We start from the raw sequence: 105,141 nt of genomic DNA, 5'->3' as shown, positions 1-105,141 counted from the left end.
CACTCAAACAAAGGTGGGGTCTTTTTCTAGAACATGTGAGTGGAGCAAATGGAATGCAGCTTCAAGAGTTCTTGTTTACTTTCTGGGAGCATAATCCATAGCTGTGCAGGGTACTATACCACCCCTTTGCTGCCCTTTGACCTAAGGTCCTAAGTGCCCCTTAGGATCTAGTATAGAGCTGATACAAAATAAGGTAACAGACCGGTAGGAATACCGCTTGAGAAGGTGACTGAAATTATTTAATGTCCAAAAAAACAGGATGAGTAAATAAATATGGAAGTGAACCAAAGAGGAATGAGAAAAGATTTCTCCCTGCCTAGAAAACCTTACAATCAGAAGTCCCATAAACTTAATGTTTTCATCTGAGCTCGGATCTACAAGAGGAATTGTGTTCTCAAAAATACTTACTTAAACTAAACATGTGTGTACAACTTGACCCAGACACTCAGCCCTTTCATTCTTACTATTATCCAAGAGAATTTAAAATATACGATCAAATATACGATTACACAAAGATTTGAATACTAACGCAGCAGCCTTTTGGTTTTTTTGTTTTTTGTTTTTTGTTCTTTTGTTTTTTTTTTTTTTTTTTTTTTCCCAGCCAAAGTCTGGAAGGAATTGACTGTCAACAGGTGAATGAAAAGCAAATTGTGCTATATCAGTACAATGGAGTACTACTTGGTACTAAAAAAACATTGACCTACTCAAATGGTTCAGTATAGATTGCCATGTCCTCCTGTACCAGGAGGGAATGAAGAAAAGGCAAAACCCAGAGACACATGGACAGGAAGATGCTGAGATTGTATGGTTCGGGCTCCAGAGTGGAGAATCCACTGCATCCTGGAAGCTAAGTGTTATGTGCAGTTGAACGGGAAGTGGGGCTATTGCCTATAGCTGAAGGAGAAGGGTTTAGGGAGTCGCAGTAGGAGAGCAGTCTCTATAGGAAGACCATATTCGGGCAGCAAACATGAGGGAGGAGATAGAAAGCTGTGGTGACATCTTCAACACACACTATCAACACTGTAAATGGTCCACAGGAAGGTTTTGCTTTCCCTTTGAGTCTGACCTGGGGAAGGCTTTGCCACCTCCACAGGACTGAGGCATTTGGGTCCTTGACATGGCCAACCCCATGTTAAAAAATACACATTCACTCGGGACTTCACTTGCTCCCTACAATAGATAAACCTCAAAACCATAATGCTGAACTGAAGAAACCAGAAAGAAAATATATAGGATAGGGCTTTATTTCTGTGATGTCAAGCCTATAATAACAAAAAAAAAAAAAAAAAAAAAAAAAAAAAAAGTCAGTAATTGGCTGGGCCAGAGATGGAGAATGGACTGCAACAAGACAATGAAAATCTTTTGGGGGGTCATGGAAACATTCCTTTCCTTTTTTTTTTTTTTTTTTTTTTTTTTTTTTTTGGTCTGTGGCTTTAGAGGCTGTCCTGGAACTAACTTTTGTAGACCAGGCTGGGCTGGTCTCAAACTCACAGAGATCGGCCTGCCTCTGCCTCCTGAGTGGTGGGACTAAAGGCAGGTGCCACCACCACCCAGCAAAACATTCTTTTTATTGATAATAATGATGGGTTTCTTTTTCTTTTTAATTATTTAATTATTTTATTTTATGTTCATTGGTATTTTGCCTGCATGTGTATCTGTGTAAAGTGTCAAAACTCCTGGAATTGGAGTTACAGACAGTTGTAAGTTGCCATGTGGGTACTGGGAATTGAACTCAGGACTTCTGGAAGAGCAACCAATGTTCTTAACTACTGAGCCATCTCTCCAGCACCAATAATGATGGTTTTCATGGATATATGCAAATACTAACACTAAAGGGGCTACTTTAAATACATAAAATTTCAGTTTCTATAAATTATTGCCCAATAGTGTTGGAAAGAAAATCATTGACTTATATCACTTACATGTAGTAAAAATATTGACTAAAGTAAGTCCATGAAAAGATACAGAACCCAAATATGACATCACTTGATTTGGAGGGAAGACAAAAGAAACTCATTTCCTCTAAAGTAAGGTAAAATACCACTTTTTAAACATTTGTAGAAGAAAGTATTCCCAAGATGCAAATTGTTGATGCTAAAAACCCAAGTATTCCCCAGAAGGTTCTCAAAAATCTAAAATGCACATGATTATAAATAAAATTGTAAGTGGGCCTGGTGATGTAGGACTATAATCCTAGCTACATGAGGAAGACCAGCCTGGGCAACGTAAGGAGATTTCACAAGAACATGAGCTGCAAGAAAGAAAGGGAAAGAGGGAGGGAGAAAATGACTGTCTAGTTAACTGACTATATTCACCACCAATGAAACATAAAATTTTCAAACTCAGGGAGAAAGTTGGGCATGATGGCACATGCCATTAATCCCAGCGCTGGGGAAGCAGAGGTGGGTGGATCTTTGTGAGTTTAAGGCTAGACTGATCTACATAGCCTGATCTAGGATAGTCACAACTACATAGAGAGACCTTGTCTCAAATAAATAAATAAAGAAAGAAAGACCTCATTGAGATAAAATAAAAAAAAAAAAAAATAAGCAAAAAAGTTCCAGGTCAAAGTTCTCAGCTCAGATCATATTTGATAAAAATTGCTATACTGAGAATTTAAAGATCAATCACTTAAAAGTAACTGAAGTCATACCTGTAATCCCAGTACTTGGGAGGTAAGGCAAGATCAAGTGTTCTAGGCCAATCTCTGCTACATAGCAAGTTCAAGGCCTGCATAGGCTGCATGATACCCCATCTCAAGTAAACACATAAAATGGGGACAGGGGAGGAGGGAAGTGACTAAAGGAATAGTCTCAGTAGCAAGAATTCACAGAAAAGACATGCTGTACTTGAGTAAGAACAAGTGTACTGTGTTTATAGTAACTATAAGCTGGAGAGATAGTTCAGTGGTTAAGAGCATTTATTGCCCTTGCAGAGAGGACCCGGATCTGATTCCCAACACCCACATGATAGTTCACAATCAATCATCTGTAACTCCAGTTCCAGGGGATCTGATGCCTTCTTCTGCCCTCCTCAGGCACCAAGCATACACGTTGGTGCATAGACATACATGCAGGTAAAACACTCACCTACAAGTAAAATGAGTAAATCTAATTTAAAATGTTTTAAAATAAAGATCAGTAGTCAATATATGTCAAATTTAACCAGGGTTCCCTAGAGGAACAGAACCAATAGAATGAATATATATTACAAAGGGGATTGACTTGCACAGCACCTGCTGGGTAGTTTGGGTAGTCAGCAAAGGTTGTCTATACGCTGGAGAGGTTGTAAGCTCTGTAGTGGCTGTTCTTGAGGCTGAAAGCCTCAGCTATGGCAATCTGTGGCTGGATTCCTGGAGAGGTGCTGTTCTTTAGTTCACATTGGAAAGGTGAAGGAGCTGAGCTCTGATGTCAATAGAGAACAGTAGCACTGTGGCAGCAACAGCAAGTGGCAAAGTCAGGCATGAGAGAAGCAACTTTTTGCTAGGGCCTCCTTATATCTGCATGCCACTCACTGAGGGGGCGTGTCTTAGGGGAGGCTTTCCCATCTAGGTTAATCCTTCCAGGAAATACAGACCTTTACAGTTGATTCCAGCCAGATCCAATCACAATGACAACCAAGATTAACTACCACACCATATGCTCCAGTTTTTCTAGATAATTCCCAATTTTGAATATTTGCTATCACATGAATTGGGTTGAATCATGTTTCCCAGTTGTTGCTTTAAAAAGAAATATTATCAACTAAAACCAAAGCGGGAATACTTTCCATATCTTCTATTGCTTCTATTGTTAAATAATAACAATAGCTAAGTTACTGGACTCCTATTTAATATGAGTCACCATTTTCAGCACTTCAAAGTGTTGGGGTTTTTTATAAATAGAATATCCGTAACATCCCTAAAAATTAATTTATAGGTGCAATTTTTTATGTAATTTTGGGAGGCTGGAGAGATGAGTCAGTGGGCAGAATATTTGTTGTAGAAGCCTTGAGGACTGGAGTTCAGATGCTCAACAGGGTGTGACAGTCACCAGTAATCCCAGCGTGGGGGAGGTGGGGATGGAAGCTCTGAAGGAATCTGGCTAGCCAGACTAGTTGAATTGGAAAGCTCTGTGTTCACGTGAGAGAATGTGCCTCTCTATATAAGGTGGACAGCAATCAAGAAAGACACCCAATGTCAGCGTTGAGCTACCACACACACAACACATTTTTTCATAACACAACTGAATAAAAACTAAAGGCAACTAAATAACTAAATTGCCTTTCATATAAATACCATCTTTTCTGATTCCACATTTTGCAAAGATTCCTATGGATTATGAGTTTATTTTACTAGGCTCTTTGGTAAGGGAAGGACTACCACAAAGAGAAAACTCTGGTGTTCACTATATCACTGCTAATGTTCAGCCATTTTCTTTTTTTGTACTAACACAGACTCACAAGCACAAAATTCTAGGATTCCAACTCAAAACTCAGTTCCAAAGTTGAGCTATTACCACAATACTAGTCCTTGAAAAGACATGTCTTTACTCTGTAGACACCCTGGACTCCTGTGTTTTAACTAGTATTTCCTCCCCAAAGCGCAAGGTTTCAAAAATAAATACAACCAGTGGCCGCCACAGGAACCAGTTTCACTTTGCATTTCAGAAAAACTCGATTCATTAAAAACAGCTTAGCAGGCTGGAGAGATGGCTCAGTGGTCAACAGCACTGACTGCTCTTTCAGAGGTCCTGAGTTCAGTTCCCAGCAACCACATGGTAGGTCACAATTATCTGTACATGGATTTGATACCCTCTTCTGGCATGCAGGTATATATATAAATAAAATTTATCTTAAGAGTTTAGCATATAATTATTACACAAAACAGTGTATTTTATTGCAACCTTTCCATTCGTGTGCATAATCTGCTTCGATCATATTTCAACCATCCCTATTACCCCCTCTTGTCTTCTTGTCACATTTCTCTTCCCAAATACTTCTCTATTTTCAAGTTAGTGTTGCTTTTAATCTATATGAGAGAAAATGTGATATTTATCTTTTCTGAGTCTGGTTTATTTGGTTTAGTATAATGATCTCCAGCTCCACCCATCTTCCTGCAGATGTCATTATTTCATTCATCTTTGTAACTGAATAATACTTCACTGTGTATATAAACCATACCCATTCATCTTTTGATAAGCACTCAGTCGAACCATGATGCATTTTGAATGAAACCAGGAAGTATATTACAAACATATTGAGTTTATGTAGCTAATTTTTCAGAATAAAGTAGAGAAGAAATATGTACAAATGAAAAGGGCAATATTCCGTTTAACATTCAGTTCAACTCTAGATTTGTGTTAATTTCCTTTTTAAGAACATCATTTAGAGAAGAAAAGAATAATCTAAGAAATAAGGCAGAGATTAAAAACAAATCTGTCCCTTCTACTGGATTCTTTCCTTCTCCTGTAGCCATGACATGGGTAAAGAAAAAAAATTATCTGAACCTTTGGGGATTTGAAACTGTAACTAAAATGAAAAACTAAATGGACAGTCTAGCTTTTGAAATAGTCACATACATGAGTAAGTGGAAATCAAACCAAACAATTATCCTAAAATGAAGTGAGCATTATAAGCAGAGATGGGGAAAACAAAACCACATATGTTAACTGTAACGTGGTAAATTACCAAAGAAAACCAGATGTGGAGTATGGCACACACACCTTTTCACCTTTTACATATGAAATTATACATACATGAAAATGACAGTATTTCAAAATTCTGGACAGTCAGCAACATGTGAACACATGTGCATGATTTAACCTACTCTCTCACATTGTCTTCCTGTAACTAATATATATATATATATTTATATATATAAAATTTCAGATTCCTTTCTGACTTATCTATGCTCAACACCTCTGGGCTTGTTTCTAGGAGTCCATTTTCAGGCTCTATCCAGGTTATTGCAATGCATGCTCAAATCCCAGAGCTTTTTGTGCTTTACAGCTTGAAGGGCTACCTGGTAGATAAAAGAAACTAATTATTCCAATCATTACTATTATATTTCATATACTCTAGGGTCATTTCTGAGGCCTTTATAATGCCAATAATATTAATTTGTTAGCTATACAGAAAGCTTCTGCATGTGTCTGTGTCCTTTATACATTCAGTTACTCTGTGTGTCTGTGTGTGTGTGTGTGTGTGTGTGTGTGTGTGTGTGTGTGTGTAACTGTTACAGAGGCGGAAAGACAATTGGCTTTACTGAGTGACTTATAAACTAAGTAAATTTGGGTCTGGGTTGTAATTGGGTGCTTTCAATGTTTCTACTAAGTGAAAACAGGTGCATTGGGGCCGTTTGGCTATAAAGAATCATTTCTTTTCCTTCATAAGGATTCATAATGATAGTTTGCAGTTATATCGTTCATCACTTGAGACTTTACCCAACACACATGTTCTCCCTTGTAACTTTAACACATGTATGACAATAGCCAATACATAGCCACCATACTGAAGAAGGGAATGGATTAATCAGATTTGAGTTTTGAAAAGGTTGTACTTTACTGTGTAGAACAATCCAGTTGTCACCTGCATTACACAAGCACTTATTTAAATCAACAACAACAGAGGACTAGTGATATAGCTTGGTATCAGAGCTTACCAAGTATTCATGAGGTCTCATCTTCTATTGCCAGCATCACAAATAAAAAAGGCACAAATCACAGAATCACTTTGTGTACCAAATACAGGAACTTTTGAAACTACTTACATTAGACAATGAAATCCTAAAAAAAATAGGAATGCCAGCAATGTGTTTTGATGGGACTTGCATAACTAGCTGGCAGTTCCTATCCCCTCTAGTCAGCAAGTCACAAAGGTCTCAATGGGATTGTAGTGCCATCTATTGGTCATTTTCATAGAACTTTATCACTAATAGGGACACTTCTATATATATGGCTAGTGGAACAACAAAGCTTAGCAAATACTAGGGACATGAGATATACCCACACCAAACTTTCTGCTTCTGAAGCTTTGCCTTCCCAACACGTCATCTCCCCAAATGATAAGAGATAAGAATGCACAAGGCCATAGGTTCTGTCCTCAGCAGGACAAAAAAGAAAAGACACAAATTAGTAAGTTTGTATACTAAGACAGTGTCCATTTAAGTAGAGAAAGTAACTTCTAGAACTATTTACATAGTTTATCTTATTTAAGGTTTATATTTTGCAATTTATATTATATGTATTAGAATATACACGATAAATAAAAACTGTGCATAAAGACATATATCTCCCGGACATAGTAGCACACAACTGTTAATTCCCACATTCAGAGAACAGGCAGGAGTTGCAGACCAGCCACTGGCAGTACATACCAAGACCCTGTCTCAAACAAACAAAAATATAAGACATAAATTTAAATTTCTCAACAATACTAGCCTAAAAGAAGCATGGAGACCCCAGCATGAAGAATGGGTTGGAGAAGAAACAAACGTACAAGGGAAAACAAGCTAGACAAGGTCTCATATGCTCAGACTAGCCTTAAACTCCTGCTCCTCCTGACTCCACCTCCCAAAGCCTGGGATTACACACTTGCAGTAACACACCCCAGAATGCCTCTGAAGAAATGTAGTCAAGACAGGATGACTGACTGAGAGCAGAAGGTGGTAATGAGATCAGACAGGAAATAAATTGGTTTGACATTTGGGAAGTAGAATTTTAGAAATACAAGCCAAAGTAATTACAGATAAACTGATTTTATGCCTGGGACTTTATGTAAGATTATCCAGCTAGGGGAAGGGGGCATAGGAGGGGTGATTATAAATGTAACAAAAACTGATGAAGGCTGGGGGTGCAGTTCAGGAGTAGAACCCTTGCACAAGGACCCTGGTCAGACACCCAATTGGGGGCAGTGGGGACACTGTTGGTTAGGTGGTAGACATAAGGACATTCGTAATTTTCTCTACTTTTGCTTACATTTAAAACTTCTCATGAAAAACAAAACAAAACAAAACAAGACTAAAGTGCCAGAGAGCATTCAAGGTAGAAAAACCTGGAAAGGAGATAGGCAGATGAAATATAAACCCTGTAGAGAAAGTAGGGAATACGTAGTGATTTCTAGAATGGTCAACTGATGAAAAGTTACCTGAAGTCTTCGGAAGGAGTAAGGTACCCAACAACAACAACAATAATAAAGCATCTTGCTCAGCCCATGATGCTGTGGGGTTGGGAAGAGGAAGAAAGGAGAGAAACCCAAGGGAGGATCCTAAGGATGCCAAAAGTTAAGGGAAACTGCAAAGGACATACTGCTAAAACACAGGGAATAACCAAGGCAAGCGTTCCAGGGAGGCAGTGATCTAGATTGTCAAACCATAGAAGAAGAAAGGAAAAGAGTGACCAATGGCCTTTCTTAGCCAAATGAGAGCCACTAGAGAAGAGGAGGACTCAGGAGAAAGACTTTATTAAGAGGGTCATTAACTCCACAGGCAGTAGCTGCCCACCACACTGAAAGATTTTAGTTTGTAGAGCAAGGATGTAGGAAAAGGGCAGGAAAATAATTCTAGCAAGCGGAATATAGAAAATCATAAAGCATGGACATTGACATGGGAGAACAGAAATTATGAAAACGAGAAAGTTACTATGGTGAGGGGGCTAGTGGTCATGCTAGGCTAATTCTGTTCAATAGGGCTAGCAACTGAATCATCAATCTCCTGTGAAATAACTGAAGTCTCTCCCAGGTCGAGGCCCGCATCAAGGAAATGGACCCCAACCGTAGAACAGATGGTTCCAGATGAACGGTTCTGGCTGGGTCATGCCCGACCAACAGAGAGTTTGGGGTCTCTCCCTGTCATTCTGTTGTTTTTCCTTTGAAGAAGAATAGGTCACACCTGGGTAATCTCTCAAACATGATATTACTCTTTGTACTTTGTAATTATGCTTTGTAATCAATCACCTGGTGCCCTATGCATGTATGCCGCTTTGCACTCTTTAAAAAGGGCCTGGACCCTCTGAGGGGTGTGCAGCTTTCCCGAGATTGCTGTCACCCGAGTGCACTCATTCAATAAACACCTCTTGCTTGTTGCATCTCCTGGTTTTGGTGTCTGTGTCGCGGGGCTCTCCCATCAGCCCATCAGGACCCCAGAATTAGGGTCCAACACACAAAGCCAAGGCAGGTGTCTGTTCTTAAAATTTCTAAGGGAGGGTGTGATCCTTGCATACTGAGGAAGTAGTTTAGTTAATATATGACCTGTGCTGCAAGGCATGCATGACAGGAGTCAAGGAGACACTGGGTAGGGGAATGGGGCTGGTTAATGTGTGACATTACTCAAGCTGCCTTGGACCCCGGGCAGCAGTGGGATGGTGAGACTTTGCTTTTCTGAGTGCTGTGAGGAGAGAAGGATACAGGTCTGTGAGGCTACTGACAGCAGCTAAGTGTAGCTGCCAGTTCCTCCTAGCAGCTGGGAGGGGAGAGAAAGTTTACAGGTGAGTGTGGGGCTGCTCCCAAGAGCATCTACAAGGTCTGTCCAGGTGTCTGTCTAGCATGAACGAAGGCATGAGTCTTAGTTACCGCCCTGTTGCTGTGAAGAGACACCATAACGAAGGCAACCTAGAGAATAATCAGTCTATCGAGCAATCTATTGCTTATAGTTTCGGAGGGTTAGTATCCATGACCACCATGGCAGAGACCATTGGCAATAGGCAGGCAGGCATGGTACTGGAGCAGTAGTGAGTGCTTACTTCTTGAGCCACAAGTACACAGCAGGGGTTGGGGGGGGTAGCTAACTCAGTGTGGCATGGGCTTTTGAAACCTCCTCCTTCAACAATCTTTCCTAAACAGTTCCACCAACTGGGAGCTGAGCATTCAAATATAGGAGCCTATGGGAGACGTTCTTGCTCAAACCTCCACACCACCGTAGGTTCAAATAAACTCAATGTAGTGCTACAAGCCTGTTTTCCCAGCACCCAGAAGGTAGAAGCAGAAGGATCGGCAGTTCAAGGTCATCCTGTAAGACCCTCAGAATGAGGAGTCTTCCAGGTTCGGTCGATACCCCAAGAACTCAATGTCCAGTCCAGTTGCTGCAAAACGCAAGAGGCTTTAATGAACAGGAAACGTTTGCGCAAACGGGCTCCTCCAGCACGCAGGCTAGGGAGAAGCCCCCTCCCTTGGGCCCAGGTGTTTTTAAAGGCAAACCCACAAGCTTAGGGAGGGGGTGGGACCCTCTGTCCATTGAGTACATGACCCTTGGAGGCCGGATGGTCTCGCTATTAGGGTCAGCAGACCTTAGGACTTCAGGTGTGTTAATTAATCTTGTCTGGGCAAACCAGAGTTACAGCTATCTCTTGACCCTATTTACCACCTGTTGACTCACAGGAAAGGAGGGGCAGTGTGAATTCTTCTTATCTCAGGGCCTTGTGAGAGGAAGCTAGCAAATTCCAAGGAACAGATATTGGTTTTTAGGTTAGTCCATCATTAACATTACTTTTTAGGTCTTTCAATCCTTAGCTACAAAATGAGTTCAAGGCCAGCCTGGGCTGTGGAAGACCCAATCTCAATAAGCAACAATAACAATAGCAACAACAGAAAAAGAAACTATTGGTGATTCTGGTGAGAATTAAGGCAGAAAGGGGAGGGACAATCAGCTTCATGTAAAATTCTTCCATGAAGTTTGGCAGAGAAATACAGGAGTACTTGGAGGGAAGATATTTGAACACTCACCTTGAGATCAGTTGCTCATTCATTGATGTATATTGCTAAAGCTGTTGATATATAAGTGACTGCCAGCTTTCTTTCCTTCCAACTCACACCTTCTGCCAAATTCAAATGGACCTTTGACTAGTTTTGCTGTTGTTTGAAATGGAGCCTCACTACGTAGCCTAAGCCAGCTCAAACTGGGAACCCTCCTGTCTCCTCCTCTAAAGTGCTGGGATTATGGGCATATACCACCATAGCCACCTTATTGTCACTCTGTGTAAAAACTATTAGTGCCTTTCCACGACTTGCTCAAGTAGTCCTTATGATACTGAGACATAATGTCATTTACAGATGTGTTGGGCCACATTCAAAGATAGCCTGCCAATGGTGGCCTGCCAGCGGTGGGCTACAGGTTAGAGATGCCTTTTCTAAATGGTCCCTAAATGCCAGCTAAGATGTATCATTCAAACCTTCCAAATCCTTCAGTTTATACTGTTGCATTTGGCTAGAATATTGCTCTTCTCCAGTCTTTGCTTCTTCCGATCCTACTGGGCCTTCAGGTTCCATCTTAGCTATAGTAACACTTCCTTAAGCCCCTTCCTGAGCCAACTCCTCTGCCCCCCCCCCCCGCAGTGCTTCCTACTCCCATCTAATGCATGCTGACTCTCTCACTTTGTCTCTCTTTCTATCACATTTTGCTCTGAATTTAATTTGAGGTTATTGTATTCCTATATATTACTTGAAACTGGCTTTATCTTCATCTTTCTGTCACAAAAAATGCCTACCATGCACAGTATCTTACACACACACACACACACACACACACACACACACACTAGTCCGGCATGGTGAAGAGACATGAGAGGTGTAGAATAAGTGGAAGGCCCCTGAGCACCCCTCCCCCACCCTTTCCCCCTGGAGGGGCAGGGCAGGGCTGCCAGTGAAACACCACTATTCCTTCTTCTGTCACCAAGCACTCTCTGCTCCTGCGGGCGGGTACAGCCCGCTCTGGGGACAGTGCCAGGTGGGGAGTTTGACTGGGGTGGTACACCTGTCAAAGGGGAAGGCAGGTGTCCTAAGGGAGGACAGAAACCTCCTGTGGAGCAGAAGGGCAAAAGCTCCCTTGATCTTGAAGTTCAGTACCAATACAGACCCGTGAAAGCAGGGCCTCTCCAGCCTTCTGACCTTTTGGGTTTTAAGCAAGAGGTGTCAGAAAAGTTACCACAGGGATAACTGGCTTGTGGTGGCCAAGCGTTCATAGCGACATAGCTTTTGTTCCATCGATGTTGGCTCTTCCTATTATTGTGAAGCAGAATTCGTCAAGCGTTGGATTGTTCACCCACTAATAGGGAGTGTGAGCTTTTTTTGGTGGACAGTCTTTTTCATATATGACTTAGTTAGGTTTCTATTGTTATGACAGAACAGCATGATAAAAGCGACTCGGGGAGGAAAGGGTTTATTTTAGCTTCTAGTTCCACATCACACCCCATCACTGAAAGAAGTCATGCATGAACTCAAGGCAGGAACCTACAGGCTGATACAGAGGCCATGGAGGAGTGTTGCTTACTAGCTTGCTCTTCATGGTTTTTTTAAAAAAAAAAATAGAATCCAGGGCCACCAGGCCCAGGCAGCATCACCCACGTGAGCTGGAGCCTCCCACATCCATCATCAAACCATGAAAGTACCATAGACTTCCCCACAGGCCAATCTGGTTGGGACATTTTCTCAATTGAGGTTCCTTCCTCCCAGCAGACTCCAGCTTGTGTCAGGTTGACATAAAAGTAGCCAGCACAATGGCTTATAGTTTAAGCTTTTAGAAGAATAATCATGCCATCCATAGTGACACACACATGTAACTCCAGTATTTCAAGGTTGGGGAATGGGATTCTTCATCAGGGCCAGCCAGGGAGCCATAGTGAGATTTGACTTAGAAACAAACAAAGGGAGGGAGAAGAGAAATGAAAAAGAAAGTAGCGATGGAAATAAATGACATTCCATTGTCTGGCTCTGTCACCTCTTAACCATTACTGTACTCTTGGGAGGTGAGAAAAAATGGAAACAAAAAGCAATCAAGTACTTTCCTGAGGCCATATACCTTCTAGCAAGTGTAATGATACTCCCCCCCCCCCAGGGTTTATGACTCCTACTCCTGTTTCTTCTAACTTTCAATAATGCATTAAAAATCTTTACTAAACGTGAACTATGTCCAGGTACTGTTTCAGTTCATGGGGTGCCAGCAAAAGGCAAAATAAAGACCTTGCTTTCAAAACCTTCTACTCTAAGACACAGCCAATATCGTTAGGTTCTTCTAAGTGCTATGAAGAAAAGGAAAACAAGGTGAAGAGGGGGGAAAGAGTGAGTTTATGTGGCCGGCCTGTATAAGACTCCTGCCATTTCACCGAGGGGCAGAGGGAAGAGCGGTCAAGGTACAGCAAATTCAAACCCTGCAGTCTGGAGCATACCTGGCTGCCACTCCACCACTTTTTAATTGTAAATTTGGAGGCTGTATCAGTGACTATCTTTATGTGCCAGACAAGAAATGTAAGCAGTAATGCGTGGCCTTCCCCAGTTAACTACGTAATCCTGACGTAGTGAAATGTATAGCTTTAACAGTCGCAGAGTCAGGACCCTCTCCAGCCCAGATCCTGGGCTTCTGCTTCCCTGAGCATCCAAGTTTGCGCAAAAGTACCCGCGGAAGGTCCCGCATTCCGGGGGGAGGGAAATAGGGGCGGGCAGTCCGCTGCCGGCCCCGCCCCTGCCGCCGGCTCCGCCCCTGCCGCCCCTGGGATTTCCCCCAGGTCCTAATGAGAACGGAAACAAGCGCCTGCAGGTCGAAGCCGGCAGCGGCTTCCGGGAGCAGTTTTGGACCGCGCGGGCTCCCGTCGGCGCTCGGCTTTCTCCGGAGGCGGCGGTGGAGAAGCACAGCCCCGGCGGCGGCTGTTTTGAGAGCCGCACGCTGTCAGCATGGGCGACCACGGGCTGGAGCTGGCGTCCATGATCCCCGCCCTGCGGGAGCTGGGCAGGTAGGGCCGCGCGTGGTCGCCAGCCTCGCGACGCCGGGTCTCCTCAGCCGGCGGCGCGGCCTGCGGGCGCTTTCTCCCCTCAGTGGCCGTTGGCGGGAGCGCGGTGGCGACGAGCGTGCCGGGTGCCCGCGCGAGTTTCTGCTGGGCGTGAAGGGTCTCCTCTGGTCTTTTTAGCACAGCGGCTGGCTTCTGGAAAACCTTCCCTCGGTCCCGTTGCTCTGATCGCTGCCGGGGGAGCCCACTGGCTCTGGTTTTGTCTCAGAATCACGGCCCCGCTTCCCTGCGAGGGCAGTCAGTGGCCAGAAGGGCTTCGGGCAGCCTAAAGATGTGGCACCCCTCCCCCACCCCGCCCCCTCACCGCGGCGACCGACCCGTTATTTTAGTCCGAAACCCGAGGGGCTGGCCCCACGTCCACAGAGTAACGTGCACAGCGTCCCCCAAACCGAGGGTGTTCCATATGTAAACCCCTCTTTCCTGCTTGCCAAGCCGGAGCTTCGCACGCCTTTAAAACCCCAGGACGCGGGGAGCAGAGGCAGGCGAACCCGAGGCCAGCCAGGTCAGAAAGGCAAAGGGACAGAAACAAAACAAAACAAAACAAAAAACAAACTCAAAACAAATGCCTGGTTTCTGTCTGCCCCTAGAGGCTAAAGGAAGCCAGGTTCCAATCTGAAGAGCTAGTGCTTGCCACGCCCCTCATCGCTTCCCTCAACAGGAGACCATTGCTGCAGAGTTATCCATTGAAATCGCTTTTCAATCTCTTAGAAACTTGGCACGTAAAGTCAGTCCTAACCTTAAGTCTGTGGAATATCGGCTTCCCTTTTTGCACCGTAACTGGGTTCATTTCTTCCTGCTGCCCATACTAAAAATCTAAATTGGATGATAAATGAGAAGACCGATTTTGTTTGTCCTAACTATATCATCACTGTGATATTTTTCACTTTGCATAATTGTGGCAGATATACTTTATGGGAGCATCTAGTAATTTCTGTCTTTCTAGAAGTGTGAGTAAAGGTGCTGATTTTGGGGAAACTGATAATACAAATTTTGTTGTTTCACTAAGATGACCTCAACACATGCACCCTAGCACGAGCACTTGTACTTATATGGACACGTACATACATATATCATAAACACATACAAACTAAAAAAATAATTAAAATTTTAAGTTAATAGCTGTTACTATACTAAAAACATATAATTTGGCAACGTAAAAAAAAAAAAAAAAAAAAAAAAAAAAACTCATACCGGGTGCTGGTGGCACACACCTATCCCAGCACTTGGGAGGCTGAGGCAGGTGGATCTGAGTTCGACCAGCCTGGTCTACAGAGCTAGTTCCAGGACAGGCTCCAAAGCAATACAGAAAAACCCTGTCTCGAAAAAACAAACAAAACAAAACAACAACAACAAAAAACCCTCATAATTTGATGAAAAAGTGGGTAAGGAAATTGAACACATTTATCTCCAACGAGGTTATAAAAATGGCTAACAAGCAAATGAAAAGACAGGTGTTCAAAATGATACAAATCAACAAAGTTGATGTGATAGGTTGGGAGGCCAAGGCAAGGGACTCACTGAATTTGAGGACAGCTTGGACTACCAAGGAGTTAAAAGTTATGCGTTGAGACATTGTCTCAACTACCCCTCAAAAACAAAACCAAAACAAGGAGTTACCATTTCTAGACCATTATAATAACTGTTGTATATGTAAAGATAACCTTTTTTGTAGAAATGTTTGGTAAACTTATGGGGAAAGTAAAATGATACAACTTAACCACTGTGGAAAATGGAATGAGTATGCTTTAAAGGAGGGGAATAAATACATAGTTAACCTATAACCCAGCAATTCTTTTTAGTATATACACAAAAGAATTTAAAGCAGAGATTTGAACAGATAATTTTTATTCTATTACTTATAGCAGCATTATTCACACAATACTAACTGGTGGAAGCAAATGTTCACCAACAGATATGCCTCCCAAATGTGGCATAAATATAGAGAATATTATTCAGTGTGAAAAGGAAAGAAATCCTAACATGCTACAGCATATATTTTTATACTGAACCAGTGGTTCTCAACCTGTGGGTCTTGGCCCCTTTGGCAACCCTACCTCCACGATTATGTTTCATAACAGTAGCAAAATTACAGTTATGAAGTAGCAATGAAAATAATTTAATGTTTGAGAGTACCACACCATAAGGAACTATATCAAAGGGTTGCAGCATTAGGAAGGTTGAGGACTGAATGAAGTAAGTCACAAACGGTAAATATGATATGCAACTAATGTAAGATACCTAGAGTAGTCATGCTCATGGAGATAAAATTGTGGAGTGAATATTGCTAGGAAGTAGAAGAGGAGGAACTGGTAATATATTGCTGATAAGGTGTAGAGTATGGAAAGGTCAATAGTTCGAGACCTATTGGGTAGTAGGAATGTGATGAACTTAATGCTATGTAAGTATATACTTCAAAATCATAAAATGGTAAACTGTATAATTTATATTTTATCAAAATAAACCCAAAGGATTTTTCTAAAATTGATCTGATTCTATTCATTGCTTCCTTTGTGAAATTCCAACCTTGGCATTTAGAATCAATTTCAGATTTCTCTCTGGCCTTTCTGTGTTTCCTTATGGCCCTTCAAATTTTAGCTTAGGTGTTTCTCTGGTGTTGTTATAAATATCCCAGGCTTCCCCTATTAGGAGCTATGTGACCTTAAGGTGATTTACCTTCCAGAACTGTCAGCTTCCTCAGATCCAAATTAGGTTTAGTATCCTATCTTGTTACTTATGAATTGGAATAGCATTGACAATAATGTTTAGTCTTACTTCATACATATTGACTGACTATATCTCCGTGCATTTTTTGTTTGTTTGTTTGTTTTGTTTTCAAGACAGGGTTTTTCTGTGTAGCTTTGGAGCCTGTCCTGGAATTAGTTCTGTAGACCAGGCTAGCCTCAAACTCACAGAGATCCACCTGCCTCTGTCTCTGGAGTGCTGGGATTAAAGGCATGTGCCACCATAGCCCGGCTCCAATATATATCTTATTTTGGAGTAACCTTAATTCAACTACTAAATAGTCACATGTGGTTAATGGTTACCATTTTGAGTACACATTTCTAAAATCTGCAAGTCAGATTCCTGCACTTTAAGATCCCTCCTCCCTCAAATTAGTAATGTCTTTAGATTTTCATTTTTAAGCAGTAGAATACTGTCTGTGTTAATATTTAAACTAATCACATTTGGCAAGTTCAACTTTAGAGAGTTTTCTTACAAATGAAAAGGTGAGTCCTTTTAAAGATTAAAAGCTTTTTGTTGGTTTAGCTTGTGAGAAAGACTCTTAAGTAGCATAAGCTGGCCTAGAATAGCCTCCTGCCTCAGTTTCCAAATTATAGGTATGTGCCACCATGCCTCTCATAAAAACTTTTTTTTTGCATTAATTTATCAGGACGGAGAGTTACACACAGCACAGGGCATGTGGAGGTCAGAAGATAATTCTGAGGGTTTGTGATTTCCTTATACCATGTTGGTCCTAGGGATGGAACTCAGATCTGGCCTGGCAGCATGTGCCTTTACATGCTAAGCCATCTTGCTAGCTCCCCCTCTGCCTCTTTTAACAAGCTTTTCTTTGTATTTTTAGTGCTACTCCAGAGGAATATAATACCGTTGTACAGAAACCAAGACAAATTCTCTGCCAGTTCATTGACCGAATACTTACAGATGTAAATGTTGGTAAGAAGGAACTATTTCTTACATGAACTTCAGGAATTAGATGGTTTTCCATGTAACATTATACTACCATTTTTTTTCCCTCTAGGTAGTTTTAATTACAGAGTTAATATTTGTTAGCGATACTAATTTCAAGCAAATTGTCCCTCAGTGTTGCTTGTTACTTAAAACATAATTTATACCTTAAAACCAAGTTTGTGTTTCTGTTAATAACTATGATTTTCTACTGGCTTCTTAAAGTTCTTTGATGTGCTAGCTGTAAAACATTTGATCAAATCCAAACATACTAACTTTTTTTTGGACAACTTGTGCCAATGGTAGATATACAGCAAATGTCACCCAAAAGACAAAAATAAAAACCCTGCCATAGCAAAAGTATGGTAGAGTTGGTAGAGTGGAATTTGGTACCAACCCTTTTTATGATTTATTGTAACCATTTAAATGTTCTTCTTTTCAATCCACAAATTTATAGGTTGCAAAAACAAAACACACACACACACACAAACCAACAAAAGGCAACCAACACTTACAAGATGTGGTTTCATGTGGTGTGCTCTCTGTTTTGACCACTTGCCTTTTTCTTCTGCCAACTCCTTATCTAGGGATTTCTTCACAATATTTTTCCAGAACTGTTTCCTCTTATCCTGAGTTACCATGTTGCACTACTATTTTTAAATGTTTTTGATTCCTTTGCCAGATTATCATTTTTATCTTCAGATTTTATCATGGTGCCTGGCATCTTGTAGACTTGTAGTACATTTGTTTGCAGAATGGGGTGTATGATAAATTATTGTATGTGGTTATTATAAAATTTGGTGGCCAGCTGGAGAGATGACTCAGACATTGAGCTGATTGCATAAGAATAAGGGCCAGCCTTTAAATCCCTAGCACAATTTTAAGAAAAAAAGCTGCAGTGATACACACCTGTAATCTCACAGCATATCTATAGAGCTTCTAGCCAGTCTAGCTAAATTGCTGAAGGTTCAGAGAGAGAACTTGTCTCAAGTGATTGACCTCTGACCTCCATATACACATTTACACACACACACCCATGAACATATACATACACTTACACTACACACATACAAAAAGAATATTAGATAAGATTATAGTATTTCTTCATATCTAATATCAGCATGAGTATCTGCTCTTTAAATTTTGGTTACCAAAGTTTTTATTATCAAAGTCTAGTTTCCTAACAAAAACTAGTTTAGTTTGTTGTGACTTGTTAAAAAGAATCTTTTATTTCTTAGTTGCTCTAGAACTTGTAAAGAAAACTGATGCTCAACCGACCTCTGTGATGTTACTTGATTTCATCCAGCACATCATGAAGTCTTCTCCACTTATGTTTGTAAATGTGAATGGAAGCCAAGGACAAAATGAAGCCAAAGACAGTTGCATTGGTAAGTACTATTATTTTATGTAAATCATCAGTTAGTTTTATGAATGCTCATCTTTTTCTTCTTTTCTGAATATCACACATACTTGACTATATACTCCCAAAAGTCGTATTTGGTGTATATTGGGGGGAAATGTGGTAGTGGTTTTGTTTTTTTGTTTGTGAATTAGGATGACAGTGTAACTGGCTGGCCTAGAATTCACTTTCACTTTGTAGACCAGGCTGGCTTGGAACTCAGATCTGCCTGACACGTACCACCACTCTCCAGCTTTAGCTACTTTTTTTTTTTTTAAGTTTTACTGGAACATCCTCTCTAGTTACTACAAAGCCTATTTAGGCATTCTATTTAAAAATACTTACTTAATGCTGGTTGTGCACACCTTTAATCCCAGATTTCAGGAGGCAGAGGCAGGTGGATCTCTTGAATTCAAGGCCAGCCTTGCCAATAGAGCAAGTTCTAGGATAGTCAGTGCTACACAGAGAAACCCCATCAAAAGCCAAACCAAAACAGCAACAAAAACTTACTATATTACCTTTTAAGAAAAAATTTCTTTCTATATGTTGAAGCTGTTTTCTAAACTTTTACTTTATTGCTACTATCCCATTGATTTTTTTTTTTATTTTTGTATTTCTTTCATAAAGGGATGCAAAGTAAACTTTTTCCTATATAATGAAATAATTTAGAATTTTGGTAGTATTACAAATATCTGCTTTGTTGATATATTCTCCCAAAGGTATTGTCTGACTCCTCCTGGCCACCTAGGTCTGCCTTGGTTGCTGCTGCTTTATATTTTCTTATTACTGATGTTCTGTATTTCTTCTGTCATAAGTTCTTAAATTATACTGCAATCATGTTGTCAGTCTTAGCTATGTTTTCTAAAGTATGGACTATAATTCACAAGTGGGTTATGAAATAACTTGAGAACTAGTAACATTTAAAACAAGATGAACTGGGCATGGTGGCATATGCCTTTAATCCCAGCACTTGGGAGGCAGAGGTAGGCAGATCTCTTGAGTTCAAGGCCAGCCTGGTCTGCACAATGAGTTCCAGAACATCCAGGGCTATGTAAAGAGATTCTGTCTCAAACAAAAAACATACATACATACATACATACATACATACATACATACATACATACATATATATGTAGATAGACTGTCTCAAATAAATAAATGATACGTGCATAAGCATAGGGGATTGAATCTAGCACCTTACTTGTAGTAGATAGGTAATCTACCACTGAGCCACATGTTCAACTCTACTTTCAGTAACTTTTCACTGATGGAAGCTGTGTGTTATGTCTTATGCATCTAATCCCTAGCACTTGAGAGGGAGGTAAGAGCAGGAGAATCATCAGGAGTTTAAGGTCATTCTTGGCCAATATCAAGTTTAGGCCAGTCTGGGATACATGAGATCTCATCTCAAAAAATAAAAATAGGATTTTGTTGCTGGAGTAATAATAGCTACTGTTTGTTGAATATTTATTATGCTTTGGAAACTATGCTATTTTACATAGATTACATTACTTGATCCTCACAATAACCACTAACATGGATACCATTATGCATCTTCAGAAAGGTGAAGTGGACATAACTAGTAGATGTAAGCTAGAACCCTTTTTGTGTAGCTCAGAAATTGACATTTTACAGTGCAGCTTTTCCATCACGTGGGAAATCTAGACTGTTCTCTTAGTGAGATTTATATTTTAAAAACCAATCATCAAGCATTTAGCAAATTCACATTTATGATATACTGACTTATTTAATGTATTTTCTGTTTGTTTTGAAGAATTCAGCCACTGGATCATTACAAGACTTTTACGGATTGCAGCAACTCCATCCTGCCACATGTTACACAAGAAAATATGTGAAGTTATCTGCTCATTATTATTTCTTTTTAAAAGCAAGAATCCTGCTATTTTTGGGATACTCACAAGGGAATTACTCTATCTTTTTGAAGACTTAATTTACCTCCACAAAAGAAATGCAGTGGGTAATGTTATGGAATGGCCAGTGGTTGTTAGTCGATTTTCAAGCCGCTTGAATGAATGCATGGGATGTTTACAGCCAGCTCCTTTGCAGTTCATGAACATGCAAAATGTAGAATTTATTGAAGTCACTTTATTAATGGTTCTTATTCATATTGTTCCAACTGTGTTTTTTAGACGACAAGAATTGTTACTGTGGCAGATAGGCTGTGCTCTGCTAGAACACGGTAGTCCCAAAATCAGATCTTTAGCAATTAGCCTTTTAACTGAACTCTTTGAGCTTGGAGGTTTACCAGCACAGCCAGCCAGCACATTTTTCAGCTTATTTTTGGAATTGCTACAACACCTTATAGGAATGGATGCTGACCAATTGAAACTGTATGAAGAGCCATTGTCAAAACTGGTGAAGACATTATTCCCCTTTGAAGCAGAGTCTTATAAAAATATTGAACCTGTTTACTTAAACGTGCTGCTGGAAAAACTCTGTGTTATGTTTGAAGATCGCGTGCTTGTGCGGCTCAAGTCTGATTTGCTGAAAGCAGCTTTGTGTCATTTACTGCAGTATTTCCTTAAATTTGTGCCTGCTGGGTATGAATCAGCTTTACAGGTCAGGAAGATATATGTGACAAATATTTGTAGAGCGCTTGTAGATGTTCTTGGAGTTCAAAAACATATTGGGGTAAGTATTAAAATTGCACACTAAATATTTTGTTCACTTAAATCTATTGGATGTATTAACAAAAAAAGAACATCTTGTGCAATAATGCATGTTGAGGGCATGATTTTCATAGTTTAGTCTCTTTCCCTGTCATAAACTTTTTAGTTCCATATCAGAAAAATTTGTTCATTATGTTAGTGAACTGCCAATGGAATAGATTGTTTTAAAGTAGAATTTATAAAGTATGTGTTTATAACAGCATTACTTGAAAGAGGGCTAGTTATCTTATTGGAGAAAATGACTTAATCATTAAAATTTTTATCTGTGAACAATTTTAGTGATATCAGATTATATAATTTTTCCTGTTCTGACTGTGGGGAAAGACAGGCAATAAAATACTCAGTTATGTAGTAACTTGATTCAGTATTTTAAACATTAAATATTTTATCTTATTTTAGCCTACAGGTCTCGCTAGATCTATGTTATGAAAAAGTCAGTGATTGCCTTATAAAAATTTCTGCATAGCATTTTGAGAAAGAGGGGAATGATTATAGTGTATTTGTGTAATAGACATTTTTAAAGCTATAAAACTATTCTTAATTGATAGAATATAAAATAATATTGATTAATGTGGATATTTGATTTGCTTTATAAGACTCAGAAACAGTTTATCTTTGTAGAAAACATGTAACTAACATCTAATGTATTTTTCTGTTTATAAATAATGTAAACATATCTCCTAAGAGGTGGTATTTGTAATTATTTTTGTTTTCTTAGTACTTGTTGGGACCATTTTATGCAGCCTTGAAAATGGAAACTATAGAAATTATCGAGGGAATTCAGTGCCAAACTCAACAGGAAAATCTCAGCGATAATAATGATGAGGTGTCACCAAAGAGGCGTAGACTCAGCTCCTCTCTCAACTCTTCCAAAAGGTCATCCAGACAGCCTGAAGAGTATGACCTCACCTGATTTTATTTTAGTTCATAAATTTTATTTACCTTAGAAAATATTTTTTGTTAAATATTCTGGTTTAAGGACAACTTTCTAAACATAGGCAATAGGAATGCTTAAAATACTGTGATTTACTAGTCATTATGATTTGCACTAGAATGACATGATATGTATGAATATAGTTACTGTGAATATTTTTTCATGCCTGTTTAATTTACCTTTTTAATATTAGAAAAGTATTAGCCTGTATTTCTATTATATTTCAAATCTTAACAAATCACTAATTTTTGTATGTAGCCAAAGAATTGCCATTGTTCAACCACATTGAACATTATTTAAAATCTGTTAAAAGTTGATAATACATTGCAATTTTTGTTTTATTATTATAATTACTGTTATGTGTGTATGTATGTCTGTCTTGTCTATATATGTGTATATACCACAACGACTGTAGAAACCAATGGGAATGGGTTCTCTCCTCCATCATGTGGGTCCTCACGATCAAACTCAGATTCTTAGGCTTGGTAGTAAGTGCCCTTATCTGCTGAGCCATCTTTATTTATTTATTTGTTTGTTTGTTTGTTTGTTTTTCCTTCAAGACAGGGTTTTTCTTTGGCTTTGGAGGCTGTCTTGTAGACCAGGCTTGTCTTGAACTCACAGAGATTGGCCTGCCTCTACCTTCTGAGTGCTGGGATTAAAGGTGTGGGCCATCACCACCTGGCCTGCTGAGCCATCGTGCTGGCTCTTTTGTTTTAAATATAGATGTTTAGTTATTAATTTTATGCTGGAGTATAAGCCTAGGGCCTGATGTATACTAAGTAAGCACTCTATTTCTGAGCTGTACCCTCACCCCACATTTTGTGTGTAATATGTTTGTATTATATATTAATGCGTTCTACTGTGATTATAATTGTTTGTAGAATTACTCGTGTGGATATGGACAAAAAGAGCATATTATGGAATGTACTGAAGCAGAAAGCTGAATCCCTTCAGATTTCCCTTGAATGTGGTACTCTAAGGAATCCTGTTGCTGAGAAGTTAGAAGGAATCACTATTGTATTACAGCTGACTGCTCTCTGCACTGTTCACTGTTTTCATCAAGACATGAATGGGTAAAAAAAAAAAACAGAAACATTAAAAGATTTTTTTTAATGTTTTTATTATGCATGTGTGTGGGTGCATGCATACTATGCAATGCATGTGGAGGTCAAGGGGCAACTTTGTGCAATCAGTTCTGCTTTTACATAGCTTTCAGGGAATGAAAGTCAGGTCATCAGGCTTTTGGGATAAGTGTTTACCCACTGAATCATCTCACTGTCCCATAAACAACTTTTAAAATTTTCTGTGTGGGCTTTTTTTAATGAATTTGAATTTACCATTTTAAGAAACTTCTTTACTTACTTGATTTCTGTGACCCTAGGACACAAACTTTGTAGGGAAGTAGGTAAGAAATTTTCTGTTGAATGTCTGCCAAAGATCCTGTGCTAAATGTTACTCCCATTTTAATCTTTATGTCAGTCCTAGAGGTAAATACTGTTACACCTTTCTTACCGATTATAGAGGTTAAAATGCAGAAAAAGACTTTTTTTCCCCCTTAAGCCTAAAATAACTTTTTCCAAGGACACATGTTATGAAGATAGCAGAGCATACTTATGTACAATTCAGAAACTCATATTCTTTTGACTATATTTCTTGAAATAGAGCAGAAATTTAGAATGCAGAAGAGGCAGATTTTCTGTTTAGCATCCTTAAATAGATTTTCTATCAAAAGAAACAAGTATGACCTTTTGAAGACTTACTTTTACTGCCACAATTTAGGACAGTTTGTGATAATTCTGTACTTTCTGACTGGTTTGTAATTAACCAACACAGAGCTGTACAAGAAGAGTTTGTGTGTTTTTAAACACTGATCAGGAGGTCAATCAGCCTGCTGTCTGTTTTTCTTTCTTTTTTAAAAGAATTTATTTTTGTTTCATGTGCTTGGTGTTTTTGCCTGTATGTGTGCCTGTGTAAGGGTGTTGAATCTCCTGGAACTGGAGTTACAGACAGTTGTGAGCTGTCATCTGGGTGCTGGGGATTAAACCTGGGTCCTCTTGAAGAACAGCCAGTGCTTTTAACCACTGAGCCATCTCTTCAGCCCCAAAAGAAGAGATTTTAGGAAAATTATATTAATTCAAATGCTCCTAAGCTTAGAATTTGAGATAAATTGGAAAAATAGATTATTAGATTCTTGATCTTTTCTGAAGAGTGTTTGCCACATCACTTACTAATTATACAGGCATGTCTTCTATCATTTCAGCCTGGTAATGCCAGCATTCAAAGATCCTAGATCAGTCCCCACATCACAAGACTGATTAAGAGATTAAGACTGAAGGATTACCACTAGGCCAGCCTAAGCTACAAAGTTAGACTCAGTGTATCTGTATGTCTCCTGCACCTCCCCACACATACTACAAACAACAAAAAAACAGTGACTTAAAACAACATTAAGAGAATACACTTAAACATAAGGTTGGTTTGTGTACTTACTTTAAATTGGCTTAAGGTTATAGGTTAGTTCTGTACTTAATTTTGGCTTTATTAAAATATGTTGAACTATAATAGAATTCCTAATTCTAAATTCTTTTTAAAAATGTACTCATTCCAGCCAGAATTTCAAGGACTGTCAACAGAATTATAAGAAGAAACCTCCAGTAGTGATAACTTGGATGTCTTTGGATTTTTATACAAAAGTGCTTAAGAGCTGTAGGAGTTTGTTAGGCTCTGTTCAGAAATTTGAACTGGAATTAGTCATTGATAACATGGTGAGAATTTATGATGCTTTGATGTATATGCAAGGTGAGTACAAATAAGTGATAGATTAACCTTAGTCATTCTAGAAATGGCCATTCTGTTTCTACCTAAAGTTTAAATGAAAAAGTGTTCACAATATTCAGAATATTTTCAAAATTTCTGTTAATTGAATTTATGGTAGTTTGTGAGTTTCATATTTACTTGTGTAATATTTTGATTGATTTAGTCAGTAGATATTTATTTAGAATGTTTAAATGTTTCAATTTAAGAATTTGAAGACTACTATGATTCATATAGACAGTGCATAGATGTATATGTTTTGTTGTTTTTTGAGACAGGGTTTCTCTGTGTAGCCCTGGCTGTCCTGGAACTCACTCTGTAGATCAGGCATACCTCAAACTCAGAAAGATCTGCCTGCCTCTGCCTCCCAAGTACTGGGATTGAAGGCATGCATTACTACTGCCCAGTGGTTTTTAAAAACTGTTTATTTACTTCATGTGTATTAGTGTTTTGCCTGCATATATATCTGTGTGAGGGTGTTGGATCCACTGGTACTGGAGTTATAAACAGTTGTGAGCTGCCATGTGGGTGCTGAGAATTGAACCCGGGTCCTCTAGAAGAGCAGACACTAACCTCTGAGGCATCTCTCCAGCCCCAAATATGTATGTTTTTAAGTCATATCTGATTTTGTTAGCCTCACAGACTTCAGCATGGGCCTAGAAGTATAGCTCAGTGGTATAGTACATGTTTAGCATGTATAAGGCTCTGAGTTTGCCACAGGCCATCCCCAATTAAAACACAGGATTGTTTATGGACCTTCGTTTTAAGAAAAAAAAGAGAAGAATTCAGAGCCAGCAGGTGATCCTGCATGCCTTTAATCCTAGCACTCAGGAGACAGAGGCATTCAGATCTCTGTGAGTTCAAGGATAATCCTGGTTTACAGAGTGAATTTCTGGATAGCCAAGGGTATACAGAGAAATCCTGTCTCAACTCCACCCTCCCCCCCCCCCGAAAAAAAAAAATCCTTGTTCATTTAATGTTGGTTATAATTCCACTTGGTATTTTGGATGTTTACATTCTTGAAAAAATATGATGGAATAGGTATAATCTATTTCCTATTTTCTGTCTCTGTAGTAAAAAGTTCATTTGAGGATCATATTCTGGAAGAGTTATGTGGAATGCTCTCACTTCCATGGATTTATTCCCATTCTGATGATAACTCTTTAAAGTTGACCACATTTGCTACTAATCTTCTGCCATTAAGCCAGAGAGTTTGTGATAGTTATTGTAAGTAATCACAACATCTGATGTATGTAGCTCATTTTGTTGTGTGTAATTGATGTCTGTGTTATAGAATTTATATTTCTTAAATTTTATTTATTGGTTTTTTTTGAGATGGAGTTTCTCTTTGGTTTTGGAGGCTGTCCTGGAACTAGCTCTTGTAGACCAGGCTGGCCTCGAACTCACAGAGATCCGCCCGCCTCTGCCTCCCGAGTGCTGGGATTAAAGGCATGCACACACCCCCCAGCAAATTTATAATACTATTAAAAGGAGAATACTTTGAAGAGCACAGAAAGGAGTTTGGGATACTTGCCCTACACCTATATCCTTTTTTTAATCTGTATAGAATTTGAAATGTATTCTTAAGTATCTTCATCTTGAACTGGGTGTGGTAGCTCATCCCTGCCATCTCAGCACCGAGGAGACTGAGACAGGAGGATTGCCATGAGTTTTAGACCAGCCTGAGCTATAGAGTGAGTCCCTGTCTTAAAAATAAATAAATAAATAAAAAATTACAAGAATCTTTATTTAAGAAATCTATGAGATATTTTAGGGCTGTACATAAAAAGAGTAAAGAATAATATTCTAAACACTCATATCAGCTTTCTACTTCAATAAATAAAAATGTTGGTGCTGGGAGTCCCTAGTCAATAGGTAGAGCTGTGACCTAGTACACTAGAGACTCCAGGTTTCGTCCCCAGGGCCTGCCAAAACTGGAATGGTGGAGTTTTATAGGCCTGTAATGTCTCAGAACAAGAAAGAAAAAATGTTAAGGATTTGGTGAGAATCTTTTGAGATGAATGTGGTGGTGCATGCCTATAGTTCCTGCACTTGGGAGGCCAAGGCAGGAGAATTGAATTACAAGTTCAAGTCCAGACTGGGCTACCTAGTGAGACCCTGACTCAAAACATGAAAGATAAATAATAAACTAACCCTTTGATTGTTCTTTGCCAGTTTATTACTCTCCTTTTCCTAGAGATAATACCATTCTTGCTTTATTATCTTTATTATGCATTTCTTACATAACATAAAGAATTATTTTCATTTTTACAACTTGCATTTTGTTAGTCAATATTGTCTTTATTGTATAGATAGGCTATTAGATAGAACAGGCTAGCCCCAAACTTGACTGTGTAGCTGAGGCTGGCCTTGAACTTTTGATCTCCTAATACTGGTATTACAGTCATGGGCCCCGGTGACTGACTCACTGCATTTTATTTATGGGGTTTATTTATGATGATTCATGTAATCTCTCATATTTTATTTATTAATAAGCAATAATAAGACAAACAGTATCAGGGGTGGAGAGATGGTCTAGTGGTTAAGAGCATGAGCTGCTTTCTTTTGTAGAACATTTGAGTTTGTTCTCAGCACCATATCAAGCAGTTTACACCATCTGTAACTCCATCTCCGATGTTCCTAGCCTTCTCAGACACCTGGATTCACATGCAAAATCCTGCTCCCCCACTTCAATTCATAATTTAAAGCAATACAACTAAATCTTTAAAAAGATAAACATTATCATGGCATCGATGGACAATTTAGTTGCTTCTAGTTGTTGACAATTTTAAGTCTATGAATATTTTTTAGTAACTAAATCTTCCCAAGACCATGATCTTTGAAGTACTATTCATAGACTAGTAGTGCAAACTTGTGGGAACTTCTTAGAAATAGAGTATCTTCAGCCTGTAACTCCTGTTCTAGGGGATCTGATACTCTCTTGTGACCTCCACAGAGAACAGACACACACATGGCAGACATACATGCAAGGCAAAACTTTCATATAATAAAAGTAAATAAAGATGCAAGATTTAAAAACAGAAGAAATAGAGTATATTATGTCCTGCTGGAACATACTGATTAAGAATCTGAATTCTCAAAAAGATCAGGATATTCATATGTATACTAGTTAAAGCACTATTTGAAGACAACTACCTAGGAGTGGAATTACTTGGCTGTAGGATTTTGACATCTTGTATTCTGCTCTGTTGCATTGCTCTCCAAAGATGCACCAGTTTACATTCTTGCTAGTAGAGTATGAGATTTGTGTTCAGTGCTTGACATCACCAGGTTTAAAATATCTTGCTGTTAAGAACAATAAAAATTCAAGGAGGTAACTGTCGTAATGTTTTCCAATCTGATACATGTGATTTTCAATTTGTATTTCCCTAATTACATAACAAATTTGTAAGTAAACATTTTTCTGTGTTCTTGCTTTATTTTCTGAGAATATTTAATTATATGAGATAGTGTATGTACTTTAAATTCTAATTTCACAGCATACATACACAGGCATGTATACACTTGAGCACACACCTACAAATATGTAAAATTAACTTCTTAGAAACTTTGCTTAATGGCTGACAAGGTGGCTCAGTGGATAAAGGCTCCTGCTAGTGAACATGATGTCCTAAGTTTGATTCCTGGGACCTGTATGTGGAAGGAAAGAACTGACTCCCACAAGTTGTCCTCTGACTTCCATACAAGAGTTTTGGTACATTTGCCTATCTCCCCAAATAATTAAAGTTTTAAAAGAAATCTTGTTTAATAAAGTTTATTCTTTTTAGCTCCACAGGCACAGTCACAATGTGTGTTTCTTCTGACTCTGTTTCCAAGAAGAATATTTCTTGAATGGAGAACAGCAGTTTATAATTGGGCCCTGATGAGCTCCCATGAAGTAATCCGTGCTAGTTGCGTTAAAGGATTTTTTATCTTATTGCAGCAGCAGAATTCTTGTGACCAAATTCCCAAGATGCTTATGTATGTATTAAGACTTTAATTTGGCTATATGGCGTGATTGTGTCTTTCTAAGTTATTATTGCAGAATATATAAAGTAAATAATGCTTTTTAGCTTGAAAATTATATTTTTTTCCCTTCTAAGTTTTACCTTTTCTTTCCCTTTGTCTTAAAGAAATCTAATCCAAAATATTTACTAGGAGAATTTAGTATCTTTTCTTTTTTCCACAGAGATAGAGTCAAAGATGATTCTGACATCGTTAAAAAAGAATTTGCTTCTATCCTTGGTCAACTTGTATGTACTCTTCATGGCATGTTTTATTTGACGAGTTCCTCAGTAGAGCCTCTCTTTGAACATGTGGACCTGTTCTGTAAGAACCTGAAAGCCACTCCTCAGCTCGAATGCTCAGCTTCTCAAGTACGAGCTTCTGTCTGCAAGCCATTCCTTTTCTTGCTGGCAGAAAAAACACCTAGTCCAGTAAAACTTGGTGAGCAGTTACTTAGTTCAAACAAATTCCAATGAAACTGGGCATGAGTTTGTTGGAGGGTTGAGAGTTCCATACACACTTGGAAGATCCATGTGTTTAGTAATAACTTGCAGTTCATTCACAAGCTTTCATATAGCTGCTAAGTGGTTCTTAGAAACCCCCTAAATTCTGTAAAATTGATAGTAAGTCTAAGATCCCTCTTAGTTTAATTTTTAAAGTTTATTTTTAAATCTAAGAGACAGTGATCTATAAAACCTAAAATTATCATTTGATAACTTAGATTCTAGGATTTAAATTTAAATCATTTGTTACTTTTATTGAGTATAAGGTAATTTAAATTGGTAAATTTACTAGTTGTAGTGGCACATGCCTTTTTAATCCCAGCATTTGGGAGGCAGAGGCAGGTAGATCTTTGTAGTTCAAAGCCAACCTGGTTTACAGGCTGAGTTTCAGGCCAGCCAGCCAGGTTTCCCAGTGAGAGCTGTCTCAAAACAAACAACAAAAACTAAACAAAAATAAATAATAAGTTCTAATCTCCTTAAATTATATATGCTGTGTATGCCTAGATATTAATGTATGAGGCAACATGGTATTGTTTTTGTGTCCTATTTGCTGACAGTATTTTTAAGTACAACTGTGATACATGATGTGTCAAATTATAAAATATATGCTGTCTCACTTTAGCTTTCATAGACAATCTGCATCATCTTTGTAAGCATCTTGATTTTCAAGAAGATGAAACAGAGGTTAAAGCAGTTCTTGGGACTTTATTAAATTTAATGGAGGATCCAGACAAAGATGTTAGAATTGCTTTTAGTGGAAATATTAAGTATATATTGGAATCTTTGGACTCTGAAGATGGATTCATAAAAGAGGTTGGAACTTTTAAATTTTAAATTAAAACATACAGATTTTTATAAATCTAGCTTTTCTGACCAATGAATTTGCTTTTCTAGCTTTTTGTTTTAAGAATGAAGGAAGCGTATACACATGCCCAAATATCAAGAAATAGCGAACTGAAGGATACCTTGATTCTTACAACAGGGGACATTGGAAGGTGTGTTTGACAGGGTTTGAAATGAAAGTTAGTCATTTTGTCACTGTCTTATTTGCCTAGTATTAGAGACAGTAGGATTGGAGATGTAGTTCAGTGCTAGAATACTTGCCTGTTGTACACAAAGGCCTGGATTCATTCCTCAGCACTGGGGAAAAAAAGAGTAAATGGTGATATGAGATGTATATTATAGAAAAATATGATTCGCCATATGTTTATTTGTGGATCTGCATTCGTTTCTGGACATTAATCCTATGTATACCTGTGTTTGTTTTTCAGGGCAGCAAAAGGAGATTTGATACCTTTTGCACTCCTGCACTTACTGCATTGTTTGTTGTCTAAGTCAGCGTCTGTCTCTGGAGCGGCATACACAGAGATTCGAGCCCTAGTTGCAGCTAAAAGTGTGAAACTGCAAAATTTTTTCAGCCAATATAAGAAACCCATCTGTCAGGTGAAAGCCAGCATTCACCCTTTCAGTGGACAATAGCAACATTTTACAGGAGTTTAAAAAGAAGTAGAAACCAGGCAAAGTAGTATGTGTGTTGGTAATCTCTGTTACTTCACTTGGAAGGCTGAGGTGGTGTTGTCTCTTAAGTCCAGGATTTCGAAACCAGATTGGGCTTAAGAAAAAGAACATGTGCAAGTCTTATTTTACTTGTTTTAAAGAATTATTTTTAAAATTATATTTATTTAGAACTGAATTGTTACCATTTATATTTAAACATATTGGCCTGAAAACATGAGTTATAAATGAAAAGGAATATCATCTATAATAATTTGTTAAATTACTATATTCTTGATAAGCTTTCAGGAGTTATCAGTTTTTATCCTTTTTTAGTGATGATAAACTTTTATATGTTGATATTATAAACATGATATTTTGTTTTCAGAAAAGTATATTAATCAAATGACTGAAAAATTAGACCATGTTAAAATATTGATTTTTACCCTGTATTTGTGATATAATCCTTTGCATGATATTGAAGTTTCTTAACTAAGTCTGGTTGCATTTCTGTAAAATGGAGATTGTGACAAAATTCATCTCATTAAGGTAATTACAAGAATTGAGTGAGTCTAACTCTGGTAGTATAGAAATTGAAACTACCCTTTGTGCTAGTTTAAAAAATATTAGTTGGTGGGCGGGGAGGTGGGGTTAGTTAGAATTCCTTCCTTGTTTGAAAACTAAGAAAAATGTTTTTGCTTTAGTTTTTGGTAGAATCTCTCCACTCCAGTCAGATGACAGCACTCCCAGGTACTCCTTGCCAGACTGCTGAGATGCGAAAACAAGATGTTGCTCACCATAGAGAAATGGCTTTAAATACTTTGTCAGAAATTGCCAATGTTTTTGACTTTCCTGATCTTAATCGTTTCCTAACTGTAAGTTGCAATATGTGTGTGTGTAGTTGACTTATTTGAAGTTTTCAATTAAATATTTCATTTGTTTGTTTTTAAAGAAAACCCTACAAGTACATGCATGCATTTATGCGTGCGTGCGTGTGTGTGTGTGTGTGTGTGTGTTGGGGCGGGGTACCCTGTCTATCAGTTTTGTCGAGGTGGGTGTGGAGGACAGGGTCTATCATAATGCCCCAGAGTTTGACAGGTAAATTTGAATGGCTGAGCAGCAAGCCTTTGGCATCTTTCTGTCTCTACTCCATAGCACTGGGGATTATAAGCATGTGTCACCATGCCTACCGTTTTGTGGGGCATTGAACTCAGGTCATCATGCTTATGTAGCATGCTCTTTACCACCTGAACAATCTCCCTAACCCCCAAATTGTTTATTTCTTTTTACTTTGATGAGGTTACTGTTTGTACGGTAAAACTGAAATTTATATATATCTTTATTTACTGTTCTATGTATCATATTCAGTGATATCATATTTAGGTTAACTATTTGAGTCCATTTGTTTTTAGTACCATCTTGGGTAACATTGGTTATTGAAAAGCTAATATTTACCCTTAAGAAGTTGAATTACAAAATACAGAATTATTGGTATTATCTGCTATGAATTCAGATGTCAGACTTTGTAGCATGTGATGGCTTGGAAACCTGTGAACTTATAGCTAAGTTTTAAAGGATGATGGAGCATATTATCTTCTTATTTTTATTTTAATAAATTTAAATTGCTTATAAATTGGTTACATATACAAAGAAATTGTAATAGTATAGTATAGGAACCACAAAGGTATTCATACCTTATTACTCATTAATTCCATCAAAGCCACTCATGTTTCTTGCAACATTGCCCATTGGCAAAATAAAACTCTGCTAAGAAACTAAATGTCTAAATTTAAGCCATTTTATGTAGCCATCTTAGCCTAAGTATAATTATGTTAAAAGGATTATTAACATAAGGTATGTCTATGAATACAAACCTACTTATTTGTTGTTTTGTTTGTTTTCTTTCTTTTTTGGACACTGTTCTATAGCACAGACTGTCCTCAAATGTGCTGTCCTCCTGCCTCAGTCTCTTGAGTGACAGAATGTCACATCCATCAGGCAAGGGCTGAATCTTGTTCATTGTTATATCCCGTGTTGAGAATAATAACTTACATGTAGTAGTATTCTTTGGGTACACGTAGAATAAATAAACAAAATCATAACTATTTAATCTTTGGATTTTGTGTGAATTTAATGAATTAGATCTTAAATAGACCAAAGATGAAAGATTTGTTGCAGTATTGGATGCTGGTTGTATTTGTGTTCTGTAATGTTGCAGCATAAGTTCTATAATCTAAAACATTCTTTAGGTTTTCATTTATGGCTATTCTCTACATTCTTATTCTTTAAATGCAGGCAAAGATACATCAGCTTTAAGGCTTACTTTAGATTGTGCATTTAACACATATTAATGAAAAATTTGCTTCTTTTGAGTTAGCATACAGTGTAATAGGAATAAAGAATGAATCCAGTCTTCCTTACTTTTACATTTCCTTATTGTTCCCTGTCTTAATACATATGATAGAAGCTCTATGCCATTGGTATCTTGCCTGTTTTGTTCATTGCTGTATATATAGGGCCCTAATCAAAGTAATACCAGTGTATTATAGTCAAGTGAGTAAATGGCAAAGCTGAATGAATACAAGTATAAATTCATACATGACTTAATGTGGCATTAAAGGATGCTTTTGCAGACAGCTTATTTGAACACTTTATCACCTAGACAAATATACTTTGTGATAATAATGATTGTGCTGTTTTTCAGAGGACATTACAAGTTCTCCTGCCTGATCTTGCTGCCAAAGCAAGCCCTGCAGCATCTGCTCTCATTCGAACTTTAGGAAAACAATTAAATGTCAATCGTCGAGAGATTTTAATAAATAACTTCAAATATATTTTTTCTCATTTGGTTTGTTCTTGTACCAAAGATGAATTGGAACGTGCCCTTCATTATCTGAAGGTATTTGAACATTTGTGTGTGTTTTATTCTTTTATTTAAGTTAACATTATTGGGAAAACTATTATAATGTTGTAATGTGGAAGTAGAGAGTAATTTATAGCTTATACTATAAGAATATGTATAAATGTTATTATATTAAATAATCATTGTCTTGGGGAGATTCTAAATAGAATTTTTCTTTTGATATTTGACCTTTTACCATATAGAATAGAATAGTCATTTTCATGGATGATGTTCTTACATAATTTTATTTTAGTAATTTTGTGCTGATTACAGTTATAAAATAGCTGATAATGTATAAGTAATTATAGGTAGAGACAACTACATTTAACTGTATGCCTGTGTTTGGTTTAGTTACTTGCTACTCTGATTATAATTTTTCCTATTTTTAAAATGATTAATAATTTAATAATGAGTCTGAAGAGATGGGTCAGTGATTAACAGCACTTGTTCGAACAGAAGACCTGGGTTCAGTTCTTAACACCAGATCATATCTTCTGTAACTCCAGGTCCTGAGTCTAATGCCCTCTTCTGACCTCTGTGGCACCAAGCACTCATGTGTACATATATACGTATAGGTAAAACACTATAGGCATGAAAAGAAAATAAATCTCAGTGTGTGTGTGTGTGTGTGTGTGTGTGTGTGTGTGTGTGTGTGTAAGAGACAGAGAGAGACAGTGCATGGGTGCTTTGGGCCATTGTGCATGTGTATATCAGAGAACAACTTTTGGGACTTTATTCTCTCATTTCTTTATGGATTTAGGCTGTTAGGTTTGCATGTCTTGCTAGTTTTTAAGTTTAAAATTATAGCTTGAGTTTCTTTTTGATTTTTACATTAACAACAGCGTCTTTTGAGGAATATAAAACTATGGGAATAGAAAACCTTAATTTTATTTTTCTCTAAGAGGACAGCAGATCTCTTTTCACTTGTGAACCAGCGACAATTAATGATTTTCATTAACCGTGTGTTATAGAGACAGAATGATAATATTTATGTAGTACACACTATATGTTAGAAATGTCTCTGTCCACATACTATCTACATCATTTCAGTTATTTGACAAGATAGAGGTAGTACAGCTTATCTCCTGAATAAAATGCTTGAGACTAAATTTTAGATTTTTCTTTACTCTCTTTTTTTTTTTGCATTTTGGAATATTTGCATATACATAATGATATATCTTGAGGATGAAACCAAAGTCTAAACACAGAATTCGTTCATGTTTCACACACATCTTAAATGTATAGCTCAGCTGGGTGTGGTGTCACAAGCCTTTAATATCAGCACTTGGGAAGCAAAGGCAGGTGGATGTCTATGAGATTGAGGCCAGCCTGGTTTACAAAGTGAGTTCCAGGACAGCTAAGACTGTTATACAGACAAATCCTGTCTCAAAAATCAATAGCAATAACTATTATTATTATTATTTTATATAATATTTTTAATGTGCCTGCATTTTGACTGTCATTCAAGTCAAGTATGAAATTTTCTGCTTCTGGTAGTGACAGTGTTCAAAAGAATTGCTATTTGGGTTTTAATTAGGAATGTTCAACCAGTGTTTTGTTTTACAGATGATGGAAATAAGGCAGTGAGAAGTTAGATTAGGTAACTTTTCTAAATCACAGGACAACCTAAAAATGACAGCTGGGACTCAAACTCCAGCATTCTGAACAAAAACTTGTTGTGTAGCACTGTCCTTGCTCCCATGGTCTATGCATCTGTAAATTCTGTGTTGCTGGTGTAAAAAGACTTTAGGTAACCATAAGATTTTTTTCACATTTTATTTCAAAATTAAGTCTGATCACTTTTCTTCATTGCATACAGCCCATGGAATACCTATCAGGAGAGAACAAGATTAGAATTCTTTGCCATTGTCTTTTCTTAGTTCTATTACTAAGCAATGCCATTTGACCTAGAGCTCTTGATTTACTAATAACATGTTAAAAATCAGTGTACTTTTTTTTAGATGCTAATATGAGGAAAATATTTTTTTTAAATGTCTTTAGAATGAAACAGAAATTGAGCTGGGGAGTCTGTTAAGACAGGATTTTCAGGGATTGCATAATGAATTATTGCTACGTATTGGAGAACATTATCAACAAGTTTTCAACGGTTTGTCAATACTTGCCTCATTTGCATCTAGTGATGATCCATATCAGGGACCACGAGATATCACATCACCTGAACTGATGGTAAGGCGCATGATGTTGATTTGTTTTTCTCCTTTTTTGTAGCTTATTCAAGAAGCTAAGGAGACCCTTCACCCCATTTTCCAAATATAGGTATTTCTTTAAAATTGTAAGTGGTATTTCTGTTTTAGAAAAGGCTAAAGTTGTATGGTCACAGAAGATTTAACTACACATTTGGATTTCCAGGTTATTCTTGGGATTTTTTTTTTTTAAAAGTACCCCACCTTTGTTGTTTGAAGAGAAGATCTCACTGTATAGCTCTGGCTGACCTAGAGCTCACTTTGTTGGGATTAAACGCATGCAGCAGCACACCTGGAATGATTTATTTTTTTTTAATAAGTAAACAACAAGGTTTATTTCCCTTCTGTAATTGCCAGATATGCCTCATCTTGTTTCTTCTTACAATTAATCCTTGACAAAGCAAGCCAAATTAAATTCATTGTTGGAGTAAAGGAAAGATGTGTTTTCCTTTTTTACGTTTTCTTCTTTTGTTGTTGTTTGCTTGCTTGTTAGTTCCAAGACAGGGTCTCTTAAAATCCAGGCTTGCCTCAAATTCCCTATGTAGTTGAGAATGGCCTTGAACAACCCTTATCTTTTTGCCTCTGATTCTTGAGTTCTGGGATTACAGGCCTATGCCAACATATTCAGCTTTCTCTTTTCTCTTTGTTTTTCTCTTTCTTTTCATGTTGGAGTGATTTTGAATAGTGTAATTGGCTTTGTCCTGTCATTGTGATCTCATTTTGATCCATTGCTTTGATGGGATGATTTTGGTAATTGTTCCATTGTTTATGTTTCAATTCAGACTTTTAGACTGTGAACTTTGGTTTTCATATAGGTTAGATAGGCGGAAATAGATGGCATGCACACAAATGTTTATCTGAAAATACATTCAGTGAATAGTGCTTGTTCTAAAAGAGAATTTTAAGGAACCCAGTTTGCAGTACTGGGGATCAAACCTAGAGCTTTGTACATGTCTTAGGGTTACTACTGCTGTAATGAAACAAAGAAACTTGGGGAGGAAAGGGCATATTTGACTCATGCTTCCACATCACAGTTCATCATCATAGGAAATCAGGGCAAGAACTCAAGCAGGACAGGGACCTGGAGGCAGGGGCTGGAGGAGTGCTGCTTATTTACTTGCTCCCCGTGGCTTGCTCAGCCTGCCTTCTTATAGAACCCAGGTTTGGCTCCACCCACAGTGGGGTAGATCCTCTCCTGTCAATCTCTAATTAAGAAAATGCCCTACCTGCTTGCTTGCAGCCCAGTCTGATGGAAATACTTACTTGAGATTCCTCCTCAGATGAATGTAGCCTGTGTCAGGTTGTTATCCAGCACAGCAGCTGCCTTACATTGAGCTATTTATGTGTAATCTCAGATCTCAAAGATATCTTTATTATTATTTTCTGACTTGTTTCCCCTAATCTTCCCTACTTTGGGCAATGGTATTTTGTACCATTATCTACCCATTTGCTTTAGCCAAATCCTGAAAATAATGTATAAGCTCTTCAAATTAAATCTGTAAGACCATATTCAACAGTGTGCCTTTCCATTCTCCTTTTGTTTTTGTTAAACTCTTTCTATTTGCTTTTTTTTTTGGTACGGCAAATTTCCAGATTTGTAGCTATTTTAGATGGTCTCTGTACTTACAATAATAATTTCCTGGATGCTCTTCAAAGTTTCCTTATCACCCCAACTGAATTCATTTTTCTAGTTTGTATCACATACTCATGTTTATTTTCTTATAGCACTTATCACAACCATTTTTATGTGTGGAATTATTTAGTGTCTCCTGCTAATTTGCCATTTATTAGTGCTTATTTTTACACATGTACCTAGCATGACAGTGTAGAAACAAATGTATTTGGTGAAAATGGCAGATATACATAATAAAGTACTATTTGTCTAGTTGCCAAGAACTTTAAAATTAGATAGAGTATCTGTAGATTTGAGTGCCACCTATACCTACATTTTATTTAAGAACATAGGATAGGGAATTTGTTTTATTATACCAAAGTTTAATTTCAATCCAAATCAGAAGTTTACAAAATACATATTGTAGAGATGCTGTGATTAAACCCAGTACTTTGCTAATCAAAAAATATTAATGATGATTAACAAACCAAAGGTAAATTTGGTCTTGGAAAACAAGCCCCAGTTTCTTTGCTTGGTAAGAGTTTCTATACTAGAGAGACATGTAGGGTAGATACTTAACCCTCTTCACAGTCTACTAGTACAGAGTCATCCTCTTCTGCACTTAGCTGTGAATGTAACCCTAAGGTAATGGGAATCAGATATGTCACTCAGCATTAAGCCATGCTACCTTGGAACATATTTTAGTGATCACACATCATTAGCTCTTTTTCTTGTCATTTTTCATGCCTGATATAGTTCAATGGTAGGAAGCTGCCCACTAGGAGTTCTGTAAATCTCTAGTTCAGAGGGAAAGAAGAGACACTTTATATATAAAACATATGATATCTTTTCTTTAAATCCATAGGCTGATTATTTGCAACCAAAATTGTTGGGCATTCTGGCCTTTTTTAATATGCAGTTACTGAGCTCCAGTGTTGGCATTGAAGATAAGAAAATGGTAAGTAGTATTTGAATTCCAAGGGGCCAGAATTCATATTGAATGTTTAGGGTACATGAGTTCTGCTTCTACTTACAAACATTCAGATGTAAAAAGTCATTGAACAAGCTGGGTGTGGTAGCTCACACCTGTAATTTCAGCATGTGGGAGACTGAGGCTGAAAGGACAGCTGAGAGTTTGATGCCAGCCTGGTCTGCATAGTGAGCTCCGAACAAGCTTTAGCCGAGTATGAGACTGTCAAAAAAGAGAAGCAGCCAAACACTTAACACTTATTACTGAGTATCATATATTTGCTCTTTAGACATTATAAAAATAGTAATTTTACCACTTGCAGCTTTTTCTCTTTTTTATATATATACATATTTTTTTATTTAATTTTATATAACAAAGTCCAATTAAATGAAAACAAACATTTATACACAATATTTGGGAATTTGGGCGTTGTTCTTTCCAAACTACTTCCTGCTGGTAAGGGGCGCTGTCTTGGGGGATTCGAAGAAGATTCAGATATCCTAGCTGTAGTCTGTAGGGCTGTTTTGTCCAGCTGTTTGGAATGTAGGATCAGCTTGTACTCTGTTTCAGGCGGTCTGGCGTGATCAAACCACATTAGTCTGGAAGGAATCCACATCTTTTCATTTTCTGTGGAAACAAAAATAGAAATCCTTTTCCCCAGTAACTTGTTCTTCAACTTAAATTTTGGAGTCAAAGCGTTTTTTTTTTTTTTTTTTTTTAATTTATTATTTTACATGTCGATCCCAGTTCCCTCTCCCTCCCTCCCTCCCTCCCCTCTAGCCCTCCCTCCCTCCTTCCCTCCTTTGCCCTCTCTGCCCTCTCACATGCACTCTAAACACCCTCCCCTCCCAACCCCCCACCACAATACCATATGTAGGGGAATGCCATCCAGTTGGGGTCATGTAGATCTGACAGGTCCTGTGAAGTAGGGACTAGGGCTTCTCTCCTATCTCTAGAATAAGGCAGTTATCCCTCCATGGGGGATATGTTTGCAAAGTCCTTTTGTGCACCAGGGATACATCCTGGCTCCACTGTCTGAGGTCTCTTAGACTGCTCAGACCTTCTGGCTGAGACCCATATTCAGGGGGGTCCGAGTCAGTCCCCTGTTGGCTTCCCAGCTATCAGTCTAGTGGCCCATAGCTCCTCCTTGTTCAGGTAAGCTGTCTCTATGTACTTCTACCGCATGGTCTTGTCCTCTCCATCTGCTTCTGGGTTCTAGTTCAACTCAGTGTTTATGTATGGGTGTTTGCTCCTATTTTCAACAGGCATTAGTTGAGGACTCCATGGAGAAGTTATTTGTTGATCTCACTCTCCGGGAAGGGCATTTATGGTAGCCTTTCCATGGGAACTGAGATTGTTAGTTGGGAGCAGTCTTGTAGTTCCCTCGACCTTTCTTTGTGTTCAACTTTATCTTCAAACCAATATTGGCTCCCTCTTTTATGTTCTCTCTCTCTGTCTCTGTCTCTGTCTCTCTCTCTCTCTCTCTCTCTTTCCTATTTTCCATTCCTAACCAGGCTCAATCCTCCTGGTCGCACATGCCTTCCTCTCCTCCCCCTCATTTTCTCCTACTTCTCTCTCCATTAGCTGTCCTCCCCCACTTTACCTGAGGTCTGGGGGACTTGTCCCTTCCCAGTTCTGTGAGGGACTTTATATGAATCTCTTAGAATACAACTTGTATCCTAGTTCCTCTGGTGATGTGAATTATAGGCTGGTGATCATTTGATCTAGTTCTAAAATCCATATATGAGTGAGTACATACTGTGTTTCTCTTTTTGTGACTGGGTTTCCTCATTCAGGATGGTTTCTTCAAGTGCCATCCACTTGCCTGCAAATTTCAAGATACCATTATTTTTTTCTGCAGAGTAGTATTCCATTGTGTAGATGTGCCACATCTTCATTAACCATTCTTCAATTGAGGGGCATCTAGGTTGCTTCCAGGTTCTTGCTAATACAAATAGTGCTGCTATGAACATAGTTGAACAGATGTCTTTGTTGCATTGATGTGAATCCTTTGGGTATATGCCTAAGAGGGGGATTGCCGGGTCCTGTGGTAAACTAATTCCCATTTTCCTGTGGAACCGCCATACTGATCTCCAAAATGGCTGTATGAGTTTGCACTCCCACCAGCAGTGGAGGAGTGTTCCACTTTCTCCACATCCTTTCCAACATAAGTCATCACTGGTGTTTCTAATTTTAGCCATTCTGGCAGGGGTAAGATGGTATCTCAAAGTTGTTTTGATTTGCATTTCCCTGATAGCTAAGGATGTGGAGCATTTTCTTAAGTGTCTTTCAGCCTTTTTGATTTCCTCCATTGAGAATTCTTTCTTCAGTTCTGTACCCCATTTTTTAATAGGGTTATTTGGTGTTTTGTTGACTAGTTTCTTGAGTTCTTTGTATATTTTGGAGATCAGCCCTTTGTCGGATATAGGATTAGTTAAAATCTTTTCCCAGTCAGTGGGCTGCCGTTTGGTCTTGTCAACTGTGTCCTTTGCCTTACAGAAGCTTCTAAGTTTGAAGAGGTCCCATTTATTAATTGTTTCTTTCAGTGTCTGTGCCCCTGGAGTTACGTTCAAGAAGCGGTCTCCTATACCAATTTGTTCAAGGGTACCTCCTACTTTCTCTTCTAAGAGGTTCAATGTGGCTGGATTGATGTTGAGGTCTTTGATCCATTTGGACTTGAGTTTTGTGCATGGCGACAGACATGGGTCTATCTGCAGTCTTCTACACACCCTCATCCAATTGTGCCAGCACCATTTGTTGAAGATGCTGTCTTTGCCCCATTGTATAATTTTAGCTGTTTTGTCGAAAATCAGGTGTTCATAGGTGCGTGGATTAATATCAGGATTTTCAATTCGATTCCATTGGTCTACCTGTCTATTTTTATGCCAATACCAGGCTGTTTTCAGAACTATAGCTCTGTAGTAGAGCTTAAAGTCAGGAATGGTGATGCCTCCTGAAGTTCTTTTATTGTATAGGGTTGTTTTGGCTATCTTGCAGCTTTTTCTCTAATGACAAATAGGAAATCCAACTCAAGCTGGCCTAAAGAATTTGTTGGCTCTATCACTAAATATGCAAAGAAAATGTAACTTCACCCATAGCTTGATTCCAGATTCAAAGAACATTTCAGAATCAGTATTAGCTTTATACTTTTGTTATTATAGCTCAGGGTGCCTTTGAATTTAGGGTAGTCCTCCACCTCAGCCTCCCGTGTGCTGGGATTATGACAGCCTTCTTGCTCAGCTAGTTTTGTACTTGTTAGGTAATAATTCTAATGGTTGCAGGCCCATGATATTCAGCCCAATGGAAAACATAAGACAGCAGTAACTGAGAGCTTGAGCTTCAGTTGTATAATTGAATTTTATGGTTCATCTGGGTCTGATGTTGGTATTTCTGTTTTTAGTGTGGATGTGTGTTAGCATTAGTGTGCAACAGTGCTCATGTAGAAGTCAGAGGACAAAAACAAACAAACAAAACTGGCCAGCATTAATTAGACCGTTTGTGTTGTGTACATTGATGTCATGACACTTACTTCTACCTCTTGTTTGCTTCTAACATCTTGTTTATAAGTTCTGTTTTTAACCACTAATTTTTTTGAAGGCTTTGAATAGTTTGATGTCTTTGATGAAGTTAATGGGACCTAAACATGTTAGTTCTGTGAGAGTAAAAATGATGACCACGCTGAGAACTGGCCTTCGATTCAAGGATGATTTTCCTGAGTTATGTTGCAGGTAAATTACTGTCATAGTTGATGTTTTCTTGTATTTCTAGGAAACACTAACATGAGTTCTTACCACAAGCTGATCTAATGGGAACATTTTTTTTCAGTTGAAGTGCTTTCTTCCCAAATAAATTGATATTAAACTAGCCATTACAATTGACCCTTTGTCAACTTGACACAGAAACACATCACTTGTTAAGTCATAACCTTTTTCTTGTTCATCCACAAGATGCTATGGTTAATGTCGCATATAAAATATTCTAACTTTTAAATGTTCCAGACTTTAAAATTCCCATTTTAAAATTTAAATTCCAACTTTAAAAGTTCAATTCTTAGCTGGGCGGTGCTTCTAATCCCAGCACTCGGGAGGCAGAGGCAGGTGGATCTCTGTGAGTTAGAGGCCAGCCTGGTCTGCAGAGTGAATTCCAGGACTAGTTCCATAACTGCTGGGAAACCCTGCCTTGGGAAAAAAAAACATTCAATTCCTTTAAAACACTTAAGTCTCTCTAAAATTTCAAAGTCTCTTAACTGTGGGCTCCTATAAAATAAAAAATAAGTTAATACTTTCTTATTCCAAGAAGAATCAGTTAGCCCTCTTTTTTAAAAGTGAAGCTAGTCCTTCATTTGGAGAAGTGTGGAGAGATTGTGACATCTTAATAAACACATTGCAAGTTGAAAGTATCACAAATTGGAGCATTCTATTTTGTGTTTTTGAGACATTGTCTTGCTATGTAGCCCAAGCTGTCTCAGAACTCAAAAGTCCTCCTACCTCAGCCTTCCAAGTATTGAAATTATAGGCACGTACCATCATGCTGGGACTGAAAATATATTCTTAATGTACCTAAACTCCCATACACTATAGCCTAATGTAGCCTGGCTTAAGTGAGCTCAGAGCACTTACAGTAGTTTTCAGTTGTCCAAAATCATTTCACACAAAGACCCTTTATAATGAAATGTTGAGTATCTCATGTAGTCTCTCAAACACAGTAGTATGCTGTTAAGTACAATATCATTCATCCCATGGTTATATAAAACATATGCCTAGAAACTATGGCTTGCTGTTGCTGCCCATGGGGGCATTTGTGCCATGTTATTAAGACTCATGAGAGTCTTAATACATAGCCAGGCTGCCCTTGAACTCTGTGATGTTATTCTGTAAGTGCTAATAGAGATGTGCATCATCACTTCCAGTCTTCAACTACAATTCCTTCTAAATGTGTGTACAGCATGATAAAGTTTAAAAAAAAAGTCTTTTTAAGTTGTACTGTCCTTATGGATTATCTATGTAAGCAAATGTATAAATACATGACATTCAAATTTTCTTTTGTATTGATCTTGTCCCAAGATACTCTTTTCACTTTGGTTATTGTTTTATTTTTTCATTTGATTGGTTAGTTGGTGTTTTCAAGTTTTGTTTGCCTTAATATAACTTAGAGATCACTTTGTGTTTTTGTGTGTACATTGATCTACTTTAATCTCTTGTATGTATATATCATCAGCTAACAATTAATTGATGCTACTTTACAAACACAAAAATACTTTGAGTTAATTTTTGTTTTTCACTTAGAGCATGGGATTGCTTTGTTCGTTGCCTGGATCATGCTTACCTGGGCCCCCTGCTCAGTCATGTCATAGTAGCTTTGTTACCTCTTATACACATGCAGCCAAAAGAAACTGCTGCTATCTTTCACTACCTCATCATTGAAAACAGGTAATGTACCTGAAATTAAGCATAAAATAGTTATGTGTATATGCATGTGTGTGTATATGTGTGTGCATGCACTCTCAGAAACCATAGGTTGATGCTGGGTATCTTCCTCAATCATTCTCCACCTTATTTTTGTGGTGGTTGTTGTGGTTTATTTGATTGTTTGAAGTAGGGTCTCACTGTGTAGCTCTGGCTTTCCTGGAACTTACTATATAGACCAGGCTAGCCTTGAACTCACAGAAATCTGTCTGCCTGTGCCTCCCCAGTGCTGGGATTAAATGGCACCACCTTATTTTTTGAGACAAAAAAAGACAGGTCTTTTTAAAACCTGACTGATTTCTCTAATCTACCTAGCCAGCAAAGCCCCAAGGATCTCCCTGTCTTTGCTTCTTTGGTACTGGGATTATAGGAGCATACTTTCTTGTGTTACTTGGGGATCCAACTCAAGTCCTCATGCTTACACAGCCAAGTGCTTTACCAATGAGCAATCTCTCCAGTCCTAAAATATTCTAAAATGCATTTTTTTGTGTCTCAAAGTATTGGTATTACTTTGATAATGTGGAGTTACCTTTTTAAAATGTAGAGTCCTTGAGTAACTTAAAATTATTGATATGTAACTACTTATTTTGTAGATAGATTTTCAGTGGGTGCTGTTTTTACTATAATATATTTAAAACTCATCAGGTAATAGATCAGCAATTTTCAGTTGGTAAAGATAATTTTACCTTTCTTCTTCTCATTTAAATCAGGTATATTCCCTTAGCCTAGAGACATAGTGACTTGACAGATTTTGATGATCCCTCATGGATGGCCTCACCCTCCCTGGGGAGTAGATAGCGGATGGGATGGGGGATTGGTGGGGGGCATGGGAGAATGAGAGGGATTGATTTTTTACAGTAAGAAAAAAAATATTAAGTAAAAATAAAAAAGAATGTAGCAGAAAAAAATCTCTTTAAATGTATTATTTCAACATAGAGAAATGTTCTCTGATTGTCTATTTTCTAACTATTGAGTTGAAAACTCTTAGGTTGACCTTTAAAGCTAGACACATCTTACTTCTTGAAATTTTTTCCTACTGATTTTCCAGTCCCACTGATTACTGTAACAGGAGGCTGTAGCAAACATGGACTAGCAAAAGAACAGACCACACTTTATCCCCACTTAAATTTTTACTCAGGCTGCTTCTTACCCTAAAATATCTTCCAACACATTTGCAAGCTTTTTTTTTCCCTGTTACTAACTTCTGTATAATTCCTCTGAAAAGTTAGGATTTAAGTACTACACACGTGTCCATCCATATGCTTTTGCCATTTCTTTAAGTTATTCCAGTAAACATTCAGATAAGAAAACTCAAAAGGGAAGATTAATATCTTTTTATATGTTGAAAATACTTTTAGATTTTTTTGTTTTCTACATTCTAGAACAATAAAATCACTAACATCACTTTTCACATCTCTTTTCAGTTATTATACAAATATTCACATGCTCATTGTTATAGATGGTAGAATAATTTTTTTTTACTTTTTTATGTCATAAGAAAAAATTTCTTATGCTAGGTGCTAGGAAGGCCCTCACCCTCCTCAGTGAATGAAATTGTTTTGGGTTTGTTTATTGGTTTTTTGATTGTTTTATTCTATGTCTAGCACAGGACTTAGCATCTAACAGTATACATGCTAGGTATTTCTTATTTTTTATGTGTTAATAAAGACTAGAATTTAAAAGGTTTTAAACCTACAAATATTTTATTATGATTTAAGCAACTAAAATGTTATAGCATAAAGATTATTTGCATATTTTTCTCTAAAATTTCTTTATGAAAGTTTGTATTTGGGGATTGGTTTCCACTACTTTCTGCTATTACAGATCACTCCCAATGTGGTGCCTTAGAAATAGTGAACTCCTTTATTTGCTCATGATTTTGTAGTTTAGGCTGAGTTCAGATTGTTATTTTTTATGATGGTATCATTAAAAATCACTGGTATGGCCACATTTGACTAGAACATAGACTCAAGTGGACTCCTCTTGTGTCCATGTAATGTCAGGGCCCTTCTCTCTTCTCTGTGTGTCTTATCCATGTTGGTAGCCAGATTTATTGCATGATGAGTCAGTATTTTCCTGAGCACAGAAATGGAACTGCCAGACCTAAGTCCTTTCCTATCTACAGCATATCTTCTCCCACTGCAGTGATATTTTGTGATCTAACAAATAAAGCTGAGCTAAGCTACTAGTTAGCTACACACCTAGTTATGGTTTAAGCCACTAGTTAGCCATACACACACTAAGCCACTAGTTAGTCACATACCTAAGCCAATAGTTAGCCATAGAGCACAGGTGTAGTGGCCACACCTTCAATCCCAACACTCAGTACATAGAGGCAGATGGATCTCTGTGAATTCAAGACCACCCTGGATAATATGAGAGTCAGTTAGTCTAAAAGAAAAACAGAGCTCACACCTTTGGCTCCAGCACTTGGAATGACATGGCTTTAATCACAGCACTAGAGAGGAATATAAGGCAGGAGCTCAAGGCAGTCTGAGGTTAGTGGCCAGCATTGCAGTCTGTAGTCACTCTGAGGACTTGATCACCCCTCCCCCTTTGATCTGAGCTTTGGTAGAGGTAAGGACTCTACAGGTTTGGCTGCTTTGCTTTTCTGATCTTCAGCTTGAACCTCAATATCTGTCTCTGGGTTTTTATTAATTGTGCTTCATCCCACATGTATTTAGCAATAAAGTAATTCTTGTACCTGTTCTGTGTTAAAGAATAATGGGATATATATGTATGAGTGCATACTGAGAAGCATGATTTATTGGGAGTCACTGATGTGACAGACTATCAAGGATGATTTTTTTTTTAAAGTCTGGTTATTTGCCATTATTAAATGTTCTAATTTATTTGTTTATTTTATTTAGTTTGTAATATTATCAGTTGAGCCCAGGCATCCTGCATGCTAAGCAATCACTCTACCATTGACTTATTCCTAGTACAATTGCTAATTAGTTGTAATTGCTAAATTGTTAATTTAGCTGGGACCCTAGACATGGCCAGGAAGGTTATTTTGCATGTGAATAATCACAAAGGGCTTTTAAGTATGAACTTTATTAGCTTTTTTACCCTCAACTTTTACTTTACATTCATAGTCTTGCAAATGTTTCTATTAGGGATGCTGTGCAAGATTTTCTTCATGAAATATATTTTTTGCCCGATCATCCAGAATTAGAAAAGATAAAAGCAGTTCTCCAGGAATATAGAAAGGTATTTCATTTCTTTACTTATGGTATTAAAGATCTTAAATACAGAATTGCTCCTGAATTCCACTAAAGTTAAAATTTACAAAGTTAAGCTTTACAATCAAAGCTGAGTATGTTAGCTCGTGCCTTTAATCCCAGCACTTGGGAGGCAGAAGCAGGCAGATCTCTGAGTTCAAGGCCAGCCTGGTTTATAATGTAAGTTACAGGGCTACACAGAGAAACTCTGTCTTAAAAGAGAGAGAGAGAGAGAGAGCAAAAAATATACAACCATGGTGATTAGATAATAGTACTGTGAACCCATGACATTGGGAGGGAAGTTTTATCATTTAAAAATTTTTTTAGATTTAATTTTGTTTTGCTTTCTTTTGTGACAGTCTCTTACAGCTAAGGCTGTCTTCACATACAGTATGTAGCTGAGGTTGGTCTTGAATACTTTACCTGCCTAGCAGTCCAAATGCTGGAATTATAGTCATGCACCACCACTATATCCTATTTAGAGGAGAGACACATTAGCATTAAATAAAAGCCTCTACATTCCGAGGGGAAAGTATGGGATGATCCTAGTTATATCATGTTACAAATCATAGTATCACTATGACAGATCTAAATTATTCTTGATCATCTTGAAATCTTACAAACTTTATGAAATTACGAAAATACTGTGAGTCCATATAATTTCAGGGCAGAAACTAGAATACTTTGAGCAGTTTAAGGATTGAGTATAATTATCCACAAGCTTCACAGACCTGGTTCAGGGTCTTTATGTAGCCTCTGCAAATTAAGGAAAGCTTGTATTTCTTATCTAGAAGCATTTATTTTAGATATTTTTATTTAATTAGAAGAAAATCTCTAGTTCTAAAGATTTTAGTATAAAAATAATTTCCTCCAAAAACTATTGATGACATAGACTTTGCAAAGGAAGGGACAGAAAAACTTGTAGTTGGGTTATAGTTTAGCTATCGTAATAGTAACTTGTTATATACAGAACACAGACCTTTCAGAGGTTGTTAGGATAGTTAATAAGGTATGTGTTTCTGTTCTTTATCTAGGAGACATCTGAGAGTACTGACCTTCAAACCACTCTCCAGCTGTCCATGAAAGCAATTCAACACGAAAATGTAGATGTTCGTATTCATGCTCTTACCAGCTTGAAGGACACCTTACATAAAAATCAGGTATGCAAGCTGGGTGGTAGTGGTGCACACACCTTTAATGAGTCAGGCAGTTCTCTGTGAGTTTGAGGTCAGCCTGGTCTACAGAGTGAGTTCCAGGACAGCCAGGACTGTTTCATAGAAAAACCCTGTTAAAAAAAAAGAAAGTATGCTAAAGTGATGTTTTTCTAATTATATGAAGGGAAAAAAAAAAAAAAACATACTGGGAACTTAAGTTTAAAGAAAAGATGATAGGAGTTCGATTGGTAGTGGGAACAGAGAGCGGACCCCAGAGAGCCCTGAGAGCCCCACCGCCACCGGCCTTGTCACCATCACACTCTGGGAGGAGCCGCAGCAGTCGCCTCCGGCCCCAGTCACCACCACTGCAACCATGAGCAGCAAGGGTGAGACCCAGCAGCTGCCCGCCGCCCTCAGCGCTGCCACACCAAGACCTGCTCCATGGGCAGCAGCGCAGGTAGTGGTGGCCTGGGTGGCCTCACATCGGCGGCACCCTCTGGCGGGGACAAGAAGGTCATCGCAACGAAGGTTTTGCAAACAGTAAAATGACTTAATGTAAGGAACGGATACGGTTTCATCAACAGGAAGGAAGACATATTTGTACACCAGACTGCCATAATGAAGAATACCCCCAGGAAGTACCTTCGCAGTATAGGAGATGGAGAGACTGTGGAGTTTGATGTTGAAGGAGAAAAGGGTGCGGAGGCAGCAAATGTTACAAGGCCCTGGTGGAGTTCCAGTTCAAGGCAGTAAATACGCAGCAGACCGTAACCATTATAGACGCTAGCCACGTTGTAGGGGTCCTCCATGCAATTACCAGCAAAATTACCAGAATAGTGAGAGCGGGGAAAAGAATGAGGGATCGGAAAGCGCTCCTGAAGGCCAAGCCCAATAACGCTGGCCCCATCGCAGGCAAAGGGTTCGCACCTTACTTCTTGAGGAGACCCTATGGGCGTTGACCACAGTATTCCAACCCTCCTGTGCAAGGAGAAGTGATGGAGGGTGCTGACAACCAGGGCGTAGGAGAGCAAGGTAGACCAGTGAGACAGAATATGTATCGGGGTTACAGGGGCCCTCCTCCCCAAAGACAGCCTAGCGAGGACAGCAATGAAGAGGACAAGGAAAATCAAGGAGATGAGACCCAGGGTCAGCAGCCACCTCAGCGTCGGTATCGCTGCAACTTCAATTACCGATGGAGACACCCAGAGAACCCTAAACCACAAGATGGCAAAGAGACAAAAGCAGCTGAGAATTGGTACACTCCCAAGGCTGAGCAGGGTGGTGCTGAGTAAATGCCGGCTTACCATCTCTACCATCATCTGGTTTGGTCATCCAACAAGAAGAAATGAATATGAAGTTTCAGCAATAAGAAATGAACAAAGATTGGAGCTGAAGACCTTAAGTGCTTGCTTTTTGCCCGTTGACCAGATACACTAGAACTACCTACAATTATCTATGCAGCATGGGGTTTTTATTATTTTTACCTAAAGATGTCTCTTTTTGGTAATGACAAACGTGTTTTTTTTTTTTTTAAAAAAAAAAGTCTGGTTTTTCTCAATACACCTTTAATGATTTTGAAATTGTTTCATATCTGGTCAAGTTGAGATTTTTAAGAACTTCATTTTTAATTTGTAATAAAAAGTTTACAACTTGGTTTTTTCAAGAAAAAAAAAGAGAGAGAAAAGAAAAGATGATAGATTGGCAAAATGCTTATTGTTAGAGTTTATATGGATGATTCACTATGAATAGAAAAATTACATATAAGAAAACTGGGTATAGTGGTGCATGTCTTTAATCCCAGCACTGAGGAGACAGAGGAAGATAGAGCTAAGTTTAAGGCCAGCCTTGTCTACATAGAGAGGTTGAGGCCAGTCAAGGCTTTGTATAGTAAGACTCTGTCTCAAAAAACAAAGAAAAAGAAAAAGAGAAAGTCAAAAAGAAATCCAAGCATGGTGCTATAATCCCAATACTTGAAAGGCTGGCCAAGGCAAGATTACTGAGAACCAACCCAAGGTACTGTGTGAGAACCTGTCTTAAAGTCTTATGGTTGTGACAGTCCTTTCTTTCTTTCTTTCTTTCTTTTTCTTCTCTTTCTCTCTTTCTTCCTTTCTCTCTCTCTTCCTTCCTTCCTTTCTTCCTTTCTTTATGGTTGTGACAATTCTTTCTTTCTTCTTCCCTCCCTCCCTTCTTCCCTTCCCTTTCCTTTTCTTTTGTGTTTTGTTTTTCTAGACAGTGTTTCTTTCTATTGCTTTGGATTCTGTGCTGGAACTCGCTCTGTAGACTAGGCTGGCTTTGAACTCACAGAGATCCACCTGCCTCTGCCTTCCAAGTGCTGGGATTAAAGGTGTGCGCCACCAACGCCCAGCTGACAATTCTTTCTTAAAAGCAACCAAAAAGTAAAAGAAAACTAGATTTATCACTGTAATCTGAATTAAGAATTTTGAATATTTGTAAATTTAAAAAATTCATGAGAATTTTAATTAGAGAGTGCTGAACAGGTGACTAACTGGTTAATAGTAGTGCTTGTATAGTAAGCACTATACAATGGAGACCAAAGTTCAGATCTCAACACCTACATAAGTCATGCATTATATGTATGCCCATACTCCCAGCTCTGAGTTGGAGAAGAAAGACGAATTGTTGGTTTTCAGCCTATCATAGAAAGAAAACTTAAACCCCAGGTACTGGGAGACCTTGCCTCAAAGGAATAGGTATGAAGTGAGAGAGGAGAATATCCAATGCCTTATTCTGGTCTCTGTGTGCTACATGTGCAGACACACACACACACACTCTTTAGAAAAATTTAAATAAATAAATGAGATTAAAGAACATGACCAAATGACCAAGAAGATATGAACCCCTTGAGTTCAGGTAACTGAACTCAAGAAGTCAACCTTAAAAAAAAAAAAAAAAAAACAACAAATTATGGATTAGAATACATTTTACTAAAAAGTTTAAGTGTTGTTGATAAAGCATTAAAAATAATATTTTAAGATACCAAAGCAATAGGACAGAATTAATATTTAAAACTAATTAAAAAGATATTCCTAGAAAATATTTATTATAAATACTAAAGTAATACATTTTATATAAAGAAAATGCCAAGTAGTCATCCCAGATAAGTTATAGACTTTGGTAATATAAAAATTTCAGAGCTTCTAGACCAAAAACTGAAAATTTGTTTAATTTTTTTACACTTATTTTTCTATGTATGAATTTTTCACCTATGTGTATATACCACATACATAGCCTACATAGGTCAGAACTGGAATTGGAGTTATGGATGGTTATGAGATACACTGTGAGTTCTGGGAACTGAAGCCAAGGCCTCTGCAAGAGCAAGTACTCTTTAACTCTTAAGCCATCTCTCTAGCATTCCCACTCTTTAGAATTAATTGGCAAGGGTGAGGAAACTAGGTAGGGGTCTAGAGACTCTCCAAAAACAAATCAGAACAAAACAAAAAGACTCCAGCTGTGCTTATTAGAGTATCATGGTTAGGAACAGTTTTAAATACACAAGAACTAAAGAAGTACTCTTTTTACAAGTGATCCCTTCCTAAGACTTTTATTTGAAGAGGTTTCATTTAGTCTAGACGACAGAGGAGAGTTTGTAAAGACTTGTAACTGCTATTTATACATTTAACTGTAAATCCAAGATTAAATAATACTTGGTCAAGAGAATCTCTATGAATGTTATACCCTCTAATGAGTAAACTCAGTAATTGTTACATGAGCAATAGCTAGAAGTAAAAATATATGTGAATCATTATATACTGGTAAACTAGGTATATAAGCTGAATAGAAAATAAGCACGAAAATGATATTATCTAAAAGGTTAATTCTTGTATGAGATGGCTTAACAGTTAAGAGCACATATTACTGCTGCAAAACATCTTGTGAGCTATTTTATATAAAGTCATCAAAAACTTAATTGTCTAGATTGAAGATACAGGAATTTAATTTTGGCTGTATTCATATTTTTAAGCTGTAGTTTAGAAAAACATAAACTTTCTACTTTTACTTTAGGAAAAACTGATAAAATACGCAACTGATAGTGAAACCGTGGAGCCTGTTATCTCACAACTGGTGACAGTAATTTTGAAAGGCTGCCAAGATGCAAACTCTCAAGCTCGCTTACTGTGTGGGGAATGTTTAGGAGAATTGGGGGCAATAGATCCAGGACGATTAGATTTCTCAACAACAGAAACTCAAGGAAAAGATTTTACATTTGTGGTAAGTAATAGTAATTTTGAATGTTAATATTTCTCTAAGTTATTTTTGTTTTGGTTCATTTGAATTTTTTATCTTGTGTATGAGGTTTATCCCTGAATGTATGTCTTTGCACCACATGCATGCCTAGTGACCACAAACTCTAGAAGAGGGTGTTGGATCCCCTGAAACTAAAATTGCAGACAGTTGGGAGTTCCCATGTAGATGCTGGAAACTGAACCCATGTCCTTAGCAAAAGCATCCAGAGCTCTTAACTGTTGAGCAGTCTCTCTTGAGCTTTAACTGAGGTTTATATATTCTACTTATGCAGTCAGAAATCTTAAGTAGTTTTTAAATACTATCATGGAGCTCTTTAGCCAATAGTTTGAGTCTGTTAATCTAATGTGTTCTGTTCTTGGAAACAAAGCTTACTAATTAAATTATGAAAATAATTAAGGGCTAATAAGTTATCTAAAGATTAACATTTAAACATAATTGCTAGTGCTTCCATAGAAAACTAGTTTTTTAGGGTATTTTAGTAATGTGTATTTAAGGAAATCTGTGTATAACAATCCGTTTTTACTTTTTGCTGGTTTTTGTTTGTTTGCTTATATGTATCTGTGTGTTTTTGTTGTTGTTTTTTCAGTACTAGAGCTTGGACTTAAGGGCCTTGCTACTAGGCAAGTGTTTTCTCACTGAGATATATCACCAATGAAAATGAAAATTCAGATATGTTATTGTACTTGGTGAATATGAGTAGAAAGAATGTTGAAATTATATTGGAGTAACTACATTCTGTAAATTGTGTGTGTGTGTGAGTGTGTGTGTGTGTGTGTGTGTGTGAGAGAGAGAGAGAGAGAGAGAGAGACAGAGAGAGAGAGAGAGAGAGGTGGGTGGATGTGTGTGTATGAACACATGCTATTGCTCACAGGTAGTGGTCAGAATAACTAGTTTACTTTTACCTGTAGATGGGTTCTGAGGATTGATCTTTGAGGTCACCAGTTGTACACAAGCACCTTTGCCCACTGAGCCATCTTGGTGGCCCTATAGTTTGTTTTCTGCCTGTAAAACACAAACATTGCAAACTGACCTAACTATTCAAAGTTGAATGATTTTGGTAAGTTTCATAACATCCTAAGAAGATGCAGTATTTGCCTTTTAACTATAGATTATATTTTAGCCATGATAACAGCTTTGAGCTTCACTCTTCTTTTCCATTTAAGTAACACAGTAACTAACACCTGAAGAAAATTTATGTATCAATTATTGAGGGTTTTTTTTTGTTGTTTGTTTGTTTGTTTGTTTTTGCCTTTATTAAGTCTGGAGTAGAAGATTTAAGCTTTGCCTACGGATTGTTGATGGAATTAACAAGAGCTTACCTTGCGTATGCAGATAATAGCCGAGCACAGGATTCAGCTGCTTATGCTATTCAGGTAAGCATGCTCGTATGTAATGGCCATTAACTGACTTTACAGTATTGAATACTAGTAAGAAAGCTATACATTTGTAAAATCCTTAACCATTACCTTTACCATCTAAGTGATGCAGACTCATAATAAATATTTTAGAGAACATAGAAATATATTTTCTTGAATGAATAAGAACAAAACATAATGACGTATACATATGAAAATGCCTTAGTGAATCTGTTATAGATTCACAAAGATGCCAGAGATAGTGACTTCTCGTTACACTAACCATTATTGTACCATTTTAAGAGGGAACAAAATTTACCATGTGTTACCAGGACCTTCTTTATTAAAAATGTTACTAAAAATAAAAATTTTTATTTTTACTTTTATTTTACATATCGATCCCAGTTCCCTCTCCCTCCCTTCCTCTTCTCTTCCATCCTCTCATTCCCCCCCCCAACCACCCTTCCCTCCCATCTACCCTCCCACTCCACATGTAGGGTGATGCCCTCCAGGAGGGGTCATTTACATCTTTCAAGTCATTTGGAGTAGGGACTAGGACTTCTGTCCTGTCTCTAGGTTAATAAGCCTTGAATATCCTTCCATGGGGGATGTGCCCCCAAAGTCCTTTTGTGTGCCAGGAATACATCCTGGTGGCCTTCTAGCTGAGACCCAACCTAGAGAAAAAAATTTTTTTTTAAAGAAGAAAATGCCTTAATGAAATCTGTTACATTGTTGCAAACATTAAAAAATAATTTTTAAGAAGTACATTGTGGTGATATATTGTTTATGATTTATTAAAGTCAGTGGAGATTAAAATAGCAAAGCAGCCCATACTAGTAAGCCATGGAAGCCAGACACACATCTTTAGTCCCAGGACTCATGAGAGGTATTTAATATCAGGATCTCAGAGCTGGCATTCATTCTCCAACCACACTGAGGGTAGGAAGGCATTCAGATTCAGGATTCTCCAGCCACAATGAGTAGAGAGCATAGCAATCTGGAATTATAATCTGAGGTTTGGTGGAGCCAGGATCACTTTCCAGCCTGAGCTAGAGGTAAGAGCTAGGGGTCAGTAGCTTTTACTTTTCTGATCTTCAGCTTGAAGCTTGAACCCCAGTATCTGTCTCTGGATCTTTTATTTATCGTGCTACAGTACATACTACTTTTTAAAAGTATTTAACATACTATAATTACTTAAAAATTTTAATATCTGTACAAATAAAAAATGTCTTTTATGAAATATGTGAAATATTATTTATGATCAATTTTATTTTCTTGTGTTTAATGGCCTATCTTGGATAATCTTCTGTGTATAAATGTCTTTTATGAAATATGTGAAATATTATTTATGATCAATTTTATTTTCTTGTGTTTAATGGCCTATCTTGGATAATCTTCTGTGTATATAACATATATCTAGTTCATTCTTTGGGTAATACTCAATATAAATGTACTACAGTGTATTTAAGAATTTGCTTGAAACATCTAGGTTGTTCTACTGCCTTTATAAAGTGTGACTCATGATTTAGGAGCCAGGAATGTTGGTGCACACTAGTAAATGAGCACCTGAGAGACAGAAGCAGGAGAATCACCAAAAATCTGAGACTAGCCTAATTGCAGATCAGCCTGGTTTACATAGTGAGGCCTTGTCTCTGAATAGCTCACAAATAATAAATTTTTAAATAAATGTTTTTAATCCCAGTATCCAGGAGGTAGAGGCAGGCAGATCTCTGTAAGTACAAGACTAGCTTGATCTATCTGGAGAGTTCCTGTCCAGCCAAAGATACATAGTGAGATCTTCTCAAAAATAAATAAAAAAGATTCGTGGAACATGTATTTTATACATACGCTAATATATTAGTTGTATAAATAACTGGTATTAAAACCAGTCTTAGACCAAGTATATAGTTTACATTGACAGATTTTATTTTTATAAATTCACGGACTTGATAGCCCTGCCTTTTATAAGAATATTTTGGAGGGGAAGATGTTAGTTGTTTTGTTAGACATTTAGATCTGAAATCACACTGAAATGTCTAGGTTATAAATATACATTTGAATGTTTTCATTATGGATTTGGCAACAGGTCATCAGTCATCAGAAAGGAGACAGTGATACTGATGAAGTGTTTTGTTTTATTTTTTTAATGTGGGTTGTTAATGCTAAGTATGCAGTATGTACCATAATGCTCAGCTACATTTGTTTTGTTTTGTTCTTTATGGGAACAAACAGAATCATGTAGTCTCTGGAGTTGAATAATAAAATGGCGGATTGGTCTTTTTTAATTGTTTGTTTTGTTTGTTTGTTTCAAGACAGTACCTTATGATGTAGACCAGCCTGACCTGAAATTCACTTTGTAGTCCATTGTCTCAAGGCCATGGCCTGTAATTTATAGGGATCCTTGTGTCTCACTGTCCCTAATGCTGGGATTATAGGTGTGTTCTACCATACCTAGGTATGAACTGGTCTTTAACATTTGCATCTTGTTTGGGAGATTTTTAAGCTCAGTTGTTTATTTTCCTGAGACAGGATTTCTCTGTGTAGCCCAGACTATCTTAGAACTCTATGTAGATCAGGCTGGCCTCTGGAGTGCTGGGATTAAAGGCATGTGTCATTATCACACAGGCTTAAGCTCAGTATTTTATATCTAGAAGTTAAGGTATCTTAAATTTATGCACTGTTTTGGATTTCTAGCTACTTTCATTATAAACTCCAAAGAAATCAGATTCTCAGGGTCAGGGCCTGGGTGTGTATCTCAGTTGCAGAGTGCTTATTTAGTAGTCCTTAGCACCTGAAGAAACATTCTAAAAACTGTAATATAGGAAGTTCTTTTTGTCTCAAAATAGTTCTTAATTTTATGTTTTAGAGGCTATTTTATTTGAACTGTGTAGCATGAATTCTAATTGGTCTTAATAATAAAAACTCTGAGTCAGCTATCAGGTGAAAGTTGATGGATCAGAGAAGCAGAGCAGCCAGCAACTAGAGAGTTCTTACCTCTACCAATGCTCAGACCAAAGGGGTAATCCTGTCCTCAGACTGCTTCAGACTGCCACCTCAGATTGATGACTGCTCTGACTGCATTGAGCTCCTGTCTCCTCCCACTTTATATTCTATTCTCTGCAGAGCCGTATCACTTCTGCCTCCACTTCCCTAGTGCTGGGATTAAAGGCGTGTGATCCCAAGTGCTAGTATCACCTTTGTGGTAGCTCTCTTTCTTTTTTAGACTAGATCAATTTTGTGTATCCCAGGGTGGCCTTGAACTAACAGAGATCCATCTACCTCTCTCCTGAGTGCTGGGATTAAAGGTGTGTGCCATCACTGCCTGAACTCTGATCTTCAGGCAAGCTTTGTTATAGCATAAATACCATATCACCACAGAACTGGCTTCATAATTACGTATTATCATAGTTTTGTGACACCATTGAAATAAATGCCCTAAGAAAGTTCAGAATCTTAAAAGTTTCATTTACATGTTTCACTGTGGACTTATTATTGTAAAATGTATTTGTAGGAATTACTTTCTATTTATGACTGTAGAGAGATACAGAGTAATGGCCCAGGTCAACAACTGTGGAAGAGATTTCCTGAGCATGTCCGGGAAATATTAGAACCTCATCTTAATACTAGGTAAGTATTTTTAGAGGCTGGGGGTCTCAGTAAAGCACCTGCTGTGTAAGCATGAGGATTGGTGTTCCAATCCCTAAACCCATGGCAAAAGCCAGACCTGTGGCCGCTTGCCTCAGGTGAGGTGGCAGAGTCAGATCCCCTACATGCATTCCCTCTGGATAGGTTCATCCTAGCCTTTTTTTTTTTTTTTTTTTTTTTAAGACAGAGAATATAGTAAAATGTATCTTGCTTGCTGGAGGCCTTGAGTATAGAGCAACTATTATATTTATCAATTCCTGAACTTACATGATGATTCTAAAAGAATCCTTTCAGAAAATCCTACAGCTATATGGTTAGTTGTGAGGTGAGAGCTGTTTGAACATGGTTAACAAAATGTAATTCCAAGGACAAAGAAGAAAATTATGTTGAACTAATGGGAGAGAATGGGAGAATTTCTCTCATTTTATTATGGAAAGCTAGAGACACTAGCTTGATTTACAGATCAGATTTTGAAAAATAGTGGAGGTTTATTTTTTTCCTTTGTGAAGTCAGGGGTATAGAAGATGAGATCATTGGCCAAAAGTGGCAGTTAGACATGATACAGATAATTTGAGGAGCCCTTATAATTTGAGTGAGAAAATTCTTTAGAGGCTTAACATTCAATTAAGTGGTCTAGCCACACATTGAAGTCAGTTGTGGTTATAAAACTTGAGGAAGAAAGCATGCAGCAGTGCACTGAAATTGTCAACTAATGTGGTAATCAGTGAGTTTGGTGAATGCGCAGAATGAAGAGCAATGGAGAATAATGTAACTGAGCAGCTTGAACTTGACTGGAGGTTGGAAGGCTCTGAGGGAAAGATATACTCAGACCCCTCTACTCCATTCTTAAGATAGAAAAATACTGTCTTTCACCAGAATTTAGCAAATATAATAGAGTACAGTTCTCAGTGAAGAGTTGCATGTAACTTCTTATGCTTTCTTTACAGTATTTCTAAATGTATATTTGTAAACAAATCTTCAAAATCTTCAAAATTACAGATATAAGAGTTCCCAGAAGTCAACAGATTGGTCTGGAGTAAAGAAGCCAATTTACTTAAGTAAATTAGGTAATAACTTTGCAGAATGGTCATCATCTTGGGCAGGTTATCTTATAACAAAGGTAAGACAACCTAGTTTAGAATTTATTACCTGATCAGAAATTCTGGAGGGATACAGAACATATACCTGAATGCGTAGCACATACAAGAGAATATTCAGGCTGACAAAACTAAAAGATAATATTTTTATGTTTACATATTTTATTTAAATAAGATATATTAGCATTTAGTGATATTTTTGAAAAAACATATATCATCTATACTTTTATCCAAAATAAAGGTATTTTTAATGAAATTTCTTAGAAAACTAAAGGTATATTGTAAAATTTCCCTAATTTGAAATTTGTATGGGCCTAACAAAATTATACTGTGCATTCTAATAAAATGCTTAAGGTATGTTTAAATACAGCTCTTGCTTTAAATTTATATTTCTATAGTTAATTAGTATTTTTAAATATCTTAAGTAGTAAATGGCAATTTTAAAACATTTTCTTTCGCTTTTTTAAGAACATAAAAATATGTGTGAAATGTTGACTATTATTAAAGTAACTATTTCTAACTCCAAATATTTTGTTTAGTTTTTTTTTTAGTCAAAATTTAGTATTCAAGTTAAAAAAAACCTTTAAAACATCTTTTAACAGTTCAGTAATTATAGGTTGAGGATTAGATATTACATCTGACTTTTAGTTGAAATCTGAAAATTGTGTTGATTTAAACTACACATGTTTTGAACTCTTTATGCCCAACTAAGTTTTCTGTTTCTTTTATTTTTATCTTACACACTGCTTAAAGTATCAACCATATACTTAATGTGCTGATTCAGCGGTTTGGTTTTGTTTTTTTTTTTTTTTGTTCCTTCATTTAAGGCATTAGCCACTAAATTTAATAATAGCTAAATATGATATAATTAGGAAAGATAATGTATAATAAAATGTAACACATTGAAAAAGAGCTGTAGAATAGGTGAGACTGTGTATACTAATGTAAGCTAGCAGCTAGCTCTACATTGCCTATAGGGGGTCTTAGGAGTTCTGGCATTTGGGATCAGTTAGAGAGATGATCTGAAGTTTTCCTTGCTTTAACATACATCCTTCACTGCATGGAGACTACTAATCAGTCATGTGTTATCTCATATGCTACATTTTAACATTCAGTCAGTAGAATAAAATATATAAAACTACTAATCTTTCTTGAACCATTTGAATTTACAGGTTCGGCATGATCTTGCCAGTAAAATCTTTACATGCTGTAGCATAATGATGAAGCATGATTTCAAGGTCACCATCTATCTTCTTCCACATATTCTAGTGTACGTCTTGTTGGGTTGTAATCAAGAAGACCAGCAAGAGGTGAGAGTTATTCTATTGGTTCAGATGTGTGACATAAGTTCTGAACACATGAAACTTAATTTCTCTTAGTATTAGAAGCTACAGAGTAGGTGCCAGCAAGATGGCTCAGTGGATAAAATGCTTGCTAGACGAGAGTGATGATCTGAGTTCAATGTCTGATTCCACAGTGGAAAGAGAACCGAGCCCTAAAAGTTGTGCCCTGACTGTCACATGCACACTGTGAAACACTGTACCCACACAGTCTCTCACTCACATATACAAATAATAAATTCCAGCATTTGAGAGGTAGAATAGCAAGAGCATCAGGAGTTAAAGGTCATCCTCAGCTGCATAGCCAGTACAACTTGTACAACTTGTATTACATGAGATCCATCTCAAAAACAAAAAACAAAATCTTGTCTTACTAACTTTTAAAAAATATATTTACTACAAAAAACAAATATCATTATCAGTATATTTAGCTATTTATTCTGAAATCTTCTTAAGATTCTTTTTTTTTTTTTTTTCTTTTTCGAGACAGGGTTTCTTTGTGTTATAGTCCTTGCTATCCTGGAACTCACTTTGTAGACCTTGAACTCACAGAGATCTGCCTGCCTTGCCTCCCAAGTGCTGATATTAGAGGTGTGCCCCACCACCTCCCAGCAAGATTTTTTGTTCATGTGTGGGCTTCATATATATTTGCAGGTGCCCAGGGAGACCAGAAAAGTGTGTCTAAATCCCTGGAGCTGAAGTTGTAAGCAATGTGAGCTGCCATGTGTGTCTTCTGAACGCCCTTCCTCTGAGTGAGCAGCAAGCACTTTTAACCACTGAACTATCACTCTAGCTCATTTTAGTCAGTCTTTTTTTGTGTATGGTGGTTTATCTGCATGTATACCTGTGCACCATATGTATGCCTGGTTTCCACAGAGGCCAGAGTAGGGTATTTGATCCCCTAAAACTGGAGTTATAGATGGTTGTGGGTCAACATGTGGATGCTGGGAATTGAACCCAGGTCCTCTGCAAGGACAGCAAATGCTCTTAACCACCAAGCAATCTTTCCAAGATTCTGTTTAGTCACTCTTAATCAGTTTTTCTTTCTCATTGATTTAGCTATAAATAAGAAAGATCAATACTAATATACTGTTTCTTTTTATTACTACTGGATGTTTAGTCTTATATATCAGATATTAATAAAATGTTACTATATAGATTCATTATTAACTGTAAATTATTTAGGTTTATGCAGAAATTATGGCAGTGCTAAAGCATGATGATCAGCATGCCATCAGTACCCAAGACAGTGCATCTGATCTGTGCCAATTGAGTACACAAACCGTGTTCTCTATGCTTGACCATCTCACCCAATGGGCAAGGCACAAATTTCAGGCATTAAATGCTGAGAAACTTCCGCAAAACAAACTAAAAGGAGGTAAGTAAGGTCAACTCAGTATGTGAATATTTTCTTGTAATAGCCACTAATTAATTTGTCCTTGTGTTAATTCTGCAATTTAAGATTAGTGGTTTGTTTGTTTAAGATGATGACTCAATATGTAGCCCCAGGTGGCCTAAATCTCAGTATATGGTCCAGGCTCGTCTCAAACTCAGAAGTCTGCTTGCTTCTGCCTCAGTGCTAGGATTAATGGCGTGCTTTATCATGCTAGCTAAGCATTGATTTTTAAAAGTCTGATTTTAAGCATTTGTTTGTTTATGCTCTACTGGAGATAGAACCCAAGGGCTTATACATAGAGGGCAAGCATGCTACTACTGAGACACACCTCTAGTGATTTTTTTTTTTTTAAGTGTTGCAAGACAGGGTTTCCTCTATGTAGCTTTGGAGCCTGTTGTGGAACTGTAGATCAGGCTAGCCTCAAATTCACAGAGATCCACCTCCCTCTGCCTCCTGAGTGCACCACCACCACCCAGCTTCCATATGCATTTCTAAATTGTAATAATATATACTTTTTACTGAGAAATAGCAATTACTGTATATGACCTCACTTTAGGGTTAGTATGTAGCTCAGAGATAGGATGCTTATGTAGTATGTTGGAGAACGAAAATTTTTGCATCTAGAACTGCAAAAATATAAAAAAAACCAAGAAGCTGTTCTTTCAAGTTCTTACTCTTAAACCCATGAACAAAATACATACCTAATTTTTCTTTATATAAATGGGGTTTCTTCCTTAGGAGATTTTGTGAGGATTTGATGAGATGATATATATGAGTCTACATTATGACCTGTGAAGTAGATGATAGAGTGATACTGTGATTTTGCTACTCCTTAGTGTTAATTCATTTGTTTCCTGTGCTTCAGTGTATTGTATTTGTGTGCGTCATTATTTTCACATTTTCAAGTTTTAAATGTTTAAGAAGATTTTTATTTCATTTGGTTTATTTTCCTGTATTCAAGTAGTGTCTGTTACCCAGCAGACTCTACAAACATCCTGGGCAGACTGTTGTGCTACACAGTGTTAGAGCTACTAGTCTGTAATTTTGTTTTTGTAGTATTACAGCTTTCACTAACAAGATTAAGCAATCATTTAGAGTTAAATGAATCTCATCAGAGTTACCCTACCAATTGGCCCCATGATAAAATCATTTGGTGACAAGAATTATATTGATCACACAGTAATGAATACTTTTCATGGTTTTACACCACTTTGTTATTGCTCTTGCAGTTCATAAATGGTGACAATCCTGTTGCTACTGTTATTCCTCAGCCATTCTCATAGCTATCACATTTTTTTGCTAGGTTTTGGAGTTAATTTTAAAAATTAACAATGTGATAATTACTAAACAGATTTTCACTTACAAAATTGTCAGTTTTGTAAGCCACTCCTCTTTTATCCATATTCCTGTTAAGGACAGTAGGTTATTGTTTTACAAATTTTTCTGTATTTGCAGATCATTATCTGTTTACAGGAATGTTTTCTATGGAGTATGATTAATTAGCAATTAAGTGTTTGTTCCCAGTTCTGTTTGTGAAAATCTTAACTGTTAAAAGCAAGTGCTAACTTGGCTATTATTTTCATTAACATTGCAATTAATATTCTGTTTTTTAAGACTAACACTTGTAGGAAAGAAATGCAAATAGCTCTGAGTTATTTTTTGCCTAGCATGAACCAAAGCCAGGACTTAACCCTCAGTACTTGAAGAAGGGAAAAAAAGCTTATAAGTTTTAAAATAAAATGTCTTTTTACATAATTCTGAACTTTCTTTACTGAATAATTGTATCTTATCAGTACTTTGTAGTCATGAGTAATAAATAATTTTATTTCTTTTACTTTGGTTTTGTTTTTTTTAACATTCAATCACAGTTTTGCATTTACTCCTTGAAATAAACTTGTAAAGAAGGCAAAGCAAATATCAATATTTCCCTTTAAGAGGGGAGAAATGGGTTCAGTGAGTTGAGTAATGTCCACAGTTAACTTAATGATGATGGTAGAACTAGAACAAGATCCTCTGAGTAGTCATCTTGTTCTTCATTAAAGCCAAAATATTAGTCCTTAATGCATTTATATTATTTAAGGAAAAAATTAAAGTTAATAATTCATCGTCTAAATTTTTATCTTATCCGTTTTTAACTACTCAATTTTCTTTTTATCCAGTATCAAATGTGAATTTTGAAGACTACCAGAGTGTAACTCGTTTTCTAGACCTCATACCTCAGGATACTCTGGCTGTAGCTTCCTTTCGCTCCAAAGCATACACACGAGCCGTAATGCACTTTGAATCATTTATTACAGAAAAGAAGCAAAATATTCAAAAGCACCTTGGATTTCTACAGGTTTGAAATTAATATAGTTGATTTAATAATAAAAGTAACATTGGCAGTCATTTACAGTGACATTGTTGATTTTACTCATTCACACACTATGCTAGGTACTAAATACTTGTAATACTTTAGATTGTTGCTGATAGTGCAAAGATATTGAAACAAATTTGGTATACTATCTAAGCGTGTTGATGCATTTCTCCTGAAGAAGGGTATTGCATTGTCCTTAAGAGTAGGGGAATGAGGGATCCAGGAATAACTTCATGTCGATGATGCCTAATGTAATCATAGTTATTAGAGATAGTTCCTTGGAGTTAGGAAAGAGCGCCAGTAATATGTCAGTTTTAGAATGACGTTTGGAAATGATAAAGGGAAGATCCTATGTCATCGAGTGACCTCAGTTTGGGGTAAGTGAATAAGGAGATGTGAGAATGCTGGTGAAACAAAGGTTTAGGAGATAATTTGCTATGTGAATTTGCTATGTGAGGAAGGAAGCACGTGGGACTAAGACAGCATACCCATTTGTCTCCATGCTATTCTTGCTAAAAAGATTAGTGGCCTCCATGTTACCAAGTTCAGTCCTTGTGTTCTTAAACTCACAGTATGCTTTGATGGACCTTTCTATTCTCAGCAAGACTTTTGATTTTAACAGATTTGATGGTACACAGTGTTAAGCCCAACACTTGGGAGATAGAGGCAAGAGGATCAGGAGTTCAAGTTCATCAAGGCTATCATGGGCTTCATACAACAGTGTTTTGTTGTTGTTTTCTCTTTTAATCTGGATGGCATTTGCTTTTCTTCATGGCTACAGGATATTTTCTTCCCCCTGGATTCTGTTTTCTCTTGTTTCTCTTGCCAGTGCAACCTCCTCCTCCCCCAAAAACTACTTCATTGAGTCATAGTTGGTGCACAAAGAGTTTTAAATGTGCAACAGTTAGATGTTTGTAGATAATACACCCATACAGTCATCATAATTAATACTAGGAACATCGTTACTTCCAAAAATTTCCCCCATACTCTGATTGATTATGTGTTAAAAGCATTTAAAATAAGAATGTTTATTGAACTCTAAACATACAGTACTATGCTATTAACTACAGTCAGTATGGCTTACTCATCTTGTATAATGTTGTAACTTTGTGTAAATAATTCCCCAGTCTCTGTATCTCCAGCCCCTGACAAGCACCATTTCTCCTCTATACTTATATGAAGAACCTAAAGTAGTGATCATGTATATCTGTCCTCTGTATCTGTCTTATTTGCCCTACAGTTCTTGAAGCAACAGAACTGAAAAATTAAGTGCTTTTTCCTTCATGTAGTGTATTTTTAATTTCATTTTGCTTTTATAAGTTTTTATTACAAAGATAATTCAAGCAAGATATATTTTCACAATTGTACAGTTAGCACACACATATTCAACATCCGAATTCCACAATTAACATTTTTTTGTATTGCTTTGTCATGTCTATCCATCCATCCATGCTTCCACCTTCAGTTTGCTTTTGCTTTTTGTAATGTTTCAAAGTAGGTTGCTGGCATTTGTGTATTAGGTCTGTTTTATTCCTAATTTTCCCCTTCCCACATAATAAACCCTAAACCCAGATCAAATATCTTAAAAGTAGTTAGAGGCATTTATCAATCTTTTCTACACTTCAAATACAAATAAACAGCTGCAAGGACAGAGCGGCAAGACCTCTAGCACTTCCCAGTGGGCATGTTTGCTCAGTTATCTGAATTCTATAGTAGTGAGTTATACATTTGTGGCATCTATTGTTCTTTCACAATTGGGTGTTGACAGTGTCAAGATCAAACATCTTTCCAGATGTTACAGCTTAGATGTGGGCTTATTCTTGACTCTACTTTTTCTTAGTTCTATTTCAAACTTATTCACATATCCTGCCATTTCAGCCTGGTTTCATATTTACCTCTCACAGATCATTCTTAACATAATAAGCAAAGTGTCTTTCATTTATAAACTGTTCAATTTTTCTGCTCAAACAGTAGGTGGGTAGCAATTTCATTGAGATAAAAGCCAAAAGTTCAACACCTGTCATCTTGGAAATATATATGATAATTATAGTAAGGTAGTTCTTCACATCCATTAGTATGACATCCTGGAAACACCCACAGCACACAGCATGTGCAGTTGTCATTGGATGACAACTGCCCTTCTTTACCTCAGAGGAGATGCCCTGTCCTTGCAATCCATTTCAGAAGCACCAGTGCCACTCTGTGTACACACATGTAGCAACTCCAGCATCTGTCTTTAGCTTCCTTTTTTTCTGTTTATTTCTAGGATTATTTTCTCTGCCTTTGAAGAATGTCTTGTGCTGTTTCCCAGATTTTTATCTTTAAACCTGAATATCCTCTTTAGGCCAGGGTGTTTTGTCTGGTTTGGTAGCCATTTGTAGGTATTTTCTTTTTTAGTTTTTTTTTTTTTTTTTTTTTTTTTTTTGTGGGGTTTTTGTTTGTTTGCTTTTTTGCTTTTGACAGGGTCTCATATGGCCCAGACTGATCTTGAATTCAATATATAGTCTATTATTCCTTATGTTCCTACCTCTGCTTTACAAATGCTGGGATTCAGGTGTGTACCACCATATCTAGCTATGCCAAAATTTTGAATTACTTGGATTTGTTGAAGTTTTCTCAGTATCATTATGATAAAATGTTTATTTAAAATTTAAATATCTTTGGAATATAATAAAACATTTATAAATTATATTCTACAGAAACTATTTTCATTTGGACTAAAAAATATATTCAGGACATGAGGTTCTTTGAAGTCCTCAGGATCAATAATAGTTACTAATGATGAATGTGTATTTAAGTAGAATAAAAATGTCAAGGTAACAGGATGCCTGGAAATTGTTTGTAATTTTACTCTAATTCTGCTTATAAATACATACAAATAACAATAAATAAGTAAGACAAAATTCTTTTTTCCAGTAAAATCTTCTCCTATGCTGTTTATGTAATGATTTTGGCTTTATTTTTTGTTATTTTTCCCTTCATTTTGTTTTTTAATGGAACAAAGAAATTGTATGCTGCTATGCATGAGCCAGATGGAGTGGCTGGAGTAAGTGCAATTCGAAAAGCAGAACCATCCCTTAAGGAACAGATCCTTGAACATGAAAGTATTGGCTTGCTGAGGGATGCCACTGCCTGTTATGACAGGGCTATTCAGCTAGAACCAGACCAGGTAAGATGATCATTTAAAAGCTGCTATAGGAATGGTAGCAACTTTGGTTTCAAAATTGCCTTTGTCAATGCCACAATGTAGCAGGGAAATGTTTAACACTAATTTCCAGATCAGTAAAGTTAGAGACTTGTGCTTTATAGTTTCAGAAGTTCTTTTCAATTCCAAGTTCTTATGACTTTAGAAGTAACTCAAATTAAGGCTGTGGAAATAGCTCAGTCAGCAAAGTGATTGTCATAAATGAAGACCTGAGTTAAATACCCAGAATGCACATAAAAACGTAAGGTGTGGTGGCATGCACTTGTTATATTAGCATTGGGGAGGCTAAGACAGGCAGATTCTTGGGCCTCCCTAGCTAACAAGTCTGTCAGACTTAGAGAGCTACAGGGCATGAGGAGCTGATCTCAAAGTGTAACTTATTGCTTCATGATGTTTTGTGTCATGTAGCAGCTCAGTCAGGCCTCAAACTATCTTGTTGTGATGTTTGGTATTAATTATAGTCTTGACAGAATCTAGGATCTTCTGGGATATGAGACTTTAGGTATGCCTATGGGGGATTGCTTGATTGCTTTAGCTGATGGATAGACTTATCTTGACTATGGGTAGGACTATTCTTAGAGGGGTTCTTGAATGGAATAAGGTGAAGAATATGAGCTGAGCATGTGCCTCTGAAGGTTTGTTGTCTCTCCTTGGTGGTTCTAGAGCCCATCAACCAAATCTATATTAATAACATTGTATCTGTTGACTTATGACACATAATCTTGAAGCAAGATGTCAAGATACTGAGCACTTTTACATTCTTTATTTGATCAACAAATACAGAAAAATAAATTCAGTCTGAAATTATTTTTAGATTTTCTTTATTTTTTTTCCTGTAACTTTCAGTGTATTAGGACATTGGTAGTAGGTGCTGCTACATAGCCAAGCCACATGTTTTGCCAAACTAGGAATGGTACACACAAACAGAAATGAGGAAATTAAGCTGTTTTTATTCTTTCAGCTATATTTGTAATGAAATTGCTGTCATAATTTTTTTTCTAGATTATTCATTATCATGGTGTAGTCAAGTCCATGTTAGGTCTTGGTCAGCTGTCTACTGTAATCACTCAGGTGAATGGAGTACATGCTAACAGGTAATATTTTATCAATGAATAGTTTTCTTTCATTATTCTGGATAGGGACTTTTTGATTTGTCAATTGCATGGATTTAGGTTCACTCAAGTAATGAAATATTTTATATGCTTTTACAATGTTGGAGAGAGCCCCAAAATTATTATTGTAGGGGCAGGGTTTGATGGGAGAGACATGCATATGTGGAGGTCAGAGGACAATGTTGTGGAATCACTTCTCTCCTTCTACTCTTATGTTGGTTCTGGAATCAAACTGAGGTGTCAGGCTAACACAGCAAATGCCTCTCCACTGAGCATTCTTACTAGCCCTTTTCTTACTTTTTAATATTTTAGTCTCCCAGTCAATAGCTTATTTTTTATCCATTGAGTTTAGAGTTATTCTTGAGTTAAGATTGTTCTTTTTGTTTTATTTTTTTTCAAGACATAATTTCTCTGTAACCCTGGCTGTCCTGGAATTCACTATGTAGACCAGCTAGTCTCAAACTCAGATATCCACCTGCCTCTACCTCCTAAGTGCTGGGGTCAAAGGTGTGTGCCATCACACCCAGCTAAATTAGATTGTTCTTTAAGGCAGGAACTTCACTGAGTTCACCTGTCACTGGTATGACTCATATAGATCCCCAACTTCAAAACTCATACAATTCTGACTGTAGTATTAACACCAGCTGTTTTCTATGCTGTAAGTAGAGGAACAGGAGGAAACTTTTGAGTGATTTTTTTGAAATACCACTAATAGATTTTATTTAAATATCCATAATTATGAAAGCAATCTTCTTAAAGAAAAATGGATTTATTGTAGTAAATTGTACATCTCCGAACAACAAGAAAAAGGTTGCTCATGGCGAAAATGAAGGAAGGTTAAACACTTCTTTCAGTCAAACATTTCTTCCAGTTGAAATATTAACTGAGGAAGTTATCTCTGCTCTTGAAGCTACTTTCCCTGAGATCCAAAAATCCCCATTTTGTCATACATCCTACGCCCCTGCTATTCTTGGTAGGCCGATTTGATCCACAAGGAATGGATTTCACTTAATCAGAGAATACAGATAGTGTTTGTAGTTAGACACTTAGAAGAATTCAATCTTCAGTTTAAGTTAAAATCTGTGATTGATAAGTGTAGGGGGAAACGGCCAGCTAAATAAACCCACCCTAATTCTGAAACCAGAGCCAAAGAAGCACACTTTGGCCCTGGAACCAGAGCCAGTGAAACAAATATGCCCTGAACCCTAAACTAGAGTCTCAAAGCTAAAAACGTCCAAAGAAAAATCAGTTCGGACCTGACACTAGTGCCAGCTCTGCCTGACCAACTGAAACACAAAACCAATCAATTCCTGAGCACAAAATCTAACACCCTGACCCTGAATGCAGAGCCAGTGACAGAAATACACCCTGGATCTAAAACCTGAGTCAGTGAAAGAAACACTTTATAGCCCTGAACTCAGAACCAAAGAAAAACACCCTGACTATGAAAACCAGAGCCAAAGAAACACACTTTGGCCCTAGAGCCAGAGCCAGTGAAGGAACTACACCTTAGCCCTGAAAATAGAGCAAAAAAAAGGGGGGGGGGCAGTGAAAAAAACATAGTGTGGCCCTGAAACTAGAGCCAGCTCTGCCCCTGACCAACTAAACTAACCAATCCCTGAGCAGAAAATTTTCTTGGGAAAACTGCTCCTAAGAAGCCCTATTAAAGTCCCCTGCCAGTTCAGTTGTGAGCTGTCCTTTCCCACCCTGGCTGAGGCAGCCACTCCCCTGGACTACTCCCTCCTGAATACAATTAGGTGAAGATCTTCTTTCCCTGGTGCAGACAAGAAGAACCTTTGCTGAGATGTTCCCTTGGGGGGTTGAGCAGAAAAAACAAAGAACCTTTGCTGAGATGTTCCATTAGAGGGTCTGAGCAGGAAAACAAAACAAAACAAAGGAAACAGAACAAAGTCCTCCATTCTATTTTGTCCTAGACAAATACGCTCACTTTAGTTTGATAGTTACCACTGTGGAACTCATGAAGCCATGGGGGAAGTTGTGCAGATGTGGGGAGATTGCTAGACACTGTAGTTGTGTTTCTGCAAATTGAGACACCTCATGAATAAGAGATTACTGGAATTTGACAGGGCACTTTGTCATGGTATAAACTGATGTGTCAAGTTCTTAAAAACATTCAGTGTACAGTTAGACTCCTCTTGTTTTCTGCCCAGGACTTAATATATCTCAGTATCATACTATATCTCAGTATCATACTGTATCACAATAAAACAAAAATGGTCAGCAAGGTCACATGTTTTCATTGGAGAGGATCTGTGTTTGCATTTAAACAGTTCTTTTTCTGTGCTTAACCTACACATAATTCCTTTTAATTTATTTACTTAAATTAATAAATTCTCATACTTCATCCTCATCATTTGGTACTTTTAGTATTAAGCTTGGGATGATACATCTCTGATACTTTAATAATATTTTTATTCTGAAATTTTAATACTTTAGCATCTGATTCCAAGCTTTTAAAATTGTCTTTAGTTAAACTTTTACGTTTTAAATGCTTATTACCTTGCTCCTAACTTTGTTCTACATTGGCTTTGGTAATATTAATATTTAGAAATTGAAGTATGGTTGGTATACTGCTATTTTTAGACTTTGGGGACTGAGCGTTTTCAGCAGGTCTCATGTAGACCCATCTCGTCTCAAGTTCACTGTGTAGCTACAGGTGACCTGAACTTTGTGCCTCATGCCTTCACTTCCCAAGTTTTGGGATTATGGCTGTGAACCTAGGATCTTGTGCTTGTAGGCAAGCACTCTATCAGTCGAGCTAAATCCTAGCCCTATTTGTAGACCTTTAAAACTAAAAATTATTAGGTTATTTGTCATATATTCTTCTTTTGCAGCAGAAAAGACCAATAAGGGTAATGGTCCTGGGCCAGCTGCTGTTACTTTGTTCATTTTTGTTGTTGTTGTTTAATATGGGTATATATGTACCTTTATGTGATATTATTAGATAAGGAATCTTTTTTTTTAAATTAATTTTTGGTTTTGGTTTTTTGAGACAGGGTATCTACGTGTAACAGTCATAGCTGTCCTATGTAGGCCAAGCTGACCTTGAACTCACAGAGGTCTAAGAGATCTACCTGCCTCTGCCTCCCAAGTGCTGGGATTAAAAGTGTATGCCATCTCTGCCCAGCTTATTTTCTTAATTATATAATTTGAGTATTGGCTACAATCAAGATTCTTTACATAGATTTATAAAGAATCTAACTTATAAGCAATATTCAAATTATGTAATATAAAAAAATTAAACGAGTAGGTGCTCTTATGCAGTCATAACACAAAATATCATCATTCATTCCTAGTGTCACCTAAGTAGAATCCTCAGAATTATATAGCCCATTAATTGGGTATGGGTAGCTATTCTAGTTTAGTTTACTTCTCAATTACTGTGGTAAGACACTGACACTGACCAAAACCAATTTGAGGAGGAGAGGGTTTTTATTTCTAGTCCATCACCATAGAAAGCCAAGGCATGAACTTAAGGCAGGTAGTGGAACATTGCTTACTAGCTTTACTCCCAGTCTCACATTCAGCTCCCTTTCTTATGCTGACCAGGCCCACCTGCCCAGGGATGGTACCACCTGTAGTGGGCTGGACCATCCCTACACCAACTATCAGTCAAGGAAATGCTCCTTAACATGGCCACAAGCCTGTCTGAAAGGAGTAATTCCTCAGTTGAGATTCTCTGTTCTCAGGTATGTCAAATTGACAACTAAAGAAACAGGGACAGTGGCACATATGTGTTACAGTTCCTCAAGAGGTTGAGACAAAAGGATGGCATAATAACCCCAGGAGTTAGGGGCCAGCTTTGCTAATGTAATAAAGCCACCTTTTAAAAGACAGAATTATTACTGATTTTTTGCAAATCAAAAATTTCTAAATAACTGAAAGTAGAATAAGAAAACACATGTTGTAAGTAGCTTTCTTAATTCATTTCATTGGGTATCCTATGTAGGACCCAACTGTCCATGACCCACACCAAAAATTCCAGATATTTTTAAGAGTTTTAAGTCTGTGTTGAATTACTATTTCTTCTATGATCTTAAGTTAAACACTCAGATAATTTGATTAAGAACCATGTCTTTATGGGGGAAATGGGGGAAACTCTCCTAATACATGCCATAATTCATTTTTTCACAAAATGTCATTTTAAAACATACCTATCAGAAATAATTAGTGGAGGGTCAGCAAAATGCTCACTGAGGTAAAGGCACCTGCTGCCAAATCTGACTCAACTGGGTTCAGTCTAAATGACTCACAAGGTAGAAGGAGAGGACAGCCACCAAGGAGTTTTTTTTTTTTTAAACCTCCATGGGTATTCTGTGACACACATATATATCCATATACATACAAAATAAATACTTTTTGGGGGGTTGTTTGTTAGTTTTTTTGGTATTTTGAGATAGAGTTGCACTATGTATCCCTGACTGGTCTCGAACCCACAGAGATACACTTGACCCTGCTTCCCTGAGATTAAAGTTGTATACCATCATGCTTGGCTCAATAAAAATTAGTGGAAATGTTTTTCAGCAACAAGTGACTTAAGATTTTCTTGGTTGTTTGGGGTAATTATTTTGTATCAAACTATGAAATAAAATATAAATACAATTGATCAGTAAGTAAAATATGTAAATCTATAAAATATAAATTCTATTTTAAATGTAAATAGATTAAAATGTAGTTAATATGCATTTCTCTTAATAGGTCTGAATGGACAGATGAATTAAACACATACAGAGTAGAAGCAGCTTGGAAACTGTCACAGTGGGATTTGGTGGAAAACTATTTGGCAGGAGGTAAAGTTACTTCCTAAAATATTAGCAGCTTTAATTGCTATAAATATTCCAATTTAGACAGTTTAGCAACATTCACAATGAATCTGACACATTTTGTGATTGCCTGTTTAGCTGTTGGAAGTAAAACGAAACCATCTGTTTAGTATTTCTGCTGTCCATCTTATAAAATGCAGCAAAGCTGGCTCTTGGACCCACTCATCACAGTGTATCTTGACTTGTATTTCAGATGGGAAATCTACAACATGGAGTGTCAGACTGGGACAGCTACTGTTATCAGCTAAAAAAAGAGACACTGCAGCTTTCTATGACACATTGAAACTAGTGAGAGCAGAACAAATTGTACCTCTTTCAGCTGCAAGCTTTGAAAGAGGTTCCTACCAACGAGGATATGAATTTATTGTGAGGTATTTGGGGGATACCACTCTTATAGTTCTCAATTATGTCACCTGCTACAACTTTTTATGCATAAATAATTCTGATAATATTTTTGGTATGTTGTTTAACAACACAAATTGGCTCTTACATTTGTTTTTAAATATTCTCAGGTGAAAAAAATGGTAAAAATAAATAAATGCTATCATTGAAGTATTCTAAGTGTGAAAACTACATACGGGTTTGTTGTTGTTAGAATTTGATATATTTTGTATGGTCGTCTAATATCTTAGGGAAACTAGATATTGGATCACTGAATTTAATTTCAGTCTAGAGCTACTAAGCTATATTTTAGTGCCTTCAACACTGAGTCACAGACACTGATTACTATAACAATGCAAGAGATAGTAGGACTATATTATGACTTCTACCACCTAGGGAAAAAATCAACTATTATGTTAAAGGTTTATTTTTACACTATTTACTACATCACACCCTCTTCTATTAGTATCAGTATTCTATAAATAGTTTGTATTCATAATGAATTCTTATTTTATTTTCATGAAGACAGTAAAGTTTGATTTTCATTCATTTGAATTTAGTTTTTATATATCCTTCATTTTAATTCACATGAATTCTGGGGTGACATCAAGGCACTAAATGTTTTAATGAGAATAAATTGGTGTTTACACTTAATTTTAAATCACATAAATGTTGCTGTTTATATAACAAGAAAATATGTTAAAAATTTGGATTTTCATAGCTGATCTAAAGTGCATACTTATTATGTGAGATTAGTAAGACTAAATGTGGTAATAATTTAACAATGCTCTGTGTTTTCAGATTACACATGTTGTGTGAGTTGGAGCATAGCATCAAACCACTTTTTCACAAATCTCCAGCTGACACTTGTAATGAAGACTCTCTAAATTGGGCAGCTCGGCTAGAAATGACCCAGAATTCCTATAGAGCCAAGGAACCTATCCTGGCCCTCCGGAGAGCTTTATTAAGCCTCAACAAAAGGTGGTTCATACTACTTTTAAAAAGTCAGTTGTCTTGAATTTAGTATCATGCTCATACTTTCTTGAGTTGTATTTTTCTTTCAATATCTACATTTCCTATTTTCAGTTCTTATGAATTCATAGTTGAAACAAACCTATGCCATAGTAATCAGTTTTACCAAGGGCTGGCTCAGTGGGTAAAAGCACTTGCTGCTCTTGCAGAAGAACAAGATTAGGTTCTAGGCATCCACTTGGTAGCTCACAACCATCTGTAACACCAGTTCTAGGGGATCCAATCCCTCTTCTTGCCTCTGTAGGCACCAGGCACACATGTAGTACATAGGCAGAACACTTATACACATAAAAGTAAATAAATTTTAAGATAAACTGAAATTTTAAAATGTTTAAACAAAATGTTAAAGACTCAATTTTATAGCCAAGCATGATGTTGCATGCCTATAATCTTAGTATTCAGGCAGCCAGTACAGGAGGGGGTCTTCTTAGATGTCAGTGAACCTTCATAAAGACTTTTTTTAAAAAAAAAATGCCTATATATATATGTGTGTGTGTGTGTGTGTGTGTGTGTGTGTGTGTGTGTGTGTGTCTGTGTGTTTATCTTTTAATTTTTTAAATGTAACTAATGTATCTTGGAAAGTAAATACCAATACAAGTCTAGAATAAAGTCTTAAGTTGGTATATAATTAAGTAGTAGAGTATGTGCCTATCAAGTATTAGACTTTGGATTTGAGTCTCAAATACAAAAAAAAAAATCAACAACAAAAAAGAATAAACTGTAGATAGACTTATAGACTTATAAGATAGAAATGAAACAGTATAAAAAACAATTCAGACTAGTATTTGCTTGTCGTTGCTTACAAAGTAAGCATTGAAATAGTATACTGAGAAGATTCTGTGTTGACAAGAGTTGCTCACAAATGTTCTTTTTCTCATATTTTTGCTACATTTTTTTCTTAGGCCAGATTACAACGAAATGGTCGGAGAATGCTGGCTGCAGAGTGCCAGAGTAGCTAGAAAGGCTGGGCACCATCAGACAGCCTACAATGCTCTCCTTAATGCAGGGGAATCGCGGCTTGCCGAACTGTATGTGGAAAGGGCAAAATGGCTGTGGTCCAAGGTACTGGCCAATGGAACCTCATCAGAAAATGTTCTGTTGGAATTACATACTTCCACCAACATCCAGCTGGGAAAACCCTGAGTCCAAATTCAGAACTTCCTTTTTTCTGTCCTTTTCTTCATTATCTACTGTAGTCTAGGTAGGAAGATTGCTTCTATTCTGTAGTCCTCAAATACCTTCCTATTTTAAACCGTATGGTAAAGTTCTCTCAGTTTTCATCTGTCCTACATATATTTCTGAGGAAAGTACCAATTCTTACCCTATTGTACTTTCTGTGAATGTGGTAGGTCCTCAGTATGTACCTCATAAATGACTGTAACACTTTCTTACTTAATGGCATTGGGAAATACTTCTGTGTGGACTTGCAAGTGTTATTATCAAGATGTACTTCTGTCATCCCCTGTCAGGAAGGACTTAGCTTCAGAACAGACACTCCCAGCAGCCCCCCAGATTCCAGCAATAAAAATAGGAACTTTTTAAGTGTGTGGACTACTTAACTAATTTTATGCCCCATATTTGAATAATAGCCCCTCATTTATAATTAATGATAGACGTAGCATGTTTTGCGATTGACATTTTGTAGCTATAGGTGATGCAATATGTGACTGTAGAAACTTGGTGGTGACTAAGAGAGGACAGAGGAGACATTTGCTAGAGCAATGGGGAAAATGGTAATTGAGCCTATGTTAGATGACCCCAGGTCATTTTATGAGCTAGTGTTAATATTTCCTAAACTCGATAATATACTTGAAATGCAATACCTACTTATGTTGCTTATTTTTCTGAATAAGCCTTACTTCCATCCCTTTTTCTAAAACAAATCTGGGCTCTGTCCACATTCAACTTTTGACTAAATCTTTGCTCTTTAACTTTAGAAATGTTTCTTGAATCATCTCTCTTTTTCATACTATTTTAATTCATTTTCAGCCTCTAACAATATCTACAACCTTTTTATGGATCTCACAGTTTCTCTGTTTATATTACTGTAGTCTGTAACCTTTGCAAAATGCACGTTTAAGCATACTGCTTCTTCAAAAGATTCAATACTTCAAAGTAGTCTCTATACATTTTCTTTAGATTGTCTGAACCCTGGGAAGTACACAAGGCCATTTCTGATTGAGTGTGTTCCTGTTCCTTCAGCTTCATTTGTCCCTGTCTCACAAATGCTTTATATAGGTTTTTCCTAAAATGAGGCTGCTGGGGTTATATCCCAGTGAACATATTGTAAGTTGAAAATGCCTTTAAGACAGAAGTTCATTTAATATGTCAAACCTAAGAGACATTGAACCTTAACAGTGTTAAAGTAGCTCCCTTCTTACCTTCAGCTTGTTTGTTCTGCTTTCGTAACCTGAGGCCAATCTATGGCTGAAAATATTACATAGAAAGTCCTAGAAATAATTCATGAATTTTAAATAACTTTCACTGCAGTATATTATTTAATTGTTTTATTATTGATGATTGTCATCTCTTACCTTATTCATAAATTCAACTTTATGGTGGGATATGTGTTTGGGAAAAATCTAGTACCTGTAGGGTTTTTGCTATTCATAATTTGAGGCATCCACTGGAGGTCTTGGAACATACCTCTTGTAGAGAAAGGGGACTGTGCATACTGTTAAGTATCAGTTGTTTACGTTTATCATTATGTAAACTGGGAACTATGGGTCACTACCAATGCTTGTTCATAGATCATAATTTAAAAGTACCCTAGTGTGGTGGTGTAGGCCTGTAATCATAGTACTCAGGAGACAGAGATGCAAGAGGATCATCACAAGTCAAGGGCAGCCTGGTCTAGATAAGGAGTTCCATGCCAGCTGTGGCCATACAATGACCCTATTTCAAATCCTCAAAATGCCAAAATTAAAAATTAGTGTTTCTGAAATGCAGAGATGACTGGTAATTAAGAATATTTGTTCTCTTGTAGAGGACCTGGGTTTTAGTCCCAGCATCCACATCAAGTGGCTCATAACCATCTGTTCCAGGGGATCTATCTGATACTCATTTCTGGCCTTTGAGTACACTTCCACATATGTGGTGCAAATACACATACTCAGGCCCACACTTGTACGGGTAGATTAAAATCTAACTCAAATTCCATTCACTAAATTTCTATTCATTTTTAAGACCAAATTCTATTTTTTTTTTCTTTTTCAGATCAAAACCAGATTTTTTTTTTCCCTGACTACTAGTCTCTTATTTCCCTGTATCTTTTGATAGATTTTGGGGACTCCTTTCTCTATCGCCTAAAATACCCATCAGTGTTTATTTGTTACACTGGGTGTAACAATAGGTGTTTTACATAGGGTGTTTTACATAGTTTGTTTCCTCAGTTGACTGTGAACTTCTTTTATTTTTTTGTTTGGTTGCTTGGTTTGTTTGGTTTTTTTTTTTTTTTTTTTTTTGAGATTAAGATTTAACTGTAGTCAAGACTGACCTTAAACTTGTGGTCCTCCTGCCTGCATCCTCTGAGTGGTGGAAATATTATAGACATACAACACTGCATCCAGTTAACTGAATTTTTTAAGCCAGAGATTTTAATTTATGAATCATTGTTATTCCAGATTTTACAAGTACAATTCCTTGTATTTTAATTTTAAAATGAATGAGTAAACAGATGAACAATTAAAGAGTTCTACATGAAATGAGTCAGTGCTTCCTTAGAACTTTAATTAGGAGGGAGAAATAAACATTAACTTACAAATTAATTTGTTGAGGCAAGATTTCTTTGTGTAGTCTTGGTGGCCTTGAACTCAGAGATTCACCTGTCTCTGCCACCCAAGTGCTGAGATTAAAGGCATGTGCCATCACTGTCTGGCTAAGAATATATTCTTAAATTAAAAACTTGTTAATTGCCTCTTTTCTTTTAGGGTGATGTTCACCAGGCACTTATTGTACTTCAAAAGGGTGTTGAATTATGTTTTCCTGAAAATAAATCCCCAACTGAGAGTAAGCACATGCTAATTCATGGACGAGCTACATTGCTAGTTGGCCGGTTTATGGAAGAAACAGCTAATTTTGAAAGCAATGCAATTATGAAGAAATATAAGGTAAATATATATATATATATGTGTGTGTGTGTGTGTGTAATGTAAACCATTTGTTTTTTTAATGGATGAATAAGTCTATATTGAAGTACATATGTAAATAGTATTCAATAAAACTGACTTAATAAATAAAGATCGTATGTATATGGAATTATCAGAAAAAAAAACAAAACAAAAACCCCAAAAAAAACGCATGCATGAAACTACCACCCCAGGTTAGAAATTGATGCAGTGAATCTACTCTTTAAACCAACTACCACAGCATGAATTAGTATAATTAGCACGCTATAATCCCCTCCTTTCACCACAATAATATTCTTATCTTCCTATACAAAGTCAGTCATATCTGAGCCAAAAATGTTTTTTAGGTAGATCTCATGATTTAAAGCTTGCTATATAGGCAAAGCTTGGAATTCTGATCTTCCTGCCTCCCTTCTTAGTCTTAGGGTTAGAGTGTGTACCACCACACCTACTTTAATATACTACCTATATATTCAGGGTACGTGATGTATATGAAAATTATGCCTCAAGAAAATGGATGTAAATTTTAAAAAGTATAATTTAGGGGGCTAGGGAGATTGTTCAGCAGTTAAAGTTCTTGCTATCCTAGTATGAAAACTGTAGTTTGGATTTCCAGAAACCTGTGTGAATGCTGGGAGCATGTAACAACTCACCCGTAATTCCACGCTATACTGACAAACTCTTGGTTTGATTGACAGATTCTGCCTCATATGAATAAGGTGGAAGAGCAATTGAGGATGGTTCCAGAAGCAAAGCTCAGGCCTACACATGTGCACTCACATGCATGCAAAAACACTTACACATATACATTCACACACCACAGATGTTTATGACAGATAGAAAAAGAACAATGTAAAATAAAAACTAAAAGCATTTAGAATAGCATCAAAAATATAAAGTTCCAGGATTGGGCATTTAGCTCAGTAGTAGAGTGCTTTAGCAATCACAGGGTCATGAGTTAGGTCCTTAGCCCCACCCCACCCCAAAAAAAAAGGAAAGGAAAAAATAACAAAAAGTGTAAGGTATAAGGTATCTAGGATTAAGTTACCTAAAAAAAAAAAAAAAAAAAATCTGTAAAACCTCTATAGGTTATCCAATATCAAATGGTTCTGCCCTGAAAACATACATATATATAACATACAAACTAAAAAGGTTGTGTATGTGCATTTAGGAATGTATATGTGTATGTGTGTTTGTTAATGAAAAGGAAGCCATTAATTTGATAGAGACCAAGAAGTATGTGAGAGGTTTGGGAGGGGGAATGATATAATTAATAATCTCACTTTAAAAAGAAAAGTCCTCTACAGTAAAAATAAATTCCAAAACATTATTGGGTGAGTTTTTCCATTTATTTATTTATTTATTTATTTATTTTTCTGTGTCTTTTACCTGAATGTATATCTGTGTATCTCTCTCTCTCTCTCTCTCTTTTTTTTTTTCCTTGTAGCTTTGGAGCCTGTCCTGGAACTCGCTCTGTAATCTGTGCAGGCCTCAAACTCACCAAGATCCACCTACTCTTGTCTCCCAAGTGCTGGCATTAAAGCCATATGGTGGCTTTGTGTGCAATTTTTTAAAAGACCTAAATAAACTGGGGGTGTAGCACAGTTTTGAATGAGAAGACTCAATAATGTAAAGGTGTCATTTCACTATAAAAAGGCCTATAAGTTTGATGCAGTCTTCATCAAAAACTAATAGATAATTGACAATTGGAATTTTAAAAATTATGTTAAAATGCAAAGGCTAATAATAACAAGAGATTTTGTCTTTCTAATACCTTAGTTTTTTAACTTTTAGTTTAAAATAATCATAAACTTAAACATTAGGTAGCCAAAAAAGCAGAGAATTCCTGTATGGAATTAGGTTTCTCTAATTTAAGTAACTTATACAACCATAGTTCTATTTTCAGAAATTTTACCTCTTTTGTCAATAATGTCTAGAATTCAATCTAGGATTCTATATGGTATTAGCTGTTATATAACCTTAATATGTTCTAGCATATTCAGAATCCTTTTACAGTGTTGCATGAGATTGAATGCAAGCAAAAATAAAATGATGAATTAAGAGATAAAGGAGATCAACAGAGAGGATGATGAATCATTACTACTTCTAGATCAGAAGGAACAAGATGAGAGAACATTTACTAGATTAAAACACTATTACTGTAGGAAGAAGTCATTGAACCACCCTGTAAATTTAGGAGCAGAAACAGAGCTACACTTCAGCAGGAAGAAAACCAGAGATTTAAACAACCTTGACTCACTCCTGCTCTCTAATCTCCTAGACATGATTAGAAGCTAGAGAGTAAACAGGCTCAGTGATAGAAATCATCAGTGTATCTTTTGCATCCTCAGACAGGGTAGAAAAATGATAGCCTAGTAACTATATCTGTTGAACCAGAGACTAACCAGCACACATACAAGTCAAGACCTATAATGGTTTTATAATCAAATGCTATATTCATTATAGCTAGATAATTATAGCTAGATAGTTAGATAAACCAGTAGAACAGAACAAATTTATAACCAAACAGGTTATAAATTATCATAGAGTACTAAAAAATAAATCTCAAGACATGGTGCTGTGTCAATTAGATGTTTTACAGGGAGGAAATTGATCCCTTCTATACATCAGAAACAAGTCAGTTGATAGTATAAGCTAGGACTTCTTTTTCGTGGTTCGATGAGTTGTTGAAATAATTTTCTTGCCTTGTACCTCTGACTCACCTGATAGTAAGTGCAGCTCACACTAGCTTCAAACACATGGCACTTTTGCCTCAGTAACCTCAGTGCAACATGGTGAGACATGTTTATAAACAAACCAGTAACCATAGGAAAAACTGTAATTTCATATGAATATAATCTGACCTAGCATGCCTACATAGATTATGTGCAAGAATATTTTGAGATGGTATTTGTTTTTTTTTATTATTGGGGGTGAGTGGATTTGTGTATGTTGTTTTGAGACTGGACTTTACTCTGTATTCCAAATTGGTCTGGAACTCACTATGTATATGCATCCCAGGTTTGTCTCAAATTTACTGAAATCCTGCTGCCTCAGCTTTCTGAGTGCTAGTATTACAGATGTTGTCTATCACAAGGCAACAGGACTTATTAACACCATACATTTGAGGTTATTGTTTTAATGGAATACTAGGTGTCAAACCAGAGTTACATACAATGATTTGAATTTGCTGGGTGCTGTGTACTTATGATATTTAATCACCTATTAGTACTTTATGCCCCAGCCTAGTATGAAATTTTCTTAGATATGTATCCTATGTTTTTTTCACAGGATGTGACCTTGTTTCTGCCAGAGTGGGAAGATGGTCATTTCTACCTTGCCAAGTACTATGACAAATTGATGCCCATGGTAACAGACAACAAAATGGAAAAGCAAGGTGATCTCATCCGGTATATAGTCCTACATTTTGGAAGGTGAGTATGAGCAATATATGTTTGAGATTAAGTATGGATGAATTTTATCACATACTATAGCATATTCAGGGCATTTTCTGTTTTACTGTGCATGGATTCATTCTTAATTGAGAGAGAATATTTTTTCTTCTTTTTTCTAATGCTTAATTTAGCTTTATTTTACATGTGTGAGTGTTTGCCTGCTTGCCTGCATCTGAGTATGTTTACCATGTGCATGTGCAGTACTCTTGGAAGGCAGAAGAAAGCACCAGATCCCCTGGAACTGGAGTTACAGATTTATTGTGAAATGCCTTGTGGGTGCTGGGAATTGAACCTGGATCCTCTGTGAGAACAATTTCTCTCTCTGAGAGAACCATTTCTCTCTCTCTCTCTCTCTCTCTCTCTCTCTCTCTCTCTCTCTCTCTCTCTCTCTCTCTGTGTGTGTGTGTGTGTGTGTGTGTGTAGGAAGGGTGTATGCAGATACATTTTTAGAAAAACAACAGTACTGGGCTGCAGATATAACTTAATAGTAGAGCACTTACATAGCATGTTTAACAAAAAAAAAATTAATCTCCCATTTGCTAGACATGGTGGCCCATAACTATAATGCCAATACTCATAAGGCTGTGACAGCCACCCCTCAAATCATTGTGTATAGTATAACAGAAGACCTTAAACTCAATATGTTTGTTACATTTAATGGTAATTGAGTATTTTCTCCTAGTCAAATCCTATAAAAAGTTAACAAATAGGGACATTATTTTGAAGACTAAGCAAGAGCTTGTGTCTTTCTTAGTTACTTTTAAAATTTTAGAGATAGAGTCTTGTTCTATAGCTCAGGCCATTCTTGAATTCATATTCCTCTGTCTCAGGGTCCTCAGTCCTAGGATTACAGGAGTGCACCACCATGCTTGTGAGGAGCCTATTTTTTAACTAGGCAGAGGATGAAATACAACTTTTTATTTTGTGAGGTACGGTATTATGTAGACCAAGTTAGCCTCAAACTCACTATATAGCTAAGTCTTGACTGAACTTCCTGATCCTCTTGCTGTGGTTGGAATATAACTTTTTTTTTAATTTAATTTATTATTTTACATGTTGTTCCCAGTTCTTTCTCCCTCCTTTCCTGCCTCCCTCCCTCCCCCTAGCCCTCTCTCCCTCCTTCCCTCACTTTCACCCTCTCTGCCCTCTCACCCTAACCACCCTCCCCTCCCCCCACCCCAATTCCATATGTAGGGGAATGCCATCCAGTTGGGGTCATGTATATCTGACTGGTCATTTGAAGTAGGGACTAGGGCTTCTCTCCTGTCTCTTTCAGATGCCAATACATACATACATACATATTCATGCTTAATATTTAAAATGTGCAAATTATTAATTTGAGTAATGACATTTCATAATTCTTGTATTCATGTGTTGTTATTTTCTACTGAAGGATTCTGACTTAATAACAATAAACTTACTAAAATTCCTTATTTTCATGTTTTATCAAGTCTCATTTAAATTTTTTTCAGTATTTAAAGCAATATTTGTCTACTCCAAATTAGAATAACAACACTTAACCAAATTTGTTTTTCCTAAGGAAACTTCAGTTTTGTGAGATCTAAACTAAATTTCATTAATTTGTTTCCATAGTTGTAATTACTAGTAATTATAAATATTATTGATTTTCTTAGTGGCTGTATTATTAAAGAAGATTTTCTGACTTATTGGCATTTTGAAGTGGAACAAGAACCAAGATAATTAATTGGCATTTTGAAATGAACAAGAAACACAATAATTATTAATTAAATTTTCTTTTCTAGAATAAATGATTATAAACTTTTTTTCTTTACTCTTAGTTATATATCAGGCCCTTAGTATATAGAATATACTCATTACATTTCTGAAATCATACTTCAATGAAGGAAAACTACTTAACATTTATTTCTTTTATTGTATTGGCTGTTTCTGGTTTTTGTTGTTGATGGTGATTTTATTTGTTTGTGGTGGGGTCATGCCTGTATAGCCTAAACTGGCCTCTCTGTCTTAGTCTCCTGAATGCTGGGATTATTAAACGTGTAACAACACATTTTGCTTCTATTGAATACTTATAAGTGCAATACTGAACATTTTGATATTTTTATACTGGTATTTAAAAGTTTTTTTTTAAAAGTTAGATTTCCTCATTTTATTTTATGTGTGTTTTGCCTGCATGTATGTGTATGTACCATGTATGTCCTTTGTGCCTATAAAGGTCAGAAGAGGGCTTCAGATCCTCCGGAAACTGGAGTTATGAATGATAATAAACCACTGTGTTGGTGTTGGACATTGATCCTGGATCTTGGGTCTGCTGCAAGAACAAAAGTGGTCTTAGCCACTGCACCACTTCTCCAGCCCCTATATTTTACATTTTTAAAGGAGTAAAATGAGCTATTATGATATATTCACTTGAATAATTGAATGTACCTTTAATAATGATGCTATTACTGCTTTAGTGTAAATGTTCTCAAATTTAATTAGGGAATGAAATCTTAAATATAATAAAACATGTAATAGAATTTGTGTGCAGAAATAAAAATGAATAATAGAAATATTAACAATTTTCCTGGCAAGAGAGATATCATAATTTTAAATAACTTGAGTATCAGGGAGATGATTTTCCTAAGATGGGTTTAGCCATTATACTCTAGATGTGCTGACCCTCATGGTTTCTCCAAATGCAGGGAAACCCTACATAATTTGTGGTAGTGGGCGTTTATGTTCGTTCTTTTCTCTGGGAATGGATGGAGATATATATGCAGCATACTAGAAATAAAGCAGACATATCTAAAAGTTAAATACATAGGGCAAGTCTGTGGTAAAAACTCTAGCTATTAGCTTCATGATTATGAATATATATCTCTTTCATCATCAGCTGTAAAGGGAAAAAAAGCCACAAAAATGCAGAAATATAATTTCCCAGAAATAGAATGATTAGGCCTGATCAAATCTTATTGTATGGGATACATGTGAAAATACAGATTGTAAGGATCATTTGAAGGAAGTATTAAAAGACTTTTACTAACCCTCAAAATATCTATAATTTTTAATGCTAACTGAATGCTTAAGCAAGAAAAGATGAATGGGGGGGTGATCTACTAGGAAGAAATATCAGTACCATTGTTTCAGGGGCAAGGGGTGTTTCTCAGTAGGTAGGGTGTTTGCTTAGCATACATGAGCCCCAAGTTTGATATGTGGAATCAGATAAATGCCCATGTCTGTAGTCTCTGACATAGGAGATAGAAGCAGAGGATTTAGGGTCTCCTCTGCCACATAACTGAGTTCAAGACCACAGAGATGGATAAATGGGTGATACCATAGTTTTTGTCAAAGGCTGTACATAACTGAAGTGGTAGTTTTAAGATTTTAAATTCTAATTCATATAACCTAAAAAAGAACTCTGTACTAATTATATTTCTTGTTTATATAATTGCAGATCCCTTCAGTATGGAAATCAGTTCATATATCAGTCAATGCCACGAATGTTGTCACTATGGCTTGATTTTGGTGCTAAGGCATACGAATGGGAAAAAGGTATAACTCTTTTTGTTTGTTTTTTGAGACAGGGTTTCTCTGTATTGCTGTGGAGCTGTCCTGGACCAGGCTGGCCTCGAACTCACAGAGATCTGCCTGCCTTTGCCTCCTGAGTGCTGAGATTAAAGGCTTATGTCAAGATCACCTGAAAAACTGCTCCATTCTTTTTTGGTTGTTTGTTTTTGAAACAGGGTTTCTCTGTGTAGTTTTTTAGACCAGCCTGGCCTTGATCTCACAAATATCTTCCTGTCTCTGCCTCCTGAATTCTGGGATTAAAGGGGTGTACCACCACTGCCCAATTGTATAATTCTTTATGTAGAAACTTTAAATCATTAGGAAGAATTGAAACTTTGGTACACAATAATATTTAGCATCACACTCTCTTACTAAAAATTAGTAATTGATTTGATAATTAAAATGTTATAATGTTAAAAAAAGAAATAAAGTAATAAAAGTCACATAAAGATGGAAAATATGCAGAGAAAAAAAAATATTATGTTGTAAGAAATCAAGTGTGGGGCCTAGAGAGATGGCTCAGCAATTAGGCACATACACAGCTCTTTCAGAAGACCAGACTTTAATCCCAGCACCCAAAGCTTCTGTCCTCCACAGTACCTGTACTCACATGCACATGTGCGTGTTGACATGTGTACACAATTGAAAAATAATAAGACTAAATCTTATGAAAATAAAGGGAAAGATAAACTTTTAAAGCAGTTGTAATTCAGGAATGAAAAGTAATACTTTTCATTTCTTGATAACCCTAACACTTTGAAAGATATTAGCTTAAGCATGTAATTTATCCTCAAATTTACAATGGATGATAAAACTAATGTTTCTTAGACCTAAATGCTTTTCCTATTTCCACAAACTGTCTTTTGACAGTGAACTAGCTGTGGGCATGCAGGCAATGTATTTTAAAAGCAGTTTTAATCATATTTTTTTCTGTGAAATAATTGATACACTGATGTTATTGTTTTGTGTTTTTTGATTTTTCTTAATTCTTGGGTTTTTCCCCCCTAGGTGGCCGTTCTGATCGTGTGCAAATGAGAAATGATTTGGCTAAAATAAATAGTGTTCTCACAGAGCACACAAATCGGTTAGCTCCGTATCAGTTTTTGACTGCTTTTTCACAGTTGATTTCTCGAATTTGTCATTCTCACGATGAAGTTTTTGTTGTCTTGATGGAAATAATAGCCAAGGTGTTTCTTGCCTATCCTCAGCAAGCAATGTGGATGATGACAGCTGTGTCAAAGGTAATGAATATGTTAGTTACCACAGTGTCTCCTAACATTTATTATGGATAGATTTTTAAAGCAAATATATAAATACAAGTTCCAGGGTTCTAACCTATATTAAGATTGTAATTTTTAAATACTTTCTAACGGAGAAAAATTCTACCTTGTTTAAATATTTTAAGATATTTATTATATGAAAATAAATCATCAGTGTTGAGCATGTGCTTTCCTCATGAAGTTTTTATAGTAAATAGTTATGATAACCAGTTTTTTTAAAGATTTACTTTATGTGTATGAGTATTTTGCTTGTGTATTTGTCTATGCACCATTTGCATGCCTGGTACCCACAGAGGTCAAAGGAAGGTGTTAGAGCCACTGGAATTGGAGTTCTAAGAAGTTGTAAGTTGCAAGGTGTGTGCTGGAAATTAAACCTAGGTCCTCTGTGAAAACAAGTGCCCTTAATCACTGAGCCATCTCTCCAGCCCTATGATAGATTTCTTTCCCTGAGTACTTTAATTCAAAATACTTAGTTCAATACTAAAACAAGGACAACATTATTAGTGGGTATGTATATATTAATTAGTATATTTAATGGGTAAATATTATAGAAAAGTAAGTATACAGATAAAAAGAAAATTAAAATCCAGACTATTCATTAGTATTTTCTTGTAACTTATGTATATTTTCTAATCTTATTTTAACAGTAATTTTAAATTGATAATTTCATATTTTCACTTAAATATTAAATAATTTAACAGTAAATTGTATTAATCTTCTTTGAAAATACATTTTAGTAATTGGATAAAATTGTAAAACAGCTTAACTATTCATTAAATCATTAAGTTGTTTGTTTGTTTTATTTTCCTTTTTTCTATTTTGCTACATCTCAAAATATCAATTGTTTCTTCAGTATAGATCCCATCAAGGAATTCACAATTACTGATTTAAAATTTCTTTATAGCTCTTGATGTTGCCAAATTGATTTCCTATATGCTTATCATTATAAAATCGAATCATGAATATTCTTTTTAAGTTGATGCTTGCCAATCAGGTTTCATATGTAATTGTATTTACTCTTTTTTAAATTGACAGTCGTCTTACCCCATGCGTGTGAACAGATGCAAGGAAATTCTCACCAAAGCTATCCATATGAAAAAGTCTTTAGAAAAGTTCGTTGGAGATGCAACTCGCCTAACTGACAAGCTACTAGAATTGTGCAACAAATCGGTACTGTCAGAGATCTTAGTACTTATCAATCAATGTTAAATAATGTTATACAAAAATTTACATGTGATTTGAGCTGATTTTTTTCATTAAATTAAAATTTTTAAGTATATCAATATACACTAGCAAAATGTATCAAATGGTATATTTAATGAATCTTTTGCTACCCCCTCCTATCCCCCATTCTTCATAGTACTAGAGATTGAATCAGAAACCTGGTCATGCTAATCAAGGGCTTTACCACTGAGCTATACCTCTACCTCTATATAATTTATCTTAATAAATCTGTTTCTTAAACTTGTTAACATATGTCCCTCTTCCAGATGTCCTCTACATTTCTGAATTTTTCTGAAAATATATTTTAATAGTTATCACTAGTTTTAAGTAAAAGATTAAAAATCAACCATAAAATATGCATTAAAAGCAGTCTCTGATTATATTGCTCTATCTTTATCTTTGAAAGCTTGTATGTTGACCTGCATATGACAGGAAAGGGAATGGGGGATTTTGTTTGTTAGTTGGTTGCCTTTTGTAGTCTTGGGTTATTGAACCCAAGCTTATATATAGTAGGCAAGCACTTTACACATAAGCTTTATCACAAGCCCTTCATTTTTTTCAGTATATATTTCAGTGCTCAGGCACTGTGCTGAGGGAACAAAGATGTCTAATAGAAACCTACCTTGAATTGCTGATAGATTTGTAGGAACATAAGCAGATGACTATCATTTGGACTAGTACGTATTACTTTCAGTATACTTGTGACTGAAGTAGGAAGGTGGTTAAAGGAGTGGATCACTATTCTGTGTAAGAAATTAGGGAGAATACAAAAGAACATAGGAGAGAGAAAAGTGTGTTGGTGATTATTAAAGGGAGAGGTTCTTTATCAGGTAAAATGTGTCACTTGACAATCAAAATCTATTAACCATTTCTAGGTAAAAAGATACAGGTGACCCTATTTTTCTTCCTCCTCTCATGAATGAACTATTCTCAAAGGGATAGTCTTTTATTATTTCTTCTACTTGTATTACTTCTACAAGTATTATTGCTTCTACTTGACCTCTTCTGTACTTGACACTAGGAAAAAGAGTTTGTGGTTTTTTTTTTTTTTTTGGTTACTGGCCTTGTAAGTGCTTTTCATGGCAAGTGCTTAGTTCTTCATCTGAAATCTGAAACCTTCATGACAAAGTACACTTAGGAATTTAGTTCTTTTTTTAACTTTAAAGGTACTCATACTTTATACTGGACATTTTAACTGATGATAATCTGTTAGCATATCCCATAGTCAAACACACATTGCGTTGACCTTTACACTAAGAAATTCAGGTATCATTTTATTGCCAAATGAAATTTGATAATCAAAAAAAGTTATTTACAGATTTTCTCATGTCTAATAATAGATCACTGGTTTCTATTAATCTCCTTCAGTCATTAGACACTCCTATAAGAGAGGAATTGTTATTTATGAGATAAAAGGTTAAATGAGATGTTTAAAAATACTTTGAACATTGTACACTGCTGAGCAATTGAGATTGTAAAAATGAAATGTTTACTTAAAGTTCTCTAAGTAAAGGTAAACTCAGAAAACTAGAAATATTCTGTTTATTATTTTTTTTTTCTTTTCAGGTTGATGGAAGTAATTCCACATTAAGCATGAGCACTCACTTTAAAACGCTTAAAAAGCTGGTAGAAGATCCAACATTTAGTGAAATCCTCATTCCTTTGCAGTCAGTCATGATCCCTACACTTCCATCAATTTTGGGTGCCCATGCTAATCATGACCCATTTCCTGGGCATTGGGCTTATCTTGCAGGCTTCGATGATGTGGTAAACTTCAGTTTTATATAACTATAACTTTTAAATGTAGTTAAGCTTACTTCAAATTAAGCTAAAAGTCTAAGTTTATTTGTAAAGAAATGGAGAGGAAGGGAACTGTTTTATACTGTGATACAAAGTGAAGTGATAATGAATCATAACCACTCTTCACATGCTCATATTTCACATAGTCACAATTTTATTTTCCTATATTTTCTTTTGTCTTAAAAAGCGGAGAGCAGAGGAAACAAAATAAGTTTGATTTGCTTCTTATGAGGAAACAAAATTTTTTTTTGTTTTGCTTTGTTCTTTTTATTTATTTATTTTTATAACCATGTCCATTTAAATGAAAACGAACATTTATAGACAATATTTGGGAATTTGGGCATCGTTCTTTCCAGACTACTTCATGCTGGTAAGGGGCACTGTCATGGGGGATTCTAAGAAGATGCAGAAATCCTGGCTGTAGTCTGCAAGGCTGCTTTGTCCAGCTGTTTTGAATGTGGAAACAAAATTTTTTATTGTTTGTGTATGTGTGAGTTAATGTGAGCATGTGCCACAGCCCACAGACAATCCAAGGATAACCTCAAGTGTCCTCACCTTCCACTTTGTTTCTGACAGAGTTTCAAACTAGCTGGCCCATGAGCTTCCCATAATTCTGGTTCTGCTCCCATCACACCATAAAGCACTGGATTACAGGCATGCTCCAAATTCAGGTCTTCACACTTGGGTAGCAAGTACTCCACTCACTGAACATTACCTTAGCCCATCCCTGTTTTTTAAATACACTGCAGGGAATGAGCCTGTGGCTTCTTTCCTGCTAGGCATGCCTTTTCTTCTGTTACACATGTCCAACCATTAAATGTATGTTTATTTTAAAGAAATAGTGCTAGAGTACTTCCAGAGGTAAGCTTTTGAAAACTCCATATTTATTCCAAATTTAGGACATTTTAAAACTGTTTTAGCTAGGTGGTGATGGCACTTACCTTTAATCCTCTCGCTTGGGAGACAGAGGCAGGTAGATCTCTAGAAGTTCAGGGCCAGCCTTGTCTACACAGTGAGTACCAGGACAGCCTGGTCTATACACAGAAACACTATCTTGGAAAAAAAAGCAACTGTTTTTAGAATCATTTACATTATACACTATAATTACTTTAAGCAGTAATTTTTAGTTTACTCATGAGGTAGGCTTCATTTTGGAGATTTTTTCAAAAGCAAATTACTTTCAATTTATAAATTTATTCTTTGAACATTTATATAATGTATTTTGATAATACCTTTCCAACATTATGATAAATATTTTTTGCTATGTAAAATTTTGTAACTGCTTTGAAAGGACTACCTGAATATGCATGTGTAAGTGCCTGCTTTGCTAACAAAGTCAGGTTTTTGGTTTTGGGGGGATTTTCTTTTTTATTGTTTTGTTTTGTTTTTTTATTTCATATCCATTCCTAATACTTAAGAAAGTATGGCCCTGTTCTTAGACAACCTTTTTTTTTTTTTTAAACTTCTAGGTACTAAAGTAAAAGGAAATTTTGAAATACTAATTTAGTACATATTTCCACTTATTCTAATTTATTATGATGCATAACTCATATTTGTAACATTGAAATTTAACAAAGAATGTCAGCCTTGACTTAAATATAACACTTATTTTTTTAGGTAGAAATTCTTTCTTCTCTTCAGAAACCAAAGAAGATCTCCTTAAAGGGTTCAGATGGGAAGTTCTACATCATGATGTGTAAACCAAAAGACGACTTGAGGAAAGACTGTAGACTAATGGAATTCAATTCTTTGATTAACAAGGTTGGAAATAGTTTGGATTTTTAAAGATTTTAAAAATTATTTTCAATGTGTGTATGTATGTATCCACATTTATGTGAGTATGAGTGCAGGTGTCTGCTAAGGCCAGAGGCATTAGATTCCCTATAGCAGAAGTTACCAGATGGCTGTGAGCCACCTGAGGAGGGTACTGAGAACCAATTGGGTCTTCAAGAATATCAGTAAGTGCTTTTACCTGCTAAGTTATCTGTCTAGCCCCATTGTTTTTATTTTAGAATTGGAAAAATAATGTCATAGTAATGTGGACTTCTCACTAGGCAGTTAGATCACTCTTGAAATAATATGTTTCATTTCTTAATTTTTTTTATTTTATGTACATTGGTGTTTTGCCTGCATGTATGTCTGTGTGAGGGTGCCTGATTCCTTATAATTATAGTTGTGAGAGTTGTGAGCCACCATGTGGGTGCTGGGAATTGAACCCTGGTCCTCTGGAAGAGCAGCCAGTGCTCTTAACTGCTGAGCCATCTCTCTCTAGACCTCATTTTCTCCTTTTTGTGATAAAATGTACATAACATCACTTAATCAAGTATATATTTCAGTGCCATTGAGTGTATTCACATTGTTGTGCAACCATCTTCACCATACATCTCAAAGATTTTATATTAATATTCCAAATTGAAACTATTAAACCGTAACTCTCCATTTCATCTTCCATCCAGTTTTTAACACCTCAGTTCTACTCTCTACCTCCATTAATGTCATCACTATGGGTACCTCACATAAATGCTTGTTTCGCTCAGCAGAATATCTTCAAGATTCAGAATTTCTTTTCATTTAAAATTGAATAATACTATAATTAAGGAAAATCCTGCATCTTCTTTATCTATTTATCCATTATGAATGCTTGAGTTTCTCCCATGTGATATTTTGAATGAATATACCAGTCTCTGTTCAGGTCCCTCACCAGATTATTGGCTATATACTTCAGTTAACTTTTAACAATTATGACTTTGTTTATAGACAAGAATATAAGACATTAATGACAGAAAATATTCTCTATTTAATGGTTTTCCACTTATCTAGACTTATTCAGGCATTCTTTTTCAGTGCTAGAAAAAAAAATTCAGTTTGTGTGACATCACTGTTCAAAAGTAATCATTAACTATTTTTTTGTTTGTTTGTTCTGTTGATAAGTTCTTGTTATCTATCTCAAAGAAATCTGGGAAATCTGGTTCAAGACATTATTAGCCAGGAGTGGTGGTGGTAGCACCATTTAGGAGTCTGAAGCAGAAAGGTTTCAAGCATAGATAGGCCACAAAGAATCTTGACTTAAATGTAGCACTCACTGTCTTTAGGTTTCTGTTCAGAAACCAAACATCTCTGGTTAAAAAAAAAAAAAGGTCAAATGCACCGTGATATGTAAGCCAAAAGTGACTGGAGGATTGTAGACTAATGGAATTCAATTTTTTATTTTAATTTTATAAATAAGACTGAAGCTCAAAATAAAAAGTCAATTATATAGTCTTGTCTATTTTTAATTATTCTTCAGCCAGACATAGCTACATAGCATAAACAGTTATGGGCTGGGGATGTTGGAAAGAATGCTGAGGTCTGGGCTCAAGCTTCCCCAAAAGACAATATAGACTATGCTTGCTTTAACCAAATGTAATATAAAAGTTAATAAATAGTCATTTTAAAGGCAATATGGTGAGAATTTTCACTTAAAATGTTGGATAAATGTTTCTTCATAGATGATTAAACCATTAATTCCAGAGCTTCTTCCATGTTTTTCTGACTTAAGTGTCAGTTGGGCTGGCTTTACTTCATTATCTCGGTTATAGTAAGTTTTAATACTACATTAAAGCTTCTTGTTTGCGTGGTCAAAGAAGAAAATGTGAAAAGTTTCTAACCATGTTTGTTGTAGAGGTTAGACACTGATTTGTACATGAGATTCTGTCCTATAGTTTCCTACTATTGGTGACTACTACTTCCCCCCCCCCTTTTGGTTTTTTGAGACAGTTTCTCCTTAGCTTTGGAGCCTGTTCTGGAACTCGCTCTAAGACCAGGCAGGCCTTGAACTCACAGAGAGCTGCCTGTCTCTGCCTCCCAAATGCTACCACCTGGCTGGCAACTACTTGTTCTTAAAAGATTATTTTTGTTTGTTGTGTGGGGGTAGTGGGTGTCTGGTTTTTTTTTTTTTTTTTTTTTTTTTTGTTCTTTCTTTTTTGTTTTTTAGTTTGAGATCCCAGATTATCCATGAACTGGCTATGTAGCCCAGTGAGACCTTGTAGTCTGAATCGCCCTGCCTCTACCTCTCAGTGCTGGGATTTCAGTTAGATATTACCAGGCTTGGCTTAAATGGTGGTGGTTTTATGTTTGTTTGTTTGTTTTTGGTCAGTTGATAATGTTTCTGAAAGGAACAGGTCAATTGTTAGAAAAATGTGTAAGTTTCCTGCAAAAAGTTTGAGAATTAAACATTCTCAGGTTTGTCCATACCTGGTATATCAGGATTCATCAAATCAGACATAAAGCTTTCTTCTACCAGATGATAACTTTGAAAGAAAACTATTACAATTAAATATAAGAACATGAAAGAAATTTTCATGTCATACAAATAATGCTTTTTTCTTACATTTTTATTATAGCTTATTTTTTGATATATTCCATAATTTTCCATCATCTCAGACAAGACAACTTAAACTATATATATTTATATAGACCTACATGCACTATAGGGTTTTCTTTTAACTTTTTAAAAAATGTATTCTTCTCTCATGTAGTGCATCCTGACTGCAGTGTCCTCTCCCTTCTCCACTCCCAGTACCTCTCCCCCAGACCTACTCCTCTTTTCTTTTCAGAAATGGGTAGGCCTCCTAAGGATAGCAACCAATCATGGCATGTCAAATAAAAATAAAACTATGTACTCCCCCTCATTAAGGCTGAACAAGACAAGTCAGTGGGAGGAAAAGGGTCCCCCAAAGAGGCAAAAGATTCAGAGACAGTCCCTGCTTCCACTGTTAGGAACCCCACAGGAACACCAAGCTACACAATCATAACATATATGCAGAGGGCATAGGTCAGACCCATGCAAGCTCCCTGATTGTTGGTTGAACCACTGGAAACCTGAATTAGCCCTGGTTAGTTGATTCCATTTGCCATTTTCTCGTGGTGTCTTGACCCTTCTGGCTCCTACAATCCTTCCTTGACCTCTTCTGCCGGGTTCCCCAAGCTCTGCCTAGTGTTTGGCTGTGGGTCTCTGCCTCTGCTCCCAATCAGTTGCTGAATGGGATGAAGCTTTGATGATAGTGATTATTCTAGGCTTTTTTGTTTTAAGTAGATAGTATGATTCCTTATGACTTTTTCAGAGAGGAAAGTAAAATAACAATAAGTATTTCTTATCGTTTTTAGATAAAATTAAACATTAGTTTCTGTGTGTAAATACTTAATATTAATGATATCTGTAATGCAGTGGAAAACAAAATAATTGTATTTTGTGATGGTTACAGATACTGTCTTTCAAATATGATATTCTGTTACATTCATAGTGAAGAATTAAAAAGAAGGGTTTCCACAAGGCATTTTAAAGTTTAGAAGTAGAACAGGAACATGACCTTATAGCTTCCTCTAACTTTCAGAATTATTCATTAAAGGCCTTTATCATCACTTTTCCTAGGAAGTGAACAATGTTTAGATACAATACTTAGATTTGAAATATTAGGAATTTGAATTCCATTTTTTTTCATTTTTTTTTTTTTTTTTTGTTTTTCATAGAGCTTAAGAAAAGATGCAGAATCACGTCGAAGAGAACTTCATATCCGAACATATGCAGTTATTCCACTGAATGATGAATGTGGGATTATTGAATGGGTGAACAACACGGCTGGCTTGAGACCTATTCTTACCAAAATATATAAGGAAAAGGGTATTATATTCATTTTACAGTAGAAACGTATGCTATGAGTTAGCTACAAACGTGAAATAGGAATATAATAGTTTTTATCATATCAATGCACATATTTTACTTAAGCCTAGTAGCTTTATTCTATATCCAGAAGCATGTAAAGTATTCTTTCTTACCTCCCTTCCTTTGAACTCTTTTTTTATTCAGTGGGAAAAACTTTTGAGGTAGCTTACAAAAAAGTTGAACATCTTGAACTGAAAAAATATCAATCAAATGTTAAGGATCCATCTTATGAAAATATTAGAACTATGCAAAAAATGAGGCAAAAAGTCTCAGACCATAAGTTTGTCCCTAAGACCTTTGTATCCAGATAATTTTTAGTCTAAGGTTTATCTTACGAATTAGTAACACCCAGGTGTATTGGCATATGCTTTTATTCCCAGCACTAGGTAGGCATAGACAGGTGGATATCTTGTGAAGTCGAGGTCATCCTAATTTACATAGTGAGTTCTAGAACAGCCAGGACTACAAAGTGAGGCCCTGCTTCAAAACACACGAACAAAATTAGTAATTTGCCAGACATGGTTGGACTCCTTTAACCCAAGCACTCAGCAGGTAGAGGCAGGGAGGTCTCTTTGAGTTTAAGGTCATCTTGGTTTATATAGTGAGTTCCAGGCTATGCAGAGCAACATAGTGAGACCCTGTCTCAAAAAATAAAAGAGCATCAATAATATATTGGGTGTAGTGACACAACAAACCTGTAATATCAGCATCAGGATGCAGAAGGAGGCTATCCAAACGTTCAAGGACTGCCTGGCTTACAACATAAATTCCTAAGTTCCAGGCTAGCCCTAGCTACAGGGTGAAGCCTAGATTTAGATAACACTTGCAATGGTAACTGTCTTGGTTAGGGTTTCTATTGCTGTGAAGAGACACCTTGACCACAGCAACACTTATAAATGAAAACATTTGATTGGAGTGGACTGCTTACAGTTTCAGAGGTTCAATCCATTATCATCATGGCGGGGAACATGGCAGTGTGCAGGCAGACATGGTGCTGGCTACATCTTGATCAGAAGGTAACAGGATGTAGAGTGAGACACTGTGAAGCTTGAGTGAAAGAGACTTCAAAGCCCTCCCCCACTGTAAACACACATTCTCCAACAAGGCCATATGTATTCAGCAGGCCAGTACCTCCTAATAGTGCCACTCCCTTTGGGGCCCATTTTCTTTTCAGTCACCACAGTAACCCATGAATTTCATAGACTAGCCTTAAATTATTCAGAATACCAATGTTTCCTTTTAACTAGTGGTTCAGCATACCTCAGTATGACATCCTGATCAAAAGAGGTTACTCTAATTTTAATAAGGGTAGCACCACAGTCCAGTAAGATTACTCACAGTTGAATTTTTCTGAATCTTATATTCTGGAATTATTTGATCATAAATTGTTTTTGTTTGTTTACATTAATTTTCATTAATAAGAGGCTATACTTAATACTTTTGGTAAGTATTAAGGAAAAACGATTTATTTTGTTATGCTATCAAGTTATAACCACTTAGTTGCATAACTGATATTTTTACATTCTTTTCAGTTGGAGCAAAAGTTGACATTTCCTGTCATATTTTAACAAGAATTATTTTTGCTTCTTTTCTCTTTTGGCTGTTTAATTAAAAACCATTCTGTTTTGTAGGAGTGTATATGACAGGAAAGGAGCTTCGCCAGTGTATGCTACCAAAATCAGCAGCTTTATCTGAAAAACTCAAAGTATTCCAAGATATACTCCTGCCCAGGCACCCTCCTGTTTTTCATGAGTGGTTTCTGAGAACATTCCCTGATCCTACATCATGGCAAGTTACTAAGAATATAATGCATTGTTATAATTGAATGTTTCTTTTAATTAAAACTATATATATATGTGTATATATATATATATATATATATATTTTTTTTTTTTTTTTTTTTTTTTTTTTAACTAAACCTGGCGCAAAGTATTTGACAGGCATTGTGCTTCTTTAGGTATAGTAGTAGATCTGCATACTGTCGTTCTACTGCAGTCATGTCAATGGTTGGCTATATCCTGGGGCTTGGAGATCGGCATGGTGAAAACATTCTTTTTGATTCTTTCACTGGTGAATGTGTACATGTAGACTTCAACTGTCTTTTTAATAAGGTATGATATGACTTCAGCTAATTGAATATATTCCCTTGAATTTTCTCTCCCCAACCACTGCTCTCCCTAGCTATGCCTATTAGTTACACCTGCATAACTCTGGGTATCTCTTGACTGGTTTTCATTAGTGCATCTCTTTGGAAAGCTATTCAGGAAACAGAGAACTTGGAAGAATGATGTATGAAAGTTGGCATGAATTTAAGTTCTAATTTAGTTACTAGTTATATAAATATGGGCAGATCAGTTCATTTTTTTAAAGATTTATTATGTATATAGTGTTCTATCTGCATGTTTGCCTGCATTCTAGAAGAGGGTACCAGCTTTTGTTATAGATGGTTGTGAGCCACCATGTGGTTGCTGGAAATTGAACTCAGGACCTCTGGAAGAGCAGCAGTCAGTGCTCTTAACCTCTGAGCCATCTCTTTGGCCCAGATCAGTTCATTTTACAGGTAGTTCCATAAAGTTGTTTCATATTTCCAAATCTGACTTATGAGAATGATCCTGGTTAAACAAAAAGTGTGAGGCTGGGATAGTTCAGTAGAGCACTTACCTAGTATGTGCTAGTTCTTGAATTCAAACCCTAGCAACTAAATAATAACAACTATAACAAATAGTACCAGGTGGGTCCTTGAGTGTAAATTAAGGCTATTGGATACATCTCTAAGAACTTCTGTAATTTTCTACAGTTACAATTCTGGAAAAAGATTAGAAGCTCATCTCAGTTTCTTTGGGTTGCCTATCTTTTTTGGGTTGCTATTAGCTATTACAGGAAGATGAAAAAGTTCATAGACTCAGCTGGAAAGAGATCTAAGGTAATAAGTGGTATAGATCAAACCAAACAAAAGGACAATTTAGGATGACCAGAAGAATAAAAATATATGGGAGAGACATCAGTAATGTCAGGATATGAACAGCTGGACTAAGTTGTTTCCATATCTGAGGGGAAAATATGTGGCTGTTTTCTATTTTAAAGTGATAGTTATAAAAAGAAAATAAGAAAGAGGAGGAAAGAAAGACAGTTGTGAGAATAATTGAATGTTATTATTGAGATTGAATATTGAATACATAAATAATCTTTATAGCAATATTCAGTATACTAAATTGAAGCAAGTGAATCCATTCATCTTCTTGATTTTATCTAAGATCAAGCCATGGTTTCAAATTGCCCAAAAACAAAGGTGAAGTTATATGGCTCTTTCAAAAGATGCCTCTAATATAATTATGTAAATATTTGGAGGGTATTTTTTTCTGTTTCCTAAAGGAGTCTACACATGAAGTTCCAAACTCTTTGAGCAAGTGTTTTATAAGTTTATTATTACAATATAATAAAATCTTGTGTTTTTAAGGGAGAAACTTTTGAAGTTCCAGAAATTGTACCATTTCGCCTGACTCATAATATGGTTAATGGAATGGGTCCTATGGGAACAGAGGGTCTGTTTCGAAGAGCATGTGAAGTGACCCTGAGGCTGATGAGGGATCAGAGAGAACCTTTAATGAGGTAATCATCTGTGCTTTGTAAATAATCTACTAGTGACCTTGAATGTAAATGTTAGTTCCTTAATACATTTTCTTTATATAGAAACCACTTTGTGTTAGCTAAAGTATATTTTTAAAAATAGTAACTTCAGTCTTGGCTTGATGGTCCACATTTGTCATCCTACTCAAAGAGACAGAGGACGGAGAATCATTCATATTGTAAACCATCCTTGTCTACATACTGAGTTCCAGGCCAGGCAGTGCTACACAGTAAGGTCTGCCCTCCACCCTCCAAAAAGCTCCTGATTCTCAGTGGGTTTTGGTATAGTCCATATTATTAATTCATTAGTATTCTCTAATTTTAAGATTTTTTTTCAACACCTGACACAAACACTTCCTATAGTTTTTTTGGTTGTGAGCCTAGCATTTAACAGCGAAGCCATCTCTCCCACCCCACAAGATCCTTCAGGAGGTATTAACAATCATTCTCAATGTCTTCCTCCTTTGTACTTCCACTAATCACTCCTATCTCTGGATTTCCTATAGTTGACATTAATGTCAGTTCGATCATAAAATTTGTGTCCTTTTGTGTCTATCTTTTTTCATGTAGCATAGTGGTTTTAAGGTTTATCACGTACTTCATTCTTTTTAATTACCAAGTAGTATTCTATTATGAATGATAGAGTTGTTTTATTAATTCAACCATCAGTTAATAGAAAGTTTTGTATTGGTCCTACCTTTCAGCTATTATGAATAGCATGACTGTGAATTTTGTGCTAAGGCTCTATGTAAATGAATATTATCAGTTCTTTTGTGTATGCCTGGGAATGAAACTGTTGAATCATGGTACTTTAAATAACCATCACACTGTTTTCCAAAGCAGCTATAAAAACTATAATTCCATTAGTAATGTGCATGAGATTCCATTTCTATACAACTTTACCAACACTGAAGATGTCATTGTTATTTTAATAATCATACTGAGGATGAAATAGCATTCTGTTGTAGTTTTAATTTTCATTTTCTAAATGAACATGAATGTTCAGCATTGGTTTTTTATTCCTTTATTATCATTTGTATGTCTGTGTTAGCCTAATCTGACCTTAACCTCCTGGACTCAGTGTATCCTGACTCAGCATCTCTAGTAGCTAGAACTATAGATGCATACCACTTTGCATGTCTCCTTTACCTGTTTTTTTAATTGGGTTGTCTAGAGTTGTAAGAATCTTTACTTATTCTGGGTACAAGAACCTTGTGACATATATATGATCAACAAATATTTTCTCATTTTTAAACCTTTTATTTTATGTATAGTGGTGTTTGAATGTATGTCTGTGCACCACATGTGTGTGTGGTGCCGTGAAGGCCAAAAGAGGGTGTTGTTCCCTTTGAACTGGAGTCACAGGTAGTTACAAGCTACCATGATGGTGCTAGGAATTGCCCCCTGGAAGAGCAGCCAGTGCCTTTAACCACTTTTAAAAGTTGCTTTCCTGAGGGTAGAGCAATGACTCAGTGGTTAAGAACACATGCTGCTCTTGTAGAGGACCCCAGTTAAATTCCAGTCATCTATGTCAGGCAGCTGACAACTGCCTGGAACTCCAGCTCCAGGGGAACAGGGAGATCCGATGCCTCTGGCCTCTTTAGACATCTATACTCTGTGTATGCACACACATTTTTCCCCAAAGTTTCATTCCTTAGGTGGGAGACAGTTCAATCCATACAGCACTTGCCTCACAAAAGTGAGAATCTGAGTTCAGATCTCCAGAATCCATGTAAAAAGCTGGATGTTGTGGCAGGCACCTGTAATTCCATCAATGGTGAGATGGGAAGTGGAGATGAGCCAATGACTGGAGCTCGCTAGAGCTAGTCTGGCCTATGTGGCAAAATCTGCCAGTGAAAGACTCTTATAGAAGGCATCTTAAAGCCAACCCCTGAGGCTGTGTTTTGCCCTCCATGATTTTTTCTGTCAGTTTTATTTCTGGTGTTGATTGCTAGTTCACGCAAGTACAGCTGCTCTTGTCTTGAAGCCTACAGGACTTCATTTGCTCTAAGTAATTACTCTGGATATATAAAGCAGCTCAGCTACAGATAATGTTTTTTCTTTCTTTTTATTGTCTACTTGCCAGATTTAATCAACATGGAGCAAAGGGAATTTTGCTGATCTTAGAAATAAGGCAGTCAGTCTTTCATTTCTAATTTAGTGTTCTGCATGTGGAGGCCAAAGGTCAGCATCAGCTGTCTTCATTAATCACTTTGCACTTTTTGAGATAAGGCCTCTCACTGGACATAGAGTTCACTTATCTGGCTAGACTGGCTGGCCTCTAAGCTCTAGTCACCACCATCTCCACCACCTCGGTGGCTACATTATAGACATGTACTGCTCCTCCTAGCCTTTTACGTGGGTGCTAGAGATCTGAATTCAGGTCTTGAGGCTTGTATGGCAAGCATCTTATTGATTGAGTCACCAACCCCAATCAGAAAAGCATATTTTTGAAGAACTTAGACATTATGGGATAATACTCTGTTAATCATGGGCAAAGGAATATTTTACTCAGAGGAAGTCATGTTGTGAGTCATTAAAAGAGCCTACATACAACACACTTTTCTAGTAAAGTCAAGAAATACCTTTGAAGTGGCTGAAATCTTAGTTAACCAGGCACAGGAGAAAAGTGTTAGTGAGTTTTAAGAAGGAAATTTCTTTGAAAGAAGTAGAGGAAGCAGAAATGAAGGCATGCTTTCTGCAATGCAGAAAAATCAGCATTCCAGACTGTAACTGAGTGGTGCAGCAGCAGGAGGGATGGGTTAAGTAGGGAGATTCTACTGGGCTAGGATGTAAAACTGCATGACAGATGAACAGGAGTTAAGGATGATAGCTTATGTTTCATTCAGGGCAAGACTGCAAATGATGTTCGTTACTGCTAAGGGAATACAGAAAGAACTAGGAAAAGACAGTGACTTTTGTTTTGAAGATGATTTAAGATAACTGTAATACATCTAAACAGGTTTCCCATAAGTAGTTGGAGTTGATGTCTCGAGCACAAAAGAAAGGTGTGGGCTTGATCTGTATGGTAACTGAAGGTATTATATATTCCTTGAACATGATAAAAGACAAGTTAATAAACACCCATTTAATAGGTAACAGTATAGATCTTGAGATATCACAGAGTTCATCTTACTCCCCCCAAAACACCTGATTCTCCCTTACCTCTTTAGCTTCCCTTACCCCTGCTTCCTCAACACCCCCAAAATAATTCCACATAAACTATCTTGCAGTATTACCTTATCTTTGTATTCCTCCTTTATTCTACTTTTAAATATTGATTTTAGTAAGAATTCTTTTTACAAAGGTAAATAATTTATCATTATTATTATATCTGTTTCAATTTTAGTGTCTTAAAGACTTTTCTACATGATCCTCTCGTGGAATGGAGTAAACCAGTGAAAGGACATTCCAAAGCACCACTGAATGAAACTGGGGAAGTTGTCAATGAAAAGGTTAGTAAAAGCTGCAGTGTGGCATGAGCTAAAATTCACTTTAAATGAGATCTGATTCCAAATATTACTGCTGGCAACTTAAATATTGATTGTAAATGGACATGTCCTGTCCTGATTGCCTGGTTCCAAATAACCAACTCAGAGGCTGAATATGAATTATAAATGCTCAGACAATAGCTCAGGCTTGTTACTGGCCACCTCTTACATTTAAATTAACCCATATTCCTTATATACTCTGTGCCACATGGTGGTTCCTTTATTAGCATGGCACATTCATCTCCTGCCCCCTCTGATCTGCCTGGCAACTCCTGACTTTGCCCTCCTCCGTCCTATCATTCTCAATTTTGCTTTCCCAGCTAATTGTACCCTGTTCAGTTAGTGGCTAATCAGCTTGTTTACTAAACCAAACCAATTACAGTGACAAATCTTCACAGTGTAAAAAAGGATTTTCTAAGATTTCTACAGCAATTGATTACTCTGAAATCTAAAATTAATTACAACCTCAGAGTTGACAAAAATACTTCCAGGAGTCTTTTTCTCCTCCACCTCCATTTTGATGCTGTATTCAGCCCAAGGCTTTGTGTATGCTAAGTATATACACTAATTAATTTCAACACCACCAGGCTTCATCCTCATCCTGAAAATTATTTTTCTAATAATATCATTCTCAGTTTTGCTTCTGGTGTGCTTTTTCTTAAGAAGCTGTAAAGAATTCCAAGTAGTTCATTTCAAATTCCATTTGCGTGCACTAATGTAAAATTTATTAGCCATTAAAACATTGCCACCATCATTAGAATCTTCACTCAAATATTTAAGAACTAACATTTCAAAATAGGTTGCTTTTTGTTTTCTTTATTTTGTTTCTGATAGTGGAAAGGAATAGAATTCCTGGTCTCTTGTTTACTAAACAAACATTCATTCCACCACTGTGATAGCCCCTAGCCCTCAAAACAGATGTTTTAAATTATTACCTTCCTAGAATTGGGATGTGCAGAGTTACCTGGTGATTTTTACAGTACAGAAACATGCCCCATCAGTAGATGTTAGTCATTGTAAACATCAAAATCAGCATCTCAAGTTAACTGGATTTGTTTCATTGCTATAAATGGGATATTGTTTAGTAAAACAGCACTAACATTAATAAAGTAGTGAGAAAAGTAGAAACTCCAAATTACCAACGTTACCTGTTAATTGGGTCTGTAGCCTTAATGACTTTCTATATCTTTTTAGGCCAAGACCCATGTTCTTGATATTGAACAACGACTACAAGGTGTAATCAAGACCCGGAATAGAGTAACAGGGTTGCCATTATCTATTGAAGGACATGTGCATTACCTCATACAAGAAGCTACTGATGAAAACTTACTATGTCAGATGTACCTTGGTTGGACCCCATATATGTAAAATAAAATTATTTCAAAGACTATATTAATAATCAAAAATTCATGTGTTATTAATCAGTGATGTGTCTTTACGTCTAACTTACAACATACATTTACTTATGTTCTGGGAGAAACTAGTATTTCTCTTTGATTGTATTTAAAGTAATGGATTCATTCATAATGGATTCATTCAATTTTTTTTTGTTTTGTGTGTTTTTGGTTTTTTTTTTTTTTTTTTTTTTTTTGAGGCAGGGTTTCTTTGTGTAGCCCTTTCTGTCTTGGAAATCAATTTGTAGACCAGGCTGGCCTTTAACTCACAGAGAAATGCATTCAATTCTTAAACACTGCTTTCTTAGTGTTTCTTAGAGATAGAATATTGTATTCTAATAATCAAGAAAAAAACAAAAAACAAAAACAAAAACCAAGGAATCAGCCAACCTAATTTCATCTTGTAGTTTTTACCAATTTCCTTTTCAACGTGTTAACATAAGGTTTCATTTGAACAGCAACAAAGTTGCTGACTTTATGTTGTGGGCAAGAACTAGACTGAACCTATACACAGAGCTACCTCTTCTGCCCTTAGGGAATGATAGCACATCATTAAATTCACTTCATAAAGCTCTGTAATATACATGAAAATGTGATCATGGGAAAGAAACTCAAGAAACATGAATGTGAATTATGTAGTCATTCATTTATTTATTTTGGAGATACAGAAGATTGAA

General features: G+C 36.5%; 1 protein-coding gene and 1 pseudogene across 3 annotated transcripts; both read left to right on the top strand.

The window, feature by feature from the left end:
* Positions 1–13,488: 13,488 nt before the first annotated feature.
* Atr (ATR serine/threonine kinase) lies at positions 13,489–104,460 on the top strand. Of its 3 annotated transcripts, none has more exons than XM_051206944.1 (47): positions 13,490–13,694; positions 17,332–17,423; positions 18,674–18,823; positions 20,609–21,486; positions 22,243–22,421; positions 23,340–23,531; positions 25,067–25,257; positions 26,347–26,499; positions 29,061–29,253; positions 29,462–29,718; positions 30,403–30,593; positions 30,675–30,775; positions 31,052–31,223; positions 31,979–32,149; positions 33,979–34,173; positions 36,178–36,363; positions 38,858–38,950; positions 42,560–42,690; positions 44,248–44,391; positions 47,547–47,640; positions 48,686–48,811; positions 52,832–53,038; positions 54,334–54,447; positions 57,941–58,056; positions 59,074–59,194; positions 60,344–60,481; positions 61,697–61,889; positions 64,067–64,245; positions 67,268–67,432; positions 68,471–68,562; positions 73,300–73,391; positions 73,618–73,795; positions 74,607–74,786; positions 75,740–75,899; positions 78,767–78,946; positions 82,256–82,398; positions 85,835–85,932; positions 86,956–87,188; positions 88,263–88,397; positions 90,018–90,218; positions 91,869–92,012; positions 95,760–95,910; positions 97,584–97,740; positions 97,910–98,063; positions 99,410–99,561; positions 102,929–103,034; positions 104,265–104,460. In XM_051206944.1, the coding sequence occupies exons 1-47, from the start codon at positions 13,636–13,638 to the stop codon at positions 104,436–104,438; spliced, it is 7,911 nt and encodes a 2,636-aa protein (XP_051062901.1). In that variant the 5' UTR covers positions 13,490–13,635; the 3' UTR covers positions 104,439–104,460. The 3 variants fall into 3 exon arrangements, with proteins under 3 accessions (XP_051062918.1, XP_051062901.1, XP_051062910.1); XM_051206953.1 differs by having other exon boundaries at positions 13,491–13,694; positions 22,243–22,400; XM_051206961.1 differs by lacking the exons at positions 95,760–95,910; positions 97,910–98,063; positions 99,410–99,561; positions 102,929–103,034; positions 104,265–104,460 and having other exon boundaries at positions 13,489–13,694; positions 97,584–97,732.
* On the top strand, positions 49,179–50,097 carry LOC127238381 (Y-box-binding protein 1-like; annotated as a pseudogene).
* Positions 104,461–105,141: the final 681 nt, after the last annotated feature.

The sequence above is a fragment of the Phodopus roborovskii genome, unplaced genomic scaffold (genome assembly GCF_943737965.1).
Source record: "Phodopus roborovskii unplaced genomic scaffold, PHOROB, whole genome shotgun sequence".
In the NCBI taxonomy this organism is placed as follows: domain Eukaryota; kingdom Metazoa; phylum Chordata; class Mammalia; order Rodentia; family Cricetidae; genus Phodopus; species Phodopus roborovskii.
Note: the sequence above shows the minus strand (reverse complement) of the source record. Positions and strands in the feature narration are given on the sequence as shown.

Coding starts and splice junctions, on each gene's coding strand:
- Atr (XM_051206944.1), top strand. CDS start 13,636: ATGGGCGACCACGGGCTGGAGCTGGCGTCCATGATCCCCGCCCTGCGG. Junction 30,776..31,051: donor ACAACAGGGGACATTGGAAG/GTGTGTTTGACA, acceptor TTTGTTTTTCAG/GGCAGCAAAAGGAGATTTGA. Junction 48,812..52,831: donor ACACCTTACATAAAAATCAG/GTATGCAAGCTG, acceptor CTTTTACTTTAG/GAAAAACTGATAAAATACGC.